This window comes from Terrapene carolina, unplaced genomic scaffold (assembly GCF_002925995.2).
Source record: "Terrapene carolina triunguis isolate 2854851 unplaced genomic scaffold, T_m_triunguis-2.0 Scaffold629, whole genome shotgun sequence".
NCBI classification, from domain to species: domain Eukaryota; kingdom Metazoa; phylum Chordata; order Testudines; family Emydidae; genus Terrapene; species Terrapene triunguis.
Genome location: NW_020664980.1, coordinates 11,992,063 through 12,136,241, shown reverse-complemented (window position 1 = coordinate 12,136,241; position 144,179 = coordinate 11,992,063). Strand labels below are relative to the sequence as shown.

The 144,179-nt window shown below is 41.4% G+C and overlaps 3 protein-coding genes across 7 annotated transcripts; 2 read left to right on the top strand and 1 right to left on the bottom strand.

Annotated features, from left to right (window-relative positions):
• The first annotated feature begins 13,700 nt into the window (after positions 1-13,700).
• GFPT2 (glutamine-fructose-6-phosphate transaminase 2) lies at positions 13,701-47,733 on the top strand. Of its 2 annotated transcripts, none has more exons than XM_029913418.1 (19): positions 13,701-13,772; positions 30,380-30,487; positions 31,219-31,317; positions 32,258-32,383; positions 36,182-36,240; positions 36,725-36,859; positions 38,288-38,349; positions 41,139-41,218; positions 41,680-41,797; positions 42,244-42,407; positions 43,002-43,097; positions 43,206-43,303; positions 43,727-43,847; positions 44,244-44,401; positions 44,538-44,652; positions 45,343-45,470; positions 46,242-46,409; positions 46,843-47,004; positions 47,649-47,733. In XM_029913418.1, exons 1-19 carry the CDS (start codon positions 13,757-13,759, stop codon positions 47,691-47,693), a joined length of 2,058 nt encoding a protein of 685 aa, XP_029769278.1. In that variant the 5' UTR covers positions 13,701-13,756; the 3' UTR covers positions 47,694-47,733. The 2 variants fall into 2 exon arrangements, with proteins under 2 accessions (XP_029769278.1, XP_026515133.1); XM_026659348.2 differs by lacking the exon at positions 13,701-13,772 and adding an exon at positions 21,082-21,150.
• A 5,867-nt stretch (positions 47,734-53,600) lies between these two features.
• Positions 53,601-115,272, top strand: MAPK9 (mitogen-activated protein kinase 9). Of its 4 annotated transcripts, XR_002908223.3 has the most exons (14): positions 53,601-53,694; positions 67,446-67,618; positions 83,160-83,289; positions 84,901-84,959; positions 85,814-85,952; positions 87,488-87,653; positions 89,054-89,125; positions 93,265-93,447; positions 94,724-94,848; positions 95,466-95,529; positions 96,691-96,762; positions 102,363-102,567; positions 112,422-112,753; positions 113,219-115,272. XR_002908223.3 is itself a non-coding variant. In XM_024202093.2 (12 exons), the coding sequence occupies exons 2-12, from the start codon at positions 67,497-67,499 to the stop codon at positions 102,503-102,505; spliced, it is 1,275 nt and encodes a 424-aa protein (XP_024057861.1). In that variant the 5' UTR covers positions 53,601-53,694; positions 67,446-67,496; the 3' UTR covers positions 102,506-104,719. The 4 variants fall into 4 exon arrangements, 2 of the variants coding, with proteins under 2 accessions (XP_024057861.1, XP_024057862.1); XR_002908222.3 differs by having other exon boundaries at positions 112,422-115,272; XM_024202093.2 differs by lacking the exons at positions 112,422-112,753; positions 113,219-115,272 and having other exon boundaries at positions 102,363-104,719.
• A 106-nt stretch (positions 115,273-115,378) lies between these two features.
• LOC112108107 (rho GTPase-activating protein 24-like) lies at positions 115,379-117,829 on the bottom strand. Its single transcript, XM_024202095.1, has 2 exons — positions 117,315-117,829; positions 115,379-115,791 (listed from the first exon to the last, which is right to left on the bottom strand). The coding sequence occupies exons 1-2, from the start codon at positions 117,680-117,682 to the stop codon at positions 115,539-115,541; spliced, it is 621 nt and encodes a 206-aa protein (XP_024057863.1). The 5' UTR covers positions 117,683-117,829; the 3' UTR covers positions 115,379-115,538.
• Between the last annotated feature and the right edge of the window lie 26,350 nt (positions 117,830-144,179).

Below are 144,179 nucleotides of genomic sequence, written 5' to 3'. Positions count from 1 at the left end.
CAATCCTACAATAAGTGCCATGTGGGCAGGCTTCCATTAATTGGGCATGGAGCTCATTGTATGATAATGGCCTATGATTTACCCAAGATTACATAGTATGTCAGAATCAGGAGTTCTTATATGAATCTAAGTTCTAAGAATCTACGTTCTTATATGGCCTCCATCACCCGAGTATCTGAGCACCTCGTTATCTTTAGTGTATTTATCCACACAACAACCCTGTGAGATGGCTCTGCCTTAGGAATTCCTAAGCAGAGAGCAGGCTTGATATATTAATTAAGGCATGCTCCTTGATAAATTAGCTTGATTTGATTGTTTTAATGTCACTGTTTTAGGGTGCATTGGACAGGCCACTCAAAGCTTGTTCAGAATAGTTTGCAGAGAAGAAGCTTCAAGAGAAGCTAGAAACATTTGTGGGATTGTATTTCAGAACACAGTTTTGGGGGTTTTTAATATTATAAAATCAGGTTAATCTTTGCACTTCCATGGATATTTATTGATCCCTATCGTGAACAACTTTTCTTATACTCCCTAGAAGTACAGTAGTCATCCTGCTGCTAACCACTGGGGGCACTGGTGAACGTAATGCACATGCTGTGACATTCTCTTGGAAAGTTTTATACTTGGATGACTAAAATCTATGGCAGGGTTTCTCAAACAGGGAACACCGCTTGTGTAGGGAAAGCCCCTGGCGGGCTTCCAGCAGCTCCCATTGGCCCAGAGCAGCGATCCGCGGCCAGTGGGAGCCGCGATCAGCTGGACCTGCGGACGGGGCTCACACCGGCCCGCCAGGGACTTTTCCTACGCAAGCAGCGACCCCTGTTTGAGAAACCCTGATCTATGGGCTTAACAATTTAAATCTTTCCCTGAATGCACTTTACCTGTTTAGGCTCCCCTTATAGTGTATGTTACTTCTGATGTACCATTTTGTGGGAAAACTAGAAAGGGATTTTAAAGTAAATGAGTATAAGTCATTTCAAAATGATTTGGCAAAAGTTCTGAGGATTTATCTCACTTTCAAGAGTGAACAGCTGCTGGATAAAATTGACCAAGTTGTTTCTTTTCCTTATCAAAATAAATTCTATCTAGACCAGAAAAGCCTAACAAGTGACACACACATACAGATATAAGATTAGTGTTGGATGAATAATGCAAAAAGACAGGTTTCAGAGTAGCAGACGTGTTAGTCTGTATCCACAAAAAGAACAGGAGTACTTGTGGCACCTTAGAGACTAACAAATTTATTTGAGCATAAGCTTTCGTGGGCTACAGCCCACTTCATCGGATCCGATGAAGTGAGCTACCGATGAAGTGGGCTGTAGCCCATGAAAGCTTATGCTCAAATAAATTTGTTAGTCTCTAAGGTGCCACAGGTACTCCTGTTCTTAATGCAAAAAGTGAATCTCAAATAAACATGGCTAATTCACTCAGCTCTTATTAATTGGGGTCACACAATTCTCTAGTCAAGTAGCTGGATGTTGGCATTTGTTTGTGAATGCCCAAAGGAGCACAGATCATTATTATTCACTGGGAAAACTCAGACCAGAAAAGTGCATCATGTGTTCACTGTTCATTGTTCTCTTGTCCTAATAGTTGGTCAACAGGCAGTAATATTCAGGCAGCAGCACTGCGGCAGTGACACTACATACCATGAATGCTGAATAGCACATAATGGAAATGGACTGTTTGCAAATCCATAGGCTGAAATAATGAATATGTTCATAGCAATCAAGATAGCTTTGTGAATGATTCGCAAACAATGGGGGACAGAGGGCTAAAGCTGATGGATAGTTTATTTGCAGCTAATTATCCTACCATTAAAAAGAACCCATCAATTTCATAGCTGATACGAAGAGTTCATCAGCTCTGTGTAGGAGAGGGGAAAAGGGACTTCACATCCATTCTCATCCACTTTAAGCCAGAGGCTTTGCGGGGAGGGGTGTGTTTTTCCTCCAAGTGGGGGTAAAAAGGGATAACCTGGTGTGGTTATGGATTACTGATCATAATGGAGAACCACCAGATGTCTGATATAATTGAGTGTGATGTGGTCTACCTCTTCCGTTTCCAAATAAGCTATTCAGATTAAGCTATATTTCACATAGAGTCAAAGTTTCAAAAGGGCCTACTTGACTTAAGTGCCTAAGTCACTTTTGACAGTGTGCCTTAAACTCCTAGGGGCCTAAAGTCTCATGCTAAGAGTCTAAGGGTTTGTCTACACTTAAAATGCTACTGTAGCGCTGCTGCAGCACTTCAGGGTAGACTACCTATGCCGACTGGAGGGGTTCTCCCATCAGTGCAGGTTATCCAGCTCTCTGAGAGGCAGTAGCTAGGTCGACAGAAGAATTCTTCTGGTAACCTAGTACTGTCTACACTGGGGGGTAGGTAGGCTTAACTACGCCACTCAGGGGTAGAGGAATTTTCACACCCCTGAGTGACATAGTGTCTTAGGGACACTGAAGGCTGTTACAAGCCCAGGTCTGCTCTATCACATCATAAGGATGGCATTCTTCCCTCTGAGTCAGTATTTGAACTAATGACCCCGTAGGCTGTCAGGAACACTGTCCTGCAGGAGGAGCTGGTGCCTTTCAGAGGAGACATAAAACAGAGGTCCTGATCCTCTTGCAGTTATTAAAGAGCCCATAGCATTTTTCAAAAGAATGAAGGTTTTAATCCAGGTTCTCTGGTCAAATAAGATTCAAGTGAACATAGCGTTCTTCATGTCTTGTCCTGCGGCCATACCCTGTTTGCCTTATTCACACAAATAGTCCTACTGACACCTTCGGGAATACTTGTGTACATGTGGCCTCTAAACAGTTCAATAATGGCAGGGGTGTGTGTGCTGTTAATCGGTTGCCACTTATAACTCTATTTATAATATGAAATATTTCTGGAGTGCTTCTGGGTCCTTTGGGTTGAAAGGCACCATCAAAATATAAAGTCACTGGGCCAACGTCTCAGTTGCACCTGTGCAACCCCCTCGACACCAATCCTGGTGCACAGGTGTAACGAATATCTTGTCTATGCAGCAAGTTCCAGTAGTACCTCAAGCCACGCTCCAGGACTTGTGCTGTGCTACAGTTACTCTGCAGCAATTTGGTGCACTCTAGGTTCACACCCTGGCTTTCCATACCGGAACTTGCTGCCGAGACAAGCCCTATGAGGAATCTGACCTATTAACATCATTATAGGATGCTGTCTAGTTTATATCTCATTTGACTAGATGATACAAACCCTACTAAGTATGCTTTGTCATCCACTAGCTTTTTAATTTATTTGAAATTTGTAAAATCAATAAAGATATGTCACATGGAAGGGTCCATGTGCACAGTGGATGCATAGTAGCAGTGTCAGTTGTTGTAAAGGTAACTATAAAACTTTGCCATGAATCTAGTTCACTTGAGATGCTCCTTAATTGCTCTAGCATATTGTTATATAAATCCCCGGAGTATGGGGTGTAGAAACACAAACAAGGCCGTGTTCAGATTTTTTTGCCCTCCATGCAGATGTGCTCAGTTGTTGACAACCCTTGAGAAAATGCAGGTGGATTTACAATCCAGAAATCTGGAATTCATTTGTGGAAATGTTCAGCCTTTTTTTTTTTTTTTTTTTTTATCCTTTGGCTCAGCTACAAGAACTCAAAGCAAATGGAGCTGAAATCTCAAAGTGAGGCGTGTGAAAGAGCTTCCTAGCCCTCCTCCACTGAAACAGTGAATGGATAGAAAAGTCAAACACGCTCTCAAAATAAAATATCTTCTCGTAGGATTTTCACTATAATGCTTTCCAAATGTAAGAGACACTAATAAGCTGTTGAGCTGTACATATCAACAACAACTAACAACAGGCTGGCTCCTTTTGACTAGATTTTACAGTTCATTCTAACACATTCAACTGGGAGAGGGAGACGGGGTGTTAATTTATTCTCTGAAGAGTTGGAACTAGGTCAGTTTTCCCTACAATGTTCTTGGTCTGGTAAATTGTATGTCTTTAAACTCCCTACAAAAATGTAACCTCTGTGGAAAACTTTAACCTGTGCTGTTCAGGCTCCAGTCTGAAGCATGATGCTTTATCAGTCAATCGTGGCATCCTGGTTCGTAGCTTTGAATAAATTAAACATTATTTTTTTTGGCACTTGGGCTCCTTAGGGAATGGGCCCTGACTGAGAATAGACTGTAGTAACCCAATGGTGCGATTATGGGGGGAGTGTGTGAGGGAGGGGGACCGCAAAGAGGGACTGGGATGCAACTGCTTGGCAGCCGGACTGAAAAGGAATGACCTGTAGCCATTTTGAGGGGCATTGTAAGCGGCAGGCCTCTCTCCCCAGACCAGTAGGGTTGCTACATGTCGGTTTTCTCACAATTGTCCCTTTGAGGTAGTTGTCCAGGGAATCTGTAAGGGTGCTCAGTACATGCTGCCAGCTGTCCAGTTTTATGGGCTCAGGATCAGCCCAGATGTCCTGAGTTTTGTACCTCGGGGTAGCAACTCTATTGCCCAGCCCAGTGAGCATTGGCCTGTTAAACCCAGGGTTGTGAGTTCAATCCTTGAGGGGTCCATTTAGGGATCTGGGGCAAAAATCTGTCTGGAGATAGGTCCTACTTTGAGCAGGGGGTTGGACTAGATGATCTCCTGAGGTCCCTTCCAACCCTGATATTCTATGATTCAAGAAGGATTGACCTCACACCCAGAGCTTGGGTCAGGCCCCTTTTTCTCTCAGGGCTTCAGCTTTATTTCTTCCACATAAAAACTGGTTGCACAAATTCCACATCACTTGTTTCTTCCCCCTAACCTTGGGTCTTCTGCAGGGCTAGCTATTCCCTACACGGTCTCATTCTACAGGGCACTGGCCTCAGAGCCATCTACAAGTTGTGCTCTCTATACCCCACCCACCAGAAGAGGGCTTCCTGCCAGAGCCTACTCCTGACAGCTCTTTTCCAGTCCTCCTACAGGACATTTGCCTTGCCTGGGAGTCTCCCTGCTCCAGGGTCGGCCACAGGAATCAACCCACTTCCTGTAGCTCCCACCTCTGTCCCTGGGTCTCCTGCACAATCCTTCCTGTAGCTCTGTCCACCTAAGCGAGTTGCTGATTTATAACCACCTGATCCCTCGCTGATAAGTTTTAGCTAGGAGGTAGCTAATAAGACACAGGCCCAACACCCCTCAGAGTGCCAGCCACTCTGTGCCAGCCATCAACAGGGTAGTACAAAATTGGAAGGGGACAGGTCTCTCAAGCAACAGGGGGCAAAAAAAATAAGTGGGCAACACATATTTTAGTGTGGTTTTGTTATAAAGGTTTTATCAGGATGGGTTGCATCACACATACCCGGAATCCCCCGAATCCTTTAGGTCTCTGGTAAATCCAGGATTAACATTCCCAGAACTAGTTTCCTTACAAGTTACTTTGGCATTTTCAAAGGAGCTTGAGAGAGTTCAGGGAATTTCCCTGGATTTGGGAACTTCCTTAGGCTTCCCACCGCCGCTGAGTAGTAATACTTAGCACTCTTCAACCAAAGATCAAGGGTGAGTAAGCCTCATGATCCCCATTCTTTAACAGAGGCGGTAACTGAGCCATGAAGAGGTGAAGTGGCTTCTCCATGTCCCTCGATAAAGGCTTGTCTATGCCAGTGATCTCCAAAGTGGGGTGTGCGCTTGGGGGTGCATGGCAGGAGGAGCACGGTGGGAGTCCGAGCGGCTTTTTTTTTTTTTTTCTTTGGCAAAAGTGGTAGAGCCAGTGCGGCAGGGGGTGCGTGCTCAAAAATTTTTTACTGATAGGGGTGCGCGATCAAAAAAGTTTGGAGACCACTGGTATATGCTACAGAACAGAACCATTGCTGAGGACGGTTCACAGTGGTTGCAACTGAACTAGTGCTGAACACCGTTCAGCTCTGAGTGCAGACAAAGACCTGCCACATTCAGCACAGTTCCAGCTAAGCTTTAACCCAGTGTTTCTCAAATGGGGGTCGCCGCTTGTGTAGGGAAAGCCCCTGGCGGGCCAGGCCGGTTTGTTTACCTGCCCCATCCTCAGGTCCGGCCGATCGCGGCTCCCACTGGCTGCGGTTTGCCGCTGCAGGCCAATGGGAGCTGCTGGAAGCGGTGGCAACCTGAGCATTGGCCTGGAGCAGAGAACCGCGGCCAGTGGGAGCCGCGATTGGCCAGACCTGCGGACGGGGCAGGTAAACAAACCGGCCCGGCCCGCCAGGGGCTTTCCCTACACAAGCGGCGACCCCAGTTTGAGAAACACTGCTTTAACCCCTTGCCAGCAATAGGTTTTAGTCTGTAGTGTAGACAAGGCCTCGCCTCCTGTTTCCCTAGTTTGTGTACCCGTCTCTGAGGCAACCTGTAAGCAACATGACTGATACACAACTCAACATTTTTTAAAAAACAAAACGTGGCATCATAGTAGATGGTAGCCCCTTCTTTTCTCAGAGCCCACTAAGTCATACTCCTAGCTGGGATTTCCTCTACTTTGACTCAGTTTATAAAACGAACAACGCCTTGTGGAAAACTCTGCAAAACATTCTGTTAAGAGACAGGCCAGCCTCTACATCATCCCTGGTCTGCTTTTCCACTCCCTTCATTTTTTCTTAGTAGGAGTATTGGCAGGACAAGCAATCTTTGTTTCTTAACTGTTCCTGGGCTCCTGTCGCTCATCCCCCTCCTGCATTCATAAAACCTTCTCATTTGGTTACCAGTGTCGCAGACAGGACAATGGCTTTGGGAGCAGATCTCATCCTGATTCCGAAGCTATCCTTTTCGTCCTTTATTAACAACAAGCAACACACAACAACAACAACAACCCAACAGAAAATACACGAGGGAGAAGCAGCTTTGTTCCTAATTAGAATGTTTCCCAGCATCTACCAGGAACATGTGGCATTTATAACACTTTACAGTGAAAATGGCATGCATTCATTTTACTCGATTTTACATGCTATAAGAGTTTACATTTCATCACATTTTGGAGCAGGAAAATAAGTTGAAGTTGCTCATATTGGCCATTTCCATCCTTATGTTCAATACACACCTTCATCTGTGTAAACGTGATGTGACCCAGCCCTGTTCCAATGATATAACTGGAGCCTGAGCTAGGTTCCTGAGCTGGATACCTTTTCCCTAATGAGCATGGATGGAGATTTTTTCCCTTGAGAACAGAGTTGGAGCCCTGATCCAACATATCACCTAGGGGGAGACTTAAGCACAGGCTCCCCGGACAAAGTCACTACTCATGCAAACCAAATTACCAACAAATGCATTAAAAGATGATCGAGGCTAGCATGATTTTCACCTTCATCTGGACAGGGCCCTTTTCACCCTGTAAGTAGCTGAGACTAGACTTGCAGCTAACCACATCAGTGGCAGCAGGAGACCTGAACATGTGCAGTACCTGTATTCTCAATTGATAAACATCTCTAAGGCCTGGTCTACACTACGACTTTAATTCGGATTTAGCTGCGTTAATCCGAATTAACCCTTCACCCGTCCACACTACAGAGCCAGTTAATTCGAATTAAAGGGCACTTAAAATCGATTTCTGTACTCCACCTCGACGAACGGAGTAGCGCCTAAATCGATTTTGTTAATTCGAATTAGGGTTAGTGTGGCCGCACACCACCGAATTACTGTGTTTAAGTTAATGGGGTAGTGTGGCCGCACACCACCGAATTAATGTGGTTAAAAACCGAATTAAGGTGCTTAGTGTGGCCACGCACAATCGAATTTATACAACCTGTTTCCCAAATTCGAATTATCTAAATTCGGATTAATCCTGTAGTGTAGACATACCCTAAGAACCCAGGCCTCGGGTCCTGCTAAAGTCAAAGGGAACTGAGAGTGTTCAGGATCAGGCCCTACTATGCACTAAGGCACAGGTTACTGATTGCAAACCATCAAATCCAATCTCGCTTTTGTAACAGTCCATAAATATGGATTTATCTGATCTGCCTTAAATGTCTGCCCATAATCACACTTAGGCAGAAATGTACCAGACAACATAGTTTTGTTCTGCAAGGTAAATATTATACTTTTTTTTTTAATCTCTGGTCCTGCACACTTTTAGTGGTTTGGTTTTATTCAAGCTACAGACACAATTAAAAAGAACACAAGAAACCCTTGTCATTAAAACTGTGTTAATGTAATGTTAATGGTTTAGTGTGAACCTACAAATCAAGGAAACAGAGTAAAAGGTGAAACTACTTCAATTGATGCAATTGTCTGAGAAAAGGCCCCAGGAAAGAAGATGGTCCCACATGACCTGCGTTACTTGGACATGAGGGGGTGAGTTTAAAACATCCTCTCAGGCCAGCACGGAATTTCCAGCCTTCAGTCAGTTTAAGTAAGTTGGTTTTAGTGGACTACATTTTGTTGATGAGAGAGACATGCTTTGGTGCTTACACAGTGCTCTTCTTCAGGTCTGGGAAATGTGCTGGGGGCAGGCAGCCAGCAGCCCAGCAAACACGCACACGCAGAAGATGTAAACCGAAAGCAAAAGGAAAAAATCAACTGCAAGCAGCCTTTTAAGCCTTTTTTAGCAGTGTAATAATGCACAGAGAAGATAGATTGCGCAACCGAGCGCCAATCTCACTCTCTGGCAGGAAATTAACCCCTCCCCCAAAACAAACAAACAAACAAAAAAGCCATACCCCGGAAAAGCACCAAAAAAAAAGCAACATGCAATATATAGATCCAAATAGGCAATTACAGACACAAAGAAGCCAAAATCTGCTTACTGTTGTTAGTGGGCTTGGCAACACCCGGGGTTGCCAGTCTGAGAAAACTAATGGTTCTATTAATTAACATCGGTGATTCATTTTCCCTTCTCTGCTGAATGAACTGATAAAAGAACAAGATCACAAGCTGTTGTAGGGGAAACAAAACTTAAAGAAACGGCAGCAGATGGTACAGTTGAGCATATCTAATGCCAAACCTTAAGAAAATCCAAGTAAATATTTGACAGAGACAGGATCTGATAGTGGTTCAGACTAGATTTAGGTGGGAGCATGAGAACAAGGACTCTGACTGAAATGTGTATTCTAGAGGATTGTTACAATTAGTACCAGCAGACAGATTTTTCTTCCACTGAAACGACCATATTAAAACACCTGAGGTAGGCTTACATTGCTGTAGGTAACCTCCTGTTATGATTGGTAAAGGCATGATCCAAATCACATTGAACTCAATGGAAAGACACCCACTGACTTCAGTGGGCTCTGGATCAGGCCCTAATTTCCAGCTGTCTGTTTTGTTATGCAGGGCAAGTTGGATGAAGGGTCTGTTAGTGAGAAAGAGAATCCTTAGTATAATTAAGGCCTTGTCTACACTTAAATTAGATCGACCTACCTATTTTCCTCAGGACTGTGAAATGTAGTTAGGTCGACCTAACCCACAGTGCTAGGTTGACAGAAGAATTCTTCCGTTGAGCTAGCTACCACCTCTTGGAGAGGTGGATTACCTACATCAGTGGAAAAAACCTTCCATCCATGTAGGAAGCAGGTGCTATAGCAGCATAGCTGCAGACTGTGTCTGTGCTGCTGTAGCACTTGTAGTGTAGACGAGCCCTTAGAAGTTCCCAAACAACAGTGCCAGTAAAATCAGTACAGGACTAGATAAATGGCTTCACATATTCAAAACTTTGTTAACTAACAGTGAAGCACTTTCCATCAGCACAACTATTACAAAGCTAGGAATTCTTTAGTTAAGGAAACAGTAGCATCTAACACAACACATCCACATTCCCTCCCAACACAAAACTATGCCCATCCACAATCCACATATCCACTTATTGCCCAAAATAAAATGCACCCTTATCTCTGACCATAGAATTTTTTCTTCAAGAATCTACTATTTTGGTAATACAATCTTTGAAATATCTTCTTCAAACAGTTTTTACTACACTTCTCATCTAATCCAGGCATTGCCAACACCTTTCAACTTCACATTGGCATGAATTGAATTTACTATTTGTTTCCTACTCAAAATATTTTCTCCTACTATTCTTATGTCCTATCACAGACACAGGAATTGCAACACTGGATCAGATCCAAAAGTTACTTAGCCCAGTATCCTGTCTCCCACACTGGCCAGGAGCTTCAGAGGAAGGTGTAAGAGCCTGACAGTAAGCAGATGTGGAATAATCTGTCCCTCACATTAGGCCTTCTCCTGATCTCTAAGAGGCATAACTGCTTTTAGCCCTGAAGCACAAGGTTTATTATCCCTTTCAAAAATGTGTTGTTTACTATCATTCTGGATATTCTTGATAACCATATCAATGTCCAGTCCCGCTTTGAATCTTGCTAAGTTCTTGGCCTCAATGACATCCTGTAGCAATGAGTGCCATAGTCTAATTACATAGGGTGTGGAAAAGTGTTCCCTTTCATCAGTTTTGAATTTTCTACTTTTTGTAATCTCATTGAAAGTCCCCTGCTTTTATGTTATGAGACGGCGATCTACCTTCTTTAGACCACTTTATATACATTTAACATGTCCCTTCTTCTTTAACTCTTTTCTAAGGGGAACAATGCCAATCTTTCAATCTCTCTTCATATGAGAATCTTTTCAGACCTTGATCATTCCTGTCACTCTTCTCTGAACCTCCTCTTAGGTCTGCATAATTTTGAGATGCAGGTGACCCCAGTACTGCACATAGTATCCAGATGAGGCTACACCATTAATTTATATATGGGCATTAAAGGCATTATCAGTAGTTCAAAACAGATATTTTTGAAAGTCGTCGATTTCCTAGAAGTCAGAATATTTTGAGGTCTTAGATGAGGATTTGATCGGAGTAAGTGGAAGTGCAGAATGTGCACACACTCATGTGTGTTTGAGAGCTTGGTTAATTTGCAGATGTTTAAATGATGAAGGGGGTCAGGAGACTGGGTGAACACAAGGAGCACACAATGGGGAATTCTAGGGCAGGAAAATTCAGAAAACTAGCAGAACAAGCAGCAAGCTAGAATGAGGGGGTAGAAAGGGCCTCTAGCCATTGAGCCAGTGCTAGTGAGCTGAGGAACAAGGCTGTGAGGTGTGCCAGACAATGGGTTTCCAGTGGAGCTACAATCTCTGCTTTCCTTTTGAATTTCTGCCGTGAAACAACCACTCACCCTGGCTGCTCCTAGCAGGTCCCAGCATTAGGGTTGCATTGAGAAGTTAAGGAAAGGGGAAGGCTGGCAGTTAAAGTTACCTAGGAAGCAGAGATTGTGGGCCAGATAGATTTCCTTGTATGATCGAGGCCTGCTTGGTGGAGGGTGGGGAGTCAATTATGGAGCCAATTATGGCTCCCTGAATCTGCGAGCTAGTTTGTGCCAGCCCTGGCTCTGATATCAAGTGAGAGCAGCCTTTAGGCTGCTCTAAAGTATGCCAATGGAGAATCAGCATAGTAACACTCTGCTCCTCCCCCACCATCCTTTGACATGTCCCCTATCAGGTGGCAGGCCATGGGGGGACGGTGGCAGGTGCAGGAACAGCTCTGAAGAGCACAAAGTTGTATAGCAAATGAGAAAAAGGTCTCCTGGATCTACTAGGGAGCCACTTATTCCCGCTATCCAATTTGCTGTGCGTCCAGGGAGCAGCCCAATTCAGAAGACAGCAGAATCAGGGAAACACCCAAGAAGATGATGGTATTTCTCTCATTTTCACAATTAATTGGCATTTAGATGAATACTACAATTAGATCTTATCATGCACATGCCAGACATGCTCACATGCCGCCGGAACGTATTCATCCCTGTCTTTCTGTACAGTAAGAGCAGTAAAAATGTTAAGGCACATGGCACCAGTGCATTGAATCAATATGTTTTCTTATTATCTCTCTCCTCATGTTTCTGTATGTTTTCCCCTTCATTCTGTGACACTTGTGCTGAAAGTTGATAGGAACATAGGACTTTCCATACCAGCACAGGCTTCAGAGGAAAGTGCAAGAAACCGGGAAATGAAATAACTTGCCCATAAGGTACACTGCTTAACACCTCTCAAAGACTGGCTGATTGGACACTTAGGATCTGTCTATCCTGCAATTAAAAACCCATGGCTGGCCCATGCCAGCTGACTCGGGTTCAGGGGGCTAAGGCCAAGGGGCTGTTTAAATGCGGTGTAGACATTTGGGCTTGGTCTGGAGCCCAGACTCTAGGACCCTGGGAGGTTATGGTCCCAAAACTCAGGCTGCAGCTCAAGCCTGACCATCTACACCACAATTAAACAGCCTCTTAGCCCGAGCCCTGCGAGCCCAAATCAGCTGGCACGGGCCAAGTGTAGGTTTTTAATTGCCCTTAGTGCCAATCTATATAAACAGTCTATCCAGTAACATCTTCATGTATCTAATATTTCCTGTGACAGCTTTCAGGTACTGGTTGAGTTCAGTTCTCTGATCACTTGTGGCTTTTTGGTGGTATGTGTGGATGAGGTATTTCATTTCCAGTCTCTGTTTTACAAAAATCATGGCACAGTAGCTACAATGTAGAATGTACCAGCTTCAAGGACTACTGCTCTGTTCTGAGTCTGATTTTCTTTAAATTTGGAACATATCACTTAGGCATCATGGATGTCTGCCTTGAATGTAGAAGGGGAGATAATGGAGCCATGATATTTGCGTATATAATATGGAACAAGTTGCAACTTGATATTGAAGGTCACTAGAAATTTATGAGCAATAATTAAAAGAAAAACCCATAGATGTAGCTTCTGTGAGTCCAGAGTTTTGCTCCAAATAATGCTGTGTGTCTGTTCTGGAGAACATCAGCTTTGATTTCTAAAACTGGACATTTCTTGCCAGAGAGCTGTCTATAAACAAAACAAGCAGCAGCCAACACCAGAACTATGTTTTCTAGCCTCAAATGTGTTAATTTCAAAGTCCAGTTTAAAAACATTCAGACGCTCCTGTGGATAAAGCAAACTGGTGTAAGAATGGCATGGAACTAGAATGGACTGATACCAAAATAACAGGTGAGATTCACTGCCAGGCTGTGCTAGAAAAGTAGGCTGCAGTGGTACACAAGCCGCACTTCACTTTGCCTAGCAGCCTGGAGTGAACCAGCTAATGCAGCCCAGATGTGCTGGTTTGGCACATTTCCCAGGTGACCTCTGCCAGCAAGGCTGCTATGGAACCTTGGAAGGAGTTTCAAGATGCCCTTCCATGCACAAGTCAGAGGTGATGCTGTGACCTGTCCCCTGGTGTGAATGTCTACTTGGGTGCAGCTACTTTCCGTGTATGAATTAAGCCAGATATCTTTATACGTATCCAACAATTAATTTGTCCAAGCGATTCTTTCTCTGCCGATAAAATCCTCTAAGCCTGTGAAACTAAACTGTCTAGGAGAGAGTGTGAGAGAGAGAGTGAGAGAGTGTGTGTGTGTGTGCGCGCATTTGGCTTTTTTATTTCTCAGATTGGCATCTTCTCTCCAGTAAGTATGATGGGCTGGTGGCTCTGCTGACTGAAACAGGAGCTACAATTAACAATGGCCAGGAATCTCGGTCTCAGGTTCGCCTCCCTCTCCGTTCTATCACTAGGGGTTTGTGTTCCCAGATATGACTCAGACAGGATAAAGGTACAACAAGATTTATTAATGGGTTGGCAAGGGCTCCCCGAGTAACAAGGTTAGACGGATAATAAAACAAGGCAGTCTGTATCAATAGGGATCTATATATGAGAATCAAAATGACAATGACAGTACCATCTCTGGCAGCTTGATTTGATGGTGTCTTCTCCTCTTCAGGATGGACGCAGAGTGACAGGACGGCCAGATTCCTCAGATGGAGACAGGACCTCCAGATGAACGTCTTCTCGGGTAAGATGGAAGTATTCAGATAATTAAATCCGTCCCCCTCCCTTTACTTGCGTTGTCGTGCATGGGGCAAGTGATCACTATAGGAGATGGATTAGGTGCGTGTAGGTAAGTATATTCCCTGCTTAAGATGACCCTTGTGGGGTGAATGGCCTACCCTATTAGCCCTCAGCCACTTGCTCTGTCTCAAACAGACAGCAACAAGAGTCTGCCACTCAGGCGGGCTGCCCCGACCTACCCTGAGCACCGCCCTTATGTAGACATAGGGTTGGTAGGCAGATTAGCCAATGACAGTAACCATCTCTTCCCACCTAAACACATAAAGGCACCAAATTCAGAGTGAGGAGGGGACAAGAAGGGCTTACAAAATGGATGCCTAGTTGTCCTTTGGAGAATCCAAGGGTACGTCTATACTACCCGCCGGATCGGCAAGTAGTGTTTGATGTATCGGGGATCGATTTATCGCGTCTCATCTAGATGCGATAAATCGATCCCCGAATCGACGCCTGTACTCCACCTCAGCAGGAGGAGTAAGCGGAGTCGATGGGGGAGCCAGGGCGGTCGACTCGCCGCCTTGAGGACGGCCAGGTAAGTCGAACTAAGATACTTCAACTTCAGCTATGCCAATAGCATAGCTGAAGTTGCGTATCTTAGTTCGAAATCCCCCCTTCCCCCAGTGTAGCCCAGGCCTAAGATGGCCTTAGGATTTTTACCTCTACAGCTCCTCTGTCTTTTATTTATTTTCCTGTGAATTCAGTACTCATGAAATGTACTCAGTAGACAGCCCTGGGGACTCGATTTATCTCAGAACGTATATAGCATGGGGAGCAGGGATACAAATATCCATGTTGCTGTGTCAACACACCTCAACCCTAACTGGGAAGGACCACATAGAGAGCTGAGAAAATCCAATCGAAGTAAAAGATATTCTACCAAGTTCCACTCAAACTTCCCAAAAGTTTCACCCATTGTATTCTTTTTTCTGCCCTTCCCCACTAACTTGTTTGAAGCTGCTATTACTATTAGAAGCACAATGTATTACCTTATGCTGCTCCATAGAAATTAGATCCAAAGAGTAAATGCTTTCAATAAGAGCTTAAAAATCTTAGTGTTTGAAAAAATACTAAAAATCGAATGTATAGGATAGCAAATTGGTTCCCCCACCATCATTATAGCAGAGTGCATGGAATTCTCATTATGAAACTTCTGTTACAAAGCTGCCATTGATTAAAAGTCTAGTTACTGTATTCTTGTTCCCAGACAACTATCGGTTATGAACACAGACTTAATACTATGCACTTTTTCATAACGCACACAGCCTTTAGTTTTTCAAAAACAGCTGTTTAATGAAGGGGTGATGAATGCTGGCTAACTTTTCCTTGTAAATTATTATTGGTTCTGAAATTAAAGCTATAAAGTGGCATTATGTATCATTAAATACATATTATCCCCTAAAACAAGTCCCAGGAAAGTACCATTTAACGCATGCATTACTGGCCCAAGAGAAACACCAGCCACAAACATGCTTTTCCTTCTTTGAGCTTGTTGGCCCAGTGCATCCAGAACCTGAGAAAAGTTGTACTGTTAAGAGTTCTAAGTTAGCTGCTAATTTTCTGCAGAACTCCAACATGGTGCTAGGGGAAAATGTTGAGGCCAGTCCGAGCTGCTTCCTCAGGCATGACTTGCAATGAAGTCAATGGGAATCATGCTTGAGTTAGGAATTCAGAATGTGGCCTTCCTTCTTACCCTTATAGCAGCAGGGAGCAAGTCCCAGGGAGCATATTACTTACACTGGTTTTGCATCAGCATAACTTCATTGACCTCACTGGAATGACTCCTGATTTACACCTGCTGTAAGTGAAATTGGAATCAGACCCTTCGGCCAACTAGCTCAAAAGTGTAACCTTTGATTTTGGGTGCATCTGTTTTTGAAGGCTTAAGCAGGAGATACCTGAGGGTTGGTTTTTCCTCAGATGAGCTGAGCACCCACATTCATTTGTAAATATTTGTCAGTGCCACTGGTCTCAAAGCCAAACCCACAAAGTGAGAGCCTCTCCTGCTGCGTTCCCATGCTGCAAGGCCAAACAGGGAAACTACAGCTGATAGCCAGCAAACAGGGCTACACCCTGTTTGACTCAGCAGGGTCAGCTGACTAGCAGCAGACTGCTGATTGGTCACCTCTTAGCATAAAGCTTCCTGTTCCCCCTGTGCCCCTTGCTTAGAAATTCATTAGTTGTTTAGACTCACTACTGACCAGATCTTGGCGATCAGGTGCCTACTGCCTTGCTCTAGCTCTGGTTATTGACTCCAGCTTGACCCTTGGTGTGACTCTGAGTCTGATTTGACTCTTGGGTTGGCTTCTGGCTATGCTGATCCCAGTGTTACTTTGGGCTCTAACTGTAAGGTCAGACTGCCTACATATGGGCTCTAACAATATTAATATATATTAGAAAGAATTAACACCCTTAGGCTTTTGATGGGAGGAATGAGTTGAAGAATAGGGGAGAAATGCAGGCTACTATGAGTCAAGCCCAGGCTAAATAATATGGTACATAAATCTATGATGGCCATTTTGGTCTCTTAATGTTTGCATTTTGAGGTAAAAGATGCTTTCTTTGCATTCCTCCTGATTTCCCCACTATTTCTACTCTCTTCTCCAATCTGTCCTTCCTTTCTTCACTATTGTTCTATAGTGGCAGAGATCCCACTAAAGCCAAGGGGCGTGGAGCATGATGATTGAGGATGCTTCATGCCCTTTAAATCTGGCAGTGATATTTAGCTGAATTGTTATTAAATCAGGAAATACAGAAATGTTTGCCACATATGAGGACAAATCTGGTTACAGAATGTGGATTCTTGGAAATGTGTAAATAATTTATGGGGATAAATGACTAACAGTCTAAAATCTGTAATTAACAGAGTTTTATTACTTCATAACCCAGCTAAAATCACAGGAGTATTTGAGTTGGAAGGGACCCCTGTTTAGTAATCTAATCCACCCTTGTATCAGAGGAAGAGCACTTTCATTATCCCTAAGTGATCCCAGATAAGTGTGTCAAGTCTAGCCTTGAGTATCACCTGTGAGAGTGACTATAAAACCACCCTTAGCAGTTTGTTCTATTACCTAACCGCTCCTCTTAAATGTTTCCTAATATTTAGCGTAAATTTTCCCTTCTGTAGTTTACACCCATTAGTACTTGCTCTGCCCATGTTAACTAAGAGGAATGTTTTGTCCCTGTCTTCTCTAGATCATCCTTTTTTGTATTTATAGACAGTTGTTCATAGAGACATACAAGTAGGATGACTGAATGTCCCAATTTTATAGGGACAGTCCCAATATTTGTGGCTTTGTCTGATATAGGTGCAGGGCCGTAGCAACAAAGAACGTGGCCCCCTCCGAACGGTGGCCCCCTCCGAACATATGTCCGGGCGGGGCCCCTTACAATGCAGAAACTGGAATGTGGTATTTATTTTGCCACTTTTAGGGGCCCCCTTCCTTGCGGGGCCCCCTCCGGTCGGAGGGTACGGAGGGCGCTTGCTACGCCTCTGTATAGGTGCCTGTATTACCCCCTCTCCCCCTACTTGCTATCTGGTCACCCTAAATACAAGTCTCCTTTGGAGTTTGAACTGCATCATAACCAAGTATGTGGGTCAATATCTGAATCTCTTCAATCTGAAAAATGGAGTCAGAAATCTTGGTTTTCTCAAAATGCTTCTGCTGCTTTCCTGGTCAGACCATAAATACTCCAAGAACAGCTTTTTTTCATGGTATCCAGGCACTTCTGGTCACAGCTTGAACCAGGGAATATAAGGACCTGAAGCAATGAAATAAGCAAACTTTCTTGACCCTCAGAGTTCTAGTTCAAATTTGGTTTCAGTTTGATGGTTGGCAACAGTTATTCTGTCCAAACCTATTCACTATTGTGTCTACTTTAGACCTGGTGGCTTTGAACTCATTTAACTCTGGTCTGAATTTGGCCCTGGGTCTCTTCTCGGTTGTCTTTTCTTTTCCTTTTAGAGTAAAAATGCCTCATAAGCCTAAACTGACACAAGAGCCTCCTTAGGTTTTTCTTCCAGATGGTGGGAGACCCTGGCCACACCAAGTTGTTTGCTCTGGGTGGTTCATGGACAGGCCTCAGTTTTACTTCTTGCAAAGGGGCCCTGTCCTTTGCAGGTCTTCTTAAGTCCCTTCTGCTGGGGGATCAAAAGGAAAGATAAATGCCCCAGCACACCCAAGAATAACTTCTTGCTGGGGTCCCTCAAAGGGGATAAAGGCCAACAGTACAGCATCTGTGCCATGGTTTTTGAGATGTCTCTCTGGCTGGGCTGCTGAATCACACTCACTCTGTCAGGCTTACCCTGGGCGTTCACTGCACTCCCCGAATGGTCTGGGTGGAGATCTGATGGGCCTTTCTCCCTGTGGCATCAGCAATTGCTTCAGCAGTTTCCTGCTTGGGGTGATCTCTCCCCTGACGGCATTTTCCTACTTTTCAAAGGCCTCCTCCCTACCATACATGATTAACAGGGCCAGCAGGGTTGGGTCTAACCCCACACAGAGTGCCTCTCTGGCACCTTCCTTGTCAGCGTGGGGGCTATACACAACCCCCTTAGCACTTTTGTTCTATACAGTACTCTGAAATTCTCCAAACTTTTCTTTTTTTAAAAGGTGATATCCAGAACAGCACCCTGAATTGCTATACCTGGCTTGTTGAGTTCAAGGTACATTAAACTAGTTGTCGTCTAGTTCAGGTTTGGACCATTCATCGATTTTAAGACCAGAAGGGACCATTATGATCATCTAGTCTGACCTCCTTAAAATCTGTATAGCCAAGCCAAGCAGGCCCAACTGTAGGTACAACTAGTGCATTCTCTATACAGTCTTCCAAGTTAGTAATGAAATTTCCAAATGGTATTAGACACAGGGCAGACTGACAGCATCTCACTCAACACCTCTTCCCAACATGATGCTTAACCATTAATTACTCTACCTCCATTTTTTTAAAGCCCCTGTGCATCTAGTTTATAACAGTTCCAGCTCATTTTCATTTCTCTAATTTCCTCTTGGGAATGTCATATGGCATCATATTGACTACCATGCTAAAGTGAAATACTTTATTCAGCCCACTTTTCTTATCCTCTAAGCTTGTCACCTATTCAAATCAGTTAATTTGGCACAACCAGACTTTTTTGACAAACTTACGTTGCCTGTTCATGGTACTCAGAGATGGAAAAGATCTACCATCAACATTATCACTATTTATATTACAATATGGCCTAACGACTCCAACTGTGATCAGGTCCCCATTGGGCAGCGTGGGAGGGGAAGATAGGCACAGAGAGGTGAAGTTGCCCAGGTCATGCAGCAGCTCAGTGACAGTTAGGATTTAAACCCAGGTTGCCTGATTGACTATTCAATGGACCATTCTGCCTCAGAAAAAAAAAATCTCTTTATTTTCCCCAAGTGTCACCTATTTACTTATTGCATTTCTCTGAGCATGGACAATGAAGATAGACTGTTTTACTTCCTGATTCTCATGGATCAGCTATATGCTCCATAAACTGTTTTTCTTTTCTTTTCTTTTAATTTCATGACTGTTTAAAATTGTTTTCAAAGCCTAAATTTTGTCCTCAAACTGTCAGTGTCCCCCTTTAGTGAGACTTTGCAAAGCTGCTTTGAGTGTGTTTGACATTTTTTAAACTCTGGAAATAACAATTTCCAACTTTAAAAAAAAAAAATAAAAAACCAACATCACCATCCACACTGGAGTTGAAATTGAGAGCGTTTGAGGCACTTATTCCTTGTACCTAAACTTAAAATTTAAAAAGTGCAATCATGCTTTACAAAAATAAACACTGGAAAATTAATACTTAACGCTGAACTAGAGTATAATAAAAGAGATGCCTAATCCTTACCAAAAATTCCTAAAATATTCCTGATCCTAAATTTTAGGTCTGGTAAGTAGTTGTGTTTTGGACTTTTACTATAGAAAATGTTGGGGGAGGGGGTTAATAAAAAAAGCTCACTTGTGTTCCTGTTTGTATTCTGCTAGACAGCAGAAATATATGTTGACTGACAGAGCATGATCTTCTTACTCTGTATTAAGAATTTTGCTCACTTGAATATCCTTATGAGAGATTTTTGTGATGTCCAAGGGACACAGCAATCGTATAATCATTCTCAAAATACCTAAGTACAATTATATAAAGCAGGGCACTCGCTGCAAAACTGAGCAGTCACAGTTCTGTTCTCCTCCTATAGACAAGGCTTCTTAAGATAAGAGATCAAAAGTTTCGTAGAAGCCAGTTAATGCTGGTGTGCCTATCCCAATGCCAGTCAAGCTATTCCAGATTTGTACTGTGAATGACGTACTGGCTAAGGACATGATCTGCCACAAAAACAACCACCATCGTTTTAGTGCAGTGGCTCTCAGAGGCAGGTCTCTGGACCTCTTTCTTTTTCTGCAAAAAGAACAGGAGTACTTGTGGCACCTTAGAGACTAACAAATTTATTTGAGCATAAGCTTTCGTGGGCTACAGCCCACTTCTTCGGATGCTGTAGCCCACAAAAGCTTATGCTCAAATAAATGTTAGTCCCTAAGGTGCCACAAGTATCCCTGTTCTTTTTGCAGATACAGACTAACACGGCTGCTACTCTGAAACCTTTCTTTTTCTGGTGGTCCCCAAATCCCCCCAAAGAGAGTACAATACAGTACTGGTTAAGATAAGGAAAATAACGGAGAGTCTGAGCTGTGGTTCATAATTTCTTTCCTGCGAAGTGATCTGCAGGGGACCACTCATTGAATGAATTATTAAATTAACTATTTTGCTGCCCTTGGGAATAGGGTGACCAGATGTCCCGATTTTATAGGGACAGTCCTGATTTTTGGGTCTTTTTCTTATATAGGCTCCTATTACCCCCCACCCCCGTCCCGATTTTTCACGCTTCCTGTCTGGTCACCCTACTTGGGAAGCTCTCTTCTAGCTGGCTGTTCTGGAAAGAGCCACGTGCCCTTACTACAATGTACCCATTTTAATCACACACACACTCTCTCTCTCACACACACACACACACACACACACTCTCTCTCTCTGGGGGTGTGTGTCTGTCTGTGCACGTAGGTCTCATGCAACCTGCCCATCTCTCAAAGCGGGGAGTGCCCACTCGCAGTGCAAGCGCCGCCGTGCCCCTGACACTGCCCCCCCCCAGCCGGCGGGGGAGGGGGTGCGGGCCGCGCTGGCCCCGGGACCGGCCCCCTGCCCTGCCCCCCAGCCAATGAGCGGGGCGGGAGCCGGCCCGGCGGCGCTATAAGAGCCGGGGCCGCGGCTCCAGCCGGACTCGCCTCCCCGGGACCAGGGTTACGCTGCGCCGCGACCATGTGCGGTGAGTGACGGGCTCGCCTGCGCCCATCCCGCCCCTGGCCTGGCGTGGGGACCCCCCCCCGAAGCGGAGTCTAGGGGGGCCGAGCCCCGAGGAGCCCCCACCGCCTTCCTTCAGAAGCCGGAAAACACGGGGGGGGGGGGCGCGTCTCCTTCCATCCTGCCCGGGGTCCTGGCGTTTGCAGGCGCCCCCTCTCCTGGCCTCAAGGCCCCCAGAAGCCCCTGAAACGGGGGAAGGGGGCACCTCCGTGCCAGCCCGCACCCCAGCAAGGAGACGAGCGGATGCTTTTTTGTGCCCCTGGCACCGCCCCTTCGCATCGAGCCTGGCACCGCCTCTTCGCCCTCCAGCTGGGCTGGGGCCAGAGGTGGCACCACTCCCAGATGTTCGCCCCCCGAGCTCGCCGCTTTCATGGAGGATGCGGGGGGTGGGGAGGCTAAGTGGCTGTTCTTGCCCCCCTGCCGGGGGGAGGGACGGGGGGCTACAAGGTCCTTGGTGGCCACCGCGAATGGGAGTGAGGACAAAGCTTATCTGTAATCCTGTTACAAACTGTGTGTGTGTGTGTGTGTGTGTGGGGGTGGGGGGGGGGGGGTGGAGGGGTAATTACATCTCCTCCTCCTGGGAGACAGCAGCGGAGCAACTGCTGGGACAGGAGTGACTCTGTTGTTAATTTGCAGGGTGGTTGTGTTGGTCCCAGAGACCAGGTGGGTGAGGGAATATCTGTTGTTGGACCAGCACCTGGTGGTGGAAGAGACAAGCTTTGGAGCTCCGCAGACCCGAAGAAGAGCCCTGTGGAGCTCCACAGCGTGTCTCTTTCACCAGCAGAAGCTGGTCCGATAAAAGATATTTCCTCACCCACCTTGTCTCTTTTATTTTTAATAGCATTAAGATTAGCCAGAACCCCTGCTGCAGTGTGAACAGGAATTCTAGCTATTTAAAAATACAGAAAATCCAGGCTTGATCCACAACGGTTCTTTCTGGGCTTCTTTATTTTGCAGAATTCTGGTCTTGATGCATCTGTTTTGTGGGGATGGTAAACCATAGATCTGGGAGGGTGTGACTGGTTTTAAACCAGGGGCGGGCAAACTTTTTGGCCTGAGGGCCGCATCGGGTTTTGGAAATTGTATGGCGGGCTGGTTAGGGGAGCCCAGACTCCTGCCCCATCCAACCCCCCCTATTCCCTGATGGGGGGGGGGGAAGGGGCCCGTGCACCCCTACCCCATCCACACATCCCCCCTCCCTGTCCCTGGACCCCCGCCATCCCATCTCCTCTCATTCCTGACTGCCCCCCCCGGCACCCCTGCCCCATCCAACCACCCCTTCTCCCTGTCCCCTGACTGCCCCTAGAACCCTTGCCCCTGACTGCCCCCCGCTGCCCCATCCAACCCCCCCCTTCTTCCTGACTGCCCTTCCGGGACCCCTGCCCCCATTCAACCCCCTATTCTGCCCCAACCCCTATCCACACCCCTGTCCCCTGCTCAGCACCCCGAACTCCCCTGCCCTCTATCCAACCCCCCCTGCTCCGTGCCCCCTTACCGTGCTGCCTGGAGCACTGGTGGCTGGCAGTGCTAGAGCTGCGCTGCTCGACTGGAGCTGGGCCATGCCACCACCACGCAGCACAGAGACCGGGTCAGGCCGGGCTCTGCAGCTGCGCTGCCCCAGGAGCTCACAGCCCTGCGGCCCAGAGCATTGTGCCGGCGGCGGAGCGAGCTGAGGCTGTGGAGGAGGGGGGACAGTGGGGGAGGGCCCGGGGGTGCGCCCCCCGGGCCAGGAGCTTAGGGGCCAGGCAGAACGGTCCCGCGGGCCGGATGTGGGTCGCGGGCTGTAATTTGCCCATTCCTGCTTTAAACCATTTGTGCTTGTCATAGGTAATGCCTCCCTCACCAGCTTCCCATCCTTAACTCCCTTTCTGACCCAATCAGATCTTTCTGTTTGTTTGTCCTCCCCCAGACTCCATCTTGTTGGCTTGCCTCCAAACATCTTTCATCACAACAGGCTTCAGGTGGTACACTTCAGTGGTTCTCTGTTTTTGGGTTACTGGGTGGCTCCACTATTAATCTTTGCTCTAGATCAGTGGTTTTCAGCCTTTGGCCCGCAAACTCTGGGGGTCTGCAGGCTATGTCTAAGATTTCCAAAGGGGTCTTAACCTCCATTTGAAATTTTTTAGGGGTCCACAAATGAACATTTGAAAACCACTGCTCTAGGTCCAAATGTCCACATTTTCAAATATATTGATTTCAATTACAACACAGACTACTAAGTGTACAGTGCTCACTTTATTTTTGATTACAAATATTTGCACTGTAAAAAACAAAAAAATAATATTTTTCAATTCACCTAATACAAGTACTGCAATCTCTTTATCATGAAAGTTGAATTTAGAAATGTAGAATTATGTAAAAAAACAAACAAAAAAACCCCTGCATTCAAAAATAAAACAATGTAAAACTTTAGAGCTTACAAGACCACTCAGTTCTACTTAAGCCAATTGCTCAGACAAAAAAGTTTGGTTACAATTTGCAGGAGATAATGCTGCCCACTTCTTGTTTACAATATCACCTGAAAGTGAGAACAGGCATTCACGTGGCACTGTTGTAGCAGGCATCGCAAGATATTTATGTGCCAGATGTGGTAAAGATCCACATGTCCCTTCATGCTTCAACCACCATTCCAGAGGACATGCGTCCATGCTGATGAGTTCTGCTCGATAACAACCCAAAGCAATGTGGACCAACGCATGCTGATTTTCGTTATCTGAGTTGGATGCCACCAGCAGAAGGTTGTTTTTCTTTTTTGGTGGCTTGGGTTCTCTAGTTTGCACATCGGGTGTTGCGCTTTTAAGACTTCTGAAAGCATGCTCCACACCTTGTCCCTCTTGGATTTGGTAGGCACTTCAGATTCTTAAACCTTGGGTCGAGTGCTGTAGCTATTATTAGAAATCTCACATTGGTACCTTCTTTGCGTTTTGTCAAATCTATGAAAGTGTTCTTAAAATGAACATGTGCTGGGTCATCATCCAAGACTGCTATAACATGAAATGCAGGTAAAACAGAACATGAGACATACAAATATCCCACAAGGAGTTCAGTCACAAATTTAATTAACACATTTTTTTTTAACGGGCATCATCAGCATGGAAGCATGGCCTCTGAAATGGCGGCCAAAGCATGAAGGGGCATATGAATGTTTAGCATATCTGGCACGTAAATACCTTGCAATGCTGCCTACAAAAGTGCCATGCGAACGCCTGTTCTCATTTTCAGGTGACGTAAATAAGAAGCAGGCAGCAGTATCTCCCATAAATGTAAACAAACTTGTTTGTCTTAGTGATTGAACAAGAAATAGGACTGAGTGGACTTGTAGGCTCGGCAGTATTACATTGTTTTCTTTTTGAGCGCAGTTATGTAACACAAAGGTAGGGTTTTTTTTGTTTTTTTTAAGTTACACTTTCACAATAAAGAGATTTCACTACAGTACTTGTAAGAGATGAATTAAAAATACTATTGTTTATCATTTTTGCAGTGCAAATATTTGTAATAAAAAACAATATAAAGTGAGCAGTGTAAACTTTGTATTCTGTGTTGTAATAGAAATCAATATATTTGACAATGTAGAAAAAAATCCAAAAATATTTAATAAATTTAAATTGGTATTTTATATACAGTGTGATTAATCGCGATTAATTTTTTTTGAGTTAATCGCGTGAATTAACTGTGATTAATCGACAGCCCTAGTTAGAATTCTAGTGATAAGGCAGTTTGTAGTAGTTTTCACATGACTCAGTAGAGTTCTTCCATCAGCCTAGGTGCCACTTCTCAGAAAGGTGGATAACTACATCAACAGAAAAACCTCTTCCATCAATGTAAGAAGTGTCAACTCCACAGAGCTACTGTGCTGTTGTAGCCATTGAATTAGCCACGGCCATGTCTACGTTACAAGTTAACACACCTTTGCTTTCCTACTGAGGGCAAGGCCTTTGTTGGGTTGGCTATCATCTTAGAGACCATTGATTAGACCGGCTTTGAATGTGACTAGATTCTATGATGCTTCAAACAGTGACAGCAGACTGTCTACACTAGGGCTCTTAATGCTGCTAATGCAGTGCAGTTTAGCAACAGAGGAAATTTTTTTTTTTTTTTTTAGATTAATGAGACCCCTCAAAACTTGAGAGGAATTTGGTAAAGGTAAGGAGCCCCTTTGGGGGACAAGGAAAAGTGTGCTACTTACCTGTACTTGTTTGCAACTTTAAAAAGGTTCTTGGTGTGAGATTTGGACTGAAGTTGAGTTTTACTGAGTCTCCCTTACTTTTATGCTTTGAATCAGAAATCAATGCTTTGTATTTTTGAAATGTCCAAAGAGATGTTCAAGCATCTAATTACTTTTTTAAGTTGCTTTTCATCAAAACAAACTTAAAAGCTACCTTAATTAAAACAAAAAAACAAAGCAACCTAGGTGAGAGACAACCCTAGGTAAACAAACATGTCAGTTAGAAACATTCAGCTGAGAGACTGGAAATGACTTAATCCCAAGGTATGCAGGCTTTATTGATTGAGGAAATAAGGGAGTTAATCCTGCTAAAGCAGTTTAGTAAAACTTCTAATTTAGGGGTGGGGTAACTGACTCAGTATGAAATGGCAAGGGGAGTAACCAGTCACGTATAGTGAGAGTGATGTGACTTTAATTGCACTGAGCCTTCTGCTATCACCAGCATTTGGGGACCAGATGTCTTCAGTGATGTAAAAATTAAAAAATGTTATAATGGAACTTCAGTCCCAAAATGCCATTGGGGGTGGGGAAAGGACAGGGAATCCTTGTTCTGGATGTGAGGCATCTGTAAAATGCCCAGGATAACATGTATGACCCCATTAACTGTCACATGTCCCTTAACACATACATGGCATGTTGAAGCTATTCTGTGAAACCTGGACACTTTCAACATTCTCTCTACAGTCAGCAGATATTTTAAAAGTATTAATAGTCCCTTTTTAAGGTTTATCCTGTCCTCCAGTAATTTAAATCTGGAAATATTCACTGTGGTACCTTCTTGTCTAATCTCTCGGGTGGGTGGGTGTCAGACACATACAGGCCAAAGGTTTGCAATGTGGGTTCCTAAAATTTAAGTACCTAAATTGATCTACATAGAAACCTAAGCACCCTTTTCAGGTGACTAATTTGGAAAATTTTGGCCAGAGTTGGTGTTTGTGTAAATGGAAATGTTGTTGCATGAAAATAGTGTAGTAATAGTAGTAGTAGGCATCTGTCAGTCTCCAGAGACATTGGTTGGTGCCCCTGAGAGGTAAAGAATTTACTCAGTTGGTTTTTATGGCAGCTGTGGAACGTGGCTGAAGAGACCCACTTGAGAGAGAGAATCTCTGCCACATTTTAAAAGTGATGTTTCGACCCTATGAGGATGCAGTGTAAAAAGTGTTGACTCTATTTTAAGCAGATGATTTGGCTATTTAAATGTAAAATAATAAGCTCTCGTCCATTTAAAAGTGAACTTCACTTTCTTTTCTCAGAGCTAAGTTTTTGGCACCAACAACACACTCGCACCAACTATTGAACGGATTTTAGTCTGTTGGGGGGGGGGGGGGGGGAGAAGTGCCTTTACTTTTGGTCAAATTCAAAGCATAGGCTGCCCCCATCTTGGTGAAGTCTTGCAATTACATAGAAAACCCTCAGAATCCTTTTTCTAACACATGACATGCAGTCTGTCAGGGAAAGCCAGAATTGCAGACTCTTGATGGGGGTTTAAGGAGAGCAAGATTAACTCTGCTCTTACTTAAACTTCTGAGTGGTATTTTGGTGTTTTGTTTGTCTATTCCAGTGCAAAATGGCTTCTTTACAATCAGCTACAAGTAACTTGATCAAATCAGATAATTAAAGTCATTACTACAGTTTATAACTGGCTTCATCTTCTGTGTGATGCAGTTACAACGTGGTATTGAGGTCAAAGGAACAATACTCTAGCAAAAGACAAAAGAATGACTTTGAACATTAACAGTTGGCTATAATATATCCGATTCTATCTTGTACCTCATATTTATATTCAAGGACAACATTTCATTTTTTAAGTTGTGCTAGTGAGGTGAGACCATCACTTTCAATGGCTTTACTTGATTTTTTTTAGGTATAATACTTAAGCTAAAATGTTTTAGCTTTTTCATTACAAGTTCTGTGGGAAACTGCATCTATCTAACACTTTTTAATGGTATTCAGAGAGATCCGTTTCACAGGTCTCCTTTATATCGAGTAAAAGTATTTGTCAAACCTGTAATTTGGTTCAGCTTCCAGTGGATTCTAGCTATTCAGAAAACACTATACTAAAATGCTGGTTATTTCTAATTGCGTATTGCTCAATTCCTCTTTAAATCCAGCCAAAAGGATGATCTGTTCAGGGAAGAAAGTACACAAGGAGTGAATAAATTGTGAAACACAAGGAAATACTGTAGAGGTTTGGTTTTGAGAATAAATTATTTCCCTGTACCCAAAGAATTTGTAATATATTCCTTGGCAGTCCAGGTGCAGCTATCACTTTCAGTGTAATGGCCTCTAGCGGCTTCTGAACCTCCTAGTTGACATATGTAGAAATATAGCTATGAGTTCCCTAGAAACAAGGAGCCTTTAACAATTACAGCACACTGGTAGCATTGTAAAGGCAGTCCCAAAGGAAGCTTTTCCTGGAGCTCTGCGTAGTCACAAAGACGCCACACTGAACGTACAAGCCTGAGGTGTCTTTAAATACGTTGCGAAATCTGGCATCGAAAGCAGGGTTGGATTGGAAAAGGGAAGCATGTAGCAATGTTTTGGAATGATACTAAGAAATTTGTATTTAAGAATTCTGCTCTTGAGGCTGATGGCATGCACCAAACAACTGGAAATGGGTGTCTGAAAAAGCTGTCCAAAAATCCTCAGTTTAAGGAGGCTTTATATGTAATAAACTGTAGACATTACTTCCAAGAAATCCATTTAAGAAGAACACTTGCGATGTGTTTAGATGCCTTTTTAAAAATTTTTTAACTGTGTCAATGTTCTCTGCACATACTGCCACCTGGATATTAATAGGATGGGCATATTGGAAATGCCCAGGCTAAATAGATGTATGCAGTGCTGTTGTTGCTGTGTTGGTCCCAGGATATTAGAGAGAAGATGGGTGAGGTAATATCTTTTATTGGACCAACTTATGTTGGTGAGAGAGACTAAATAGGGATTTCTCTTCTGTAGCACAGAACTGTTCTTCTGAGGATATGCTATTCTGGATCAGTCTAATGAGCGCAATAGTTTATGAGACTAAAAAGCTATCAGGCTAGTTATAATATCTGTGGTAGAAACTCTTTGAAGTTACTGGATTTACACTAACAATGAATTTGTCCCTAGATGTTCAACTATAATATCTTCACTACAACTTCCTTGCTTTTGGAGGACCACTGGGATATGTAAATTATGTTGTTGAGTTCTTAATACCTTTAATTGATGGAGTGAAGGTATTGAATCTTTAACAAATGCTTCTTGTATTCAAAATGTTAATTAGTCATTGCAGCTCTGTATTTGTTAATAAAAACAATACTTTCAAGTTTAACAGTCTCTTACTAGCTCAACTTTCACTCCTTTAGCTCTGTGGTGTCAGTTTCACTAGTTCTCTAGTCTGGATATGGTTTTCTGGAGTAGTCCGGAGCTAATTTATGTTAGTTAAGGCATTTTTTTTTTACATCAAAACCTTCCAGGCTACCATTATAACAAAAATAGTCACGAGAATACTTTTGTCTTTTGCTTGCAGGTCACCTTAAAAAAACAACAAAAAAACCCTCAAAAAACCACCCCACACACCAAAAACTGAATATAGTTGCATCCCCTAAAGTGATCAGCAGTTACCTTTCAGTCTCATTAGGAACATTATGCTATTGCTCTGCTGCACTTACTCTTCTACACCCCAGCCTTCAGAAAATGACCTGACGCATCAAGAATTCCTTACTGTCTTAGTGGTGTCCCATTCCCCTGTTCTTCTTTCCCTTCCATTCAAGAAAAGAGATTTCAGCTTGTGCACTCTCTTCTCATTCTGTCTTTCTGTTTATGGAACAGAGAGTTCAGTTCTTTTCTACAAAAGATTGCTCTCTGCACAAGATGACCTCATAGACTTTAAAGTCAGAAGGGACCATCATGATCATCTAGTCTGACTTCCTGCACATCGCAGGCCACAGCACCTCACCCATCCACTCCTGTAATAGACCCCTAACCTCTGGCTGAGTTACTGATGTCCTCCAGTTGTGATTTAAAGACTTCAAGTTACAGAAAATCCACCATTGACTCTAGTTTAAAGCAGCAAGTGACCCATGTTGCAGAGGAAGGTGAAAATTCCCCAGGGTCTCTGCCAATCTGACCTGGGGGGAAATTTCTTCCTGACCCCAAATATGGTGATCAGTTAGACCCTACCAGCCAGACACCTAGGAAAGAATTCACTGTAGTAACTCAGAGCCCTGAAGCATGTGGGATGACAAATGGGTCTATTGACTCTTTGTAGAGTCGGGGTTGGCAAGCAGGTTATGTTGAGGTAGCACAGAAGGAGAACTTCGGGGGTGTCTTCTTTGTCCCCTCACTTTTTTTTTTTTGTCCTTCCTTTTTGATGTCTTTTCTTTCCTTTGTATTTGCTTCCCTAGTTTTCTCTCTCGCTGCTAAAATGACTGTTGCATACCATATAAAGTAGGAACTTTTCAAAAATAGATGACTGCTCAAAGTACCTATCCTATTTAATAAGCATTTTGGGCCCTGACTTTGATTATCAGTGTCACCTTTCGTTGTACCCTAGTATTCAGATGTCTTAGTTTTAGATATGAAGTTGATCACAATACTCTCATTTTCAGCTGCAGTCATCATGAAGAGTTGGGAAGACACTCTTTTCAGCTCCATGTTCACTGCTGCTCCTAATTGGATATGCCTGTGAGGAGAATGAAAGGCTAAGCATTGCTTAGAACTGGTGCACTTGCTTAATGAACGTGAACACTGTATTTGGTTTGCAGCATTTAAAATGGTTGGATAAATTTCTCTTCCCATTTTAAAGCCCACTGGGAATGACTGTACCAAATATAGGAGACTTTATTGGGAAATGTGGGTTTTTTTTTTTTGTAATATTAATATTTTTGAATTCCATAAAGGATTTTAAATCAATTTCTGAAGGGATCCAAACTAAATATTTGATCTTTCTGTTCTGTCACCCTTCCTCTCTCTCCTTGCTTTACAGGAATCTTTGCTTATCTGAACTACAGAGTACCTCGGACCCGGAAGGAGATATTTGAGACTCTGATAAAAGGGCTACAGAGATTAGAATACAGAGGCTATGACTCTGCAGGTATCTAAACTTGCTTGTTGTACAAATGAGCAGTTGTAAACAGGATTATGTTAACTGCTTATCTTTAAATTTAAGATAATATGGCTAATCCTTCTAATCAAAATTTAGCATCTTGATTTGCACAGTATTCTTTCAACCTGATTTTATACCATTGCCAGGAGAGGATCAAAATTTATCTTGACTATTAATCTGATCTTCAACTTTCCTTCACGGGCTGAAAACTTGATTTAATCAGGTGTTCATCTATAATTGAGGTGTAGATCATGTAATCAAAGCAAACAGGATAAGGGAGCATTGTCTACACACTATATATAGGGTTGGGTTTTGGAGTTTTTTGGGTGGGGGTGGTATGTGTCTTGTTGAAGTGGCAGAGGGGGGAAATCAAGGAGGCTTATTTATGTCATTTTAATTTTAACTTGTTAATGTCACTAGGCAAAATCTAGCTGCGGGTCCTTACTTAGGCAAAACTCCTGTTGACGTCAGTGGGAATTTTGCCTGAATTGGGGATACAGGATTTGCCCTAATCTACAGGAGTCCAGTAATAGACTCCATGAGTTTCTCTTTGGAGGCTAATTTTGAAGTAGAGCCATGCCTTTGCATGTGCATGCCAGTCTCATCTCAGGTTGGACATTTCTTCTAGACTCTTAGACTTTAAGGCTAGAAGGGAACATCATGATCATCTAGTTAAATGCATTCTTAAGTAGCTGACACATATGTCTTCTGAATTCTAGGTGTTGCCATTGATGGAAATAATAATGAAGATAAAGAAAGGTACATCAGACTAATCAAGAAAAGAGGAAAAGTGAAGGCACTAGATGAGGAGTTATACAGTAAGTTTAAGAATCCTTATGTTGGCTTTGTACGTATTGCTGGTATGATATCACCTTAGACCTCACAAAACGCTACTGCTGATCGCTGCGTTGTATAACAGGCATTAGATTGGAGTGAGTGGTCTGTGATCAACGACACTTGCTGTCACAAAGTAAATCAATCTTCATGCTCCAAGTGTAAAGCAGCAGTCTTGTTAAAGTAAAGCTGCTGGAAGCCTCAATCCACTCTTCATTTTGGGGTGGCTAACATGCTCCTTGAAATATGAGCTTCCTCTTGCAAGCAATCCTACACTTAATGTACATTCTGCAGCAGGCATGGCAGAGCATGGACTGTTGTGCAACAGAAGCTCTTATTAGCACTAAAGCAACTGGTTGTCTTCACAGCATCAGTTTTATATAACACTTCTGTAACCCACACGCCTCCTGGGTGTGGTGTTCTGTCCCATCTAGAGGCATTGAGACCACTTAGAGAGAAGGGATCAAATGAGTCTGCTCTACAGTCTTAGCTAACAGCCAGTTGGCTTTTAGCTCCTGTGGTAGAGGCTCATGCACTAAGCTCCAGAGGTCCCGGTTCAATCCTGCCCGCTGACGACCAGGTTCTGTCCGTGTTCCACTTCCATCTATGAAAAGCAGAAGTCGCATTTCAATACGTCTGAATTGTATCTTATAGGAATGTGAACTTTTTGGCGTAGTTCATAACTGGTAGGATTAGTTGAAAATGGTTCAACATTAGCAAATGAAGGTTTTAATCACAATAACTTGAACCATCCAAAGTTTAGTGTCATGAAAGTAAATATTTATGGGTTTTTTTGCCATCTTCCAACTGCTTTTTAATCTACTGAAATCTAAAAATGTTGGCGGACCAAATTCTATTAATCTTGCATTTGTGTGATTAAGATTCAATTTAAAGCTGTTAGTGAACTGATTTCCCTCTCTATAGAACAAGATGGCATGGACTTAAAGGCAGATTTTGAAACACATTTTGGAATTGCTCACACTCGCTGGGCAACCCATGGAGTGCCCAATGCAGTGAATAGTCACCCTCAGAGATCGGATAAAAGGAATGGTAGGTATTCCCTGTACCAGTGTGGAATCCTATTTGAATTTGAAATGTCACCAAAGGCTTCAGAATACAGTAACTCCTCACTTAACGTTGTCCCGGTTAAGGTGGTTTCGTTGTTACGTTGCTGACCTATTAGGGAACAAGCTCCTTTAAAGTTGCGCACTGCTCCCTTATAACGTCATTTGGCAGCTGCCTGCTTTGTCCACTGTTTGCAGGATTCTCTGGAAGAGCAGCCCCTCCTTGTGGGGATTAGAACCGTGGGGGCCAGCAGCCCTCCCTCCCTCCCCCCCCATCAGCTCACCTTACAGGGAATTCAGAGATGTGACTCAGCAGCTGCCCAGCAGCAGTTCAGGTGTCCCTCCCCCCACTGCTTCTGTTCCTGACCTGCCCTCTGCCTTGGAGCTGCTCCCCGGTGCTTCCTGCTTTCTGGGGGAGGGGGGTGCTGATATCAGGATGTCTCCCTGCTCCTGCATGCCCCCCCCCCCGCACCTCCTCTCCACAAAGCGGAGGAGGGGACAGGGCTGAGGCAGGGCTGTCCCTAGCTATTCTGGGGCCCTACGCAGCCCCTGCCCACGGGGGATGTGTGTGGGGCCCCAGGCCTCGGTGGGAGGGGGGAGAAGGCTGGCTTGGGAGTGGGGAAGGGGCGGAGCAGGGGTGGGGGCCCTGGGGAAGAGCCGGAGCAGGGGCTGGAGCAGCACGCAGCTGCACAGGACACCAGGAAATTTGGGGCACCAAATTTCCTGGTGTCCTACGCAGCTGCGTACTTTGTGTATGGATAAGGACGGCCCTGGGCTCAGGGACAGAAAGGAGGGAGCTTGTGGGAAACTGTTGCTTCCTGTCGGAACTGGCTGATCTGCTTAAAAGGGCAATGTACTTGAAGTGGGATCAGTGTACTTAAAGGGGCAATGCATGTCTCTCTCACTCATCCACGCACCCCGCAGCACTTTGGAAAGTCAGCAGCTGTGCATGTGCTGTCAGGAGGAGGGAGTGGTGCACTCCAGCTGGATAGTGTGGGCTCATCATCATGTTCAGTTTTTGCAGGGAAGTATTTGCAGCTACTGCCCTGCATCTATTGTTTCCTCCCTCCTGCCTCCGTCCATGCTGTCTGTAGAGTGTGAGGCTATATTAACCCTTGAGGGCTCAGCCGAGTGCTAGTTCATCATTTAGCAGCAAGGCATTCCCTGGGAAATATCCACCTCTTACTCCACTACCTCAACCAAGCTTCACAATCATTCATTGCTGTGTACAGTATTAAACTGTTTGTTTAAAATTGTTTAAAACTTATACTGTATATGTATACAATGTCTTTTTGTCTGGCAAATTTTTTTTCCCTGGAACCTAAACCTCCCCCCACATTTCCATTAATTCTTATGGGGAAATTGGATTCGCTTAACATCGTTTCGCATAAAGTCGCATTTTTCAGGAACATAACTACAATGTTAAGTGAGGAGTTACTGTACAGTGGATTACTATAAAACTGACTTGTGTGTAAATTTCAAATAGTCTGAAAATTTCAAATAGTCTGAACTCCGTTACCTTCTCAAACAGAAATTTCAACGAACAATTTTGTGGATTTTTCTGAACTTGGCAAAGCAGTAATTGCTCAAATAAAACATCCCTGCATCTAAGAGTCTCAAGCATGACACAAATTTCACTTAAACACAAGTGCAATAGAATCACTAACGATAAATACTTGCGTGTATCAAAATTTCAATACTACTAGGCATCTACTCAGACCTAATAATATAGAAATACATCTTATTGGGTCAGTCATCCTCGGTGTAACTACATTTCAAAGGGATTAGATTGAGGATGAATTTAGCCTGTTGGGGACTGTAAAATGCTTAAAAATAACTTTCGTAAAGAAGTTTGAGCAATCTATTAGTATGTCTGAATTCTGATTGGCTAGAAAAATTCTAAGGGCAGATCTACACTTAAAACGCTCCACCAGCACAGCTGCACTTCTCTAGCGCTTCAGTGGAGACGCTACTACACCAGCAGGAGAGCATCTTCCCTTAGCATAGTTAGTCCACTTTTGCAAGAAGTGGTAGCTGTGTTGATGGGAGAAGCCTTCCCATCCACATAGCGCTGTCTACATCATCCGTATAACTGTGTCGTTCAGTGAAAAATCCACACCCCTGAGCAATGCAGTGATGCCAATCTAAGTTTATAGTAAAAATAAATGTGTTAGTCTCTAAGGTGCCACAAGTACTGCTGTTCTTTTTACGGATACAGACTAACCCGGCTGCTACTCCGAAGCCTGTCACTAAGTTTATAGTGTAGACCCGGCCTAAGTAACTTACATTAGAAGCAGCTAGTACTCCAGGAAAAACATCATCTCTTTGCTGATATGAGAATACTAGAATAGTTTAGCTGGTACTAAACAGATTCTTGTGTGGTGCCAAAAATTTTGATCAGTCCAAACTGAATATTCTCCTGACTATTGTTGTACATGAGTCTGCAGAGAGAGGTGGAAATTGTCCCTGTCTTGGCCTACTGGATTTAAAAATAGCCTACTGGATTTTTCTGGACTTGGGGTCAGATTTTCAAAAGAGCTCAACACCCATTTAGGCACCTAAAAATGGGAGGAGAATTGTTTGAAGTGGGTGGGGTAGATATCTTAAGTACACATCATAGGTGTAGCAATTTAAATTATACCAGGAGCACCTACATGGTGTGGCCTGACATCCTAACAGTTCTAAACAAATAAGGACCAAATGCTCAAAAGTACACAGCCCCCAGCATACTAACCTCTGTTTAAAAATCTCGCTACTTATTATGGTGCCTAAATGGGAACTGAATTATTTTGAAAATCTAGTGCGTAATGGTTTTTTATTTTTAAAGAAGTTACTTTATTTTTAAATCTTCCCTTACTGTAAATGGAGTTACCCTATTTGAAAACTTCTGTCCAAACAATAAAACACCCAAGTTTCAAGTGTCCAGCTGCATTAACACATTCTTTGGTTGAGACTACAGTATCCGAATGGCCTATTGTCTCTTACAAATGTAATGATTTTTGGATGGTGAATTTTTAATTGGTGTACAAGGGGTTTAATCATTGCTCAGTCTGGCTAAATTGCATATATTCTATTTAATATAATTGTTAATAAATATCTAACAAAACACTGTCCTTAATAAACTAGTTAATAAAGATTACTGTTAATATTTATATCTAGTTGCAATATTTAATCTCTGAAATTGAGTGTGAACTCTTTAGAAAGGGCAACAGACTTTTTTTTTTTTTTTTTTTTTTTTTGGAAAGAGTTCACTCTCTTCCCTCCCGCCCCCCATAAGCCAATCAAGGTATTTCTCCCACTGGCTGGCTGGGAAGAGGAGAAAAGAGATTTAATATATGGTGATATACCTATCTCCTAGAACTGGAAGGGACCCTAAAAGGTCATTGAGTGTAGCCCCCTGCCTTCACTAGCAGGACCAAGTACTGATTTTGCCCCAGATCCCTAAGTGGCCCCCTCAAGGATTGAACTTACAACCCTGGGTTTAGCAGGCTAATAATGCTTAAACCGCTGAGCTATCCCTCCCCCCAATTTACAGTTTCTATTTTGGGAAGTGCTCCAATACTACTCTGGTGGTAACGGCTGTATAACTATCTCAATACTTAAGTCCTATAAGGTTGTATTTTAAAAAACAAAACTCCTAGGATTTTGTAGTTCACTCTGGGGGTGCTGTGATAAATCTTGATCTTAAAGCTCTGGAAGTAACTAATGTATTTTGTGGCTTTAAGCTTCTCACTTTTTACTTTTGTGTGTGTGGAGTTTTTAATTATTTTAATCTTCCCTTTAGAGTTTGTAGTTATCCATAATGGAATCATCACAAACTATAAGGACCTGAGGAAATTTCTGGTAAGTTTATGGCAGCTTGAATAATTCCAAAACTAGGAAATACAAGCAAACACGTACAGATTTCTCAGGGCATTTGCATAGTGTGAATTAAAATGTGCAGCATTTCATTTAAAAACTGTATTGTAATGGAAGCTGCCTAATAAGGATAATACCCAGGAACTGATACAATGCACTGCATTTCTAGCCCTTTACATGGGATGACTGGTGTTATCTGCAAACCTCTTTGCACATTGTTGCTCATGTTCTACCCTGCTCTGTTATAGTTAAAGTCTCTTAGCATTATTTTCAAAGGAATATTTAGATACTATGTTTTGTTACATCTTTACACGTTGTTCAGTGATTTAAAAAAAGTATATACCAGCCCAATATGATCCTCTGTTTGAGATATGTATCTTTCTGATGAGACACACCAGGTAAAGGCACTTGTTGAGTTCCTGCCTGAGGAAGAAAACACTTACCTTGCCTTCAATCTATAACATTGCAGGAGACCAAAGGCTATGAGTTTGAATCTGAAACTGACACTGAAACCATCCCAAAGCTGGTCAAATACATGTATGATAACAGAGAGACTGAAGATATCAGCTTTTCAGCCTTGGTAGAGAGAGTTATTCAACAACTGGTAAGTGTGGGAATTCCATCTTTCTGTGCGAAGGGGGACTGTTCATGGTGCTATTGGAATATCTTCATGAATGTATTGAATCCACCACAGAATTAATTAAAAGATGCTGCAAATAACTTGTTTTAGTGGTTTTTATAGAGCAAGAAATTAGATTAAAACATTGGAAGCTTGAAAAACTTGGTAAATCTCAAACTTCGTTAGTATTTTAAAGCAGCAAGGGGGATGCTGCTGCTTTTTGCTAGACTGCTTTATTTTTAAAAAGCTTTTGCTTAATGTGACGTTCTGCAGGTGTCAAATAGTAGCCATCCTTTTTAACGGGCCTCTTTTGCGGAGCAGTGATCTCAAGTGCTACTGTGATTCATTTAAATACAGGTAGACTTGAATCACAGCAATGCTGAGTAACTTAGTCTAGTAAAAAACCTTGGTTCCTTATTTGGAGTTGAGTCTTATGTATGTATGCATGCTTTAACTGTTGGTTTAGAAATGGGAGCCTATTACTGTGTTTTGGTGAGCTAAATATTCTACTATAGACCTAGGAATTGCAAACTTGCACCATAAATACTGAAATTGACTGTGCCCCAACCCCCTCAACATTGAGTCCCCCTTTCTCCTCCTTGCAGCAACTCCCTAAGATTTTCTGCAACACTAGGGCAGCAATAAACAGGAGAGAAGGATAGGATCCACAGAGAGCTAGTTAGGGGACTGGTGAATCTATCTGCATAGACTGCCTACCCCCTTCTGTAGCTCTGGATTTTGTGTTTGAGCAGTTACACACCCTGCCTATTTCATATTGTCCCTGAATGTGAGAGTCAGGAGATGGTCTTAATCTTGGGAACATGGGGCAGGAGTTTGCTCTTGCACAGTATGGTACTTTTCAACTTCAAAGCTAACAAACATTTTTATACAAGGCTGCTTCTGAGTGTGGTGTCTTAAAAAACAAATAAAAAAATGGAGCCCCATACTTGCACTTGATAGTAAGCAAACTAAGAAGTAGTAGGACCAGAACTTTGGCCTACAAACCTGGAAGTCATTCCATGTATATCCTGTAATGCATAACAAATTTGTATTACATTTCTAAATGTTACTGAAAATCTGTAGCTGTCAGTTTTTATTGACTCTTAAAGTTGTTCATGATGAGAATTGACAGCCTTTTGTGTGTATGGGGCGGAGGGAGAGGGGGAGTTCTCTTCCTCTAATCTTTCTGGCTGTTTGTAGAGTGCATGTTTGTCTGCCTTGCATTTATTCCACTACATCCTGGCTGACCCCTTAAAGGGGGCAATTTGACTTCTGGAAAAGACTCCAGATAACCTTAAGAGCTAGACCCAAGAGGCTCCTCAGGAAGAGGAGGGCCCAGATTAATGCAAGATGTGACTCCTTCATGTAACTTATTTGGGATTTTCCCTTTTTAATAATTTGTATGGTTTCCAGGAAGGTGCTTTCGCATTGGTTTTCAAGAGCATCCATTACCCAGGTGAAGCTGTTGCCACCAGGTTAGTGAAAATCCATTTTTTTAAAAACCCATTTTCTTCATTCGTGGTGGTCTGTAATATAAAGTCTCTGATCAGTAAAATATGGGAACAATCACTTCAGTATTTAACCATTTTATTTTCTAAGTAACTATCAAGATTCAATCAAATAGAATTTGAAAACTGTTAGAAAAAAATGAAATATAAGGAAATTTGACTAATATTATGATGAAAATACTGCTCCTGTGCAGAACATCCTGTATGGTTCTTGAGCTGAGATAGATAATGGTTGCAAACTGCAACTCCATTCCCTCTGAACACTTCTTTAATTGAGATCATTAACTAGTCTTACTTTCTAAAACTACAGAATTCTAAAGGATTAAATTGTTTCACGAGTTTCGTTTTGAAAGTCTGTTATAAATGCAGCCTCGGTTGTTGAGATAATAATTTTGTAAAACATGAATTAGCATTTTATAAACACAACTGAAAAGCCGTCAGAACTTGACAAACAAGACTTATTCTTGATGCATGTAACTCAGTTATTTTAGAAGGAACTGCTATATATCATATCGAGAGAAGAACTTACGGAGTCAGACACACCACATAGGATGGGCTATAGGTGTGGAATTTCCTAGGTATGCTGTAGAACAGTGGTGGGCAACTTGCAGGCTGCATGCGGCCCATCAGGGTAATCTGATTGCAGGCCGCAAGACATTTTGCTGATGTTGACCATCCCCAGGCATGGGCCCCCCCACACCATTCCCAGTCGCTGCAGTTTGCCGTTCCTGGCCAATGGGAGCTGTGGGAAGCAGCAGGCCACAGGGATGTGCTGTCCACTGCTTCCCACAGATCCCATTGGCCGGGAACGGTGAACCGCAGCCACTGGGAGCTGTGGGGGGCCATGCCTGTGGACCATCAACGTCCGCAAAATGTCTCACGGCCTGCAATCAGATTACCCTGATGGGCCGCAGATTGCCCATCACTGCTGTAGTGTCACTTGAAAAGCTCCGTTTACCTTCTGTATCCAAAGTGCTTTTAACGGGTATACTTGCTTTACTGTTTTATAAGACCAAAAAAGCGAGAGGGCTTGTGCACTCTTCCTTTCTGAAGAAATACTGTGAATAGTATATTCATTCAAGCTGGCTAGAAACCATTGAGCTAAAATGTTACACAAACACTGATCTCTAGCTCTAGTCCAAGAGACAAAACTCATGATAGTACAGTACATCCCCGCCATAACGCGCCCCGCCATAACGCGAAATCGCATATAACGCGATCATAAGTTGGCTCCCCATTAAGGCCTAATACTGTACTGTACCAGTGGTCCCCAATGCCATGAAGCCCGCCGGGACATTGATGTGCCCCCGCCTCGTGCCCAGCAGGGGAGAGAAGCTGTGGCCCCGCACCTGCAGGGACAGAGAACTCCGAGGCTGCGGGCGCCGGTACTCTCTGTCCCCGGCAGGCGCGGGGCCGCGGTTTCTCTACCCTGCTGGGCATGAGGCACTAGGAGCACTAGGCGGTGCACATCAATGCACCGTGTTGGGGACCACTGACTTCAACTGACCGGCTTGAAACCCTGCTATACCGCGACCTCGCATTTATCGCGATGGAATTTTTTGGACCCCAAACATCGCGTTATAGCGGGGTTTCACTGTATTTACAAACTCTGCTTTTATTTGAGTGGAAAAGCAACTTTCAGGAAAAAGCAAAGGCAAGCAATTCACAAAATGGTAATTCATGTTTTACACAACTGTTACCTCATTTGTCAAAGACTGCTTTTTACAGTACAGCTATGTAGCCAACAGAAGCTGAGGCATGCCTTTTGCTATAGGCATTAAGATGAAAAAACTAATGTAAAAGTCTCCTCCATGTTTTGGAACACATACGCAAAATCCTATAACTGATGGCAAGCAGAATTTTCCATGCCGGTGTTTATCCGTATTCCTCATTTTAGTGTTCTCTGAAACTTGGTGCTTGCAGTAATATGTGGGAATTTTAAGAACTCAACATAGTTGCTTTTAATTTGAGAACGTCTCTTTAAACCTTGTGGATCTGTATGCTGACTCTTTTTAATAGAGGTTACAAAAAATGGACTGGTTTAAAGCATAGTCTAGTGACTTAATGTGGTATATAATCCATCTGGCTCAGAAAAGTGATAGAATTCTGCCTTGCCTCCTAACCTCACACAAGTCCATAGGCACAGTAATTAGGGTCCTGAGTTTGAGAGGAAGAAAGGCAAAACAAATCCCTAATTATACAATGATTATTGGGCTTACAGCTGTCTCATTTCAGAGGCAGAGAAAAGTATAACTTTATCTGTAGAAAAGAGCAGCTTCTTGAGTGTGTAGTATAAAGGGATCCAACTACTGCTTTAAAGATTCGCTCATATACATTTCCATATGTTCTATGGAGGAGAGCAGCCTAGATGATACAGTGAGGGCGATCTCCCAGCGGCACTTGGACCTCAGCAGCTGCAGGAAGGAGGTGGGGATGGGACCTCTAGGGCAGGAGAAGCCCTAGGCACCAGATACTGCACCAGCAGCAGCCATAGCTGCTGCACTGGCAGCCTGGGGATGTAACATTCAAAGATTATAGCATGCCTTCCCATAAGAGGAGTGATTGTAGGTGGGGAAACTGTGAGTTACAGATGCATCATTCCCAATATATCATGCCACAGGGTGTGGTTGGAGCATCTGCCTCCCTATGGAATAGGAAGGGGTGTGGCCTTTCAACTCTGCAGATGTCTAGTTAATCAGAGAACCTACCCTGTATAAAGGACTTTCTAGCTAACTTGCTCATCATTGCATTTACAGGCGAGGGAGTCCTCTACTCATTGGAGTTCGCAGCAAATACAAGCTTTCCACTGAACAGATTCCTGTCTTGTATAGGACATGTAAGTTATAACTAGCTTATCTGTTTGTTTTTCAAGATACATAACAAATACAGAGCAGGATTTTCTTTTAAACATAAATTAATTTCAAGTCATATTAAGTCCTTTAGAAGAGAAGAGGTTAACTTCTGTACCTTAAAACCATCAACAGATGGTCAAAGTGAGTTCTTACCTGAAAATACCCAATTTTGTATTACTGTTATTTAATATCCATTTGAGAGTGGGGTTACTTAAATGCAGTGTCTCTCCTTGCTACCAGATAGTCTGGACAAAATACACGGTCCTACATTACACAGAGTATTCAACTCAAAATACTAAGAAATGCAGGTTTCCTCTTAGAAATGGTGATCATCACTTTTTTGTGATATCTTGAGCTGTGTAGTTCACAACCTATTTCAAACCACTTGGGTTCTGCATTTCAGACTGGTCTATATATTGGACTTCTCATTTTATTTAATCACTAGGCAACATTGAGAATGTGAAGAACATATGCAAGACACGAATGAAAAGACTGGATAGTTCTACCTGCCTTCATGCTATTGGAGATAAAGCAGTAGAATTTTTCTTTGCTTCTGATGCAAGGTAACGAGCACTTGTATTTTTTGGTTTGCCTTATAGCAGTGACAAAGTCAGTTTTTGACACCTTATCTGTTGGTTCTCTGCTGTTCTTTTGTGAATTGGAGGTAGGCTGTTTTATCATGGAGATTTGGGAAGCCCAACTGGTAATTAGTCTACTTATTTGATAAGGATGGGAAAACTTATACCAGAGGTGGGAAAGAGCTTTTAGTAGAACACCACCAGTTTTTGAGCTGTATGCTAGTGATACTTGCCAATCTCTAGCCTTTCTGCCTCTGATGTAAAATATATCTAATGCAAGTAGTCAAAGCAAGTTTAAGCAGCAACTACCAGCAAAGTATGTGTAGCTGGAATGGAGGGTAGCTTTGTTTTTTTTAATCATACTTCTGCTTCCCACTGAAACATTGTTCCAAATATAAATCTGTCTCCTCTATTTGCCTGTCTTTCTGTAGTGCTATCATTGAACACACCAACAGAGTAATTTTCCTAGAAGATGATGACATTGCAGCAGTGGCTGATGGGAAACTTTCTATCCATCGGCTAAAACGTTCAGCTAGTGATGACCCCTCTCGAGCCATCCAGACCTTGCAGATGGAATTGCAGCAAATCATGAAAGGTAAGTTGGAACATCTACAAATATAGTCTATTCAAAGGTGGACAGTCTTCCTGATATTGGAGTGTGGGGGATTTATACCCCAAGAAAACTACCATCTGATAATGTCATGACTTGCACCTGTTTCTAGCACTTGAAAGTCCTTCCTGCAAGCTTGCAATCCCAGGACATCTGACCAAAGGGAGGATAGGGAGTGCATGGTACTACCTGCCCCTGTAGATGACAACATCAAATTTGTGCCCTAGGTAGTTTTTAGTTTTTAATGTGTTCAGTACTCGTAAGCCTGGACTGATCTGACAAAGCTATAACACAACACCTCAGAACTTTGATTACAAAGAAACTATTTATTTCTGTTCAACTTCCTCCAAAACACATTTATTAGATTGTCCTTTTTAGGGAAAACTAATCCTGTTAAATGGAGCCAATGGCCTACTCTTCTTCCTTCCCCTATCCCTAAACCTCCATCCAGGCACAACTGAGATGAGCTGTTACATTAACGCTTTGTCCAAACCAGCATGCTTCTACAGGTCATTCTGAAAGTTGACGCTGTAATTGAAATAACAAAAACAACTGAAACCTTCATGTTTGTCTAAACAGGTAACTTCAGTGCATTCATGCAGAAGGAAATCTTTGAACAACCAGAATCTGTTGTCAATACCATGAGAGGCAGGATGAATTTTGAGACCAAAACAGGTAGCTTGGAATATTTAATTATTGAAGTTTTGTTGGTTTATAACAAACATTTAACACATTGGCTTAATAATAAAATCCCTGGCTGAAGTATACTTTTTTTTACTACAGTTCTGTTGGGTGGTCTGAAGGACCACTTGAAAGAAATCAGAAGATGCCGACGACTGATCATTATTGGCTGTGGGACCAGCTATCATGCTGCAGTAGCTGTACGTTCAACCTGCTCTAAAATATATGGAATATTTAGCTTTGTGATTTAGAGAACAGCTTTCTTTCTTAAGCCCTTGGTATGAGAGTCTGAAAATAGATGTATCTTTCTTTCCCCTTTCCTCTGCATCTGACACATAGTGTTAAACACTTTTTTTGTTTTAATGCAGATTTACTATGATCTACCATGCCAGAAATTAAACTTCTGCTCCTTGATGTTACTTACTTACTAAAACTGATCAGTAATTACAGCTGCCCTATCTTCTATAACAGGAATAAATAAAATCTTTCTTACTAAGTTTTGTAAATATACTCATCCTTGTTTTTCTCTCTCTCTCTTCCTCCCCCCCCCCCCAAAACACAAAACTATAAAGTATTGATATGGATGGCAGTATTAACAAGTGTCTTGTGCTTATTGAATATAGACCCGACAGATGTTGGAAGAGTTGACCGAGCTGCCTGTGATGGTGGAACTTGCTAGTGACTTTCTGGATAGAAACACTCCTGTATTCAGGGATGATGTGTGCTTTTTTATAAGTCAGTCAGGTGAGTTGCCTTGACTGTTCATCCTTGTCTGAATAGAGGCATGTAGCAAAGTATAAAAAAAAAATCCAATAAATAAAATTTATTTCTGTCTGAATGTCTTAATTTGAAGTAAAACAAGGGAGGATAATGATTAAAGGTACCAGAGCTCTATATTGGATGCAAATCTTGCTTTTCAAATCAGTGGCATGAATCAAAAGTAGAAACAGCTTGTGAATAATGCTTAAATGAGGTTTCAGTGTAAATGTTTTCACTCATGATTACAAACTTTTGTTGTTGTGCACAACTGGATTCAATTGGTTAGAGCCTGAAGTAAGCTTGAATATGACAGATTTAAAGTTTCCCAGTGCTCTTGCTGTTCTGTGTTTAAATTTAAATGTCAAACTGCTTGTTCTGTAGGAGAAACTGCAGATACGCTTATGGCCTTGCGGTATTGTAAGGATCGTGGGGCTCTGACGGTTGGCATTACAAACACCGTGGGAAGCTCAATATCCAGGGAGACTGACTGTGGTGTGCATATCAATGCAGGCCCTGAAATAGGAGTGGCAAGCACAAAGGTAACTCTGTTCACTGTGGCTTTTTATACCTTTCCTCTGTGAAATCCAATCAAAATGTTAATATATTGGTAGTTAAGATTTAGGTTGCATTAAGCAGTCAAGTCTGTAAGAATTAACGTTCTGTTTTTGTCGGCAGGCTTACACCAGCCAGTTCATCTCTCTTGTAATGTTTGGCCTCATGATGTCCGAAGACAGAATTTCTTTGCAGACTAGGAGACAGGAGATCATCAGTGGGCTGCAAACGTTACCTGGTATATTTGAAGTTCATACTTTTTTACTATTCCACATATTGGTGCATTAGAGCTCATTAGTGCACTGAGATTTTCCCTCATTCTGGAATATAATCCTTTGAAGTAAAGTGATGATATTAACTTGATTTCAAGTAGCACATCTGTCTCTGTATAATCTTTTCTCCCGCTACCTGACCTTTAAAATCCCATTCCAACTTAGTTTCTCTTTCCTATGTCTTCACGAAAGGTATGGATAATAAGGAAAACTGATGGTTGTGAAGCTGACGTATACTCAGAGCTGTCATATAAATGGACACCAAGTAAAGAAATTGGAAAACCAAGAAATGTCTTACTCTAAAATGTAAATTGTAGTGAATAACTTTTTTCGGTACAGGTTCCTTTTAAAGTAATTTTTAGAGTATTTACTATTTTGTTTAAATCAAGCCTATACAAAACAGGTTCCAGAAAGAATTATAAAAGTATATTTAAAAATACTAAATGGATCATGTGGCAACTAGATCAAATAAGACATTTTAGAATCCAGTCGTCTGTCTAGCCTTCATAACTTCGCAGTTTTGTAAATAAGTTTAAATTCATACAATTGAGTCCATCTGTTACTGCTTCATTGAAACAGATTGAAATACTGTCAAGCTAGTAAACATGGAATAATGGCATTTATGCTACATTCTCTTTTATTATATGATCTGATAGAGATGATTAAAGAAGTCTTGTCCTTGGATGAGAAGATACATGACTTGGCCCTTGAACTGTACAAACAGAGATCGCTCTTGGTTATGGGACGTGGCTATAACTATGCCACTTGCCTGGAAGGAGCATTGGTGGGTATGCTTTTGAAAACTTAAGGTCCTATTTACCTGTTTTGGTGGGGTGTGTTTTTTTTTTTTTTTTAATATAAAAGCTTGCTTCTTTTTCCTGTAATTACATTTTTGAATTAGACAAAATAACTGGTACAGTTAATTCTATCAACTTCTAATTCTTTCACTCCCCTTCCCATTGCTTTTTGTTCCATCTGCAAATGTAACTGTATACAGGCAAACATCATTTATAGCTATTTAAATTCCCAAAACATGTATATGGCTAAGGAAAAAATGTGCAAACCTTTTATGCTGCACCATCTTTGCAGTAAACCTCTCTCACTAGGACTATCAGATGATGCAGTATGTCTGGTCAGAAACGATCACCATTCGCCAAAGATTTGACTGATTCTAAAATATAAACCTGAGAACTGTCTCTAACTCTGGCCACTTTTAACACATCTTAATCTGTGTGGCAAATTTCTTTGACTAACCCTAGTCCCTCCTACCCCATCTGGCTATTTTTTTTTTTTTTGCCCCAGTCAAAGACTCCCATTGACTTCTGTCAGACATAACTCATGAAATGACTACACTACTTTTATAGAAGTGGAAATTAAGATAATTTTGCCAAAAATAAGTTTGGGAATTAGTTTGTCTTAAGAGGAAATAAATCAATTTCTGAAAAGAGCACACTAAAATTAACCTGTTACCTTATTTCCATGTTTACACAGCTGACATTCAGGTTTGTATCTGTTTTTGCCCTCTGAGGTTAATGCTCTGGCATTTGCTTTCTAGAAAATCAAGGAGATCACGTACATGCACTCCGAAGGTATCCTGGCTGGTGAATTAAAGCATGGACCACTGGCCCTTGTAGATAAACATATGCCTGTTATCATGGTAATTATGAAGGATCCCTGCTTCACCAAGTGCCAGAATGCACTGCAACAGGTCATTGCTCGACAGGTAAGCCGTCTAGTGAGCACTGTATCATATGGAGAGATGTTCTGCATGTTGAAATATGACACTACTGATCACACTTCAGAAACAGAATGTGATGGTGATTTTTGTCTAATCATCAAATCAGATGCAGTTGCCATCTGATTATAATATAACATTAAAAGTTGACACCAGTGGTGAAGAGTGACTTGTAAAAATGCAGTTGGAATAATAATAAAGCTGTATATGGTGCTAAAGCCAAAATCTCGATTAAATTAAAAATACCACCATGTAAACAAGCACCTAGTTTCCTATAAAATAAACCTGCATTGACATTTTTCTTTCTATATGTTTGAGTAATGCTTTCAAAATATACTATAGGTATTTCAGAAACCAGCAACATACACCCCCCCCAAAAAGTTGTATGTCACCACTCTTCATTATTACATTTTATTTATAGGGTCGCCCAATTATTCTGTCTTCTAGAGAAGATACTGAAAGTTCAAAATTTGCATACAAAACTATTGAGCTGCCACACACAGTTGACTGTCTCCAAGGCGTCTTGAGTGTTATTCCCCTACAGCTGCTTTCATTCCACCTGGCTGTTCTTAGAGGATATGATGTAAGTGTCTTCTGTATTTTGGTACTGCAGTTAGAGAAACATGCTTGTGAACTTCCTCCTACCAGCCTAAAGAGAGGGGAATAGTTAATGTATGTTAACAAGGGAATAGCTGTGCGCTAGTTAGTCAAGTTAGAATTTCAGTACAAATCCCCTAACTTAAGCTGCTTTTAACTGGAGTATAAAAATTCCATTTTCAAGAGTGAAATTGAGCAAATGATCAGTCATTAGAGTGCAGACTTCTCTGTCTATTTTCAGGAAATATTTCCAGGGTAAGTGAAATTTATTCAAGGAGCATGTGCGATACATTTTTCATAAAAATTACTAAGAACATTGACCTCAGAATGGTGCCATTCTTGGAGAGTCTGTTCCAATGCCTGTCTTAAATTTTATCATATGATAGGGTGTTTTATCATAGTAATGTATATATTCAAGGAGGGATGGATTGTAAGGAAGCTTTTGACTTCTTTGTGGATTTAAAATCTCAAACTTTTTAAAATCCATTTTCTTGTGCATTCACTGGTGTTAGGACAGATGGGCAGCAGAATTCATTGATACATGCATGTGTGCACGCAAATTGAATTAATTCAGCAAATGTAGAAGATTGCTTTAACTACCATATTCTGAAAATCTGTTGTTCATTCCAGGTGGACTTTCCAAGAAATCTGGCCAAATCTGTGACTGTGGAATAAACAACCCACAATAGTGTGATGATTTTCCCCCCCTCCCCCCCAAAAAGTTCTAAATTTTACTCCTGTTTTTAATTGATAGTTACATGACGTTAAGTGGAATGATACCATTAACTGGAAAGTTTTGGGGACCGTTTTTAACTTGTTTTAAAAGCTTTTGATGTGCCTTGTACCCAAGTGCTTTTGCTTATGGCAAATGTTTGTTCCTCTAAATCCTAAAAATTGCCAAAGAAGAGAAATCATTGTTTACACAGGTATAATGAATGAACTTTTTTTACTACTGTGCAATATATATAATATATACAGCTCTGGTCAGAGTAACTGTGAACATTTTTGGCCAACACTACTTAACTAGTTTTAAAGACAAAGTATTTATAAGTACAATTGTATAGCTTTTTAAATTATTTGTTTTTAGTATGTTGCTTATCTGTAGCATTGGTAATGCCCAGAATGTAAATTCTGAGCATGTAACATTTATTTGTGTACAGAGTCACTTTTTCAAAATTTTATCTTTGAACTGGAAATCTGTGGCCTTTGAGGGTTTCCCTTCCTCACCCTTTTTTCTCCTAGCTTTTCCGGATGCTTTCCACTGCACCTAATATTTCTTTGTTAATCATCTTTTTCCCCACCCCTCTTCTGTGGCTGAAAATTCCCAAAGACTCCTTCAGATTTATTTAACTAAAAGTTTACCTAAACCAGATCAACAGTTTGATTCATGTGCAGTCCCACCTTCATATGCATGGAATGTACTGTGCAACAAAATAAGGGAACTGGATATTTTCAAGTGGGTTACAATGCTTCTGTTAAAAGATTGTACAATCAAATTCCTATGCAATTAAAGAAAATAGAGAATGTAAACTCTTCTCGTGTGTGTGTGTGAAGTCTTTTTACCTGATTCTTTCCCCTTCCAAACTGGTGATGAAAGAAACAAATAAATATACAATAACTACTCTTCAGTACAATATCTGCTTTTCCAGCTTTAAGAAAATTTTATCTGCAATCTTTGAACCATCAGACTATTAAAACAATCACTACTTTTTTTGCAAGAATGAAAAATGAGTAAAGTGTTGTCCAAGGCTTTATTTTTAGAGAATAGTCTTGTACTTAAGACCATGGACAGGATTTCAAAATCTGGGTTAAACTACGCTCCAGGCTTTCTGTGTGGCATTGGACAAGTCACCTAATCTCTCTCTGCTTCAGTGCCTTGTTAGGAAAAATTATGCCCATTTTACATTTTACCCTTTGTGTGTCTTGCCTAGTAAGACTGTAGACTCTTACTGTATGTATGTACAATACTTAGCACAATAGAGGCTTCAATCCAAGTTGAATTATTTCCTTGGTTGTACATACACAGCTAAAGTAAGCTTAACTATTTGCAGTAATTAACTTGTACAAAAATACGGTCCAGCTCAGTGTCCTCTGATAAGTAGAGTAGGAGTAGAGAGGTTATTTTTACCTCTATTTGGCACTGTTGCTGGAGTGCTATGTTCAGTTTGGTGCCCGCAATTCAAGAAGGATGTTGATAAATTGGAGAGAGTTCAGAGAAGAGTCATGAGAATGATATTAAAGGATTAGAAAACATGTCTTTATGGTGATAAAGCTCTCTCTGTCTATCTCCTTATCTTAACAAAGAAAAGGTAAGGGGTAACTCGATTAATCTAGACGTACCTACATGGGGAGGGGGAAATAATTAATAATGGGCTCTGCAGTCTAGTGGAGAAAGGTGTACATGATCCAATGGCTCAAAGTTGAAGCTGGACAAATTCAGACTGGAAATACGGCATATGTTTTTACCTTCACTGTCAATTAACCATTGGAACAATTTACCATGGGTCATGGTGGATTCTCCATTGCTGACAATGTTAGAAAAACATCCAATCTTGATTTTAAAGAGAAGCTCCAGGAATTATGTGAGGGACATTCTATGGCCCATGTTATACAGGCCAGACTAGATCATCACAATGGTCTCTTCTGGTCTTGGAATCCATGAGCTTTTCTAAAGTGCTTATCAATCTTCGGGTGCAGATATGTTGTAGCCCTCAAAGGAGACTAAATATTATATTCTCATTTGAACTACCAGCTGTTTGTATTGTGTCCTCCTTTGATATGGCTGAGTTAGACACTTCCCACAATTTTAAACAGGAAGCCATTTTTACTATTTATGGTCATAACATTTATGCCTTTCATGTGAAGAAAAAAATCTCACTTGCATTTGTAGCTTAAAACCTTTCAAAAATTTCCAGTGCCAGCAAACGGTTATGTACCTCTTTAAGCTAGGATCAACCAAACCTTGGTGTAAGAGTTGGTTTCCAGCTTTCCCTATTGGCAAGAATCTTGGAATACTATTTTTTTTTTTTTTTTTTTTTTTTCTTGAGCAGGCATCACAGATCCTGAAAACTACACAGGGTGCAAGAAAATCCTCCTTGATGTTTGGGTATCATATCACACAGGAACACTGTTCTGTTTTGGTACAGAAATTCTCAGTGTCTCCTCAAATGTCCTGTTATCAAATACTCCCCTTTGTTCTGTACAGTTGGATAACTGCAATACTGTATCATGGGAACTCAAGCCCAGCTGCTGATCAGCTTCTACACTGAAGCATGTTAATATCAACGACAAATCCTATCCTATGTAGTCTCATTGATAGAATCCAGAAGTCCAGCTTTGAAGGATGACCTGATCTTCAGATATTGTGAAATATCTCTTTAAATAGGCAGTGTACAGTAGAATCCATTTATAGTGCACTACATCTGTAGTTAAACTTCCTTATAGCAAATGAAAAATTGAGATTTGTTTTGGTAATATAGAAAGTTGTACCTAATATTTTAATCATTTCTAATCTTAAACCAGGGTGGATAAAAATCAATGTGTGTGTGTGTGTGTGTTTTTTTTTTTTTTTTTTAATTCATAATCAGCTTTTTTTTTTTTAAATAAAATGCTTTTTGAGGAAAAAACTAAGATACATTATAGCTCAAAGATATCTCATCATGGAATAGGGATTATAAATTCTAATTCTACAGTATGAGACAATATATTCATGTAATGTTTAAGAAAAGCTTTGTAAATGATTTCCAATAGTTCATGGATTAGGGACCCAATTTTATGGGGTTCCACAGGCTTCTGTATAGATTATTTAGGTTAATCTTTCTATCTACCCCGTGGGACTCAGTGCTCAGTATAGAAGATACCATCAGAGATGCTTAGTTTTGCAGTTCTCAAACTGGTTTTGTGTCTCCAGAGGTAACAGGTTTAAAAAAAAAAAAAAAAATTTATAGAGATGAGAAATAACAGACCTCAACTCTATTGACTTTCTGTACACAAATTTGCAGAGGGACAATCCCTTAACTCTCTAAAACTGCAAAGTTTCAAAAAGTTCAATGAATAGAAGATTGTTGGGGGCGGAATAGATCTGGATAAGGAGAAGAAGTCTGGAGATAAATATGAGAAGCGAGGGACATATGCTTGTTTTGTTAAAATAGTATACGTTTGCTGTTGGGGCGGGAAAAAAATCCAGAATACTTAACACTGTTGTTTTAGTTAAATAAAACAATTTAAATGTCTGTCTGGTGATATTTGCCTCCTAATACAGCATGGCAAGAAACTCCTCCAACTATTAATGATTAACCTTTTGAATTAGAGAGAGTTCACCTCCCAATGACTTCATAAATATCTACTTCAATTACCTTTGGTAATTGAAATAACCAAACAATCATTCATTTTCTGATATAGCTGTAAAACTAATCTGAAAAGTTTTCAAAATAAATCACTGTTTAAAATGTATAGTGTGTACCTTCTAAAAATGAGACCTACATCTATCTCTGAGTTGCGAAAAATATGTATTATGGTTATAACAACCAAGAATGCACTTTTATGTAGAAAACCATGATTAAATCAAGTCTTCCTGACTAGTGATTTAAATCAAATCCACCCTATCTTAAACTATACATATTTGCAAAAATTTTGCATTTCACCTTTAATATTATGTAAACATAGTTGTGGACTAGCACTATTGAGCTATTATAAATCTCAAGGGAATGTGGTAATTGTAAGAGTGAAGTACTCTATCTAATAGGTTGTCACATCAGAACATTCAAGAATTACCTTAATTCAATTTTTTGATTGAGATTTTAATGGCTCATGTACAGTCTTGTCAAGAAAATATTTTTGTATATACATACAAGACGTCTCCCTGTAGGGTTGCTTTTAAATTGAGATGTTTTAATACTTACACATTTTAATTGCTTGATAGTGGTACAATAGCTTGTTGTAGTCTGACGTCTGATGAAGTGGGTATTTACCCATGAAAGCTTATGCTCCAATATGTCTGTTAGTCTATAAGGTGCCACAGGACTCTTTGTCGCTTTTTACAGATCCAGACTTAAAAGCGACAAACACAGCTACCTCTCTACTTGTTGTAGTAGTTTCTGATAAATAGTTCTTAAGCAGGGTTTGTTTTACTTTTCAAAACTTTGACTTTCACTGTACTTTTTTTTTTAAGGCATGGATGCCAATGGCATCTGTTGAGAACAGAATTTTTTTGGCAGGTGGTGGAAAGGACCTCTTACGTTTATTGAGCAGCTAGCTTTCTTGTATTGCAAAAAGGTGCAGTATTAAGGCAAGTTGACAACTAGTCACATTAATTCAGGTGTTTAAAATGGTTTTTAAAATTACAGTGAGGGGAGACTAGGCAGAGGTGGAAATGATCACTAAGGAGACACCACCCATTAAGGATAGATTGTGTCAATATTTTTCCTTTTGGTCAGTTGCTTGCTTTTTAGAACAGCTATCTTAAAGGTGAGGTGGGGAGGGAAGAAATGCAGAAGAGCAGGCTTGTAATGTAGATTTTTGTTGGGGGGGAGGGAAGAGAGGCCTAAATATTCCCCTCACTTACTTTGCTTTCAATGCTCAGTCATTGCTTACAATAAATACATAATGTGGCATTCTACACCAATGATACAGCTTACAGCATCTATTCATAATTTTTTTAACGGGGGCAGGGCTGACCCCATGCTGACCTCCTCCCCCTTTTCTGTGGTAACTAAATATGGCTGCCATGTGTTACAAACAGGGCCGGCTCCAGCTTTTTTGCCGCCCCAAGTGATGAAGCAATAGAAATAAAAAAAAATAAAGCCGATCGGCAGCACTTCGGCGGTAACTCAATTATGCCGCTTCATTCTTCTACAGCAATTTGGCGGCGGGTCCTTTGCCCCCCTCTCTTCCTTTTCGGTGGCACTTTGGCGGCAGCTCAAAGAGGAAGAGAGGTACTGAGGGACCCGCCGCTGAAGACCCGGACGTGCCGCCCCTTTCCATTGGCCGCCTCAAGCACCTGCTTCCTTTGCTGGTGCCCGGAGCCGGCCCTGGTTACAGAATTAACTGGAGAGGCTCTACAGTGGCAGAGTGATCACATCCCCCCACTCTCCCCTAAAAACATGGATGGAAAGTGACCACAGCATGTTGTGATGCATTGAGCACCAAGTGACAGCCTGACAGGAGGGGATGGCATCATCTTGGGGGAATAGAAGGGTCTGCCATGACTTCACATCATGGCACCATGGCGGTTTGTGGCAAAGGGTTGACATCACTGCCCTGGCAATGGTGCTTTACCCTGAAGTGAGGGTGTCCAGCATCTCATGATGGCAGTGTGGGGTGAGGTGATATCACACTGATTACATCACAATGAGGATGACATGGATTGATGACATCAGCACGAGGCGGCAGCGAGGTAACTGAAGCTAACCAACCTCCCCGCCTCTACTGCAGCAGCCCCCTGCGCCTCTTCTTCCTTATGTAGTGGCTAGCGGGTCCCGCCTCCACAGGCTGATTGGCTGTGGCCGGCAGGCACTGAGCGCTGATTGGGCAGCGTGGCTGCTCGTCAGCGGGTCCGGACCTGGCGCGGCCCGTGAGGGGGCCGCGACGAGAGGCCATTGTGGCGAGGGAGGCCTTGGGAGGTGGAGGAGTGAAGCCGCTACCGCGGGACCCAAGCGCCGAGCCGCAGGAGCAGACGGTGAGGGAGGGAAGGAGGCGAGGGCAGCGGGAGGGGGGAAAAGGGGAAACTGCGGCCGGGCGGTTTCTGTAGCCGGGCGGAATGGGGGGGAGGGGCGAGTCTCCAGGCCTTGGGGCCAGTTGTGTGGGGACTTGAGCCCGCCACCCCGTGCGGGTCCGGCTTGCCGAGCCCGCTCCCCTGAGCGCGGAGCTGTCACCGGAAACTTTCCCGGTTGTCCCTCCTCCCCCGCTTTGCCCGGCGGGCTGTCGCTGGGGCCCGGCCCGAGGCGGTGCCCCTGGAGCTGCCCCGCAGAGGGCCGGGGCTGTGTTTTCGCCAAACGCCCCCCCCTCCTCCCGGTGCCGCAGTCTGTCAGAGCCCAGGCCCGCCGGCCGCGAGCTCCTGCCCTCGGTTCGCATCCTCCGTCCTGCCGCAGCAGAAACCGTCTCAGGTGAATGCCCGTCCGCCTCGGGGGTGCTCAGCCTCGTGCCGCCAGGGCGGGGGGGGGGGGGGTAGTAGCGGGGGTGGGGGGAAGGAATTACCCCCCCCCCCGGGTGTAATAAACTCTATGGGAAATTCATTGTTAATAGGCTTCCCCAGAGAACCCGAGCAGCGTTTATTGCCCAGTGACAGGTCGGGTACTTCAGGACTGTTCCCTGCACTGAGATGTTGGTCTAGTTGTCTTGCTTATGTGCATGGGCCCCCTGTTTTAAAAGGAGCCCGTCTTCTCGGGGCAACTGGTATGCTATTGTCCGGCCGCCAGTCTGCGTTTCTGGACCATTAAATCGGTATAAAAGCCCCCTGCATCTTGAGCAGCATACATTGAGTATGACTGATCTGGAAAAAGGTGTCATCCCAAATCAATGGGCAGTGTTGCTCAAAGTGTAAAAATGTGATTTAAAAATTGACCTATCAACATGACTTTAGCTTTCTGTTGGCTGAACCAGAATAATTTCACCACCAAAAAAGATGGGTTTTCTTGTTTGTTTGTTTTTGTTAAAGATACTCTCTTTAAATCTGTTAAATCACTATGTGGCAGCATAATCTGTGGTATGGAAAAACAGCCCTGGGAAGCTTGTCACTGGCTGTACTGCTAAAATGTGCTTTAGAGGTAGCTGTTGACTAGCCTTTTGCTTGGAGAATGAGTACAGTCACTGCAGCAGTCTAGAACAGAGGTGGGCAAACTATGGCCCACAGTCCACATCTGGCCCACGGGACCTTCCTGTCCGGCCCCTGAGCTCCTGCCCCAGGAGGCTAGCCCCCGGCCCCTCTCCCACTGTTCCCCCTTCCCCACAGCCTCAGCTCGCTCCGCTGCCGGCACAGTGCTCTGTGCGGCGGGGCTGCGAGCTCCTGGGACAGCGCAGCTGCAGCCTGACCTGGTGCTATGAGCTGCACGGTGGCGTGGCTGGCTCCCGCCCGGCGGTGCAGCTGCCTATCCTGGTGCTCTGGGTGGCGCAGTTGTAGCGCCGCCAGCCACCAGTGCTCCAGGCAGCGCAGTAATGGGGCAGGGAGTGGGGGGGGTTGGATAGAGGGCAGGGGAGTTCGGGGTGGTGCTTGGGGCGGGGGTGTGGATAGGGCTTGGGGTGGTCAGAGGGTGGGGAACTGGGGTTGAATGGGGCAGGAGTCCCCTGGGGGGCAGTCAGGAAGGAGGGGGGGTTGGATGGGGAGGCAGGGGTTCTGGGGGCGGTCAGGGGACAGGGAGAAGGGGTGGTTGGATGGGGCAGGGGTACCCTGGGGGCAGTCAGGAATGAGAGGAGGGGTTAGATGGGGTGGTGGGGGTTCCGGGGGCTGTCAAGGGACAGGGAACAGGGGGGAGGTGGATGGGGCAGGAGTCCCAGGCGGGCCGTCAGGGGGCGAGAAGCAGGAAGGATCGGATAGGGGGCGGGGGTGGGCCACGCCTGACTGTTTGGAGAGGCACAGCCTCTGCTAACCGGCCCTCCATGCAATTTTGGAAACCCGATGTGGCCCTCAGGCCAAAAAGTTTGCCCACCCCGGTCTAGAAGCTTTAGTTGCCAAACATCTAATCTGAAGATACTTTGAATCTCTAGGAGTGTATACTATTTCATTCTAACTGCTTGACAATTATTGGTTTCTTGTATTTTATGTACATTACGTCTGTTTTGTTAGTAACTGTCATAACTACTACATTTCAATAGTAGTTCAGCTGAATAGATTTCAACACTAGAAGGGATCATTATAATCATCTAGTCTGGTCTGACCTATTGCTATACAATATATACCAGCTGTGACAGAACTTTACCTTCAGAACTAAGATGCTGTCTCAGCTTACTGCTTTTCAAGATCTAAATTCACTATCAAGGTTATTAGGTTAAAAACTGATTATCCTAAAGAGTCTAACATTCCAGAGTGTTCAAAGTCACGATCGGGGCCAGGAGCGGGTCTGCAGCTGGGCTGGGAGTGGGCCTGCGGCTGGTGTGCCATGAGCGGAACTGCGGCTATGAGTGGGGCTGGAACTGCGGCCAGGAGCAGGGTGGGAGAGGGGCTGTGGGGGAGCGGGGGCTGAAGCTGGGGCAGCGGCCGGGAGCAGAGCCACGGGCAGGACTGGAACTGGGGGGCCGCGGTTGGGAATGGAGCCGGAGCCATGGCTGGGAGCTGGTGTCTGGGTCTGGGCTGGAGTAGAGCTGAGGGCAGAGCAGGTTGGGGACAGAGCAGGTTGGGGACCACTGACCTACCAGTAAGGTACACGCTAGGTTTAAGTGCATTTATGGTACAAAAAATGATAGTTAAAAACAAAAAAGTGACACTGAAACTTTCCATATCTTGTTTCTGTGACTTCATCTTTTCATTTTATAAACTTACAAATTTTATCCTAACTACCAGTATTAGAATCTCAACCTGGGATTTAAAAATCAAGTTATGCTTCTTGAGATTCTTTGCCCTTCATTGCCAGCAATAAAGATTCTTCTATAAAATTGATGTTTATATTTTTGTTGAAGTGCCTTTCTCCAGACCTGTATTTAGAGTGAAATACTAACAGTAGTAACTTGGTATGTCTCTGAAATAAGCAGATGTGACTTGAAGATATACAGAGAATGGATCTGTTTAGTAAGAACATGCCACTTTTGAATAGTTACTCTCCTGACTGTAATTACACTTTAAATACTGCATGTAAACTAAAATGTATTCACAAGTTTACTGCATCTGACATGCTATATTAGCCTTGTGGATCTGGAACTTTTCTCGTGGTTGCAACTAGTTGGAAAACAAAATAACTTTCAGATTGGACCACCCAGTGTATGTAAGCTGCTTTTTTATGCACCATGTGCATATTTATCACTTTTGTATAATCCTTTTAAATTGGTAGTACATAATATTGATTCAAGAGATGTCAGTTTATGAAGATGTTGGTGAGATTATCATCACTGTCCATCTTTCATAGTATGAATACCTTAGTTTTCTGTTTCTATATTGATCATAATTGTTTCACTAAATAAAATGAGGACACCAGTAACTGAAAACTTCTATTTTTGAAATTGAATGTGATGCTAAATTCCAGTGGAGTCCTTTACTTTCCATACCAGTGTTGGGCCTACTGATACTGGTCTACAGTCAGGATGTACGGAATGTGCTTTGTATACCCATGACGTATATGATAGGTCAAATAAACTATTGTCAGTTAAGAGACTGGTACCTGAGAGTCAAGAAATCGAGTTGACTGACAAAGTTGGTGTTCTCGAACCCTAATCAAACCAGTTTCCAACAGTCTGGAGTTCAGAGAGCGTTTATCCTGGCTTCTAAATCAGCTTAACTTTAGGATAGTTTTATACAGTCAAATTCTGTCAAAATGCCTTTTGAGCGTGTAGCTTCCTCCTTCCTTTAATGCTTCATCTTTAATGCTATCAGAAAAAAAGTGTTCTTAACTCAAGTTAGCTAACTCAAGGTAAAACCCTGGTAAAGACAAGGCAATTTGTATTCTTCACATGAGTTAGCAGGTTGAGTTGAAGCCTGTGGGCAAGCCTAGTCTCTAACTTCACCTACTGATTTGTATGAAAACTACAAACTGCCTTTTCTCTACTAGAAATTTACCTCTAGTTATCAATACACCTTTTACTCCTGGGGGAATTCTGTGCCACTGTGCAATGCAGAATTTTGGAGAAATTAACATGTGTGCAGAATTTCCTTCCCCCCACAGAAATGGGCTGCAGTGCTGCTAGCTGCCACTAGGGGCCACTGGACCCAGCAGAGCTCAACTCCACATAGAAGTCACTTCTGGGGGGAGGGAGAGGGAGCTAGAGGGTTCCTGGCAGCTGCAGTTCCCAGCATGCCCTTAGGGAAGGAGAGGGTGGTGCATCAGGCTGTTTCTCTTTCTGGATCCCTGGGCTCTTGGGGAAGGGGAAGGCAGGTGTCTGGGCTGTGGGGGGCCATGGCTGGGCTCTGGGGGGGAGAGGGTGCGGTTATCTGAGCCGAGGGGGCCCCGCGGCTGGGATCTGTGGGGGAGGGAGTGCAGATATCTGGGCTGGAGGGGCCCTGTGGCTGGGCTCTGGGGGGGAGGGGGTGCGGGTATCTGGGCAAGGAGAGCCTTGTGGCTGGGCTCTGAGGGGAGAGGGTGCGGTTATCTGAGCCGGGGGGGCCCCGTGGCTGGGATCTGGGGGGGAGGGTGTGCAGATATCTGGGCTGGGTGGGCCCTGTGGCTGGGTTCTGGAGGGGAAAGGAGGAGGTGCAGGTATCTGGGCTAGGGGGACCCCGTGGCTGGGCTTTGGGGGGGAGGGGGTTTGGGTGTATTGGCTGGGGGGGCCATGGCTGGGCTCTGAGGGGTAGGAGTTGTGGGTGTCTGGCCCTCTGGCTGGGCTCAGGGGGAGTGGGGGCAGAGAAGCAGGAACTGGGTTGTCATAGGGGTTTCTTTAACTCTCTACTCCTGGGGGAATTTTTGTGGGTGTCTGTATAGTTACAGACAAACTTGTTGACAGGTATTTTGGAATAAATTTGCAGAATTTTAAAATATTGTGTGCAGAATTTTTAACTTTTTGGTGCAGAATGCCCCCAGGAGTAAGGACCTTTTTTTTCCTAGTGAAGATAAGGCCTAAGGAGAGTCTGGCTCCTAATAGCTGCAAACTCTGGACCCTTTCCCCCTGTCATAGCCTTCTTATAGTGTGCTGGGACATGGTCCCATCCCTGTTACCCAGACAGTTGCTGCCTTTCCCCCTGTCATAGCCTTCTTATAGTGTGCTGGGACATGGTCCCATCCCTGTTACCCAGACAGTTGCTGCAATTAGGACAAGTAGCTGTGATCTTTACTTTACTTTGGGGTTTAACCTTCTCCTTGTCCAGTGATCACTTTGCTCACCTCAGTTCTACTCAGTTGCTGACCACAGTTCTGCCACCCATTAAGCTCAAATGCTGAAGATCGGGGATGGGGTGGGTGATGTTTAAAACCTTGCCTTTCCTCTGGTCTGCAGGACTTGTCTATGCAGAGATTTAGGGCATGGCAAAATGGAGTGTAAATCTACAGCATACCTGCTTGCTGCACACTAACTACCCATGTGGGGACCCTTGCTCAGAGAGAATAAGAAAGAGAGGGGACTCCTCAAGGGGGAGGGGGGCTGAGGACATAAAACTTGCAGAATAGGGGAAGGAATGATGGAGAGAACAGCAATAAACTGCTTAATGTTAGGGCAGCAATTATGTTATATGCTTGGATACTATGGTGATGATATTTTAAAGTTTTGACTACTAATCTAATGCTCCCCATTATGTAGTTTAAAAAAATTCCCACTTCATAGTTTGTATTCTTTCAGCTATGCCTCCTCAATTTGAAAGTGTGACGAAGATTGTCTTAATCCTATCCCATAAAACAAAATATAAAACGAATGCTCTGAAAATTAAAATATAGGAAAAATTGGAACTCTGCTTTACAGAGTTCTCAGAACTCACTGGGGTGACTCGGATGTCTGAAAGAGCTTTGGAAGAGGGAGGATTGTTCAAAAAATTCTGAATTTATTAACAATTCTCTTTATGGCTCATTATGAGTCTCTCTTTATAACTTTTTTGTAAAGTTAGGCTATTTCTCCTCTTTATTTAAATAAAGTTTAGTATTCTTGCAGTACCTGGATGTAATCAGGTACTCTCTTGAACAACTCTTTAAATCCTATTAGGCCTGTTCTACAGGGTCGCACACTTTGTTGCTTCGGTGGGCTAAGCTCACTGACACACTAGGGGTTCTTTGCATCACTCCATTCCCTACACAAGCTCCTTGTGTGTCCCCGTCCTGTCCCCCTCTATTTCAGGGACTCCCTGCACCCCTTCTATCCTCTTCCTCATATCAGGGACATTTTGCCCCCCCCTTACCGCTCCCCCCTACACCAGGGGCTATTGTGCCCCATATTCCTCCTACTCCCATACTTGGGTCTGCCTACCAAGACCTCAGCATGCCTCCCTTCTTCCCTCCCCCTGCCCCTCCCTTGCCAGGACTCTGTATGATCCCTGTGTCCCTGCCCATTGTCTCCCATTTCCCTCTCCACCATATGCCAGGGGCTTTGTGTGCCCTCTATTTCCCCCTTCCCCTCCATGCCAGGTCCTTCATTCTCCTCTCCCATGTAAGGAGCTCTGTGTGCTCGCCCTGTTTGCACCTTCTCCACCACCAGTATTGTTTCTTTCCATCTGGGGGATAAGTCATTCAGGTGGTCAACATTTTAAAATCTATTGGGACAGAGCTAAAATGAATGATGTTATGCTGGAAGATTTTTATGGCTGTCATCAGCTGGGTTCTTTAATCTGTAGACAGTAGCTGAAGCTAATTGGTCTCAGTGTATCCTCTAGTGGAATTGATCAGATGCTGCGTTCAAAAGTTATCACATCACAGACAGACAAATGAAAATATCAAAACCAGCAAAAATTATATACTCTGGGTTTCAATATATTTATCACATTTTTATAGCAATGTGGATGGCTCTGAGAGTAACCTTACTTCATGGAGACTGCCATATTTCCTGTGACGGAGAAAAATTTTCACAATGATTTCAACTAGAAAAGCACTCTACTTTTGCTGGTTTTATATAAATGTATTGTTTTATATACTTTTTTGTTTATAAAGAAAATATAAACAGTGGATTTAAACAATTGAAACCAAAAACTCCATATATACACAAACATTTAAAATACGTGATGAAACATTCCCAAAACAATGCTTAAAAGGGAGTGCTTTTCTATTAAAACCAAAAGGAAAGTGATTATCTTCATTATCTGTTCTGTCAGCCTTACTGAATTAAGTATTTTAACAGTTTTAAAATGTTAAATACAATGTAAATTTTTAAAAAAGGCCAGTTCCAGTGGCTTTAAGTCTTGAAAAGATCGCTGAATTTTTCCTTTAATGTAGTTATTTGTCTCTATTTCTACAAATTATACTATTTAAGTTGCAGTGTCAAACACTTAGAAAATGCCAAATTTATGGTGGCCTATGCAACCTTAATTTGATCTCCAGGTACATCCAGCCTGTTCACTGAATGAGAGGAAGGTTCTGTGGAAAAAATAGTGTGTAATAATGTAATTAAAGATCATAATGCATATGCACAAGGGAGCTGAATTAAGGTTTTATGGGCAACTGTAAATCTAGCATTTTTTAACTTTCACAGTGCTTGAAACTTTGCAACCTAAATAATGTTCTTTTAACATTTTTTGTATGTAATTTCCTAGGTGTGCTTTCTTAGAGAGATGTAAAACCAATTTTTTAATATGTACCGTTCTAACAACCCCCTCATCATGTATCAGGATCAGGGTTTAAACCCTCAGCACCACAGCACAGACTCATACCACTTCAGCTATAGGACTGTAGTTACATTGTAGTGGGGGAATGGGGAGATGGTACCATGTACTGTGTCTAGGAATGGTCAGGAACAGTCAGGCTTGCTTTTTGCCCCAGCTCATTCCTTATAGAGACACTGAGTCAGGGGGAGGAAAAGATTGTTGAAGAAGGTCAGTTTCCAGGTATTCCCCGCACAGTGATAGAAAGACCAGGCTCTTTAGGGTGTTCAAATAATTGTTGGCAGGTTGCCAAAAATTTCTGAGGCACACAAGGGAAGTGATCATTTTAAACATATTGCAAGTCAGCTAAATCTACATGTCATGTGACTGGTCAAAGAAAAGGCATGTCTGTAGCCTGAGGGGTTTCTCCTTATTGAGTATCAAAGACCTGTTGCAAACAATGGAGATGTTAATGATACTTGAATAAAATGTGTTAATTATCCTTTATAACGGAAAGTGTTAGGCAACCTAAATATAAGGGAGGCTATCAGCTCCTCCTCTAATAGAGAGAAATAATGAAATTTAAACTTGTTTAGAGTCTAATATGATCAGAAAGACAGGTGCTGACAAATGTATCTGATCTACTTTGACTTTCCTTCAGGACATCAGGTCATGGGAGTGAGGGGGTATGTGTGGAAGAAGGGTGTTTTGGGTTTCCCCTCCACCTTAGTAGTGTTTGTTTACTCAAAAGAAAGTAGATGCAGTCTTGTCACCCACTTCATGTTTTTCTCTTCAGTGTTAGCATGGAAATTGTGAAAAGGAAAAAAATGATGATTAAGCGGGCAGTGTTCCTTGTTACTGGCTATGTGTAAAATTCCATCCTTATCCCTTTTATCCACATCACCAAACTCAAATGTTCTTAAAATCCATCCTCGCAATAACTGAACTTGTGCCATTACACTGGTTCCTGTTATCATTTAGTATCCTCTTTTAAATTTAATTTCTGACAATTTGAAGACTAATGCTATAATAGATTAAAACAATCAGCAGTCCTGTGGATTCCTCAGGAAGTTTCCCAGTATGTGGTGTTCTTTCTGAAAGTACTTTGAGCCCTAAAACTGTGCCAAGAACGTCTAGATGTTTGCATTGTTATATGTGACACTTTGCTGATGATTTATCTAAATTCTAGACACAATGGATTGTCAGATTTTGAAACCTATGTAGTGTTTACTGTTTACCTTTTTTTGTAATTTGGCATCACTTTTCCTCAGCAGGCAGGGAATTGTCAGTAGCTGGTAAAGGAATGTGAACAAGATGGTGTCTTTTTGCCCTTGTGTGACAGTCTTGATTCTGGTTTTAAAATAAATTTAAAATCTCAAATATTTTCATGGAGAATACAGTAAACCTAGTCAGTATTATAGATAATACTAGGCCCATTATAACAAATACTGATTTAATTTGTGTGAATATAGGTGTATCTGAAAAAAACAATGAAATGTTTTCACTGTCTCTTATGTTAAGTGATTTTTGTTCTGAAAGGTGCCAGAATAATGAAAATGTCATCCAAAATCTGATCATAGATGAGGCTTTTAATTAAAAAAAACAAAACTAAACAGTAACTTTTTTCATTGTCTGACCAACATTGTTGCTTATTGAGAGATGGTCTAATGACACTTTCTTCCCATTCAGGATCCTGTGGGCCACTTCTGTTCCCATTTCAAATTGTGTTATATTGCTATGGTAATTGCAGCAATTAGTTCACTAATATTAGTTTTCCATGTATGTATTTTAACTGTCTTCAGCTACTACATAGTATTGGAAACATGTATGAGAACTATCACCAGTCTGTTTTTCTTTTTGCAGGCTACCAGCAAAGAATTATGTGAATCACAGTTAAGGATATGTTGTGTTCAGGGGCGGCTCTAGGCACCAGCAAAGCAAGCACGTGCTTGGGGCAGCCCATTTGCGGGGGTGGCAGGGATCCAGCATGGGAGCTGAGAACCAACAGGGGGCCCTGGGAGATGTAGTTCCTTGGTTAGCTCCCTGCCTATAGAGCCAGCCCTGGAGGAGGGAAAGAACTACATTTCCCAGCATTCCCTTGGCCACTACCGACAGGAAAGAGGGGGAGGGAGTGAAGAAGCTGAGACCTCACACTGCAGCCTGCCTTGAATGGAGAGCTGCACTGTGAGTAGGGATACCATATTTTAACATTCAAAAAATAGGACACTCCATGGGGAGGGAGGGTAGCCCCACCCTGCCACCATCCACTACCCCCCACAGAAACCCCAACCCATCCAACTCCCCTGCTCCCTGTCCCCTGATCATCCCCTCCCGGGACCCCTGCCCCAACTGCCCCCCAGGACTCCACCCCCTATCTAAGCCCCACTGGTCCTTGTCCCCTGATTGCCCCCTCCCGGGACCCCACCCAAGTCTCCCTTCTCCTTATCCACAAATGCCCCCTCCTGAGACCCCCCCCAACTTCCTCCCTAGGACCTGTCCCCTGACAAACCCCTGGGACTCCCATGCCTATCCAACTGCTGCCTGTCCCCTGACTGCCCCCCCCAAATGCCTGACCCATCTAACCCCCCTTTTCCTTGTCCCTTGACTGCCCCCCCGGAACCCCCTACCCCTTCTCCAACCCCCCAGCCCCCTTACCGTGCCACTCAGACCAGCGTGTCTGGCTTCGCGCAGCGCCAAACACGCTGCTGCATACATGCTGCCGTGCTCCCCTGCGGAGCCACAGCCTCCCCCAGCACCTGCCTTCCAGATTTGAACACCTCAAAATTCAGAGTGGTCAAGCTCAGTTTAGGCGGCTGTTACTTCATTTCTCCCAAATCAAATATACTGATCCACTGTAACTTGCTATAGAAAAAATAGGATAAAATTGAGCAAGAAATGCTTCCCAGTGGTTATTAGGACTGGAATTGCTATTTTCAATAGCCATTGCCTTTTGTTTGTTTGTTTTTTTGTTTAAAAGGAAGACAGTGATATTGCATTGGCAAATTCCCCATAGAAAGAAAGAATGGAACAAAAGAATAATAAAGGCACCTCAACTTTTCCTCATTTATGTAGGACAGTCTTATAATATGCATCCAGATATCCTCCAATCACACAAGCTGAAAATTGTTCCACTTTACTGCAGTTCTGTAACCATATGGGAACCAGTCCTGTCGGTGTTCTGTGCACATCCAAAATTCCTGCTGAATGACCCGCCCTGGGAGCAAGTTACCAGTGACCCAGGGCTGCGGCGGAAGGAGGGTGCAGGGTGGGGGGGAGGGGGGCAGAGCCCAGGGCTGGGGTGGCAGGAGGTGTGTGGGGGGCAATGGTGGGGGGGTAGGGGGGAGCTCAGAGCTGGGGCGGCAGGGTGTGTGCGTGGGGGAGAGCCCAGGGCTGGGGCGGCAGGTGGGGGGGTGAGAGCCCAAAGCTGGGGCAGCAGGGGGGTGCGGGTGGTGGGGGAGAGCCCAGGGTTGGGGCAGCAGGGGGGTGCGGCGAGGAGCCCAGGGCTGGGACGGGGGCCAGCCAAATTTTTTTTGCTTGGGGCGGCAAAAAACCTAGAGCCGGCCCATGTTGTGTTGATTAGAAATTACATTGCAAATTCTTTGCCTCTCTTCCTTCTTTGTATGAGGCAAAGAGGTGACTGGCTGATTTAACTCTTGCAATCCTGCCAGTTAAGAATGAACTGTTCATATGGTGGAGAGAAAGGAGACTGGAATTTTACTGATCGTACCTGCCCTTAGACAGGTGTCTGCTGGTTATGTTTATTTCTGTAGTAATAGGCAAATAAATATGTCATCGATTGACTAGAAATAATTGGTCCTCAAAAACAGAACTGGATGTGTTAAAACATGAGGACGTGGCTCTTCAAAAGACTTTTTTGATGCAGATTTATGTGAAAATTGGTGGCTTTAGAAAAAACAAACGTTCAAACCCAACTGGTAATTCTTTAACTATACACCTGTGCCATTGAACAGAATTTCTTAAAATGTCCAAAAGAAAATAGCCTTCTGAATGTATCATGTCAATCTTTAACTCATCAGTTTAGTAAATGAAACAGCCGAGACAATAGGTAACAACATGCGAGTTTAGAGAACGTTTTTTGAGAAACTACAGTTATCTTTAGAATGTTGTTAGTTAGCAAGTCCTTGAGACTGCTACTTTGAAGTAGTCAACATTGCACAGGCCTGTCCTATTCTTAAAAGTTGGGTCAACATAATTACGTTGTCAGGAGTGTGTGTTTTCGCATGCCTGACTGACATACCTATGCTGACCCTAACTTCCAGTGTAGATGCAGGTAGGGTTGATGGAAGAATGCTTCTGTCGACATAGCTGCCATTGCTCAGGGAGATGGTGTTCCTACACTGTGTAGGCTGCATCTACATACACCATTATGCTGACATAGCTATGTCAATGTAGCTATGCCAGCATAGTCTACATAGTGTAGAAATAGTCTGTATAGTGTATTTACATCTTATTATAGACTCTCATGGATGCTGTATGAACCAAATTTGAAATGGCTGGAGAGGTACTGTCTGGTAAATGTTTTTTTTTATTGTTTAGAGACTATTTTTATGAAAATCTTCTCTTTATTTTTAAAGTGGTATGTTTTGGCTGTCTTCTCTTGTAACTTGATTAATTTAGTATTGGTACTTGAAATTTGTTGTACTGCACATGTGGGACTTCTTTCCATGATTTATATGGTTATAGATTTATTTCTAGTTTAGCTCTTGGAATTTCTCAATATTTTATTCTCAACTGAACATGCATGGAATTTCTCTTTTGTAGAAAGATGGGTGAAAGGAGTAGGAGATCTTAATCTTTTTTGAAGGAAACTCCAGGATTTGTAGATCTACATAATGTGACTTTTTAATAGCTCATTGACCATAGTAAAGTTTTTATTAGAACATTAAGTATCTGCAGTCTTGAATCTTGCAAAAAGTAGGGCCTTGTGGTATTGATCACAGTCAAAGAACCAAACCTGAAAAGCCAAAAATTGTTGCTTTTTTTTCCTCCTTCAAATTTTATCTTAAAGGAAATCCTGTCCTCCAAATCACTTGCAACCCCTCCCAGCTTGGTACTGTCTGCAAACTTTATAAGTGTACTCTCTATGCCATTATCTAAATCATTAATGAAGATATTGACCAGAACGGACCCAGAACTGATCCCCGTGGGACCCCACTCGTTATGCCCTTCCAACATGACTGTGAACCACTGATAACTACTCTCTGGGAACACTTTTCCAACCAGTTATGCACCCACCCTATAGCAGCTCCATCTAGGTTGTATTTTCCTAGTTTGTTTATGAGAAGGTCATGCGAGACAGAATCAAAAACCTTACTAAAGTTAAGATATAAGTCTACCATTATTGCTCTGATCATCTCATCCCTTCTCTTGAGTCCCTTTATTGGCTCTGTGCTTCTTTCTGCATAAATTTCAAACTCCTTGAACACACTTTTATGTCTTTTTGCAATTCTGTTTCTGCCTGTTATCATGGCTTTTCCCATTGCTTGCCAGGCCACTCACTCTGCTCTGCCCTTTTGTGTTACTGACTTCCATACCTGTTATCTGCTCTTGAAATGCACAAAGAAATGTTGAATTTTGCCATGAGATTGCAGTCACATACAATAGTAATAGCATAACAACTCCAGATATAGGTTTTACATTCTCCCCCTTAAAGGTTGCTGGTTAAATCACAGTCCCATGGAATGTTAAATTCTGCCGTTTGAATCAGTAAAAGAAAGTTGCTTCATGGGGTTATGAAGGAAAAAGTTGCTCTATTTAGCAGTGATTTCATCCATAAAGATTTCTGTGTATCTTATTTTACAAGAACTGGTAACTGGATAAAGAATGCCTAATTTGTTTAAATCTGTGAAGAGTCCATTTATTTTTGCCATCTTACATATGTGTACATTATGTATTAATAATAAACCAAAGCACTAATAATAATTCCTGATGAAAAAAATCATTTAATAAATGGTATATGTATTGAAAAATTGTTATACAGAAAATATTGAAAAGATTTTAACGAATTTTCCTGTTTATAATAAACAATTGTTCAATATCTCTTTTTGTGTTTAAAGATCTTGAAAACTGCCAGGTCCTTGGGGGAAAAAACTACATGACACTGCAACATGAGTGACAGTAAATGTGATAGTCAGTTTTACAGTGTTCAAGTCGCAGATTCCACATTCACTGTACTAAAACGGTACCAACAATTGAAGCCCATAGGATCTGGGGCTCAGGGCATTGTTTGGTGAGTAATGCAAACTATTTAAACACAAACAATTTTAAATACAAAGCAAACTGTGAACATACTCTTGGTATAATGAAAAGGTGAACTCTACATGTGCCAGAATATAAAATGTTGATTGTAATTAATACTTTTATCTCTTGCTACAGGGTTATGAACTAAGCAGGTTCTACAATACCTGCTTGCTGTAGTTTCTAGTATTGAATTTTTGTTTTAGGAAACAAAATTTAAATTCTTAGATATCTGCATAAGTTGTTAAAATGGGTAGCAAATTTCCTTTCTCATTAACCATTTTATTTTTATTTCTAGTTCTTACATTCCCCATGTAGTTATGATATTACAGTGTAAGGTATGACAATGAGATGGTGAGAGATTCTGGGTTTTACTCGTTTCTTCATCCTGGCCCCCTTTTTCCCCCCCCCTTTTATTCCCAATCACTCCTATCCATTTCTAGGAGCCATCAATGCAGTGCCTTGCCATTAACTGGCAGGATGAGGCAAATCAATGTCATTGTCACTCCATGGATTAACCAGAAAGGGATGCTGTGTGAGGGGTTGGGCTGGCCGTCTCTTCCTTCCTCAACTATGTGTCCAGCCTCCACTGCCCCAGGATGTGCGAATCGTTAGTCTGATCCTGAACCTTAGTCTCTTGTATGGCACCACAGCACTGGGCCAGCTTAAAGGTAAAACTTTTCAAATGTTTTTTAGACTGCAGCTATCAGCTCTACCCAGATTACCTGTCAGGCCCATATTTTATTGGGCAAAACTTATTTGGTACTAGCAGGAATGTGTAGGTAACTGTAAAAGGATATTAGTGGTCAAGGGGGCAGAAAGGCATCACCAAGAATACCCTGGTATTGAGTTAGAATAACAGCCTGTTACACTTCAAACGTACACATTTTTTTTATATTTTTCTACCGTTATATATGTATGTGAAAGAAATTTCTTTAATCTCTCCCATTTTCAGTTGTTGTGGATGTATCTGAAATGCCATTGTCATGCTATTAGGCAAGAAGTTTTTTTTAAAAAAAAAATTAAAATGGAAACTTTTATTCTTCTTTGAAATTTGTGTGTTTGAGTGAGGCATGTGTAGTCACTACATGTTAGATATTAGTGATTATGTTTATTTATTTGGTGTATGCAATCCTGTCGAGCCAAGCCAAGTTCTTATCAATGATGTTTAAGGCATGAAGACCTTCAGGAAATTGAGTCATTTAGCAATCCTCAACAATGTGTCATAGTTTGTGGCTGCCCACATTGACATAATGGACTGCCTCTAAAACAGTGATTAGGTAAACTTCAGTATAACATTTAAATTTTTTCAGATTAATGTATCTTTTTGTTAACTTTAATTTCTTAATATTAGTACCAGATGGCATGAGGAATTTAAGATGGAAATGACCACCCTTTTTTTCTAAATATGGTGCATTTCTGATCTGTCCCACTTCCCTGCTGCTACAAACCAGATTGCTCCCTCAAGGTGAAGTCCATTGCTGAGGTCAGGCTGTAGGGTGGGAGGAGGGATGATCTGATTTAATGGTTTGGTTTGAGAATTCTGGATTGAAGAGGAAGGGGAGGAATACAAATCAGAGGTACACAATTTCTCATTTTCTTCTGAAAACTGTCTGCAAATTAAAGAAGCAGCCCCTAAAACTACATCTTGTAAAATATGTATGGAAACTTGCCAAAAATCAGCATTAATAATCCAGTGCTTTCAGTACAAAGAATATGCTCCCCTAACTGTTGTACTTCCAGTTTGCTAGCTGGAAAGTTGTAGCTTCCAGGAAGTAGGGTTTTTTTGCTTTTTAAAAAAGGGTTTTTTGGTTAATCATAAGGTTAATTTTAAAAAGACTTATTAGTCTGTCAAAATCCAGTTGAGCTCTGAATCATTGGTGGGGGGATCCCCATTACTCAGTTCATCATTTTAACTACAGGAGATTTGGAGTTAGTTATTTCCTTAACAATATGAGAATAGGAGCAATGAGAGTTGCCCAGGTTTTACTAAGAACCAGTGTTAATACTGTTCCATTTTTCCTTTTGGTTGATATTAATATGTGCATAAGAACATAAGAATGGCCGTACTGGGTCAGACCAAAGGTCCATCTAGCCCAGTATCCTGTCTACCGACAGTGGCCAATGCCAGGTGCCCCAGAGGGAGTGAACCTAACAGGTAACGATCAAGTGATCTCTCTCCTACCATCCATCTCCACTCTCTGACAAACAGAGGCTAGGGACACCATTCCTTACCCATCCTGGCTAATAGCCATTAATGGACTTAACCTCCATGAATTTATCCAGTTCTCTTTTAAACGCTGTTACAGTCCTAGCCTTCACAACCTCCTCAGGTAAGGAGTTCCACAAGTTGACTCTGCGCTGCGTGAAGAAGAACTTCCTTTTATTTGTTTTAAACCTGCTGCCTATTAATTTCATTTGGTGACCCCTAGTTCTTGTATTATGGGAATAAGTAACTTTTCCTTATCTACTTTCTCCACATAACTCATAATTTTATATACCTCTATCATATCCCCCCTTAGTCGTCTCCTTTTCCAAGCTGAAAAGTCCTAGCCTCTTTAATCTCTCCTCATATGGGACCCTCTCCAAACCTCTAATCATTTTAGTTGCCCTTCTCTGAACCTTTTCTAGTGCTAGTATATCTTTTTTGAGATGAGGAGACCACATCTGTACACAGTATTCAAGATGTGGGCATACCATCGATTTATATAAGGGCAATAATATATTCTCCGTCTTATTCTCTATCCCCTTTTTAATGATTCCTAACATCCTGTTTGCTTTTTTGACCGCGTCTGCACACTGCGTGGACATCTTCAGAGAACTATCCACGATGACTCCAAGATCTTTTTCCTGATTTGTTGTAGCTAAATTAGCCCCCATCATATTGTATGTATAGTTGGGGTTATTTTTTCCAATGTGCATTACTTTACATTTATCCACATTAAATTTCATTTGCCATTTTGTTGCCCAATCACTTAGTTTTGTGAGATCTTTTTGAAGTTCATCACAGTCTGTTTTGGTCTTAACTATCTTGAGCAGTTTAGTATCATCTGCAAACTTTGCCACCTTACTTTTTACCCCTTTCTCCAGATCATTTATGAATAAGTTGAATAGGATTGGTCCTAAGACTGACCCTTGGGGAACACCACTAGTTACCCCACTCCATTCTGAGAATTTACCATTAATTCCTACCCTTTGTTCCCTGTCTTTTAACCAGTTCTCAATCCATGAAAGGACCTTCCCTTTTATCCCATGACAACTTAATTTACGTAAGAGCCTTTGGAGAGGGACCTTGTCAAAGGCTTTCTGGAAATCTAAGTACACCATGTCCACTGGATCCCCCTGGTCCACATGTTTGTTGACCCCTTCAAAGAACTCTGATAAATTAGTAAGACACGATTTCCCTTTAGAGAAACCATGTTGACTTTTGCCCAACAGTTTATGTTCTTCTACGTGTCTGACAATTTTATTCTTTACTATTGTTTCGACTAATTTGCCCGGTACCGACGTTAGACTTAGAGGTCTGTAATTGCCGGGATCACCTCTAGAGCCCTTTTTCAATATTGGTGTTACATTAGCTATCTTCCAGTCGTTGGGTACAAAAGCCGATTTAAAGAACAGGTTACAAACCCTAGTTAATAGTTCCGCAATTTCACATTTGAATTCTTTCAGAACTCTTGGGTGAATGCCATCTGTTCCCAGTGACTTGTTAATGTTAAGTTTATCAATTAATTCCAAAACCTCCTCTCGTGACACTTCAGTCTGTGACAGTTCCTCAGATTTGTCACCTACAAAAGCTGGCTCAGGTTTGGGAATCTCCCTAACATCCTCAGCCGTGAAGACTGAAGCAAAGAATTGGTTTAGTTTCCGCGCAATGACTTTATCATCTTTAAGCACTCCTTTTCTATCTCTATCATCGAGGGGCCCCACTGGTTGTTCAGCAGGCTTCCTGCTTCTGATGTACTTAAAAAACATTTTGTTATTACCTTTTGAGTTTTTGGCTAGCCGTTCTTCCTCTTTGGCTTTTCTTATTACATTTTTACACTTAATTTGGCAGTCTTTATGCGCCTTTCTATTTACCTTACTAGGATTTGACTTCCACTTTTTAAAGGAAGTCTTTTTATCTCTTACTGCTTCTTTTACATGGTGGTTAAGCCACGGTGGCTCTTTTTTAGTTTTTTTACCGTGTTTCTTAATTTGGGGTATGCATTTAAGTTGGGCCTCTATTATGGTGTCTTTAAAAAGTGCCCATGCAGCTTGCAGGGATTTCACTTTAGTCACTGTACCTTTTAATTTCTGTTTAACTAACCCCCTCATTTTTGCATAGTTCCCCTTTTTGAAATTAAATGCCACAGTGTTGGGCTGTTGAGATGTTCTTCCCATGACAGGGATTTTAAATGTTATTATATTATGGTCACTATTTCCAAGTGGTCCTGTTATTATTACCTCTTGGACCAGCTCCTGCGCTCCACTCAGGACTAAATCTAGAGTTGCCTCTCCTCTTGTGGGTTCCCGTACCAGCTGCTCCAAGAAGCAGTCATTTAAAGCATCGAGAAATTTTGTCTCTGCATTTCGTCCTGAGGTGACATGTTCCCAGTCAATATGGGGATAATTGAAATCCCCCACTATTATTGAGTTCTTAATTTTGATAGCCTTTCTAATTTCCCTTAGCATTTCATCATCACTATCACTGTCCTGGTCAGGTGGTCGATAATAGATCCCTAATGTTATATTCTTATTAGAGCATGAAATTACTATCCATAGAGATTCTATGGAACATGTGGATTCACTTAAGATTTTTACTTCATTTGATTCTACATTTTCTTTCACATATAGTGCCACTCCCCCTCCCCTGCACGACCTGTTCAAACCTTCCTTTGAAGCTCACAGCTTCCAACTGCCAGCCACAGCACACGGTCCTTCAAACAACCAACCAACCAACCAGACAGACAAACACATGGCACAGAAGTAACAAATTTGTTCTAATCTCTAATGTTGGTGTTTGGTGGTAGAGGGAGTCTTTTTTTTTTTTTTTAACCTCAAATACAAAATAAAGATTTTTTGGAAGGAGCCCAAAGAACTTGGTTCCTTCAGAGAGTGTTTTAACTCTCCTCCCTTCCTGTTTAAGGGGACTAATCACATATCACCCTTTTATATTGTAGACAAAGTATAAAACTCAGGGTTTTCCACCAAGATTCTGTTTCTTTCTTAGTTTGTGACTATTAATGTATTTGAGCTTTTATGGTAAGTCTAAATCTACCAAAGTTTTACACACCTCTTTCAACACACTTTTTTTCCCCTTCATATTCTTCCCTTTCCTCTCCAAATGGCTCTTTCCTATCGGGGGCGGGGGGTTTGATGTAAATCATGATTTACATCAAATTGATGTAAATCACTAGTCAGGAAGACTCGATTTAATCCTGGATTTCTACATAAAAGTGCATTCTTGTTGGTTGTTTTAACCTTGATACATATTCTTCACAACTCAGTTAGATATAGGTTTCATTTTTAGAAGGTACACACTATATATTTTTTAAAGTGATTTATTTTGAAAATTTTTCAGATTAGTTTTACATCTATATCAGAAAATGAATGATTGTTCGGTTATTTCATTTATCAAAGGTAATTGAAGCAGATATTATGAAGTCATTGGGAGGTGAACTATCTCCAATTCAACAGGTTAATCGTAAATATTTGGAGGATTTTCTTGCCATGCTGTATTAGGAGGAGAACATCACCAGACAGACATTTAAATTGTTTTATTTAACTAAAACAACAACGTGACGTATTCTGGATTTTTTTTCTTCAACGGCAAACATAATATTTTAACAAAACAAGCATATGAATTTTTGAATTTAGTTAAGCATTCAAGTTTTTTAAAATCAGGATTGTTTTTGTTAATTGTTTTTAACTAAAATAGTTAAATGATTTAAAAAAAAAAAAAAAACAACCCAAAAGTTAAATTGACTGTCAGCCAGGTCAACTTGAAAAATTTAAAATAACTCAGTCGTCTTCACCTTCGTTTTCCTGTTTGTTCATAATCTGGAAAAGAAAAACAAGCTTTCCTGCTTTTTCGGGTCCCAAACGATTTCTCAATTTGGAATGAATTAGTCCAAAGGAAGAAAATATTCTTTCTACACCGGCAGAAGAAGCTACTGCTGTTAAAAGTGATTATCACTTCAACAGTCTCTGAATCAAAGTGCTTAAGTGACTTCCACCAGTTCACTGGTGTGACTTTCTTTAAAAAAATCATCAGCAAAGATATATTTCTTGAATGGTTCACCCTTAGCTCTGAAGTTTTATTATAGTTGGCATTATGGAGGGATGATTGCTGGATGTCCATGTCATAGCCAACTCCTCTTCTTCAGCAGTTAAGGTTTGACCCTGGGTACTGAGTATTGAGAATATTTGCAAGAAAATCAGCTGGAGATAGTGCTTGTCCCATTTGTTTTATTTAATGCTTGTAATTTAACTCTCTCATTGTATATTTATCTTTTTATGCTCTCACTCAGTTCCTTCCAAATTTCAACGGCGTCAGCAATAAAACAGCTATTTTCCTGCATTTTGTTCAAGGCTACAGAAATAGGCTTCACGGTACTCAGCATGTGATCAACATTTCTCGTAAGCCCAATGTTGAGAACTTTGGCTGTGACAGTACCATCTATTTTTTTTCCACAGTTTTGTTCACAAACAGTCATCAGATTAGGCCAGTTCTTGATATAGTGCTCAAAACAGTCCACTAATGAGTTCCATCGCATGTCTTGTGGGAGAGTTAGCTTGGTTCCTCCCACTTCTTTCAGAGCAGCTTCTGCAAAGTGGTTATGGAAGTATTTTGCAATTACAGCAACATTAGCCTTTATTTCTGGAAGACTGAAGTCTTTGGCTAAGAGGTGCATCAAATGAGCACTGCAACCATATGTTATTAGCTTGGGATTCTTTTCGCTCTCTTCTAAATTTCTTTTAATCTTGGATACATTGTCTGTGACCAAGTTGCATACTAAACACTTGAATTCCCCCCCCCCCCCCATTTTACAGCTTGTAGAGGAGTGGACCCACCCCTGCGGCGCCTCCCGGAAGTCACCAGCAGGAATTAGCTCGTTCCAGCTCCGGAGCGCCCTCTGCAGGCTGGTGATCCACCTGTCCTCTGGCCCCCTTGTCCCTCCTGGACCCAGTGCCCTTGTCCCTGGGGTGCTGCTCCCTAGCAGTAACCCCTCAGTCTTAGGGTCTCCCCTCCCTGGGGAACCCCCACCCACTATTCCTACCTTGCCTCAGTATAAGGCTACTGCCAGTCATCGTCTAGCCCCACGCCCTGGGGCAGACTGCAGTATCAGCCTACTCATCACTGGCAAGGTTGGTTTGGACCTGCTGCCTTTGCCTACCCCTGGGCTGCCCTCTGCAACCCCCAGTACCTTTTAGCCCAATGCTAGGCCGCAGCCTGGGGCTTTCCAGGCTGGAGCTCCCCAGCTCCTCTGCCTTTCCCCAGCCCTGCTCCACTCATGTACCCAGTTTCTAGCTTCCTGCAGCCAGGCCCTTCTCTCTCTGAGCGCAGAGAGAGACTGTGTCCTTGCTCCTGGCTCCCAGCCTTTATAGGGCCAGCTGGGCCCTGATTAGGGCATGGCCCAGCTGCGGCTGTTTCCTCCCAATCAGCCCAGGCATCTTGCCCTTCCACAGCCCTCCTCTAGGGCTGTTTTAAACCCCTCAGGGCAGGAGCGGGTAACCACCCCGCTACATAGCTTTTACTCCTACTTCCTGTAAGTATTCTGCTGTGTGCACATTTCCTGATGTATCGATTGTTTCTGTAAGGAAGACATTCCCTTCTTCTGTTGTCATACAAGCATATACAACAGGATCATTGTGGACATTGCGCCACCCATTAAGACTCAGGTTAACAATTTCACCCTCTAGACCTTTTGCATACTGCTCAATTTCTCTTTCATACACTTTATCCAGCAATTTGCCTGCGACGTCTGCTCTGTTGGGTGGACTGTATCCTGGTCTCAATGACTGAGCCATGTTAATGAAGTGTCGGTTCTCAGTCATACGAAAAGGAGAGTTTGTTGCGTAAACAAACCAGGCAATTTTTTCATCAATTACCTCCTTTTGTAATCTGCTGGTTCTTATCACAAACTTATCTATGGTTGTTTCTGGATGATGGAGATTTTTTTTCTTTCTTTTTGCTACAGGTGATATACTGTGGCTATGTGACACATACATGATGTGACTGAAACACTATCATTGGCAGATAACTCTGAAACTATAGAAAATGATGGTGATCTTGATGGTGGATAGTCTTCAGAATCCTGTATGTTGAGGATGGATTCTCCTAACAAAATAAGTCAATGCAGTTATTTAATTATTATCATACTGCTCATTTAGTATTACTCATTGCATTCACTGACACTCAGTACTTCTTTAAAGATGAAATTGTAAAAGGAAGATCTGCCCATTTCAGCTATTTATTTTTTATCACAACTGCATCTAAAATGATAGTACCATAGAGTAACAACTATATTTTTTGCTCAAACATGAGACTTCAAGAATAGTCCAGAAGGAAGACAGGCAGCCCTTAAGAAAGAGGTATGAAATAAAAAAGTTTACCAACCTGAAGATCCTGCATGTTCAGACATGTTCCTTTCAACATCTTCAACGCAGCTTCCTCCTAAGAAGGAACACTTCTCATGATGTTGTTTCATTCGGGCAACCAGGCCTTACATTTCTTTGTTGTGTTGTTTGCATTTTGCACGCATGGCTGTCTTACCCACAGATAGAGGAACTTCATTAAAATATTCCCAAACTGGGTCTCTTATGGCCTGCTGCCATTATAGGTTTTCCTTTTTAGTGAGAGAATTGGATGGTAGATCTCAAATCAATTAAGACTACACTCCGAAAGACCTCAAGACTTCTGGAATATGCTGCTCAAACAGTTTCACTTTTGTTTCTACTGTATATCCCTCCCTTCTCACATTTATCTCCAGACTTCTTCTTGTCCATATCTATTCCGCCCCCAACAATCTTCTATTCATTGAACTTTTTGAAACTTTGCACTTTCAGAGGGAGGTAAGGGATTGACCCTGTGTACACAAATTTGCAGAGGGACAGTAGGGTTGAGGTCTGTTATTTCTCACCTCCATATATTAATTATTTATTTAAAAACATTTTTGCTGTTAACAAGCATGTTACCTCTGGAGACACAAATCCACAGTTTGAGAACTGCAAAACTAAGCATCTCTGATGGTATCTTCTAGATTGAGCACTGAGTCCCATTGGGTAGATAGAAAGATTAACTTAAATAATCTATACACAAGCCTGTGGAACCCCATAAGATTGGGTCCCTAATCCATGAACCTGTTGGAACTCATTTACAAAACTTTCCTTAAACATTACATGAATATATTGTCTCATACTATAGAATTAGAATGTATAATCCCTATTCCATGATGAGATATGAGCTATAATGTATCTTAATTAAAACTATCTTTAGATAGGTTTTTTCCTCAAAAAGCATTTTATCAAAAAAATCTAATTTAAATAAAAAATCTGATTTTCTTTTTTAATTTATTTTTTTTTTAAATTGATTTTTATCCACCCTGTTTCCTATAGACTTTGATTTCTTTCCTGGCTCTCTTCTGTCTTCAAGCTCCCACCTCCCCCATGGACTCCCTAATTTTCCCTGTTTAGCTTCTTCCCTATTCCAAAAATATTCCTATATCAGGCTCCTTCAAGCAGACAAGCCATGATCTTGAGGATCCTGCTGTTTTTTCATTTCTGAGATGTAGGCTGTGCCAATGTCTGTACTAGAGGAAACATTTCAAAATGACACATTGAATGTTTTTAAACAGTATTACAGAAAGAGATGGCATAGATATCTTAAGATTTAAACATATAGGTTCCTAAGATTAAACTGACTATGGGAGCCAAGTGATTTATTCTTGAAGAGATGCTTTACTGAGAGTAATCGCAAGGCATGTAATGCAATAACTTACTGTATATAGTTTCTTTCTTTCCAGTACCCTTCACAGACTAGTTGAGAGCAAAGGCACAGTGCCTAATTAATGGTGAAGATGAAAAGTCTATATTTGTAAAAGACAGATAGTTGACAAGAACTATTCTTGCCCAGTAATAATCAGAGCAACACAATAACAAATAGCACTTGACCTAAGGGTTTGTGTTGCTGCTTGTAAACTTTTTTGGAAAGGAGAGAAAAGAGTCAAAGTGGTGAAATTGGCAGTGTACAAATCAATTATAGCCCACTGTAGTTCAAATAGATATACTCTGTCTACTAAAAAAGAAATAACGTGGTTACCACAGCAATGAGCATTGTATAAATGCCTAGACAGAGAGATAGGTAAGAGTAGGAGCAGGGAGGAAGTTAAATCCTTGGCTCTTTCAGATGTGTATGTATTTTATATAAGGGCAGAAACTGGTATTTTGAATTTCTTGTGTACAGGGATGTAAATTAATAAACGTCAGGGTACATTTTGTTCAATCTGCCAAATGTCACTTCTTAAAATTATTGTATTTCCTGATGCAACTCTGATCATAATTATTAGTGATGTATTGTCTGTCACATGGTATTGTAAGTGCATTCTTAGTCTGCATTATGGTTTACTGTTCAAGCAGAATGCTATAGAAAACCACTATTGCTAGTGGTGAATGCCCTAAATGATCTTTCATCTGAATTAGAATTGTGAAGAATTCACACAGGTGGATGTTTTTAATCTCAAACATCTGTAAGAGAATCACTGTGTGATATAGGATGTTGGAAGAGTATCTCGTTCAGATGAAAGGAAACTTATTTAATAGACTTCCCATTATTAGCCCAGGTGATAAGGAAAATTAAGCAGATTTTGGCAAAATAAACTAACTTCTATAAAATGTTGTACCTGTAGCAGTTTTCATCTAGATGTCTGTCTTTTCCTTCCAATGACTCCTTCTAAAACTAGGTGTTTGAATTTAGAATGATAGGGAAATAAAAAGACTTCTTGCTCAGTGGTCTGAAAGGTTATATGATGCTTCTCACCATAAACAAATAATGAATTATAGAGCATTTGAAAATGAGTACTTGATTATGGTATAGGCCTTTTGGCTTTTTTTAAAAGTGTCCTTTTGTAATACTACTAAGTATTAGAGTTCTTGGTTTCCCTTACCATATTGCAGTTTCAAACTTGCTTTCATACTGGTTAAACAATCATAAAACCTTTTAATTCATTTCTTTCTGTTTGTAGCAGCCGACCAGGTTTCTTTCCTTAGGTTGTATGTACAGCATACACAACTTAATTTGAAATATGTTGTCAAGGCCCCTCCTGTAGATCAGCGAACATGGAATGGGTGAAAGTTGTGGCTACTGACTTGCTTGTATCCCTACTGAGAGAGTTTGTCAGATTTTCACCTGATCTCTGACTTCTGGAATAAAAATGAGGACTTTATTCCCCTTAAAATCATGCATGTATGCATTGCTGTTGGGGTAGTATATCTACTTGTGACTGAACTTGATACTCCTGGGAGAATTCGGTGCCAAAAAACTAAAAATCTGCAAAATTCTGTATATTTTGTCAAAATAACACACTAGAATCATGCTAGTTTCAATTATTTTGGTAGTTTATTTAAAAATAGCAGCTATATCTGTAACAATACAGACAACAAAAATTTCCACCCGGAGTAGAGTTAAAGAAACCCCTACAGTAACCCAGTTCCTGTTTGTCTGCCCTACCCACACCCCTTGCCCCCTGGAGCCTAGCTGTGGGGCGGCCCCCAGACCAGACACCTGCATCCCCTCCCCCTCAGAGCCCAGGAATCCAGAGGGAGAAACTGTCTGTTGTTGGGTCCTGGGCTTGTACGGAGTTTCCTGTACACCGCCTCTTTTCTGCAAGGTGGGCCGGGAACCACAGCTGTCCGGAACTCTCCAGTTCCCCCTCCCCCCTCGGCAGTTTCTTCTATTTGCAAGCTGGGAAGCTGCGCTCCGCTGGGTCCAGTGGCCTCTAGCAGTGGCCAGCAGCTCTGCAGTGCAAAGAAAAAGGAAATTCTGTGCAGATCATTAATTCTGTGCAAATTCTGCATTGCACAGTGGTGCAGAATTCCCCCAAGAGTAATTTGAGAATCATCAACCACTGTTTCATCCAAGCACACTTGTTTATTAAGTATCAGAGGGGTAGCCATGTTAATCTGTATCCACAGAAACAATGAGAAGTCCAGTGGCACCTTAAAGACTAACAGATTTATTTGGGCATAAGGTTTCGTGGATAAAAAACCCACTTCTTCAGATAAATGGAGTGAAAATTACAGATACAGGCATAACTATACTGGCACATGAAGAGAAGAGAGTTACCTTACAAGTGGAGAACCAGTGTTGACAAGGCCAATTCAGTCAGGGTGGATGTGGTCCACTCCCAGTAACGCAAAACCTACTGACCACTATACTTACCTACATGCCTCCAGCTTCCATCCAGGATACATCACACGATCCACTATCTACAGCCAAGCCCTTAGATACAACTGCATTTGCTCTAATCCCTCAGACAGAGACAAATACCTACAAGATCTTTATCAAGCATTCTTAAAACTACAATACCCACCTGGGGAAGTGAGGAAACAGATTGACAGAGCGAGACAGGTCCTAGAAGTCACCTACTACAGGACTGGCCCAACAAGGAAAATAACACCACCACTGGCCATCCTGTACAGCCCCCACCTAAAACCTCTCTAGCACATCATCAACGATCTACAGCTTATCCTGGAAAACGATCCCTCACTCTCACAGACCTTGGGAGGCAGGCCAGTCCTCGCTTACAGACAGCCCCCCAAACCTGAAGCAAATACACCTCTACCCCGATATAACACGACCCGATATAACGTGAATTCGGATATAACGCGGTAAAGCAGCGGGGAGCCCCGGGCCCTTTAAAGCACCATCCGAGCCCCGCTGCTTTACCGTGTTATATCCAAATTCGTGTGGAGCCCCGGGCCGGAGCCTTTGGCCCTTTAAATCACTGCCCGAGCCTGGCTGCCGGAAATTTAAAGGGCCCGGTGCTCCGCGTAAGTCATGTGCCCCAGCCCCCTAATCATTTTCGTTGCCCTCTGCTGGACTCCCTCCAATTTGTCCATATACCTTCTGTAGTTGGGGGGCCAAAACTGGACGCAGTACTCCAGGTGTGGCCTCACCAGTGGATTCTGCTGCCGGAGGCGATTTAAAGGGCCTGGGGCTCCCCGCAGCGGCTGGAGCACCGGGCCCTTTAAATCACCGCCGGGGAAGCCGATCCAGTCCAGCACGGCCGGTATGCTGTACTGGATCATACCCAATATAACGTGGTCTCATCTATAAGGTGGTGAGACTTTTTTGGCTCCCGAGGACCGCGTTATATCGGGGTAGAGGTGTACTGAACAGCAACTACACACCACATCACAGAAACACTAACCCAGGAACCAATCCCTGTAACAGACCCCGTTGCCTACTCTGTCCCCATATCTACTCTAGCGACATCATCATAGGACCCAACTACATCAGCCATACCATCAGGGGTTCATTCACCTGCACGTCTAATAATGTGATATATGCCATCATGTGCCAGCAATGCCCCTCTGCCATGGACATTGGCCAAACCGGACAGTCTCTATGTAAAAGAATAAATGGACACAAATCAGACCTCAGGAATGGTAACATACAAAAGCCAGTAGGAGAACACTTCAAGCTCCCTGGACATTCAATTTTAAAGTAGCCATCCTTTAACAAAAAAAAGTAAAAAACAGACTTCAAAGAGAAACCACAGAGCTACAATTCATTTTCAAACTTAGCACCATTAATTTGGGCTTGAATAGGAACTGGGAGTGGCTGGCTCACTTCAAAAGCAATTTTCCCTCTCTTGGTATTGACACCTCCTCATCAGTTATTGGGAGTGGACCACATCCACCCTGACTGAATTGGCCTTGTCAACACTGGTTCTCCACTTGTAAGGTAACTCCCTTCTTTTCATGTGCCAGTATATTTATGCCTGTATCTGTAATTTTCACTTTATGCATCTGAAGAAGTGGATTTTTTACCCACGAAAGCTTATGCCCAAATAAATCTGTTTAGTCTTTAAAGTGCCACTGGACTCCTACTTGTTTACTAAGAGAATTTGATATTTTGTACTGATTCACAGAGTTAATGTGTATAGCACTTTCTACATACTAATACAGTGTTATCTTGATTGGGTAAATATTGAAAAATGTCCACTTATTCATGCTGGCTGGGCGAAAAATACTATTTTAAAAACATCTGTTCAGTTGCCTTCCTCCCCTTATGTATTCTATTTTACATATTCAAGCTTTGGCTCAGTGAACAATTGAAAATTACCTGATAATGGTGACTTCTTTAAACAAAGCAGTTATGTAAAATAGGTAACTGCTAATAGACTCTAAGTTTAGGTTAGAAATGTGTGTTAATTAGAATCTGGGCACATAATCATGTCACCTCTACTCTTGAACAGTACTGCTTTCCCTGTAGGAGAAGCAGTGATTTAATGTTGACAGCGTATGTTCTATTTTATTTCAGTATTGAAGCTACCAAAGGGAAGACTATTGTACAGGAGTACAGTGATATTCTGGTGTTCTTCAGTCTACTGCTATGTGTGTCCTAAAGAGGAAGAAGTAAAGAGAAGCTGCTCACAAATAGCTTTAAAAATATTTGAAAAATATGTGGCAGAGCAGAACATCCATTGGCACTAACTGAGCAGCCAAAATAGAGCTTGGATCATATATGCTCAGAATTAGATACTTGTGGCTATTGAAAACAAATTTGAAACTCCCCTGCAAAACTTGCTCATATAAATGGAGGCAGAAGGTCACTAAGAAAAAATAAAGCTCTTGAGATCAAAGCAAATCTAGTTGCCTATCTTTTAACTGGAAACCTTTCTTCCTAAAATCGGTGAATCCTGTTATTCAGTCTGTGGGTTGGAGTGCCCTTCTCCCAATGAATCATAAAACTAGAGAATACTGAAGGACTCAATTAGTAACATTAATTAACTTATTTGTCATATTTTGCAAGCTTCAAATATGTCTTAAACTGCATACCTATAAGGTTCTCAGTGTCCAGAGCCCTGGTGTTAGCTGGGGAAGTGATGCACTAAGGTATTTGGATTTAAAGTGAAGACTTTAGTAGTGCATAGTTAATATTTGGAACAGAAGTGCATCTACCCTAAAAGTAGTGCCAGCAGCACTGTGTGAAAAACTCATTTAACCCAAATTAAGCATCAGAGAAACTTTTTATTTCAAGTAAGGTTAATACAACTTAAAGTTGGATTTTGCCCAAAACGCTGGTATTAGTGCCCCCTATCTTGGAGAAGGTACTATTGAAATTTTCAATAAAAATGCAGAGGGCTTCTGTTTTATACTTCAGTCATCACTGGTAAAGGATATGCAGGTTCCGTTTTGTTTGTGTGTGAACAGAGCCGAGAAGAAATTAATATGACCAGGTTTGTGGATATGCATGGTTTCAAGCCTTGATTTCTTCTTGTTCCCCCAAAAGATTTGCACTTACGATGTTTCTTTCAAAATTTCAGTGCTGCATTTGATACAGTCCTTGGGATAAATGTTGCGGTAAAGAAGCTGAGTCGTCCTTTTCAGAACCAAACTCATGCAAAAAGAGCTTACAGGGAGCTTGTTCTTTTAAAATGTGTCAATCACAAAAACGTAAGTGTATTTTTCTTAAGAATTTAATTTATTTTCAAATAGTGCTCCTACTAATAGTGAACAAGAGTGCATAAAAGTAAGCCTTAATTATGGAAAGGTCAAAACTGGTTAAGTGTGGGTCAGAATTGGTAAATTATTGTAGATAGCAAAGACTATTATGAAAGTTTTGACTTTTCTCAAGTATTTGAAATGTAAAACAATGAAAGAGTGCTGGAACTTTGGTAACATATATTAATGTGTCTAATATTAAACAAGAAAATTTTTTAGTTAGACCCAATCTATATTTGGGTTTATGGGTGGAGTGGGTGCTTTGTTTCCTCTGAGGTGGGAAGGGGAATGAGGTTTTTGAATCAATGCAGCTGCATTAGTAGAACCTCCTAGTGTAGGTACTGCACCAGTGTAAAACTGGGTTGCTGCAATGCAGTTTATCCCAGTAAGTCATACTAGCACCAATGCTATCTTGCAGTGTTTCGGTGTGGGTTTGCACATCAGTGTAGTACACCATTGTAAGTTTCCCTGGTCTAAGCAAGAAGGCTTTTACTGGCCCCCATCTTTCAATCTGTTTGTTCAAAAAAACAAACAAACAGAAAAACAAACCTAAACAAAAAAACAACCTGTGCTCAAGGGTAAACTTTGAGACAGAATCATAGTTTGACAGTACTTGCCTATTAGCAATAGTGAGATGGTACTATGCTGCTGCTGCTAGCTTATCTGAATAATATGGAAGATATGTTATGTTTTACTTGATTGAACTTGACAATGCTTTGAAAACATAAAGCATCATACTGGTGCAAGTACTAAGTATCCTAATTACAAAGATACCAGGATATGAATACCAGGATCGTATTGTTATGAAACTTATAAAGGATTTTGAGAACTATTTCCAGAAACATAAGGCATGTCTACACAGCAACTAGACACATGTGGTTGGTCCATGCCAGCTGACTTAGGCTCATGGAGCTCCTGCTGCAGGGCTGTTTAATTGCTGTGTAGACTTCCGAGTTTAGGCTGCAGCCCAAGCTCTGGGACCCTTGCAGGGACTACACAGTAATGAAACATCTCTGCACCCCAAGCCCCTCAAGTCCAAGTCAGCTGGCATGGGCCAGCTCTGGGTTTTTCTTTGCTGTGTAGATATATCCATAGAGCAAACAGGTTGATGGGGCATCTCTGTCTGTGTACTATTTGGAAGCCATTTTTCTAAGGATAGAAAATACTTGCACACCACTTTTTCTCTCAAATATCAGAATTTTTGAGTGATAAAATACATCACCAAGCTATTATTCTAGGCACATTATTTTAGGTTTTATTTGATGTGTGGGTGGGAGGGGAAGTGGTTTCATGTAACTTAAATGTGACCTTTAAAAAATGTACAGGATCTCTGGTGATACTTCAACACAGATGCTGCAGTATTGTACTTGTACGTGTGAAATACGTTAGTGAAACTAGACTGGTTTGTTACTGTCGAAGTTGAGTGGCAAAGTAAATCAGCAGTGTAAAGAAAGAGAAACTGAGTTTTTGTATTTGTTTTAATAACCACATTGTCTTGCTCTTCATTTAGTGTGTAAAAATTCATATATTTAAGGTTTCTTCATGTTTTATTTTTCTTTATAGATAATTAGTTTGTTAAATGTATTCACACCACAGAAGTCACTGGAAGAATTTCAAGATGTGTAAGTACATTGAAAGTTCATTGTTTTACATTTCTGTAGTTCTTAAATTTTTCTTGGTAAACATTGTCCTGAATTTAGAGGCATATTCTATGCTTTCTTACAACTTTTCTGGCCATGAAAAAAATATGGTACTGAGGATAGAATCTCTGGCCTGTAATTAATCTTTAAATGTTACAGTGAGCTCCTTGAGAAAATCTATAACTAAAGTTGTTGTGGTATGTGTGTAGTAATAGAAAATAATGGGAAAAGTAAAAGGAATACTTACCTTTTCATCAGCCCTCTGCCACCTTTACTGAGTGCACATGGATCTGTAATTATCACAGCTGTTTTCCTTTAGATAGAATGACAGTCAAATAAGTCAATTCAAGACAATAACTCAATGTGGATAACCTGACATGCTTTTCTGAGATCAAGCCCATCAGAATCACAATACCTCCATCCTTAATTACAAGCTGAATATATTTCTTAACCTAGATCTTGTATGTGGTGGTAAGAGATCTGTCGAAGTATTCATGAGGCTCCAATCACTGTGATATGTAGGTGCTAATGTGTGTGTTGTTGCAGCTTTGGAATGGATTTATTTGATGAATGGCATAAAAAAGGGGTCGCACATTAACTTGGAAATTAATCACTGCTCTTTATTTCACAAAATGCTTTCCCTAATTTTGTTGATGTTAAGTCAGTACACAGTGAAAGGAAATCTCAATGTGACATGTCAGTGCCTTTTACTGACATTCCAACACTCATTTTTCAGTGACTTGCATGGGATCCTATTTAAAAATATGTTCTGATGTTAGTTATTTTATGACTAAGATGAAAAAAAAAAGTTATTTTTTTTATTCCTTATACTGTAGGTATTTGGTTATGGAACTGATGGATGCTAACTTGTGCCAGGTTATTCATATGGAGTTGGATCATGAAAGAATGTCCTACCTTCTCTACCAGATGTTGTGTGGTATCAAACATCTCCATTCAGCTGGTATCATCCACAGAGTAGGTAGTGTTTTGATAGTGACATTGACAACAAATATCGGGGGTAGCCGTGTTAGTCTGTATCTACAAAAACAACAAGGAGTCTGGTGGCACCTTAAAGACTCCTTGTTGTTTTTATTGACAACAAGCATCTTTAAAGGTGGCATTTATATGAAATTTGTTTTTGCTAGTTATCTTGTAAATCAATATTCCATTTCATATTCATATTGTTAATAGTAATGTGAAAACCATATCTGTTTCAAGGACAGACAGATATATGTGATAAATGAAACTCCAAAAACCAAACTAGTTCTGCAGATGGTAAAAGGGCATTTTCTGCAAATTTTTGTGTTAAATGAGACTAAATATAAACACAAATTAGGGAAAAATATAAAATACAAGATATTAATATTGATAGGTGATGGAATGTGAGTAAGGATGCTCCAAGAACCTTATGGTTAAAGCAAGGGAATAATTTGTATTAAAATGAAGTCTTTTAAACAATTATGTACGACAATAATATTAATACTCAAGGTAAAATCGTTAAATGGTTGCTCAAAATTTCAAAGCCCTGCACAGCCGACGTCCTGCCTTTCTGCAGCTCTGTTGGGCCTATTTGCTGTCCCAATCTGCATGACTGATCCTGCTCCTTTGTGGGTTCCAGTTCCTTTCATTCCTGCCTTTTAATTTCTTCCATGCAATCATGTGCCTGGAACTTCTTGCCTTCACCCTTTCCTCCTTCAAGTTCCTTGTTAAAACACAATAAAGAAAGTTTATAAACTCTAGAATGGAACACAAGATTCCCTAATCTCACTGTTTCTCTGCTGTCAACAAATATCTGTGAAATCCACTAGCAAAGTGTCCCATCCCTCTCTCGTGCTGGTCCACATAGAGAATGACAACTTACTGGTGGTATTGATTACTCCATTACCCCCATTGGTAGAGGTCTCAGCAGTAGAAATCTAAAGGCTCCAACCCTGCTGATGACCCATGTGGGTGACGGTATGATGTCACGTGCTGGAATTTCTGTCTTTTCAGTTTGACTTCAAAACCTAAGAAATTATACACACGCTATAATGTTTTTTAGCATAGTTTAAGTTTGCAAAGTCAAGCACTCAAATGTTAGGAAATGGTTGAACTAAGATTGCCCGTGCAACCTTAATTTGGCTACACAATCCTGATTCATCCTCAGAGTAGGTCCATTCCGTGCACTGAATGAGGCAGGTCCTGGGGAAAATATAGTATGTGATCATGTAATTAAAGAATGATTCATAGTGCATATACACAAGAGGTCCTAATTAAGGTTGTGTGGGCAACCTTAATTATGTCATTTCCTGACTTTTGAGTGCTTGACTTTGCAATCTTAAGGCTCTTTCAAAGAATTTTTGTGTGCATGTAATTTGTACACAAATTAACTAAAAGAATGCACGCAAGAAATGTATATTAAGCTGCTAATGTTCAATACAGTGTGGTAGCTTATATTGATTTTATGGAAGGTTATATGGTATCTTTCAGTATGTTGAGCCTTTCTGTTAACTGAAATAATTTTTCTTTAGGATTTGAAACCCAGCAATATAGTAGTAAAATCAGATTGTACACTCAAAATCCTTGATTTTGGACTGGCAAGAACAGCATGTACTAATTTTATGATGACGCCGTACGTAGTAACACGGTATTACAGAGCACCGGAGGTTATCCTAGGCATGGGATACAAAGAGAATGGTAAGTTGCAGCAATGAAGTATTAAACCTTTTCTCTAAAGTGCAACTCTCTCAGAAGAATCTCACTGGCAGGACACCTTTTGAGTTTTCTATCTCTAATGCTAATGTAATTTATAACATGGTGTTGGGAATACTGAGATTTACAGAGTTAAACATTTGAGGAATAGCTGTTGTCCTGTTTCTTGTGCCTTTCTCTTTACCACTGCTCTCTTTATCCCCCTTTCCTTCCATTCTCACTTGCTTCACTCCACATAATTCTTCATTCCTATTACCGTTGTTCTATCCTCAAAAAAGAATGCATTGTTTATAAGACAATTATACTTATAGATTTTAAAAATCTAGCAGAACCACTATAGGAAATAATTAACTTGTTGTAAGGTGTCTTCTCTTTCCCCCTGTTTACCACCCCCACATTTGTTGCTTCATTTTCGTCATGTCTATTTAAGCTCTCTGGGCCAGGGAGTGTCTTTATACAATCCTAGGTCTATGTAGCACCTAAGACACTTTGGACACTGTATTTTTAATAATAATACATCTTAAATATCTTAAACAAAGCTTTCAGCAAGGACAATGTCCTTGAATTTCATTCCCTCGTCCAAAAAAGTTTTCAGATGATTGCTTGTGAGGCAGATGATACCCTGCATTCTACTCTAGACCTTCAGCTCAGTGCATTCCTTAGCCTGGATTAGCATTATATGGCCTGGGAGCATACCTTTTTTTGAGGTGTGGCTTTCTAACCTGAGAGTTCCACAGAATTTTCCGGAGTCAGCTGTTATGATGGTTCTGTCTGATACATAGGGCCCTTAACAGTACATTAATTGGTGTGGATCAAAAATGTTTAATATGCGTGTAGTAGAATGTGTCCTGAATTGGACAAGAACATTCTAAATAACAGGAAGAATAATAAACTAATCTGTAAAACTGTAAATATGCAGTTTAAATTTTACAAATTAAAAAACTGTTTGTCGTAATTTAAAAAAATTCTTTAATCTTTTGTCCTTGTTGCACCTAACATGATAGTGGATATCTGGTCTGTTGGGTGCATAATGGCAGAAATGGTCCTCCATAAGGTCCTGTTCCCAGGAAGAGATTGTATCCTTCTTCACAGTGGTTTCAGGGATTGTAAAGTATGATAAAAATTTAAAAGTAATTGAAGGATTTAAGAACAGATCAGAAAAGCATTTTATAGAGTTTAAAAAAAAAAAAAAACGCAAGGCCTACCTCACAAAAACTGAATTACTGTCTAATAGCAAAATTTAGGAAAAAGCGAAGTCAGTGTTTGGTTTTCTGCATTCTTGTGGTTTTTATTGTAGATAGTAGGTTTATTTGTTTAGATTTTTTTAAGTTTTCCACTTTTGTTCATGACACTTCATAATTTGATCATTTCATTTTTACTTTCAGTTGATATCTGGTCAGTTGGGTGCATCATGGGAGAATTGGTGAAAGGTTGTGTGATATTCCAAGGCACTGATCGTATCCTTCCCTAGTCATCCTTGAATCCTTTTTCACATCCACCAAAGATGCACAATTATTTTGATCTATTTATGTATATAAAAGCATAAAAAAGAAAACAAAATATTTCACTACTATATTTTAATGGATCTATTGTAATGTTTGAAATTAGTGTCATTAACCAAATAGCTGAACTTCCTTTTTTTTTCTCCTACTTACTTGACAACATTTAACATAGTTTTTACTGCTTGAACGCTTATTATTCATATTAACAACTTCACATTTTGCAGCTTTAAAAGGATATTGCTAGGTTAAAAAGCAAATTTCCTTGCCAGTGTTTCTAGTAATTAAGTTGTTAGAACTGAAATCTTGGAAAATTTACTTTTCACAATTTATGCTGTTTGCTTCTAGCATTTCTGTATTTGCACAATGAAAATAATCCTACTCTCAATAGTTTCTTTTTTTTTTTTTTTTTTATTTGTATAATAGCACACAGCAGTGCTGCAGTCTCTCAGTTGGAAATGCTGCAGAAGGGGAATGTACATTTAAAAGTAAAGACCTTTTCTTTGAGATTTTTTTTTTAATTTTACGGAAACATTTCTGTTGGTCCTGGATTTTTTAAGTTTGTTTTTACAAACTTGACATTTTGGTCTCTTAACTTATTAAATACATCTGGTTAAGATGGCTTAAACTATCTTTGCCAATAGATATATTGTACAAAAAATTATTAATTTAGTATATTTCAAAGCCTTTTCCTACAGGCAAAGTATAAAACATAGCTTAATTACTTGTTTCGAGTTTATAATATAAAAATTGGAAAGGAGACTACATTTCTCTCCATTTTAATTATTCTGAAAATGAAACACTGAAAAGTGAAAGGTTTTGTGGAACATCTAGTTCTGCATCAATAAATAAAATTTTATTTTCCCAGCTTTTTTATCTATATAAAGTAGATTCTGTGAAGGTATAACCTCTATAAAAAAAACATAAACATGTAACAATAAAGGAATTTAAATCTGAATGCTAAATTCATGACACTAATCTTCAGCAGTTGATTAACATGCATTAATTTAACAGCACAAAATAATTAATACACAATTTTTTTCACCTCTTCTTCCCTTGTATATTTATTGTTTTATCCTTCAAAGCCTTCAGACCAACCTAACACAATTCTTCATGTATGTTGTATATCTTCTCACTTGCATGTTAACGTTGGTTATCCTGATTGCTGTCTTGATTTATTCATAAATTTATTCATAAATAAATCAAGGGAATTTTTTTCATACTTGTCAAATATGTATATAATGAATCAGTTTCCCTTCTGGAAGGGTAAATAAAGCTCCACCAATCTAGATTTAATGTAGCATATACTGTATAATGTAGCATATCTATATTGTAGGTGTTGCTGGTAGCTATGCTGATAGTTAATGTTGCCTAACATTTTCCATTCTAAGACTCTGTTTCTAGTTGCTTATAACTTTGTCAAACTTTAACCATTTGGGCTGAAATTTTCTATTTCAGGTGTCTGCCTCAGGTATATTTTTAAGTTTCAGCTAAAATGGTTCAGCAGTTTCACAGAATGAGGTTGGAGAAAAATACATTGTTTTTGCTCATATTAGATTCTTACAGCTGTTTCACTGAGAATCCCTAGCACCTCCATCCTTTGGTGCAGGCACTTGAACTCTGGCAGAGAGGGCTACTCTGCCAGGGATATGCCTTTGATTGTCTGCGTAAAAATCACCCACGTTTGGCCTCAGAAAATCATGGTTAACATATGCACAGTAGGCGTTTGTTAGGAATATTTCTCTAGATGATCTCCCAGCTCTATAAAAAACCATCTCCATGAGAGGAATAGCTACTAGCGCTGGGAGCACAGTTCCTAACACTGGTGCACTGTCTACACTGGTACTTTACAGCGCTGAAACTTGCAGTGTTTGGGGGGTGTTTTTTCACACCCCTGAGCGAGAAAGTTGCAGCTCTGTAAAGTGCCAGTGTAGACAAGCCCTAACTGGTGATACTTTTGAGGAGAAACAACCCTTGAATGTAGTTTGGTGGAGCCCCTACCAGAAATCAGTCTTCCAGGTGGGAACAATATTTTTTGTGTGTGTTCAACAACTTTTTGTGTATGCACATTGTTTTAGCATGAGAGTTAACTTTTGTAATTTTTTATTTACCAGGATTTTGATGTCAGTTTTCCATTTGAATGCATGGAACAAACAAATACATTATATTAGAATAATCTTTGCACTAGATGTCTATATTTTTAATATGCATCAGTGCATATCACAGGTATGAAAAGTTCTCAGTAGTGGCTGCATTTTTGGCAGACCAACTGAAATTTAAGCACTTCCAACAAAAATTTCTAAATAGAATTTTTTTTATGCAAAGGCATGCCATTTTGTTATACTCTCCCACTACATAAATAGGTATTCTAGAAAACTTTAGATGTGACATAACTAAACGTCTAACTTGTGAATGTTGACAGAGTTGGTGTTCAGCAATATGTAGTACTGCATTAGAATCCCAAATTCCTCTAATTCAGAAAACGATTAGGGATTCTGTCAATAAGAAGGTTTCCTCCAATGTCAGATCTTTGAGATAAACTGCCTTGCATAAATTAATTTACTTGCTGTCCAAGCATCTTCAGCCATATGTACCTTTTTAATAGATTGGATTGAATTCTCAAGAACTGCTTCACAGTCAGTGATGATAGAAATAATACAAGAATAATTTATCTGTACAGTTCTCTTCAGACATTGCTATGCATTCTATTACATAGCATGTAATAAAACACTTAATAGAGCCACATTGCCGAATATTATCTGACCCCCAGACTGTATGGAGAAGACTAGATGCTTCAGTTCCTCTCCTCCTCTACCTTTTTCAATGTAAATAAGTAGAAAAATCATGGAATTTCTAGCGTAATCCCAATAAAATACAGTAATTGTGTGTTGTTTTCCTAACTACTCCCTAAGCATCCTCTTTATACAGTGACAAATTGAGATTCACATTCTTAACCAAAATGCTGTTTTAAAAGCCAGATAAATGAGACAGCTTGGCAGGCGAGGTGCACAGTTGTTATTTAGATAGTAAGGAGGGCAGGGGGAGAGTTGGGAAGATGCATCTTCCTAAGTGTGTGACCTCCTGTGAAGTTACATTTGAACTCTTAATAAGCTATGGTTATACTATAGCTTACGTCGACATAAGTTATGTCACCCAGAGGTGTAAATTAGCCACCCCCCTGAGCGACATAACTTATGCTAACTTAAGCACTGGTGTGAACAGCACTGTGTCTGCGGGAGAGCTTCTCCTGCCGACATAGCTGCGGCCACTTGTCGGGGGTGGATTAATTAAATTGATGGGAGAGCTCTCTCCTGCTGGCCTAGAGTGGCTACAAGCTGCGCCGCTGTAAACTCTCTGGTGTAGCCATAGCTTATGATTGAAGAACAGTCACTGTTCTCGTTAGGTATTACCATAATTGATAGTTAAAAACAAAACGCTTACATAGAAAATTCAGGTTTGCCATTTTAGAAGCCATTATGATTCATTAGAGTTGGATTTTCATTCCATCTTCTCAGGAAACAGTTTTTAGATGAAAAATCACTATGATGCAGACTTTCTTAAGTAGAAAAGTTGTACAAAATTCTTCAGTCTGAATGTGATGCAGTTATTATTTGGTCAGGTTTGTCCTGATCTTTTTCCTGCCCTTTATTAACTTTATTTGTGAGGTGTTTTGTACATCTTAGGTCCAGAAGATTCAGCACCAGTCTTTCCTTTCTCTCGTCCCTGTCTCCATGAACAAAGTGCTTCATTATGGACACCAATCTCCAATCCTTTTGGATCCTGTCAATGCCACTTTTTAAAATGGCCAGTAGATTCTGTTCAACGGAGATTTACCCTTTATACATTGTGTAGTACTTTTAGTCCTTCCTACTATTGGGATTGGAAGTCTGATTTTTGGAAATTAAATTTGTTCTTTGCATGACCGCTCAGAATGCTGTGCTACTAGAACAATGTTACAATCCAGATTTGGCTCTTACAGTCCAGGTTTTCATTACTTTCAGTGCACACAAATGCTTTGTGGCACTTTTCTATAAGCAGTATCTTACACAATGCAGATTTGAAATTTTTCAGCTACTTTTCCTAAAGATAGTATCCAGATATTGATCAATGGAATAAAGTTATTGAACAGTTAGGAACACCATCAGCAGATTTTATGAAGAAACTACAGCCTACTGTGAGGAATTATGTAGAAAACAGACCGAAATATCCGGGTATCAAATTTGAAGAGCTCTTCCCAGACTGGATATTTCCATCGGAATCTGACCGTGACAAATTAAAAAGTAAGATATTTAGATATAAGAGGGGTCTTTCTAAATTGCTTCACTTGAAGTTTATACAGTATGCGCAGACAATGCAAACATGACACTATGCTGGTGTGATACAGTCTGATATCATCACACTACATTGCATTAGGAAGCAGGAGATTGAAAGCAGCAGCCTTGCTTTTTCCTGCATTGGTAGCACACCATGAAATGTCTTACTGCTGCCATTAAAATAGTTTGATTAAATATATACTTTCTATTCTCAAAATTCCAGTCTATTAAGATACAGTCGATGGCTTGAATGTTTACTAAAAAAACATTTTTATGAAAGCCATTTTATAATGAAAATTGATCTTTCTTTCTCTAGTTGATATTGATATGCATGTGTAGTTCTCATGCTCATTTTAACTGCGTATTGATTAAATAGATTATTTTTTCTTAATTACAGGTATATTAGATATGCCTGTTGAATCTACCTCTTGGCCACGTGCAACTGTAATTATATTTAAAAAGCCACAGCAGCAGGCAGCTTAAATTTGTTATAACAATGTGATACCACATTGATATTGATATGGGGCTCAATCCCGCAAATACCTATTATTAACTCCACTTGTGTGAGTAGTCTCGCTAAACCACCAAAAGAGAGAGATATAAAATGCACCATAAGCAATAACTCTATCAAAAGGAATTAGTGACTTCATAAGTCACAAGAGCTAAAGCTTTCTTTTTAGTATATTAATACCTATTTTTAAAATGTCAGGTTATGCTGTTATACTTGAAATATTATTTTAGTGCAAACCATGGCCTTGTACCGCAATGAGACTGGGTGCACAAGCAAAGTTACTTGGGTGTATTTGCAAGAGTGGGACCATGACTTGGATGGTATTAAATAATGTTTAATTTCAAACAATCTAACCTTAATTTTAAATATATGCAACAATATAATAAAAAGAAACTTTGTCTCATTTGGCTTTTGAAGATACTAGTTTCTCTCAGAGTTAATACTTTCATACGTACAGCCAGATGTGTAGTTGTACTAGACACTTATTTCATCTTGGTGCATAATGTTCAAAGACTCTCACACAAGTTTTATAAGAGGCCTGTTTAATCTTGGTGCATTGTGATACAAGGTTGAAGGCCAAGAGTCTACAGGTAACTAATAGAACTACTTGAATTATTAACTTGCTTAGGAATTTTTGTTGTGTATCTTTTTTGTTAGGATATATTCTACCATATGTTATTTTGTTACATTTTAGCTTCTGAAACTTTGTTGTTCTTTCCCACCCTCTTCTAGCAAGTCAAGCTAGAGATTTATTATCAAAAATGCTGGTAGTAGACCCAGACAAACGAATTTCTGTAGATGAAGCCTTACGACATCCATATATCACGGTCTGGTATGATCCAGCTGAAGCGGAAGCAGTAAGTGTACATAAAAAATTCTACTCAAAGTATCACTTTAATCTTCATATTTGAGACAGTAGTTTGTGGCTTGTGTCAGGTCAAGAGTAGATGTTGAATTCTCACTTTTCAGGCTAGCAAAGATTACATATGTAATCTTGAGAGGATAATAGCTTGAAGTGATTGAAGTACCATCTCCAAAACAGCCCAAGAAGTGGCATTACGGTTGGTTTGAAAACATCCCCTATAGCTGATTTCCTCTCCATAGATATATAGTTGCCAGTGCAACAGTAATTTAGGCAGGTTTTTAATCCTACCAGCTTTAGGATAAAACCATTTAATTTTGTTGAGAATCCTTCAGGCCTCATGATTTCTTTAAACCTAATATCCAGCTTTCAGCTGACAAATCTAATTTTGGTACATCATTCCAGTAGCTTGATTAGTTTTGCAATTGAGACCATATAATTCTGAGGCACTTCTATAAAACAGATAAGATGGAGATATTGGCAAGGGACCCAGCCAGAGATTAGCAACTAAAAATAACATTTCACCTAGCTCTTTTTTGTTGTTGTTGACACCATGGTTAATTATACTAATTAAATGCTGCAGTTATATTTCAGATTTTATTGTCTTTGTAGCCTCCTCCTAAAATCTATGATGCACAGCTGGAAGAAAGAGAACATGCCATTGAAGAATGGAAAGGTAATAGCCAAAAATGACTGATTCCAGTGATGGTGGTAATTTATCAACCATCACTACTAAAGTAGTGTAACTCCTACACTGCATGGCTGATCAGAACCCACCAGATTAATATACAATACTGCATGCAACAATGTGAAGATTAATGACCCAACAAATCATAAAATGTCATATTATGAAGTTAATTATAGATTAGTATACAATACATTTGGAAAGCGAAGAAAGTAGTATATTTTGCTAAATGCAAGTTTTATTTGCATTTCTGGTATTTTGTTAGCTCTCTTTGTGGGTGGGTGGTGTGGTTTTTTGTTTGTTTTATGAAACCAGCCTTCTAAGGTAAGTGTTTGTTTATAATGGATCTCTAATACATTTTTCTTAATCAAGAGTTCTTCAAAACAGATACACCATCCGCCCTCCAAAACACCATACTTAGTCTCAGATCTGTTCTAGTACAGGAGTCCTGCCTAGCAGAGTTGTGTATTTATAGTAAGACACCGTTTTCTTTATTGAGTAGCTTCTATGTTGGTAATTTGCACAAAAAGATTAAAGGCATTGTGTGTTCTGGTAACAATTATGCCTTATTTATGGTGTTGTGTACATCACCTTGTGGTGAAACCAAGATATGAGGTAGCCCTTACTCACTCAAGTAGTCTCGATCACACTAGCAGAATTAGTTTTACAAGTTAGGGCTACAGGATCAGGCCCATAATATTACCTTTAGAGAGAAGACCTTATAGATAAGTAATTTCCATCATGGTTATGAACGAAAATATTCCTATTGGTAAGAAAAAAGTGCTAAGGTTTTTCCAATACAGGTGGTCTGACTATTATGTTTTTAGCTGACATACTTTTTTCTGACCTTTGTAAAAGTTTAATTTCAATGTAGTTCAGCCATACAGTAAGTTATTACAATGGGTTAACTATTATATTTCCTTTAATGTGTTTAGAGTATGTCTGTCAACTTTTTGGTAAATATTGAAACTGTTTTTAACTCTTCAAGTAAATTTGCAAAGTCCATTCATCATAACAGTTGTTTGTTCCATTGGGAAAGTGTACCTCTAAACAGTTTACAGCGACACCTTTAAAAGTGTAAAAGGAAATGGCTGAAAGCACTGTTTTTTGTAATATTATCTTTCCCTACCAACCCTTTTTCTTTTACTTAAGAATTAATATACAAAGAAGTAATGGATTGGGAAGAAAGAAGCAAGAATGGTGTGGTAAAAGATCAGCCCTCAGGTTAGTCATTGGTTTTAATAGTTTAACTTTTTCTGCAGCTCTGATACATGTTTGGTGAGATGCTCATATTACATGAATCAGAATCAACAATCCAGTTATGCCAGAAAGTTTTGGTGTCTAATGCTCTTGATCCTGATCAGTCTCTCATATTCATAGTCAATTTGCCTTGCTATGAAGTGAGCTGCGGAAGCATGTGCTGCTCTTCTTCCTCCCTGACTGGAAGAGATAAAAATAATTGTTTTGGGTTTAATTGTTTATAAACCACTTCTTTCTAAGGCTAGGTCTACACTACCCGCCTGAATCGGCGGGTAGAAATCGATCTCTCGGGGATCGAATTATCGCGTCTCGTCGGGACGCGACAATCGATCCCCGAATCGACGCTCTTACTCCACCAGCGGAGGTGGGAGTAAGCGCCGTCGACGGGGAGCCGCGGAGGTCGATTTTGCCGCCATCCTCACAGCGGGGTAAGTCGGCTCTGATACGTCGAATTCAGCTACGCTATTCACGTAGCTGAATTTGCGTATCTTAAATCGTCCCCCCCCCTGTAGTGAAGACCTGCCCTAAGACATTCTCCCGTCCTGTAGGTATAACCTGTGTCCTTGGTGCCCAGATGACAGAACAAGGAGCAATGGTCTCAAGTTGCAGTGGGGGAGGTCTAGGTTGGATATTAGGAAACACTATTTCACTAGGAGGGTGGTGAAGCACTGGAATGCGTTACCTAGGGAGGTGGTGGAATCTCCTTCCTTAGAGGTTTTTAAGGCCCGGCTTGACAAAGCCCTGGCTGGGATGATTTAGTTGGGAATTGGTCCTGCTTTGAGCAGGGGGTTGGACTAGATGACCTCCTGAGGTCCCTTCCAACCCTGATATTCTATGATTCTATGAGATGTATATTACCTTGCATTGGCTGTATTAAAAACGTTTAAAAGTGAAAATTCAGGGTGCCTGTGGCCTCTCCTAAACTGATAGCAGTATTATAGAACACAGTTTAGCGCATCTGTACTTCTTGAAGGTTTTAGTACAGTGGCTAGCATCTGCAATGGTTTTGTAGTGGAAAAATGTCTAATGCACTGAAGAAACTTGCAGCAGTGTTTCAATCCCTTTATTCAGATGTTGCGGGGGAGGGGGAGGGTGGTTCTCGTCTTGGCCTTGTAACTTAGGTGGGTAGTAGTGATTTTGTTAGCAGAGTATAAAAATTGCAGAAGAACCTTTGCCCTGTTTCCTTTCTATATCAGTTTTTTCTCACTGTTATCCTTGTATTGGTCTGAGGAACTAATTTGTTTAATTGGGGTAGTGATTTGTCAGATCCTGAATCCCAAGCCAAAGCAAGTGCAGGTAAATCCTTTTTACTTAGTTTCCCATATTTATAAATAATAAAATAGTAATTTATTGTCCTTACCCCTTGCCTTAATAATTGATACTAGAAACAGCATATGTGAAAAGCAGGTAGACTTCAAATTTGACTGTATTCTTGATGTAAACCCATTGTGTCGTCACTGTGTTTTTGCTGGGAAACAGCTTACTTTGCTCTTCCATTCTGGGTTAGAAAGAGTTTGCTTTATCTTACTCCTGTTTCTCAGCTGGATACATTATATAGATTTAAATTTACATGTAAATTCAGAAGCTAGTATTATGGCCTGCTCAAAAGGCTAAAATAGTCATATTCTGCACAGAGAACTCCAGTGAGGTACCTTACATGTTACAGTAAATATGTTCAGGGGAATGCCCCTGTTATCTTCTGTAAAGACCCACATTATTGGAGGTTTTATATTTAAGGAGTTCCAAAGGTATGAACCAGTTTTTATCTCATCTAGTAGCTGAAAGAAGCTGCCAGACCAAGTAAAAAATGTGCCGTGAACTGAAAAGTGAAATAAAGTATGTTGTGGAAAACAACTCTGCAGGGTCTACAAAATGTTATTCTTTAGAAACTTGCAAACTGTTTTGCAGGGATCCAATACTCTTCAGCTGACGGCACTGTAACTCAAAATGTCCTGCTGCAATGTTTAGATTTAATTTGTCTTTAGTTTTATAGTTTGTCACAACTTATTTATTTGTAGTACTAGTTGTCTCGTAATTCAATGACATTGGGATTATTCCTCTCTGTGTGTAACATTTTAATAACCGTATAATACAAGTACAGCAGTTATGTAATTGTTTGTAGAACTCTGATAGAATGAACATTGGGGAAAGGATTATTGTAGGTTCAAAATACTGACAAAATTACAGAAACTGCTACCTCAAAGTATAAAAGTGTAATTTAGTATAAATAAGAATACAGATATTTATCAATCTTGTCTTCAGGTACTTACTCATACAGTTTTCTGGAGGATGCTAAGAGAAACCTCTCCACATCCACATATCTTTTACCATACAATGTAAATACAGTGATATTTTTAGAATTTCCATGGTCAGACAGAGTAACATTAAGAAAAACTTGAAGCTAAAATCTCCAGGTAATTTAACAATAATCTTCTGTCAAGAATAAAGTTAGGTTACCCTTAATGTTAATTCTAACACATTCAGGAAACAGAACAGGCTGTCCAACTATCCCTCCTGGAGAGTTAGAGCCAGTATCCCCTGAAATACCCAAACTTTACTCCGGGATGCATATTGGATACTGAATACCTAGAATTAAAAAATGAAAAACCAAAGTCACTTTTGAGGCAAAATTCTAGTAACACTTTATTTCTAAACTCTGAGTTGTTTTTTCATCCAAAAAAAAATTTAGTTTACACAGATTTTAGTTCACACATTTGTGTGCTTGCTTACCTTGAATACTACCTTATTCCACATATAAGCCCATGGAAATAGTATATCTTCTGTAGCTTCTATTTTGGCTGACATAAAACTTTAACTTCTTCCTGTGTCTCAAAAATTATCATAACCAACATAATCCTAGCAAGTTAAATATTTACTATTTCCCAAAACCGAGTCTTACATTTGAATTAAAATTAGTGTAATCTGGAAAGAGTTTAGTCTGTTAAATTCAAGCTTGTATCTGATGTGCTGCTCCTAAAATTGAATTCCTCGTAGCTATTGTCGTACTTGTCACCAGTTCTGTTTTGGAATTTGAGGAGGATGCACCTTTCTTTGTGGGTTTTTGGTTAGCAGTTGATATGCTTTTATGAAGTGCCATGCTCTGAGAATGTGTCAACCATATTGAAAGTAACCTCCCCCCCTCCCAACTTTTAGTGTTCGCTGGTATTCCAGTGATTCTTACTTTTCTTTTTTCCAGCCCAATTTTTAGATGAGTCCAACCTGATTCAGTATAACATTTCTTTACTGTAAAACTCTCAGACATAGTCACGAGGAGCTGTATAGGTTACAAGCCCTGAAATAGACTTTAACTTCTTGACTATTTTTGTCTAGTTTTTTATCTGTCATCAGTTTAAGTATATCATTGTGACGGGTTGGATCACAGAACCCCCCTTGGGAACTGCCAACTGATGTGCCAAGACTACTTCTGCCCCTGCTTTCCCTGCCAGCTTGGGACTCCAGCACCCTCTGTCTTGTTGAGCCAGACACGCCAGTGTGCTCCAACACAGACCCAGGGTCTGAACCACGTGTCCCAAAGCTGTAGACTTAACAGAAAGCAATTTAAGAAGCGTTCCTGTCTTTAACACTCAGATGCCCAACTCCCAATGGGGTCCAAACCCCAAATAAATCCGTTTTACCCTGTATAAAGCTTATACATAAATTGTTTGGTCTCTATAACGCTGATAGAGAGATATCCACAGCTGTTTGCCCCCCCCCCCAGATATTAATACATACTCTGGGTTAATTAATAAGTAAAAAGTGATTTTATTAAATACAGAAAGTAGGATTTAATGGTTCCAAGTAATAGCATACAGAACAAAGTGAATTACCAAGAAAAATAAAATAAAACACACAAGTCTAAGCCTAATACAGTAATAAAACTGAATACAGATAAAATCTCACCCTCAGAGATGTTTCAGTAAGTTTCTTTCGCAGACTGGATGCCTTCCTAGTCTGGGCACAATCCTTGTTCCAGCTTAGGTGGTAGCTAGGGGATTTCTCATGACTGCAGCCCCCTTTGTTCTGTTCCACCCACTTGTATATATTTTGCATAAGGCAGGAATCCTTTGTCCTCCTCTGGGTTCCCACCCCTCCTTTTCAATGGAAAAGCACCAGGTTAAAGATGGATTCCAGTTCAGGTGACATGATCACATGTCACTGAAAGACTTCATTACCCACTTGCCAGCACACACATATACAGGAAGACTTACAAGTAAAACAGAGCCATCTACAGTCAATTGTCCTGGTTAATGGGAGCCATCAAGATTCCAAACCACCATTAATGGCCCACACTTTGCATAATTACAATAGGCCCTCAGAGTTATATTTCATATTTCTAGTTTCAGATACAAGAATGATACAATCATACAAATAGGATGAACCCATTCAGTAGAGTATAAGCTTTGTGATGATACCTTACAAGAGACCTTTTGCATGAAGCATATTCCAGTTACATTATATTCACACTCATTAGCATATTTTCATAAATTCATATAGAGTGCAACGTCACAATCATATTTTAGGCATCTTATGCACATTTTTACTGCAGTTTAGAAATCTCAGACAGTGGCTTCTAATGTAGTCCCTTCCAACAAGAGATATCAGCTTTCCTTCCTCTAAGGTGTGGGTAGTGTGTAGAGGATCTCAGTTGCTCTCTGTGTGGACCTCACAGTCCTAAGTCTGGCTCTATTGCTGGAGCCTCCCAGTGCCTCCTGCTCCCTACAGGTTACTGTTGGCCATTTTCTTCAATGCCTCCTAACTAACTCTGGAGTCTCCCCTGATACTTTACCACACAAGGCTCTCTACTCTGAGTGCATGCTGCTTCTTATATAGTCCTGGCATAGCCACATGACATCCCCCCTTTCTTCCTGCAAGACCCATTGGTCTCTCTTGAGTACTAAATATCACAGAATGCATTCTCTTTAAACTACCAAGCCTTAGTAACCAGCATAGCAGCACTTCCCCTTAAAGAGGTTGCCATGTTTTCTGTTATGTGGCTGTAAAAATTAGTAATCCAATCTATTCTGGGAGGTGTTGGATACCTGTTGTATGCTTTGACTGTTCTGACTAGTGTTAAATTTTCTGATGTGAATAGGTAATGCAAAAAGCATTACTGTTAAGAGTGAAATGGAGATCTTCCCATCTTCTCAAGGAATAAAGTTACAAATTATTCAAACATAAAAACGACAAAATGAGATGTCAGAAGGGCATGGAACAATGTTTCCTGCTTTTTATAACACTACTGTGGAAATGTAAAACTGAAATCTGCTTATCAGACTTGTTTGCTCTTCTAATTTTGTTCAGTGATGAGCTGCTGGTATTTTTCTTTTTTTTTTTAAACAGGTACAGTATTCTTTTTGGAGGAAAAAGGCACAGAGTGTTACATGTATTTTGCACAGATACGTGAGCTCAAATTTTGAGTTAACTTTGATAGTCCCTTAATAAATACAATAGTAAAGCATTGTGTACTCTGGAAAAGGAGATACTAAGAATCCTAAAGCATTATTATCTATATCTGCAATAATGTCTTGCCTCAGATTTTATTATGCTTGGTTTACTTAGCACAGATGCAGCAGTGAATAGCAACACCAGTCCTTCCCAGTCATCATCGATCAATGACATTTCATCCATGTCAACTGAGCAAACATTGGCTTCAGATACAGACAGCAGCCTTGATGCCTTGACAGGACCCCTTGAAGGATGCCGATGATCAGCCAGGATTGCAGACTTCACATTGGGAAAAAAACTCGTTTCCATTGGCCTGAATTGCTTGTAAGTTAATGGAACCAAGTAGAGAAACTCCATGTTCTGCATGTTCTACTAAAGTAATGCCTGTGTTTTTACTCAGTTGTAATAAGACTCCCTGCTTAATGTTATAGAATGAAAGCAAATCAATGTCTAAAGAAGAAAAAATTTCAGTTTAGACATTACTATGGGCTTTTTTTGTTTCAGCCTATTTCAGGTGAGCAGTTACAGTAGATGTGTACCAGATAACTCCTCCTGAGTGAGTTTATGGACCTTCTGTCTCATTCAGTAGACTTCTGTAACACACACATGGTCATTACATTTTTGCATAGAATTACCCTGTAGTGGGTGTTTTGAATGTATAGCGTCCGTATAATTTGCTTAAATATGACTACAGAAGTTTGCGCTATTTAACTCCAATATGTTGTATGTGAGTGTTACCTTACATATTGGAAATTATCAGTACTGTATTCAAGGGGCAATTGTTCTTCCACATAGCACTTTTTTTTTTTCTATTGAGCCCTTTCTTTCCTCACCTCCCAATAATTTTGTATATCTTCTTGTAGAAGAAACAAACTTGTGAACTTCATATAGCATAGCCATCATTTCATATTTTACCCATGAATGCGACTATGCTTCTCTGAATGTCTTCTTTCAGTTGTTTTAGTGGGAGGTAGAATGGGTTAGCTTGGTGAAGCAACATGTCTCTTTAAATGAGGTGAAGTGCTAAATTATTTCCTTATTTTCTGGCTAATACATTGTTTTGGTCCTTTTTTTTATCATCAATAAAAACTTTTAGAAACGACACTTTCCCTACTTTTTCTTTCAAGAACAAAAATTAGTCCTGTGGAGCTTCTCCCTTAGTCACTTCTTGTGTCTCAATGCAAAAATCTGATAAAGTGCAGAGGCGATGGGGAGACTTGAAACCTAAGTGACCCCTGGAATAGTTGCACAATTTTTTTTCTAGTCTTGTTTATGGAACCATTCTACAATGTGAACACTTCTAAATTTTGATAGGCCTTTTGACTGATTTGACAAATTATATTCTTAAGTATTTCTTATATCCATAGAGCTCAGCTCTACTTCCAAATTAGACAAAATTCCTTCTTTATTAAAAAAGCGATCTGTCTACATTTTTTAACAAGGTACCACAGGAGAGGGAGGCTGTTTGCAGTGAAGCTCTTCTTCAGTTTTAATAGAAGCTTATCAATGCAGTTTTCAGATTTAAATAATACAGACATTGCCTCTTACATTGCACAGTATTTTGAATTATTAGAAAATGTGTGTGCAGTAGAATAGTGCTTAAGTTATCAAATATTATACAGTTGTGCATTTGCAAACAGAAAAGCATGTTTGCTTTGGAACGCACAAGTGTAAGAAATGTTTTGCTAAAAGATCTTCTTGTGTGCACGTGTGTATGGTTAAACTATATAACTAAAATAGTAATGAAAAATGTCAAAGATGAGGCAAAACATTTTGCTTTCATAGTGGCACTATATTTAGCTGTTGATTTAGATACTGAAGTCTTGAACATTTAAAGAGAACTTGTACAACTTTCTCACTGAACCAGCAATTATGTTACTGACTTGAATTGTTCAGTATGCTGTTTGGGAAAGGAAAAATAATTGCCCATGATTTTGCATGCTCTTGGTTATGATCTGAAAGGTAGAAGTTTTTCTGTTAATGCAGTGTGTACCCATAAATGTTTTAAAATAGGTTAATTTGCTGTAGTTTTGAATTTATCAGAACAGAAAAATTTGACAAGAAAATTGGACAGAAGTATCTTACCTGATATAAGCTGTAGGAAGTAAATCTTTAGAGTTCACATCTGGCATCTTCGTTTTGATATTTTTTTTAACACAAGTACTGTTTTTGAGTTTTGCATTTTTGTTTTTTTAATTCAAAAAATACAGATATATTATTTATCATGTGTTTCTGGTGATATGTGCAAAATTTGTCTGGCTTATTTTGTCGTCAGAGCAAACCTTTGATAAAAATGCTTATTGTGTTCTTACACAATAGAATTGTGCATACTCTTTATCTCTGGGTGTTTGGAGATGTTAATGTTCAAACACACCTAGCATATAGAGTAAGCTCTGGTGATCTTAAACTATCTTGTGATTAGCTTCCACCCTATTCACTTCAGGAGGGAAAAAAATTGAAATTCTCTCTCTCTCTCTCTCTCCCCCCCCCCCCCCCCCCCTGGTGTGTTGATCCAAAAACTGCCTAGAGATAGCTTCACTTAACTAAGCCTATATGCAATCAGAGATGTAGGCCAAGACTTTCGAAAGTGACTAGTGATTTTTGGGTGCCTAACATGAGGTTCCTTTTAAGGAGCCTTATTTTCAAAGGATGGGGGCTCAGGACTTTGAGAATCAGGCCACTTTAAGGTATCTCAAGTTAAATACCCAGAATCACTAGTTATTTTGGAAAATCTTGGCTTTAATGTTTTCAAAGAACTTTGAAATAATAGGATGAAATGTGCAAAATGATGCAACCTCCCATTAAGGTTCCCTAAGAGTTTCCCACTGTACCTGAGGCATAAAGGGCTGAAATCTCTATAGCAGTTTATTGCATGTCACAATACTGCTGCAGAGCAAATACAGTTAAGCTACCTTAGTAATAAAATAAATGATTTATTAATAAGATTTTGTCTGCCAGTCTTGGTCTGATCCTGTTCGTAAAAGTTCTTGCTGGATATTTCGAGATCCATGATTAACTTCTGGGAATGACCTCCAGGACTTGTCATTTTTCAAGATTATACAAAATCTTTGTTTAGCTTTAAGTAAATAAGCTAAAGTCTTCTCTGTTGTAACTGTTGTCATTCAGGAGCAACTTACCCCACTAGGTTTAGTCTGTTTGGCATGCCTCAACTGCATGTGTATAGTGGTCATCCTGTATTCTACTCATAATTGTCATAATTTTTTACATTATTATAAAAAGAATCATTTGAACTAGTAAGGGAGGTTTTTCTAATTTATAGTCTAGTCTTAAAAATGTACTCCTGGAATAAAAAGCAGTTGAGTTTAAGTGACCATGTTTTCCCATAATCTTTATTATAGTAAAAGATTGATCGGATTTTTAACATTTGTTTTTAACAGAAGCAGCTTCTTGAAACTTCAGTTGTGACTGCAGAACTATAACTTTCTTGTTAACATGCATGAAAAATATAAAGTCTGCATATTATAAGTTGGATTTCAGTATGAAAAGAAACAGTTGTCTCGACTTTCAAGAAGTTGGATGTGCAGCTGTGTTCACAAAAATGGATGCAGAACAGTATGCCTACTTCTGTGTATACTTGCACACACAAATTGGATATTTACATGTAGAAAATAGGCATGCACTTCATGCAGATTTTGAGCATACAGTTGCAGTCCTGACTATTTGCAAATTAAGCTGTGTCCAATTTACAAAATTGATTTTGCTGACACACAAGAACCCCATCTCTGATGTGAAAACTGACACTCATGTGTAATCTTGACAATAGTTTAGAAATGAACTATTCAGTCATTGCAATAGGATAATTTTTCTTTCAGGTGCAGATCATATATATCAGGGATCGGCAATCTTTGGCACGTGGTCCATTAAGGAAATGCGCTGGCGGGCCGCAGCTCCCACTGGCCGTGGTCCGCCGTTCCAGGCCAATGGGGGCTGAGGGAAGCGGCATGGGCCGAGGGATGTGCTGGCCACTGCTTCCCACAGCCCCCATTGGCCTGGAATGGCGAACCGCAGCCAGTGGGAGCTGCAATCGGCCAAACTTGCGGATGCTGCAAGTAAACAAACCGTCCTAGCCCGCCAGCAGATTTCCCTGACGGGCCGCGTGCCAAAGGTTGCCGATTCCTGATATATATGAAGTGATACAGTTGACCAGTTTTCTGCGCTTTGTGTTTAGCATTTATAAATATTTGTTTTTTAAGTGTGTGTGTGTGTGTGTGTGTGTGTGTGTGTGTAAGTAAAAACAACCCAATTGATTCTATAAACATGAATGTTGACTTTCTGTATGACAAACTCTACATAGGTTAACACTGCTTCACGCACACAGACTTACGAAATGTTTAAAAATAAGTGATTAAACTTAGTTACAGTTCTTATACTTAACTGCTCACTTGAAAGGAGAAGGGGATAATGGTTAATATTCAGATAATTATATTTAAACATCACTTTAATTATGTAAACACTGAGTAACTGAATGGCATTGCAGAAATGGAGTGTGTTTTAAAAAGTTGATTTAATTTTATTTGTGCTCATATCACTTTCCCTCAAAAACATGACTAAACTAAGAAATCAACCATTTTGAAAGCTGAGTGAGAAGTCTATACAATGTGCTTTGAGGAAATACTTTGATATGAAAGATTTTCATTTTGTTAGGCTTAAAAAAAACCACTATGTCAAAATAAGGTTTGTCTGCACAGATCACATAAAATATACCAGTCTAACCACTGGAAATGCAAGCCTTTGAAGTTTGTTGTATCTTATTTCTGGTAAGGATTTAAACTTCTTTATCAAAGAGTACAAGCTAGATAAACTCAGACTCAACTAGAAATTGTTGACTAGTTGGTTGTGAAGATATGAAAACCTGTTAGGGACCAGATTGTTTTTGGGGTGGTGGTGTTTTAAATCCTAAGAGCATGTGGGTGGGTATTCAAAATGATGTAGAAAATATGATTCCTCCTTCAATTTATTAATATTTTTTGAAGGAAAGCTTTTAGATGGACCTCTACCTAATACTAAATCAGTTTCCTTTTTGGATCTGGTTTTACTTGACTCTTGTCATAAACTTATGATTTTAGAAATAGGATGGGATTTAGAACTTCAAAATACAACTTATATGTCCATTGTCCAAGAGTGGAGTGAGTGACCCATTTCAATACGGCAGAAGTGCACTGTACTGATTTGGCATGCATTGTAAATTCCTAGAAAATTCCTCAGGTGCTCAAGTGCAGACAAATCTTTACTGAACTTAATACCCAAGTTGGCAGATAGGTTCAGTCTCGCAGCAATATAGTTTGTATGGGGTGTTTCATTTGAATTGTGAAACTTAGAGTGGAAGTACTTTTAAGTGAAGAAACACTGAGCAGCCTTTGTCTGTAAATGCTACTTATATATAAAATTGATTCTATCAGGGCTTGATGCTAAACTTAGTGATACTGGGTACTTGGATCCAGATTCCTTCCTGGGATGTGCACTGTGTGGCTCCCATTTTAAGTTAATGTGTTGTGTGCACTTGCATCCAAATGCAGAATTTGGACTTAAATTATGTTCCTATGGCTGATTCCCTGATGTTGGTTAGTTTCATTACTTCTCCATGAATGTCCTTGAGTTCGTTTGATATTGGGGGTATGGCAGAAGTAAATATATTCTGGTTCATTATCTTATATATATTATTTTAAATTGTCCATCATGTAAGTTATAGTGATGTTCTAAATATGCAATATTACACAAATCTATCAAATCAAACTTATTCTTATGCCCACTTATGCATGCTGCAAACCTCTTGAGCTAAATTATGTTAATGTTTTAAGTAAGCAATCTTTTCTCTTAATATTTGTATTAGAGGTAAGTGGAGAGGCAGGCAACTAACCTTTGTATTTGTGTTCTCTAAAATGACAATATTTATTTTTGTAACTATAATTCTGCTTGTGGATTTCAATCCCACAAACTTGCTGTGTTGATGTATAATCAGAACAAATATATTGGAAAAAAATCAAATACAAAATCAAAACAGAAGATTCTCTTTTGGGCTCTGTTACTGAATATATGGTAAATTAGTTTGGTCCCAAAATTAAAAAGCAGAATATTGAAGATGTATTTAATATTTAAGATTTTACTCTGTTGTGCTGCTGCTTAATTTTTGAAAAGGTGCTTGCAGTTTTGCACAACAAAAAACCGTTTTGATTGCAGTGTTGAAGCACTTTAGGATTCTTCTAAACACCATCTTCACCTTCTGTTTTTATATTGTTTTGCATGTTAAAACTGTGTTGCAAATCTTGATGTTCCTCTTTGTGATCCTGTAGTTAAGGTTGAATCAGCATCATACTTTAAACATAAACCTATTTTCAGAGATTTAAAAATTTGGGTTTACTTTTTTTTTAATAGGCTAAAACTTAATGCACTCTAAAATGTCAGTTAGAAGCATCATTTCCCCATATCTAAAATGGTTTGATTAGCAGCATGGTTGCCTGGCCACTGATTATATAGATATTATAGTTTCTTGGTTATAATAGCAGGATCAGCTAAGAACATTAGGTCCTTTATTGAAACCAGAGTCTATTAATGCATGCTATGCTTCAGAGGAGAGCTGTTGTTTTATGGTAATGTCCATACACCCTAATCAGGATTGAGGCTTTATTGCACTAGGTGCTGCACAAACACACACGCAGGCATAGTCCCTGCTCCAAAGAAATTATTCTGTGGCACTGATCCTTCCAGTGTGGAACGGGGCTTAGAGTATCATCAGCCAGGAACAGTAATCAGCTTGAGCCTTATTTTTTGTTCTCACGTACCCTGCTAAAGGCATAATAGCTGAAACATTGATGGTAATATTTATCGCTCTCCATGTTTATGAAAATGAAGCTAAAATTTTAGAGCTTTATAATAGCACACTGCATGTGCTCACTGCTATCTTCTAAGGAAAAAATTGGTAACTTAAAGGTCAAATGTGTGCAATATTTTTGTAAATTTCAGATGCTTGATTGGTGCTAATTTTTTAAATGAAATTGGCAGATTAGCAATGTGGTTGTCACTTTTGATATATATATTTTTTCAAACGGCTGGCAGCTTAAACTTTAAACTGACTAATGTGCATGTTCAGCTTTTTGAAATAAAATTCAGAAAAATTCTTACAGTACTTTACATTTCCATGATAGGTTAATGCCTCTTTGGAGCCATTAGTTTATTGGGTGAATAAAAAACTTCTAAAAACAAAACTCTATCAATACATAACTCTTTTTCAAAAGGCCAAAATTATATTACATATTGATAGAGCCAAAAGTGCTGTTCTAGTCTTTCATGTAAGAGATGTGTTTAAATAGAGACAAATAAATGCAAGGTTACTATAATATGATTTGTCCAGTACAATGATGCCTTTCTGGTCTCTAGATTAAATTACAAGGATTTTACTAGTTTCCATCTGAAATTTTGAGCAAAAAAGAAATGTATATCAAATGCAAGTACATTACAGTGATTTAACAGCTTTTAATACAAACTGTCAAGTCCAGGAAATTCAGTCAACAGTGTGACTGAATGAGTTGAAGATGAAATATTAGCCTAAACAGAATTTCCTGGATTTTCCTGATTTCAGTCACAAGCATCATGTGTTTATATTTATGAAATGGTTTGTGTTTGCTTAGTTTTAGCAGGTGTAATTTTTATGAGAATGTTCTGTATAAGGTATTTATGATATGGATATGGATATGATAACATTTGCCTAATCACATTTTGAAACGTCTGTTCTCTAAGAATTTTTTCAAAAGTCTTTATTTGTGTTCACTCCCACCAAAATGTGTATGTTATAGGTTCTTCCTATGGGTTAACCAATTATCACAAAAAATAGCATCAAGCCCTAATACATATCTTGTTCAGAGTTTATGGCCTTTATTTTAGTTACAGTATGGTATGTGATTTCAGAAGAGATGTGCTTTTAAGTCTAACGGTATAGATATATAAAGTGGCCTATTCTGCCTAATAAACTTGGCTTTGATTGCCATATTTCATTCTTGATGCTTGTGCAATAGGGAAATGTTCTGTGTAATGGCAGTGGCTATTTTGTCTCATGCTGGATTTTGATTTCAAGAAGATTAAAAGATATTTTTTACGGACAGCAGTCATTCCTTGTTTTCAGACCGATTTCAAGGAAGCTAGAATTTTCATAAGGAATGTTGTCAATAGCTAACTCTGACGTGCTAGCTATAGCCTCATCTAAAATTTAGTTTCCTGAGTTTTTTTTTCCAAAAGTCTTATTTTAGAACATCAATACTAAAACCACTGTAAAATTTCAAATAAATATGTGAACTTAAAGTCTGTGAGAAGCCTGTTTCATTTACTGCAGCAGTGTTATCTTTTTGTCTTCAGTTTTCTTGCTTTGAAGTTACACATTTACTCTAGGGTGTTGCACTAGAAAAATATACACTTCCAGTCATTTTGTAAGATAAAAATTCAGTTATTGTAAATTTCAGTTAACCAGTGGTTCTTAAAATGCAAAAATTAATAGTGTGAAACTCCAGTGAATGAGATATTTTAAAAAACTGCTTATAACTGTTTTCTCATGATTCGCTGGAACAGCCTGACATAGTAAGAGCAATTGGATATTATTACCAGATGGAAAATATACAGTGAGAGACAGATTGTAGTTAGTTACTCCTGGGGGAATTCTGCACCAAAAAAAAATGCAAAATTCTGTGCCAAAAAATGCAAAATTCTGCATATTTTATTTGTCAGAAGAATGCAATATAATTTTGGTAATTTATTTAATCTACCATACAGGGGAAAAAAATCACAAGAACTGTTCAGCAGTTCCTAAACACATTAAAGTTAAGTTACCAATACCCTGCATTCCAGTTACAATCCTGGATTTTCATTTAAATTACATTACTTTTATTTTGGTGTTCTGTAAAGTTGAATGTCGTTTTAAATTGCTCAGACTTTCACACATGAAAGTCATAAAGTTTTGCTAATCATTGTCCTGCATTTTTTTTTAAATGGATAAGTAAAATAGATCCTGAGCTGTAATCTAACCCCATTGTGCCTCTCTGGCATAGGAAAAAAAGCGAGAAAGCACATAGACCTTCCTAGCTGAGGATTCTGTTACTGTCATTTACAATAAGGCTCCTTTGCACCACTCTGGCAAGGTAAAGGAGCCTTAATTGACTAAGAATGGGAACAATTAACTAACAATGGGAGCATTAGCAGCCTGCCAGCTTTGTTGTTAGATTTCTGCTCTGCCTCAGGGACAGAGCCCGTTTTACACAGCCTTACGCCTCCAAGCCCAGGAGTCATGTCTCTCACTTGCTCATACACAGGCATGTGCCCAGCCCCACCCCTTTAACATCTCTCCAGGGATGCACACACGCCCCCTCCCCCCCACCCCCCCCAGATGATCTGCTCTCTGCTGCCGGTTGCTCCCAGCAGACGTTCTCCGGCTGCGGGGGAAGGGGTGTGTGTTCCAAACAGATTTCTTTGCTTCCCCATTTTTTTTGCAGGGGAGCCAAGAAATCTGCGGAAGGTATGGATTCTGCGCCCCCGCAGAATTCCTCCAGGAATATTGTAGTGCTGAGTAATCGGGTACTATTGACAGCATTGTCTGCACAGTCCTGTACTTAGAAAAATCCAAACCTTGGTACTATTCTGTTTAACTCCCCTCACAGTTTATAGATTTAAAAAACTGTTGCTTGCTTACAAAAAATTTCAGATGATTCTCTTTTGACCATCTGACTAAAAAGTGAGCTCCTGTTTTGGTCTGTTTAATTGCATGAGAGAGCCATACAGCTGCTTTCAAAAACTTTACTCAACCACAATTATCTGCGCATGTAATTGTTCGTTTTGCACTGTCAACCTTGTAAAAGGTAGGGGAAAAGATTTTGTGGCTGACCTGGTAAGTTTTTGTGATAATTTTGCAAAGCTGTTATACACTGCAGTATAAGAAGGAAGGTTAAAATCCAGTATTGCTGCTACTGTCATGCTACTGAAGGTCTTGCTACTTTTTCTTGAGTTCCCTGATGTTAAATGAAGGATTAACGTAGCCACTTCTCTGGATGGATGGTTGTAGTTGGTTGTCTTGTCCAAACTAGAGTTTGAGTTTTATATAAAGAACTGAAATGCCTTACCAGATTGTGTGTCAATCTCTCTTGATTGGAAAAAAAATTAGTTTTTTCTCCTCTCTACAGGGTACTGCTTGCAACTATCTGGCTGAAGCGTTGGGAGAGCCAGATCCTTAGACCACCTGATATTTGATGGCAGGATATTTTTCAGGTTGCTGGTTCAGCTGCAGAAAGACATCTTGTTGCATGAACCAGAACAGAATAGAAGAAGATAGAGCAGCCTGGCTGTGTTTGCATGGGGCATTTTACAAAGTATACTGAAATACGTTCCTTGTCTTACGTCTTGCCTTGTCTGTTCCCCTCAAGTTCTTTGGAGACAGCGGTTCAGGTATAGAAGAGCGTGGAGAGAGGTGAAAACAAGATAGGAAGGATTCTTGAGGAAAGTGGGACTTCAGGAGGTAATGAGGCATTTGTTACACAAATGATCCAACCAAAGGAGCTGCATGTTGGAAGGTGCAAAACTGAGGGTGGGAGGAGAGGAAGAGTGAATTGGTTGGAGTAGAGCCCAGTTCAAAAATTCAGCCAGTTGTGCTATTCTATAAAGCCTTGAAATGAGTGTGAAATTACTTAATTTGCGATGGTAAAAGACTAGAAACCATGGATAGTATTTAAGAAGGATATTGGGTGATGTGGTCGGAGAGACTAGAGAGTGTGTGGAGTGGACTGGATAACATACACCTTACTCACAAGTAAGGGTCTGTAAAACCTTGCTTCAGTGATTTAACAGTTTTGAGCACTGAGTGAAACAGCCTGCTTCACTCGGTGTACATATCAATGGATCATATAGAATGAGGCAGTGTTACAATCCGATGTTCTGCATTGGCACCTCATTCCTGATCTCAAACTTGTTCTTTCCTTTTCAGAGAACTAAGGTTTATTTACAGGACTGAGGCTTCATGAACTGGCCCAGGTTCAAAGACCGCCCAGACGATAGCTCATGCTCCGTCTCCAATGGAAAATGTTCCACAACCTTTCTTTTATTAAGAATATTTTTACTGGCACAGTCTCTCCCTTATGCCTTTATGAAGCGTGATGACAACACAGACTTCCTTATTCAGTGCATATATTATCAAATCATATAACATGAGGCAATACTTCTATGGAGTGCTGACTCATTCCATCTGCGCCTTCACAAATCATCCGGCATGTGCACCTATACATTAAAATAAAATTTGATCCAATGTACAGATACACAAAGTAAGGCTCCGGGATTTGTTTGTTTTTTGCCCTTATGACATGGTCAAGTCAAACCTGATTTTTTTTTTTTCCCCCACTGTACCACCAAATATACACACATGGGGCTAATGTCCCTGTCAGATCTCAAGCTTCTACTGCCTCTAGCTGAAGTACAAGAGAAGCTTTTAACTAAGGCCTGGTCTACACTTTGGGGCTAAGTTGCCCTAAGTTACGCAATTCCCGCTACGTCACTAGCTTAGGTCGACTTATTGCGGTGTCTACACCATGCTGGGTCAACGGGAGAAACTCTCCCATTGACTTACCTTACGCTTCTCTTTCCGGTGGAATACCAGAGTTGACGGGAGAATGATCTGCGGTCGATTTAGCGGGTCTTCACTAGACCCGCTAAATCGACCCCCAGTGGATCAATCACTGCAGCATCGATCCCCAGTAAGTGTAGAGATATACCCCTAAGTCACACTTCTCTTTTTCTTCCTCTTCACATGGGAGAAGTGTACCTTTTCACTCCCAAACTGATGCACTGTATATGCTCAGGCTTTCAGAAATGTGTGCCCTTGGACTGAAGAACACACCGAAAATTTCAGCTTGAGAAGTAAGTTTTTGAGAAAGTTAGAAACTAAGACACTATATAATGGAAATTCTTGTGGCCTTTAACTACAGACATCACCATACACTGGGCATGTAACTGGGAATGTAGGTCCCAATTCAGCAAAGCAGGTAGGTACATGCTGTAAATTTAGCACATGAATAATCCCAATTCTATTCAGCAAAACACTGAAGTGTGATTTAAAATTAAGTGCTTTGTTGAATACAGACCATAATGAGCAATTGGGGATTTGGTCGTCTTAAAATACTTATTTGTCCATCAAAAATCTTTTTCCCATTGATTTGATCTGAACATGACATATATCACTTGAGAACTCATTATCTGAAAAATATCAAAGTAGCCTTAGTTTCTTTCCAAATAGGGTAGCTGGGGACCAACTAGATTTTTTTTTTTTTTTTAAATCAGGGAGGGTTTTTTTACATAATTCATATGGGTAAGTTTCCTTTAAAAATATTGTCAGTGGTAAGTGATGTTCAAAAAGGGGAATTTTCTTTCTGTATACTCCTTATTTTTTTGGCAAAAACCAGCTGGAATTTTACTTTCTTTCATTCTGAACAGAGAAAAACAATTGTCATACTGGTACTGAGGAGGAGGAGGAAAAATGCAACTAGCCGTAGGCACTGAAATGTGACTTGGAAATATGTCCCCCGGTTTTTATAAAAAAATGTCACTCAATTTTGTATTCTTCATGCCTTTTAGTATGAACTGGCAAACAGTGACCATAATTACATAATTTATTGATTGTATCCAATCATAACACAGGCCATCAGTTATCCCAGTGTTCAGCATATAAATTATGTTGTTTATTGTTCTGGTTTTGCTTCAGGAAAATGCAAGTTTTTAAACTCTCCTGTGACATGCATTTGAATTGACCTTGGTTGCTCATTAATTGGTGTTGATTCTAGTGACTGGAGAAACTATATTGGTAATTTAGAAGTACAACTGTAATAAGGCTATTTGGTTAGTTACTTTGTGGATGGGGAAATGGACAGACTGAAATATAATCATTTCTGCTTCGCACAGGTTCAAATAAAGATTTTTTTTCTTCCACTGAGTGCTGAGGTGACTTTTATTAGTGTACTGTTCTCATTGCAGTTTTTGGATTGTCTTGAACAAATACAAGATTTTTATGTGAGCGGGCAAAAAAATGATATTGTTTAACATATAACTTTCAAAATGTGATATACATTGTTGAAAATGAATAGTAGGCATTGCTAACTTGGTTTATTAAATACTGCTATTTTATTCCCTATTTGTATTAAAAGTTTAACGAAGATTAGTTTGTACTATTAAGCTTATTTTGCGGTTAGGAATCTAATTTCTGCATTTAAATGACAGTAACCATTTAATCAAATATCAACTCTTTTTTGCAAACTGGTCTAGTTAATTGATTTAAAAACTTTGAACAGTTTTCGCTCTGTCTTCTTCACATCATTTGTTAATTCCCCAAAGGTATCAAAAAACTCTTCCATTTCCCTCTGGAGCATTTCATTTCTTCTTTCTGCATCTTCCCGTGCCCTCTCTGCATTTCGCATTTTAATCTCCACCAGACTATACCACTTCCGTTGCTGACCCAGTTTTGAATGCAGACCCTTAATCTCCGATTGCAGCTCTTTGTTCCGCTGCTCCAGGCTGTTTGAAAGATAGACATTACAATTTATAGGGCTCTTTTTCCTGTCTCTGTTTCATGAGAAACCTAAATTTTTAAAAACCATTTGGTTTTAAGCATGTGATACTATAAATAGAAGTGTGTAGAGAGGCACTTGTTATCCCCAAAGCAAACTATGTTAGGTCCCCCTTCAACATGTTGCTGATGCATTTCTCTCCCATCATCTTCATGATTTGTCCAGTTTCTGCAGCTCAGTGAGTTAATGTACCAAACCTGCTTACAAAATTGTCTTTCGTTTTCAAAGGTAAAGGCAATTCTCCATTTTATACTCATGCTGGTATACCTTGTATTGCAGTGTAAAAAGCAATTTTGTACATTTCCTGCACAAATACCCAGATGCTTTGACTTAGGTTGTGTGCAATTCCTCTAATATTAAGAGTTATGGAAGAGGGGGACTATAAGTCAGTGTATAGTCTTCTCTTAGAACCTATATGCGGACCCACTCCCACAAACAAACAGTTGGATTTTACATCAGATTTCAGTGGAATCTCACAAGTGTTCAGGATCCTTGCACGTCCCTCTGTATCTAATGCTGAAAAAATTAACAGCTATCAAAATCATTAACCCCTTTGAAAGTGGGACTATCCTATGAAACTCAGAAACTTCCAACAAATCTTCAATATCAGGCAGGTTGCACTTCCTCTCCTTTATTTTGAGGGCAAATTTAAATATCCCCATTTAAAAGTCACTAAAATAATTATTTCAAGGTATATCATCGTTTAACTAAATATTCCATTTGGATAATTTATCTGAAATTTTATAGCTAACTAATTAGTGATTGCATCTGTTTAGAAGATCTGGGTATTTTTTGTATAATAAACAGGTGGCATTGTTCAGCTGACTGAGCACAGACTTAGGAGCTGCTGCATTCTTGTTCTAGGTCTACCTTTGACTCACTAAGCGGCCTAAGGTAGGTTACTTTCCCTATTCAATTTCCTGATACAAAAAATGAGGATCGTACTTGCCAACCTCCCCACTGAGCTGTTGCAAAGAATTTTCCTTTAAACTTTGTAAATCGCTGTGTCAGTGCTTAGTATTATGATAGTTCATATTCTGGTTTATTTCCCCCCAACCCCAAACCGACCCCCCAAAGTACTGCTCTTCATGCTGACTGAAAGTGTGTGTGTGGGGGGGAGGGGGGAGGGAAATTCCACAGTAGACTACAGATTTTTATTTATTTATTTTTTAAATCTTCGTTCTCCCAAGAAATTTTAAATGCTTTGACATTTTCCAGCCAGCTCAAATGATACTGGCTTCTATTAATTTTAAATAAATGACATTAGCCTAAACCCTGTAACATGAGTCAAAACTGGTCTCTTGTAAATACTGGACAGTGAGAAACATTCACTTTGAAATGTGAAAAAACATTATTGCAATAGTGTCCAAGGACCCCAGTTGGGGATCTCTGCCTCTTGGCAGTAGGCACAGTACACACAAACATCACAAAGTCCCTGCCCCAGAAAGCTCATAGTCTAAGATTCCTTACCTTGTAATTTTAGCTTCATACTCTGCCTTCTGCCTGGACGTCTGCTTCTTTAGGCTGACAAGATGGTGTTGCACTGAAGTTGAATTTGCTGAGAAGTCATTGGCAGTAGGAGATGCTTCACTGCTGTTGTCTCTTGGGCCATGTCCCAAGTTTTCCTGTAGCCCCAAAACATTGGAAGTGACTGTGTTAGTTTCTTGGGACTCTTCTGGGCAGGTAGACCTGGTTAAATATCTTGAAGTCGGGTTTTCTTCAAACATAATTTCGCATAGGGAGCCTGTCCTGGATCCCTGACCAGTATTGCTCGTTCCCTGCTGGCTTTGCAAAAGTATCCGTTCCGTTTTGTTATAGAAGAGCTTGTTTTCATGCATTTGCCTCACCCTGGACTGTGAAACTTTTCTTCCTCGCCACAGCTGTTTGAAGCTTTTCAAATACTTGGAAATTGTCCATTTTGTTGGAGCCTGGATCTTGTTTCAGTCTCTGATTTTGTTTTTGATACGGAATGGGTGACGCCTCAAGTTGGTGTGCCAGTCCACTGTGCGCATGGCCTCATTGCGCTGGCTTGTTCTTATCCCCAGGAGACACCGCCTCTTTTGTGTACCCGCCATCTTTTCTGTGTAGTTTGAATGACATCTGTGGGTGGCACATTTCATAGCTGTCTGAATTACTAGTTGCATTCTTCTCTGATAAATTTTCTGCCGTGGTAATCTTGGCTGTCAGTAACCTGGGGCGGAAGGGGATATCTGCTCTGTATTCTACAAATACAAGGCTCCCTATGTTCCATGTTTCACAGATTATGGAAGAGGCATGTTAAATCTGTTTTGGGTGCACTGTGTCTAGCCAGCCTGGCGTGAGAAAAATTGCATGAATGGAAAACAGCTTGCTGCGTTTTATCACTGACATCAACTGTTGCACATTTTAAAGGAAGCAGAGGGTAATGGTTAAAGTAAAGCTATTCCGTCTCTCTTCAGCGCTGTTGTATCAAGGACAAGAACTCTGAGGTCAAGGAAGCGTAGGGCTCTTTTTATCTACTTACACTTCAGCTCCGGTTGGAAAAATTAACTAACATGAATACATTTTAAATAGACATTTATTTTTTTAACTGCCTCTTTTCAGAGGATACTCAAGTAAGTAAAGTACAGCTTCATTTTACGGATAACCAGAAATAACTCAAGTACAGGAAACTAAATAGGGGGAAAAAGCTTGTAATTACAGTTAAAATACACTTAACTTTAAAACTAAAGCAATTTAATAATAATTTGGAGAGCCTTTCCCTCAGCCATTTGGTACAAGGAACAAGGTGAGGTTTGAATAGAGGGCAAAATTAGCAATGTAAATACCAATACAAATAAACTATAAGAAATTGGCAGAAAATTTAGCTGGCCCAACTACCATATTATTTATTTTTTGTATGTTTTCTTCCAGCGTTATCACATATCCATGCTGAGTCCCTCTTTCTGATGTACTTACTATCTTTTCTGTTAACCTGACTCAGAGTTTGTATTTAAAATAACAAACAAAAAACCCTCTGAAAATGATTCACACAAAATAAAAGCTACTCCACATATGCTTTAAAAGTATCTCTTGAGCCCGGTGCTTTCATGAGTAGGGTTACCATACGTCCGGATTTTCCCAGACATGTCCGGCTTTTTGGGCCTCAAATCCCCGTCCGGGAGGAAATCCCCAAAAGCTGGACATGTCCGGGAAAATAGGGAGGGAGGGGTCGTGGGGTTTGGGTCTGGGCCGGAGCCGCTGGGGCCGGCGGTGCTCAGCCAGGGGCCGGAGCCGCTGGGGCCGGCGGTGCTCGGCCGGGGCCGCTGGGGCTGCCAGGGCCAGGGCGGGCCGGAGCCGCTCGGCCGGAACCAGGGCCAGTGCCCCAGGGCCCGAGCCGAGCCGGGCGGGAGACGCCGGGGCCAGAGCCTCTTGGCCTGGGCCGGCCGGCCACCAGAGGGAGCCGCTCGGCTGGGGGGGCCGGACTGGGCTGCCCCAGCCCCAGCTTACCTGCTGCCTCCCTGTTTCAGGCTTCCTGCGAACATTTGATTCGCGGAAAGCAGGGGAGGGGGAGGAGCAGGAGGGCGGAGCATTCAGGGGAGGGGGCAGAGTTGGGGCGGGGACTTTGGGGAAGGGGCGGAGTTGGGGCGGGGCCGGGGCCCCGTGGAGTGTCTTCCTTTTTTTAAATTAAAATATGGTAACCCTATTCATGAGCCTCTTTCTAAGAGTAGTAGGCTGCTATATTATCTGTTTTATTTTAAAAGGCTGTGTTATGAATTTGCTATAGCCTAGATTTGCATGTGTTGGATTAAAAATGGTGGATTAGTGCCACAGGAAGATACAAAATTGAAAGTTGGTCCCTTTTGCTAGAGAAAAACTGGTCATCACCTTTCCATTAGACTCCCTAGTCTACTGGGAAACTTTGATAACTTGAATGAAACTGCCAAATGTTTATAACCCTTCGTAGGGGAGCTCAGCATCCTTCATGGAATTTTTCTTTCCTCAGACCTGTAAAGCCTGCTGGACAAGGCGCATACAGCTTTTAGTCAGCTGGGAATACTGTTTTGATTGATTTGGGCTGGCTTAGTGGAATTTGACTACAATTCCCAACCACCACCAAGGCAGACTTCAGCATCCACTAGCTGTGCTTTTATGTGAGTTTTAAGGTATCTCCCTCCTCTCAAATGAATAACATGCTATTATTCATCCCACTGTGACCAGAGCTCTGCTAGGTGCCTTGCAGATCATAGAAAGTAAAGGGACTTGTGAATTTTTTACGCTAAGCCTCCTCAGTAGAAAACAGTCCTTAAACTTGAACAAGCAGATTGAATATTCTGTAAATCTGAAGAAGACTTGAGATTATCATAAGAAGAATCAAGAGAGAGAAGAACTACACACATACTGAGGGCAAGAAAACTGCTGACTGAAGGAGTGGGATCCACAGATTCTGTTTTGCAGAAGTAAAGTAGTGAGTAGATTTAAAAAAAAAATCAAGAACGGCAATTGCTACCAGGGCCGCCGAGAGCGGGTTCGGGCCCTGGTGAAAATTTTTTTTCGGGCCCCCCAGCAAGGGCAGACCGGCTAAACAGGGCCGACAAGAGTGGGGGGGAAGCCGGGGACAGAATTTTTTCGGGCCCCCCCCCAGCAAGGGCGGACCGGCTAAACAGGGCAGATGGGGGCGGGGGGAAGCTGGGCCCCCTTCCGGACCACCGGGCCCCAGTAATTTGTACCGGCTTCTCCCCTCCCCCCTCTCGTCGGCCCTGATTGCTACCAAACAAAAGCCTTTAATACTCCAGAGACATTTTTTTCTTGGAATAATGTCATTGCTTTACTCCAATTTTATGTTTCATAAATAACAGATGGCTGAAGTCTCTGAAGAATTAGATTCTCTATCTTTTACGATAAATTACTTTCTGACAAAAAAGCAGGGGTGTGTGGGAGAGAGGCAGACAACTGTGAAGAGCACCAGCTGCTAGTTACACAAATGTGAAAGACCTTCTTCCTCTTTTAATTCAAATGTAGAATTTCTGGTCAGACATTCTTTTAACAGGAGCCTTGGCAAAACTGCAATGCTCTCCATATCTGTGAGGAAATGGTTCCAGTATGGGCTGTCAATTGAGACTGAAGTGTGAATGCCTCCTCCAATCTCTTGTGTCTTGAGTAAATTGTGACTGGAAGAGTTGCAGAGGTGATGCTTCTATGCCAGTGGTTCCCAAACTTTAACAGCCCGCGAACCCTTTTCACTAAATTGTGAAATCTTGTGAACCCCCTCCTAAAAATGAATATTTTCAGGGATTTAAGTTTAAATTTCCTCAGTGTGATGGATGCCCCAACTGCTGGGCCCGGAATCTATGAACCTCTGAAAAATATTTTTAATTGAAACTTTTTTTAACGAACATAGAAAAAGCAGAAACCAAAAATGTTTTGTAAAATGTTTTTTTGGCTTTTGTTTTAAAAAAAAATGGTTTCGAATAAAAATAAATTCATTTTTGGTTTTCAAAAATCAGAAAATGTTTCATGAAAACAGTTTTTGAAAATGGACCATTTTTCCGTTTCAGTTTTTTGTAAATTTTTCTTGGGGAATTTTGAAAAATGTGAAAAAAATTCAAAACTGTCTGTGAAAAATGCTTGGTATTTTTCACCCACCTCTAGTTTAGGGTGAGGTTGTGGCTGGTGGTAACAAAGAGGGCTGTGGTTCTGGCTTTAGATGAGATTTGTCAAATTCCTGGGGCTTGGGCTGGGGTTCGGGCTGCCGGCTCCCCCGCTGACGGGGGTGGGGCTCGGGCTGCCAGCCCCTACTGCCCGGCCCCTCTCCCTGGGGCTCGGGCTGCCAGCCCTGCGCGGAGCGCTGGGGTTCGGGCTGCCGGCTCCCCCACTGACCGCCGGGACTCGGGCTGCCTGCCCCAACTGCCCGGCCCCGCTCTCCCTGGGGCTCGGGCTGCCGGCCCCGCCCCGCTGACAGGGGAGGGGCTCGGGCTGCCGGCTCAAACTGCCCGCTCTCCACGAGGCTTGGGCTGCCGGCTCCTTGGCTGACAGGGGAGGGCTCGGGCTGCCGGCTCCCCCGCTGACAGGGGAGGGCTCGGGCTCGGGCTGCCGGCTCAAACTACCCGGCCCCGCTCTCCCTGGGGCTCGGGCTGTCTGCCCTGCAACTGGGTCCCAGCAGAGTCCTCTGGCCACCATTAATGAAATTTTTCTTTCGAACCCCCTGAAACGTTCTGCGAACCCCCAGGGGTTCGCGAACCCCACTTTGGGAACCACTGTTCTATGCTGAAGTGTGGTGGATGTAATGGGAAGTGAACAACTTAAGCTCTTTGGGAACTGAGCTCTGGATAGCATTATAGTGAAGTTGTTACTAATGTATTAAGGGGTTTGACGGCATGGAAACTAGAAGGCTATTTTACTAGTGCATCACCTGCTTTGTCAAATATGGTTCAAGTAGAGTGGTTCTCAGACTGTGGGTCAGGACCCCAAAGTGGGTCACGTGCGACCCTGTTTTAATGGGGTCGCCAGGGCTGGCATTACACTTGCTGGGGCCCAGGGCTGAAGCCAAAGCCTAAGCCCCACTGCCAAGGGCCAAAACTGAATCCCGAGCCCCACCACCAAGGGCTGAAGCTGAAGGCCAAGGGCTTCAGCCCTGGGTGTCAGGGCTCAGGTCACAGGCCCCCCGCCTGGGGCGACTGGACTCGGGTGGGCTCAGGCTTCGGTTCCCCCTCCTGGGGTCGTGTAGTAAGTTTTGTTATCAGAAGGAGGTCATGGAGCAATGAAGTTTGAGAACCCCTGAAGTAGGGTAAACTACATGTTCAAACTGGCCCTGAAAGAATTATATAGAGGACACTTTCTGCCTTTAGAAGTGACTTCCTATCACATCCTTTGTCTTACACTTCTATCACTGTTTTTATTTTCTGCAAATGACATCGTCTGTGGTGGTAGATGGAAAATAAACAAAAATAAATAGTTCCTAAACATTTTATAATGCTAAATCTTTCTGAAGGTATTTACTATCTTGAGGACCTTTTCAATGGCTATTTCAGACTCAGCAGATTTAAATCTGTGTGCAAAAATACTCTGCAAAGACTTCAGCGAGCGGCTTCTTGAGGATTGCTTTGGAGAATATGGATATTGGATGGATTTGGTCTTTCTGGATGGGTCTCTTATTGGTTTCACAAAGTTATGTTCCTGTGTTTTATGTAGCATTTTAGCACTATCTGAACTGTTGTTTATTTGTATTGTGGTAGCACCGAGAGGCTGCAGCCCTGGTGTGCTAGGCACTGTACATTCATAAAACAGAAATGGTTTGTGTCCTGAAGAGTTTGCAATCTAAGTCGCTGCCCATGTGCATTAGACGCACATTTTGCCTGACAATGTACTAACTCAACCAAAGAAGTACAAGTGACTCAAGCATCACTTCACAACACTTCATTCATTTTTTAAAATTGTATGTATGCTCAGTATCTCAGTGAAATCTCTCCCTAGCTGTCTGTTACCAACAGCTAACCTATTAAAAAGCTAGTTCTCACAAATGCCTAATATAATGATAAAGGATAAATTGGAAAAGAAAAAAGTTGGCCAGTTCCTTCTTATTTCCCTTTTCACAAGTCACTGAGGGCTGGTCTATACTTAGCCGCTAGTTCGGCGGCTGGAAATCGAACTTCCTGGTTCGATTTATCGCGTCTGGTCTGGACGCGATAAATCGAACCAGGAAGTGCTCGCCGTCGACTGCGGTACTCCAGCTCAACGAGAGGAGTACCGCGGAGTCGACGGGGGAGCCTGCCTGCCGCGTGTGGACCGCGTCTGAACCGCGGTAAGTTCGAAGTAAGGTATGTCGACTTCAGCTACGTTATTCACGTAGCTGAAGTTGCGTACCTTACTTCGACTTGGGGGGTTAGTGTAGACCAGGCCTGAGTGTACTTTGGTTCGTTGACCAAGTTAGTATGCTTTTGCAATTGCTCTGTCAAATGCCTGTGGTGGGCAGTCCACAAGAACATTTCTGTAGTAAGGGGTGGTGGTGACAACAAATCTGAGAACAGTGCACCTTAATACAGGAACTGCTCTACTGCATTAGCCCAGTGGCAAAAATGGCTGATCTAATATGGTATCTTATCTCTAGCAGTTGCTCATTTTGGATGCTTCAGAGGAAGGTGTAAAATAACCATAGTTGTCAATTTGTGTGATAATATGACTATCATGGAAGTATCTTCCTAACCTCAAACATTTAGTGATCTGTCTGCTTGCCCAGAAGCATCAGAGTGGACATCCACATATACTTCAGCCAGTGTCATTGTTGAGGATATTCTTATTTATCACCCAGATATTCAATCCTTCTGTTGAATCCTGCTAAATTGTTTGGCTCTGTCTTGGGGCAGTGAGTTCCATATGCTAATTGTATCTTGTGAAAAAAGGATTTATACAAATGAGCCCCCTTTCCCCTCTCTCACACGTGCACACACTCACTCCTAATCCCAATGCTTTAAGAAAAGTAATATCAAGAGCTTCAAATTCTCAGCGTTAGAATACAGATGTACTCACATTTATGTTATCTATGCCTCTTTACTTTTGCAGAAAGATAGAACTAAAGCCACTAACAAATCAGTTTGATAGGGCCACTTGTGTGACATGTTTAGTGATCCTGAATATTATTTGAGTGCTGACATTATGTTCAGAGTGCTAGAAAATAGGAGCAGGATGCAGTCTTTGCCCCAGCAAGCTTACCATCTAAATTATATAGAGACAACTTGAGCATTCTTGTATGTACACTGCATACATACATATATATATTAGGCTAACGGATGGGTTTCATGTGGTCAGTAGATTTTTTTTTTATTTAATGTAAGGTTGTAAATTCTAGCTGATGGGGTTTTGGTAAAGCATATACAATGACTGACCATTTTAGTTCCTCAGACCCAGTGTCGCCATCATAAAAATCACCACCATAAGTGGCACTAATTGGTGCCTTTGGCACTCTGCAAAGCAGCCAAGGATTGAATAGGCATTGAGAGTTAATTACCCCTTTTTCACCTTGAGAAGAGGTAGCCCACCTGGATCAGGGTTGGTGGGGAAGTTTGTTGTGCTGGACCTACGCTATGGATGACGAGAGGGTGTCAGAACTGTCTCCTTGTGTCAGTGTTAAATTCATCCCTAATAACAACTTTTTGAAAGAATTAAACATACGCGTGAGTCTGGGAAATCTCTGACAGCTCATCTGAATGGGAAAGTTGAATAGGTGGCAGGTACCTTACGCAGAGATTTGTGTTCAGGGTTCTGGAAATGGTCTCAAACTGAGGTCAGCCAGCAGGCCATAAAAAGTGAGGGTGCAAAGTCAGACAGCTTGATTTATGAAACGAAACCAGAGGCAGCTTCCTGGGTGTTCCAATACAGTGCCTGTAAATCCTATTAGAGCACCTACTGCTCTGGGCATGCCTGGTGAAAAGGAAAGGACAATCTGGTCCAACCAGCTATTTAGAGAAATGTACACAAACATTCCTGGGGCTTGACAGATCTGACAATCTAACTCTGGTTGATGGAAATTAGTCGTCATGAGGGTCTCAATATTGCCAGGTCCGTGGGGTTAAAAAATCATGTCAGAACCCAAAAGCTCATGAGACTGGACTAAAAATCATAAGTTTAGTGGTTGTTTTTTTAAGCAAAGAAAATATCACATCTTTGGTCAATCTTCTGGTGTTTGAACCTCCTTGGCCAACCCCCAGTGTGTGTGTGACAACCACAGGATGAAAATTCAACCTCAAAAGCATATGCAAACATGCAGGCCCTGTCTCCCTGGTGCACCTGTTCCCCATGTTCCTCCCCACTGCCAGGTTCCCATAGTCCCCCAGCCCCTGCCCCCATCTTCAACCTTCAGAGGAGGGAGGATTCCCTCGGGGTGTCTACCTCTGTTAACACCCCCATCCTGCAGTGTGTTGGGGGAATGAAGTTGCTGCTGTTGAGTTTGAAAGGGATGGGGAGCAGCTGTGCTGTGCTGCTCCATCTCTGGAGCTGTGACCCATTCAGGGCACACAGGATGCCCTGTACTGCAGGCAGTGGCTACAGCTATGGGCTGCCCTGGGGAGGAGGTTGGCAGCAAAGGGGAGCAGGGAGGGGTAAGAGAAGAGACTGTATGTGCACCCTTCCCTCCAGCCCAACTATGCTCTCCCTTCCTTCCTTCACTGCTGCTGGGCTCCTCATAATGGGCGAAGGAGAGTGTGCCAGGCAGTGTCCCAAGAGAGGAGGAAGGGAACTGGGCAGTGGGTCAGTAGCCTGATGGGGAGGGAGCTGCTAGAAGGCATCATTTGGAGGGCAAGAGAGCAGGGCAGGAGCCTTGCCTGGAGGAAAAAGCTGCAGCAAGTCCCCATGCTAGGAGTAGGGGACCACGTCCTGAGTAGGGGGAAGAGTCCTTCCAATCAGTCAGTAGAAAAAGGGAAATGTTCTCTTCTCCCCCTCTCACCAGTGTCTGTAGACTTTGTCCATTTCAGATTAAGTGCCCTGAAATGCATGTGTGAAGGTGCATGGATACACACACACACACACACACAATAAAATCTTGGGATTTCTGAGCCAATTTCATGATGTTTCAGGGCTTGTCTCAAGATTTTTGAACGTGGAGGTTTGGCAGCACTGCACTCGTGATAACATTGCAAACGTTGGCAATACTGAGGCCTTGAGGAATGCGATAGGAGCTGGAAGAGTACATCTAGGAGATGGAGCACAAACTCTCCAGGCTGTCTAGTGAAAGAGATGGATCATTTACAGTAGTACCCAGCGTTGTTGTTGCCCCTCTCCTCAAGTTTAAACACCCAGTCTAGAGGAACACTGCAATACAAACCCCCAAAATGGCCTTCCTGAGAGAGTAAATGGAATAGGTTGTTTGCACTAGTTTCCTTCCAAATGAAAGGTCGATGACAGAAATACAAGTTGTATTTGTGGTTTGTTTGTTTGTTTGTACCCTGAGGCAGAGGAAGAACTTGGATCCAAACCTTCAGCTTGCATAGGCCTGAGATGTTTTGAAAAAAATGTTTTTCTTTTGGACTAATTGTAGATCCATTGGATGGAACGCAGGATTCCTTGTCCGAATGACCTCTTCCTGGAATTTAGAAATGCTGCCATGTGTGGTTAAAATGAAACATGCTTGAAATAGTTTTTGTAGGAAAGTTATGGGATTTTCTCCCGATTCTGGTCTGATGCCAGTTTCTTGCTCTTGTGTATCTCTTCTGATCTCTAAAAAAGAAGAGAGAGAGAACAATAAAGTCCATTCACATTTTATCAGCCATGAATTATACTGTGGGCTGACTGAAGTATGAACTTTCCTGAAAGGTCATCAGCAGGCTAACTGTGGCTTGCTGGGATGGAAGTCGGGTGGGCAGTAATTTTGACAGGGTGGGGCACTCCACGAATTTTGGTAAGTTGTCACGGGCCGCACATTAACGGAGGAGGTGCGGGGTCTGGGAGGGAGTTTGGGTGCAGGAGGGAGCTCCGGGCTGGTGCAGAGTGTTGGGGTGCAGGTGAGGGTGTGGGCTCTGGGAGGGAGTTTGGTGCAGGAGTTGGTTCTGACCTGGGGCAGGGAGTTAGGGTGTGAGGTGCAGGCTCTGGCCGGGAGGCACTTACCACAGGTGGCTCCCGACCAGCGGCGCAGCAGGGCTCAGGCAGGCTGCTTGCCTGCTGTGGCCCCACGTCTCCCGGAAGCGGTTGTGGCTGGCTGCTGCTGGCACATCTCTGCACGTCCCTTGTGGGGAGGGGGACAGCAGGTTTCTGTGCGCTGTCCTCGCCCGCAAGCACCGCCCCCACAGCTCCCATTGGCCGGTTTTCGCTTTCCAGCCAATGGGAGCTATGAGGATAGTTCTGGGGGCGGGGGCAGTGTGCAGAGCCGCCTCTCCCCCCCACCAGGTGTGCACGGAGACATGCCAGCAGCAGCCGGCCACTTCCGGGAGCGGTGTGGGGCCACAGCAGGCAGGCAGCTTGCCTGAGTGCCCCGCTGCGCAGCAGGACTTTTAACAGCCCGGAGATCGTGAGGGAGCAGCCAAAGAGCCTGGCGGGCCGTATTTTGCCCACCCCTGGTGTAAGTGAAGACTTAAATCTGTGTGTGTGTGTTTTTGTGTGTACACGTACCTGACACTTCTGCTCTGATTAAAGGATGTGGGGGGAGTGGGGCGGTGTATATGTATCTCAAAATCTAATGACAATTTGGTTCCATCTACAAGAAAAATTAACATGTTGTTGACCATGATTGTCAAAAATGGATTCTTCCTCATCTGGTGTTGAAAACAGTTGAACTGTTTTCAAAGATGAGACCACAACCATTTTCAACACAATTTACAGAAAGGGGGATAGACGCCACTTCCCACCAGGGTCAATCTGTTTCTGTAACAGTGTTGAAAATGGGGGTTTGTCTGGCCTACACCAGCAGCCAAATCACTTTCAACATCTGTTATGGGCAAGAGTATACAAAGGGATGGGGCGGGGGGAGTAATTCCTAACATCCATTGTCACCTACTGCTAACTTGCCTAGTGTTGACAGACCCTCAAAGGCCCATGTTCTGCCCTTGTGTGGAAGTATGGTGTTACTGAGAGCAGAAATTATTGCAGTATGTCCCCTTGCAGTGTTCCTACCCTAACACAAGCAAGTGTTGGGGTAGGAACACTGCAAGGGGACATACTGCAATAATTTTTTCCAGAACTGTGCACAGAATACACTAGGGGGAAATGTGATCTGGGGGTGCAGGCAGACTTTGGTTGTGGTGTGTTGTATGTGTTGCATGATACTTGTTTTAGGGGTGAGACGTGTCTCTGGGTGGAAGGGTAGAGGTACGTGCTGTTACATGCATTAATTTTTCATTTTCCTGCTTTTGGGTTAGATATGTTATGTTCAGTCCAACCTTAACTGACACAACAACATAGTGTTTTTGCATATTGATATGGAGTGTCCCAACTGAATGGTATCACTAAGAGCTCAAGACTCGTGTCATTCAACAGCACGGGAGAGAGTCAGAAACGAGGGCGCTTATAAGAGGCAGTGTGGTCTAGGATGGGTGGGTAAGGCAACAGCCTGGGACTCGAGACCTGGCTTCAGTTCCTGGCTCTGCTGCTGGGGGACCTTGGCAAGTCACTTTCCCTCCCTGTGCCTCCATTTCCCTATCTGTAGGTGGGGATAGTGATACTGATCTCTTTTGTAATGCACTTGGAGAGCTACTGAGGACAAGCACGCTAGAAGAGTTCGGCATTTTTATTATTAATTTTTGTAACCCCAAATTCAGCCCTGCTAGAGAGCCCAGAACCTCCTGAATATCCTCCTTTAATTTTCACTCCTCCTGGAGTTGCAGCTGAATAAAATATTCCTCCGTTCCAATCCTAAACACCCCTGTACTATCACTGCTTTTAAACCGCTGTAGCTGCATTTCACTGCGGGGGGGAGGGGAATCAGTCCTCTCTTTGTTACAGTTAGTTAAGCACTTCAGAATCCTTCCAGATGAAAAGCATCACCAAATATACAGTTATTTCCCAGATCCTCAAAGGTATTTAGGCAGCTATCTGCCATTAATTTCAATGGGAGTTAGGTGCTGAAGTACCTTTGGGGATCTGGGCCATTGTGTGTGAAAGAAACATGTTGTTTGCACTGATGTAGCTGCATTGGCCCCAGAATATTAGAGAGACAAGGTGGATGAGGTAATATCTTTTATTGGACCAACTTCTGTTGGTGAAAGAGACAAGCTTTCGAGCTACACAGAGCTCCACTTCAGGACTGGAAAGAAACCTGACATTTTCCCCCCCCCGACTAGCAGAGCACAGATGTGTTTAACCTAATGACCACTAGATGTCACAGTTGCTTTTTAAATTTTAAGTTGCTATAGATGAAAATGCATAGAGTGGAAATTTTCAGTGAGAAAAAATTGGAGTATTTCTCCAAGTTCAGTAGTCATTTTTGACAAGCCTTTTGTAAAGCAAAGTTAGGGGATATATTGCCACTCAACCTGTACAGAAACTGAAGGTGTGTGTGTGTGTGTGTGTGTGTGTGTGTGTGTGTGTGTGTGTGTGTGTGTGTGTGTGTGTGTGTGTGTGTGTGTGTGTGTGTGTGTGTGTGTGGAATCTTTATTAAAAAGACCTACAGACTCCTTGCGCTGTGTGCTTCACTCAACAGAAAAGATGGACTTGGATGTGAGACTAGGGTGACCAGATGTCCCGATTTTATAGGGACAGTCCCGATTTTGGGGTCTTTTTCTTATATAGGCTCCTATTACCCCCCACCCCCGTCCCGATTTTTCACACTTGCTGTCTGGTCACCCTATGTGACACTGTTTCAAACAGGTGGCTTTGCAGAGCTATGAAAGGGACACTTGTGTACAAGTGCCACACTAAATAAAAACTAGCTAGGAGTAAGAGCTTGGGTGTAGATATAAAAGGAGTCTCCAGGAAGTGCTGTTATCCCCCCCTCCCCCTCTCTCTCTGTTATTTCATCCAGCCTAACAATGCATGCCATGCAATTAAAGGAAGTTCACAATATAGAGATTCTGGTGAGCAATGAGCCCAAACAAATGGGTTTGTTGCTCGGTAGTTGCCCATTTACCTGCTGGCCTTTCATGACTCCTATTTAATTCTAAAACATTTAAAAAAAATTTAAGGGGCAGCGTGGTAGTTGTCCAAGTCACCTCCATCAGGTGATCAGATGTAGAAGAAAGTGAAGCAAATATTTGCATCACTTGCAGATTTACTCAGGCGAATAATTGCAGGAACGTTTCTTTACAATGTAGCTGGATAATGTCCAAAATTTCTGCTGGCATCTACTTCTCTGTGTAGCCCACCAAATAATTAAAAAGGAGTCCCAAGATCTGTACATCTGACTCTTTCTACCTTTATTTTGCTTCCAGATTGTCATCTTTCTTTGCTCCTTAGCTCACTTTCCTCTTTTGCTGCAATCTGTCTATGCCAAACAGGTGTATCATCTTTCAATAGCTCTGCAACTCAAGGCATAGCTGAGGTGGGACTATACCTGCCCCTATCCAACCCACAGGTACCCTGTCTCTAGAATATCTTTTCCATGCTGAGCAGGGCTGGCTCTAGGTTTTCTGCTGCCCCAAGCGGCGAAGAGAGGGGAAAAAAAAATAAAGCCCATTGGCAGCACTTCGGCGGCAGCTCAATCGCACCGATCCATTCTTCGGCGGCAGTTCGGCGGTGGGTCCTTCATTCCCTCTCTTCCTCTTTGGCGGCACCTCAAAGAGAAAGAGATGGGCTGAGGGACCCGCCGACGAATTCCCGACGAAGACCCAGACGGGCCACCCCTTTGTATTGGACACCCCAAGCACCTGCTTCCTTATCTGGTGCCTGGAGCTGGCCCTGATGATGAGACATAGTGTTTCTTCTGGGCAGGTTGGGTGTGAGGCTATTAAGTTCACTATATTAGTGTTCCAAAATCTGGTTTTAAGATGGAAAAAGAGATATGAAGGTATAATGGGTAATTCTTCAAGCTTATAATGAAGTATTTATTTATACCAGGCCTCCAGTATTCTAGGGCAGTGGTTTGCAACCAGGGTTATGCAGAGGTCTTCCAGGGGATACATCAACTCATCTAGGTATTTGCCTAGTTTTACAACAGGCTACATAAAAAGCACTAGCGAAGTCAGTACAAATTAAAATTTCATACAAGCAATGACTTGTTTATACTGTTCTGTATACTATATACACTGAAATATAAGTACAATATTTATATTCCAATTGATTTATTTTAATTTTTCAGTAATAGTGTGCTGTGACACTTTGGTGTATTTCTGATTTTGTAGTTTAAAAGTGAGGTGAAACTTGGGGTACACAAGACAAATCAGACTTCTGAAAGGGGTATACTAGTCTGGAAAGGTTGAGAGCTACTGGTCTACCGTCCTTTGCCATAAATATGCAGCCACAAATTCATAACCAAAAGTCAACCCAAATTGCAGCAGGTACAGTCCAAGACATAGGTAAATGTCTCATTTCCCATCACAGCCAAGGGTGCTGGAACAGTTTGTATAGTGTGGGTGCTGAGAGACATTGAACCAAACTTTAAACCCTGTATATAATGGAAACCACTTTAAGCCAGGGGGTGCGGCTGCACCCCTACTTCCAGCACCTCTGATCAGAGCCCACCCACCAGATCAAGAGTGTAGCATCTCCTACATCTAGTTCCTGTCATGGCTTCTGCTTTTATTGTTAAATGTGCAGTTTCCCCAAATTTATTTACTCTCCTACACTTAGGCTCCTGCAGTTACTCGTTTATCGCTCTCCTAGTGCCTAAGCACCTTCTTCAAAACATCACATAGGCCTGCTCCTGCCCCCCGCTGAATCCTTGTCATTGGATGCAAGAGGAGGAGGATTTGGGTCTTAAACCTCTGTGAAACCTACCATTAAAACAATAGAAAACCTTTTTCCCTCTCCTGATTTTACAGACATCAAAATGGCAGAACTCTGTTCTTTTTGTTCAGGATGCCTTTTTTTGCGGGGGGTGTCTTATTTTCCAATGGGATCTGCATGGTAGCCATTTCATTTCTGTACCTAGCCAACCATGATCACTGCAGCTAAACTACAGCGAAATGGGTACCCAGACACTCATCCTTGCTCTGCAGAACTATTGGCATTTGCTGCAGTACCAAACTATTGGCAGCTGCTCTATAAGAGAGTGCCTATATCTGCAAGACAATAAATGTCTCAATGTAATTTTCCAGCTCCAATTTTGCATAAGAGGGAGAGAAGGACGTTGTCGGTTTCAATGTCTGAGCTGTCAATGGATGATTCATAAATTAGACACGTTCTATAAATTGCAATGTCTGGTGTTGGTGTGTGTGTGTTGGCGAATGGAAAGCCATCTTGGTCCCATCCAGCTAACGGGTGAGAAAGACAGAGTGGCAACACATGCAGCTTACACATTTTAACGTTTTAACAAAAGGATCCTTACAAAATTTACATAAATATGGCTTGGTGTTAGCCTCTGTTCTTCCCTTCACTGCTTTTGACTTAAACAGTGGTTACTTGATTGCTTTAAAGGAGGTTTAGGTTCTGGGTTTGCAACTTTTTGGGACCCACCGTCTTTTAAATGTGTAACTGGCATAAAATTGTGTCTTATTCTTAGTTTTGTCATTTATAAAATAACTCCTACTGCATTAGAACTGGGGAGCACAACCCAGAAATGCAAAACTGCCTCTCCCGTGTTTATTTTATTGGAAACAGTTTTACTGTCACTGCCATTTAATTTTTGTATTAATGATGCAAACATTGAAGGTGAGAAGTCAAAGTCAATGTGGAGAGTTAAGCCAATGCTCAGCACTTCTGAAAATCCCACCCTGTCCGCTTCAAAAGGCCACTCTCTTTACTCAGGTTTGGCATTCCTGTTGATGGGAGCTACTGAATGAAAAGAAACGATGAAAAGAATCTTCGTGCCAGTTTAAAAAAAAACCAGACTCCTGTCACTTGAGTGATGATGCCAGCTTTAAATACAGTCTAGACATCTGAAGTAGTCATCAGAATGATGTGACATTATTTCTGCATTTCCAGCTAGCAGTTTCTTAAGTCCATTTTTATTTAGATCTCACTTTTCCCAGTATGTATAACCTTGCAGTGTTCTGTTCATATTTTTCCCCTCCTGCATCTGATTCTGCAAAACTGTAATCTAGAGAAAGGAGAAGCCTTTTCTCTTGTCCCTTTTTTGCTGATTTCAGTTGTTTCCTTTCTCTGTCAATTTTTCACTTTTCTGTGCTGTGGGTGACCTCTGGTGTGAAGAACAATGAAAAGCACATTTAAAAAGATCCTATGTTAATGCCATTAATCTTATTACTATTTCCTAAAAACTGCCATCAGGTGTTTGCTGGTGCAGAGGATAGTGGCTAATGTGTTGCTTGACAGATAGTATTTTGTCTCCAAAGTGCTATCAATCATAAGCAGAGCTGGTTGGAAAAGCAGGAGATCTGTTTGTGAAATTTTTTGGCAGAAAATGTAGTTCCTTTCTGTTTTGTCATTTATCTTGAAATGTTTTGACCACCTCTATAGCTGCTGTGGGGAAAAGGGTGTTTTTTTTTTTACAAACAATGTACAGTATCATGTTAATGTCAAAAAATCACAATTTGGATTATTTCAACCAGCTCTGGTCAGGCAAGAACAAAGAATTTTGTGACATGAGATCAGGCCCATCTAGTCCAGTATCCTGTTTGTGATAGAGGTCAGCACCAGATGCTTCAGAGGAAGATCCAGGAATTCCTGGAATAGAATAATTTGCCCATAGAGGAATTGTCTTCCAAATCTCTGTCAGCTGGTGATTACCCATGCCCTACTGCATGAAAGTTGATACCCACCTCTTTTTCATCCTAATGTAATTTTGGATATTCTCTTTATCCAAATAAACACCCGATTCTCTTAAAAATCCTACTAAGCTCCTGGCCTCAGAATGAGTTCCACCACCAATTACTTCTGCATTGTGTAAAAATGACAGACTCACAGAGCTTGGATGGGCACTGTGACGCTCTTGTTACTTGTTAGGCACAGCTGGTTGGAATCAGACACTGAATAAAGCAGAGCTCCTGCAACCACCTTACGCCATGTGTGATCGCTGAACACCACAAGAGTTCTGTAAGTCAGACACGTACAGATGCTAACTGATACTGTGAGTGTGGCGGAAGTTGCCCACAGCCAGGGTATAAAGTGATGAGTAAAGAGCCAAAGACAGAGCCCTGCGGTACCCCCATGTGCAGCTGGAGAGGAGAGAAAGATCCACGCAAGGAGCTGCTGAAGGAGCAGCTGGAGAGAGAAGCAGCAAACCAGGAGAGGGCTGTTTTGAAAGCCTAGTGGGCCTGTAATTAACATAAATTATTAAAAACGGATGACTGGTATGGCAGAACTATGGTCGCTCTGTTCGGTCTAAGAGCACAGATTAATTTGAGGACAGCATAATAAATGACACGAAGGAATGTTCTGGGGGCCATTAGAGCCGGGCCAGATTCATTTAGCAGATTGGCTAACTTTATGGTGCCCCCTGGATGTAGACCATTAGGTACTGAGTGCTGTATTTCTCTGCAGTGCTTAGTGTAGAGGGGAGTGTGTTTTATTTCTGTCCAGGGCAGAGGTGTGGGGGGAAGAGGCTCTTCTCTAGTTTTATTCATGTAAAATAGTCTAGGTAGTTTTCTTAGTTTTTGTATTACTTGCAGCAGCTACAGGCTCCAACCGCAATCAGGACCTCATTGTGCTAGGTGCTACACAAACACATCATGAGAGACAGTCCCTCCCCACAAGAACTTGCAATCTAAATAGGCAACACAGACGAATGGGATGGGAGAGGAAACAGAGGCAAAGAGATACAGTGATTGGCCTAAAGTCAGGGCCAATGGGAGAGCAAGGAACAGAACTCAAGTTTCCCGAGTCCCAGTTCTGTATCCTGTCCACTGGACCCTGCTGTCAAGTTTGGAGTTGAAGACTACTAAGAGAATGTATTCGTGTAGAAGAAAAGAGTGGAAACAAAGGAAGAGATTTTTTTCAGCGTGGTCCTGAGCAAAGATTTTCCTGAGTCTTTAAGTCATGACCTAATGCTCTTAATGTATCTAAGTAAAACTTGTGAACAGAGAAGTTAGTTACTGTAAGAAATTTGGCAAAGGGTTTTTTCTAGTCCTGGGTTATACCTTTGGCAGAAGTTAAAGGAAAATCTACTTACTCTCTCACTAAATGTTCTGGAAATGAAGTACTGGTGCAGCTCAAACATATTGTTCTGCAAGCAGCTCAGAAACATGAGATTTTTTCCGACCAGCTCAGCTAAATCTGATTTAAACATTTTTCTGTTTGGATTTGGCTGATTTGCTGAAATCGAAACATTTTGTGGAATTCAAAGAACTCCCAGAGGAGCTCTGCTATATTTCCTGGCAAATCACTCATCTGGTTCCTCCAGAATGAAATATTGCAGGAATTCAGTACCACAAAAATATTTGAATTTTTAGCTTTTTGCCCTGATGAATGTTTTTCTGCAAAAACTCCCATTTTCATGGAACTGAAACGCAGTTTCCCAACCAGCTCTCAAGATTGAGGCTACTACTAGTGTGAGACAGGTTTGCATCTCCTTGATATTGTCCAGAGACAAAGGGCATGTCTTCACTGCAATAAAAGACTCACAGCATGGCTGTGGCTGGCCTGGGTCAGCCGGCTCAGGCTGCGGGGCTATAAAATTGCAACACAGACTTTGGGGTTGGGCTGGAGCCTGGGCTCGGAGACCGCTTGAGGGGGGTGGATCTGAAAGCCTGGGCTCCAGCCTGACCCCGAACTGCTCCACTGCTGTTCTTAGCTCCACAGCCTGAGCCCTGCAAGCCCAAGTCAGCGGACCTGGGCTCTGAAACTTGGTGCTGCAGGTTTTTTTATTGCACTGTGGACATACCCAAAGGGTCTAATCCAACTCCTCCCATTGAAGTCAATGGAAACAGCTTGGCACAGCAAAAGGAAGCCGTCAATAATTCTGACATGCAGTGGTGAACTTGCAAACTGGTAAATAGCCACTAACTTAATAAAAGACAGGTAAAATCCTGTTCAGTGGTAAAATCAGACCATGGCACTGTGCATGGTTCCACATAGAATCATAGAATATCAGGGTTGGAAGGGACCTCAGGAGGTCATCTAGTCCAATCCCCTGCTCAAAGCAGGACCAATTCCCAACTAAATCATCCCAGCCAGGGCTTTGTCAAGACGGGCCTTAAAAACCTCCAAGGAAGGAGACTCCACCACCTCCCTAGGTAACGCATTCCAGTGCTTCACCACCCTCCTAGTGAAATAGTGTTTCCTAATATCCAACCTAGACCTCCCCCACTTGTTCATGATTCAGCAATGAGATCTATTCCAAAGTTCCTTTCCTCTGCACAAAGCTAGAGGACTCTAAATTATAGACTGTAATTGCTACTCAGGGTGTAACTCTTGTTGATGTAATGCATTAATGCACTCTAGAAATATAAACAGTACTCGCTGTTCTGTATGGTCAGCTAGTGCGTAACTTGATAGTAAACACCAGAAAAAATAATACCACTGGCTGTGAGGATTTATTTTAAAGAGAAGGCTTTTCTTTAAGACAAATGTAAGTAAAACTTTCCCTCAAGCTGACCTGATCGTTTGAGCAATTCTCCAGGGGAAAATCAAACAACGCTCCAAACTTCAGTAGTAAAATGCCAAGATGTTACAAAAACTGGCAAAAGAAAAAAATTATCCCTGGCATCCAGCAAGTGATTTTGCTTGCTATGATTTGCAAGACTAGGGATCAAAGAGGCGACATCTACAACTGTACCTCATAAATAAGATAAATCTTTTTAAGATGGTAAACTATCCATGAGACCTGCTGAGTTGGGCTGGGTCTGCTGTCCCTGGAAGACAGACTGCATCTGAAACAAATATTATTTGGAAGAGCACAAGGGACAAGCTACCTCTGCACTGCTGGGTTGTGGTGTTTCATTTCCTTGTGCCACCAAAATGCCATGGGAAAGGCTGTTCTCATAGAATCTGATGGTCCAACCAGAAGCAGAAAATACCAGGAGTCTCCAGAGAGAGCCTGTACTTTCATTTTCCAATCCAATTGTGCAGACCCAGGAAGTGTGGATAGTTGTGATAAACATTGGGTAAGTATCTAGACTTGTGGGTGCTTCTCCCAGACAAGGTCCAATGTTGAACATTTTGAATAGGGCTGTGCAAAACTTCTGCACCATAACCAGGCAAAACGTATTTGGTTCTTTGGTTTTGGCCCTGCTAGCAAAACCACAATGGAGGCTCATGTTAATCTGTCATTGTCTTTTTTTCCCCCTGCCCCTACAATCCATAAACAGCAATCAGAAGGGATACGTTGAAAGCCTTGACTAAAACTAGTGTTGTTTTTTTAAAATCAGCCAGATCCACCAGTCCCGTAACGAAAATGTTGAAATAGTGTTTTGTAGTTTATTTATCAACTCTTGATTGACTTTGTCTGAACGCTGCATTAAATTGCTGGTTGTGTCCAGTTACAATGCCCCCTTTTTGTTTTGAGTTTCAGGATGATACATGTGCACCAAACTTCAGTCCCCAAGACTCAATGTGAAATGAAACTGATGGGCTTCACACAGCTCTGCTTTTGAATGTCACTCCTAATTAATTTTGATCACACTGTGTAGATATATCCTCCATGCATGGTCAACTGTTAACTGATTTCTTAAAGCAAATGTTCCATATGTGTATCTCCCTCCCATCTATTAATATGTTTTCTATGCTAGTAGCAGATTGCACTTGATCACGGATGCTGTGTAATTAGTTATTTCCTCTGGCCAAGATCAGATTCATATTGATATAATTAGTGGAAGTCATAAACACATGCTCTTTCAAGCAGGTTGGGAAACCATGCACATTTTTGAAAATGTATAGGGGGAAAAATTACACTTTGCAAATTTTTTGACCCGCTCTATTTTTATCACAATTGCAGTAACAGAAATCTAGCTTTACTGATTACTGACTAAAGCTACACCTGTGCTTTGGTAGAGTGGGGGCCTTAGCTAGCAAGAAAGTATCACCTCTGAGAAACTCACTTTTATATTCACTATAGTGCCCTGACTACCCCAGAACTGATTGCACGCGGAAAAGTATACGGTACAATGTGATGCGTGTTTGAAATGATCAGAATTTTATTCTGCTGCATGTCAGTCATATGAACAAAGTTACCACTGAGCCGATTGTGAAATAGGGTCATCTTGCTGGCATTTTGCCACGTGATAAAACTGCAGTTCTAAAGAAAAGTCTTTTTTTTCCTCTCTGCTGCTTAAAAATAATAAGAGACACTGATAAGTCCCAATCACTTGATTAAATTGCCTTTTGCTAAAAGTCACTTGAACAGAGCAGTCATAATACTGAGTCATTACCATCCATTTGCATGTACAGTAGTGGCAGTGAAAAAGAGAAAAATCAGTAGCGAAATCAGTAGTGTTCATAGCTTCAGGTCTTCTGCTCAGAGTTTCAGTAGCAGGCAGCTAAAGGAGTAGAGCACAATTAATGAGAGGACACATCTGCTTTTCAGGGGAAATGATTGGCAGTTGGAGAGAGCCCCAGACTTTCTTGTTAACTGAGTGAGTTGACAGAGGCAAAGAGTCTTTCATATCACATTTATTTTATTTTTGTTCCCTGGACTCATGCAATGTCTTCAGTGAAACAGCCTGAGATTTGTGCTTTGAAGGAAGCAAGAGGTTCCCTTCTAATCTGAAATTTTTCAGAAGAACTAATTTGCAAAATGTTGGGGCTAGTAATAAAACAGGATCTAGAAGAGGAGTTAAAAGGTGTGTGTGTGTGGGGGGGGAGGCATAGGAATTGCCAGATCACGGGTCTATCTACTGTGGTGTCCTGCCTCCAGCAATACCCATAGCCGGCACATCAAAATGGAGTATAGTGGGCATAAACGTTCTGAACAAGATATAGCAGATATCCAGAACGCTCTTGACTTTTATCCACTAGGGATAAGAAAAGGAAAACAAATGGCCGTCACTGTCTCAAATGCAACAGAATCTGGCTTTGAGAAACATGAAATAGCTTCCCAGAGTCCTCCAAAAGGTAGGACTCAGTATACGCCTTTAAGACTTACTACTTCCTTTTGGCTGGAGTCTGACTCAGATGAGGTGATTGCCCAGGAGGAGACTATGGGTTACCCAGACCTTTGGTCCAGGCACATGGGAGTAAATAGGGCTACTTGCCTGCTTAATTCCTCCCTGGAGCAGGTGGGCAAAGAGGGGGCTGCAGTTTGGCTCCAACCACTCACCCCTTTAGCTGCTGACAAGAATAGCTGAGCCGGTTGGGGGTTAGCAATTTGCTGCTAATGTCAGCCAGGAATAAGTCTCTAACCCGCAAGGAGGAACAGAATAGTGTATGAGAGTCACAATGCCTCCCCGCTGCTTGCTTAGTTTTGTAATAACATCCCAATCCAGCTCTCTGTGCTGGCTTAGTCATCAGTGAATTCTCCCAGGGGTCACCCTCTCACAGGAATCTTTCCCAGCTTGTTTTCCTAGCAGCTGGCCTTTTAAATTTGGGAGGGACAAGTAGCTGCTGCTGCCCTCATGTGGTCCTTTATCAGCTGATAAAGCAATATCTCCATCCTGCATTGTTTCCCTCTTTTTCTTTCCTTCCCTAAGAGATGGTACATCCTTGTACCCCCTGCTCCATACAGATGTACAGCGCTGCAATGGTATTGCCCAAAGAGGAGAAATTCCCTTCCTGCCCACCCCAAACAATTCGCTGAGGGCCTGAACGGGTGATTGGATTCCCATTGCCTTCCTGGGCAATTCTTGCAGGCTTACTAATGGCTGGTAAAACTATCCAGCCCTCTTAAAACTCAGCCATAGCATCTGTCCCCCTGAACTCCCAGGCGGGGGAGTTCCATATGTGGATTACGTGCTATGTAAAGAGCTTTCCTTTTATTATTATTTCTTTATTTGTCTTTCAGTAGCGTCAAGAGGCCCTGAGTGAGACCAGGGCCCCGTGGTGCTAAGCACTGTAAACATATCCGGTAAATGCCGTGTAAATGAAGAAGACAGACAAAGGGTGGGAGAGAGGAAAGCTTCTTATCACCAATTTACACATCATCTAAGTTCCTAAATGGCTTAGGCACTTTTGAAAATGTAACCCCTGCTCACTGGCCGGGGTGGCAGCGGGAGTCTGGGGCAGAGCTGGGAACTGAATGCAGTTCTGTTGGGTCCCAGGCTAGAGCCTTAACCGCAAGGGACCATCCTTCCGCATGGTAAACGTGTCTGTAATTTACTGCTTTGAAGTGCCCCTTTGTCCTCACGTTAGGTAACAGGGTAAAAAGGGCGCCCGATCATTTGCCAGTGCCCTTGGATACTTTGTTTCTCATTAAACCTCCCCATACCCTTCTCCTGCCCAGGTTATTCCACGTTTATGGAGCCGCTCAGAATAAGTGACGCCCTCCTGTCCCTTTCGTCTGGTTGGTTTCCCTTCTCTGGTCTTGTGCCTGTGCATTAAATACAGCTGTTTAGCACAAGAAGTAAAGGTCACTAAGGCAGGGGGCTGGGGCCATGTCTGTAGAGGGAAATTTCACTGATAGGTTAGTGCTTTTCAAAGCCCTGCCTTTTATCTCAGCACGAAGGCTCCCCAGGCCATCTCAGGTCCCGCAGCAAGAGAGGGAGGGGGAACAGTTAACTCAAATCCGCGCGGCCTGTCGTGTTAGCAAATCCTCTTCCTCCTTGGCAGGCTGGGTTAAGCCGCCTGCAGCCCTATATGTAGAGGGGCCCCAGTCGGGATTGTTAATTCACCCCCCCCTCCCAGGGTTATCTGCAGGAGTGGGTGGGGGCGGGGGGCAGATGAAGCCCCTTGCCAGGGGTGGGAGGAACTGCCTGTTGAGACGCTTCAGATGAAGCCCCGGCCCCCTAGAAACCGGCAACAAGAGCAGCTGAGGAGGCAGGCCTTGGACAAAGGTCCCAGCAGCAAGGAGGTAAAAACGACAGGGACATGGGGAGAACAGGATTCTAAACCTCCCCAGCACATACACTCCTGTACCCCAAGGCCAGCTCTCTCTTTCCCCTCACCACTTCCGCCGACAACGTCCCCCCAGGGGGGTTCTCAGGTCAGGCCGTTCCAACCGCTTGGCCTTTGACTCCTCTGGCACCAGGCTCATCTCAGGGTGTTTGCAGGAGCAGTGAGCATGAGGCATTGAGCTCTCTGCATCCTGGTGGGGACCCGCTGCAGCCCATCATACCAGGGGGAGGGGTTGAACTGGCCTGTTGCTGAAAAAGGCTCTCGGCTAATGTGGTAATGGGTGGAAAGACTTTTAGCATTACCGATAATAGGCACTTGGCTCTCTTGCTTCCAATTTAAAACATGAGCTGCCCTTGGGATTCGCTGCTCTTAGTGGGTTGTGCACCTTTTTGGAAGACCCGGGGCCTGATCCAAAGCCCAGTGACGTCAAGGGAAAGACTCCCACTGATTTCAATGGACTTTTAATCTGGGTCCATGAGTGGAGTATTGATATAAATGTAATTGAACATGGGACTGTCCTTCAACGTGTCCGTGCTCTTGGCCTATAAACTGCAGGGACAGCATGTATCGGCTCACCCCTCTCAATCTTGTTCCAATCATCGCTTTTGCTTGTGCTTGTGGTTGCTTCTGAGAACATTCTAGTGAATGTGCTCCACTAGCACGATGTCTGGAAAACGAATATTTCCTGAAAGCCAGCTTCTAACCTCACAACTAGCCAACACCGCAGACTGCAGAGCTGACACTCAGCAAGGTTCTCCCAAATTCATGATGCTGTTCGATAACCTGCACAAATCCATTAGTCAGAAGCCAGGCCAAGCAACTTGCTCTGGCTAGTTACACAGCCCCAAGTGCAAATTTGAAGGAGCTGCAACAATCTGCAGGTGAATATTTTTCTGACCAGGAATTGCACAACTAATTTAAAAGAATGAATCCATTTCCAACTGGTGTGAACAAAAAGGGAGGCAAAATTCATTGACTACCTTCTAAATTATGTGCCCAACTCTCCTCACAAGCTAGTGAAGGACATGTGGTTAGGAGAAAAGCTCTGGTTGCCTAATGTTTGTCCCACAATGCTCTAGTCAGGCACTAAGCCCCCAAATTGCATTCAGTACTATGTGGATTGCAAGCTCTTTGGGGCAGGAACTCTCTCTTTGTTCTGTTTGGAGCACAGAATGGTCTATGACACATTCATGGATGGACTGCTGCACTTATGCACTATCAATTGCAGGATCAGGGCCTTAAAGGGTTTTTTTTTTTTTTTTTTTTTTTAAGCATCTTTTTTAGTTGCAATCTCTTAAAAAATGTAACCTACTGTATATCTTGCTGCCTCTGCTGGCTAGGCTATTAAGCTGATTTCCTGACTGTATGTTTCTTATTTTCAGCTAATGCATGTTTATTTTAATTAATAAACATTAATTGAAATAACATTCGAGTTACGCAGTTTTCCCTGTGAATCATGATATAGTTGATAACAGGCAATATTTTGTTATTACAAAGGTTGGGATGTTTTTACTCTCTCAGTAGTCAAAACCTAAAATAGTTCACAGACCCAAAGGAGAGTACAATACACCATCTCTTTAAAAAAAAATGCAATTATTCTTAGTAAAATATTCTAAATAATGCAGCACTTAATTGGCTACTGCATGCTGTTAAATGCCTTTTAGCTGTTTGTTTTGTAAATTCTTCTGAGAGCATCTGGTTCCAAGCCAAGTTTAGTTTAATGATACTGGATATGCTACACAGACTCAAAAATTGCCAAGAAAGTTGCTACTGAAAATGACTTTGAGGCATCAGGAAGCTTTTGAAACATGCAGGACTCTCGTGTGTGTGTGTGTGTGTGTAAGATATTTAGGCAGAGCCTTTGAGGATGTGGACCAAAGTCCTTACACTAGGGAAGGGTGATTAGTGCTTATAACACCCTGTACCCCATGTTCACCACTTTTATATGGTTCTGATATATTTTGTACAAAGTATGCCTTGTGAGGCATCATTTGAAAACTCATAATCTGCTGAATATTATTATCCTGTTGAAATGTGTGTAACATCGCTTTATGTAAAATTATTAGATTTTGCTATGTGATTGTTACTGAAATATGTTGTAGTTCTGGGCAACACCCACAAACAAGTTTTCAGAGACAAAGACACACAAACAATTCCAGACAGGGATCAACAAGTCAAGGGGGCTATCACTTACTTAAGCAACCATTCTTCAGCAACAGGGAAGTGTAAACAAGAAATGTACATTTCATCCCAGCTACGGTTCAAATCTCACATACACAGGACTGTTTGTCTACATCCCTGTGGGGGTTTATCCTCAAAGAGAGGAGGAGGATATAAAAATAAGATACAGTGACCTTCACAGGACCCCTCTCTTCTCCTCCCATCTCTCTGCTCATGACACCAACGACTACCTGAAGAACATTGAATCCAGCCTGTGAATTGTTACAGCTTATGATGAGAGAGACATTTTGCTTTTTAGTTCATTTAGGTATTAGCTTGCAGTTTTATCTTTTTATTTCTTTTGTAACTAATTCTGACTTTTATGCCTTATTACTTGTAAACACTTAAAGCCTATCTTTCTCTAGTTAATAAACTTGTTTTATTGTTTTATCTAAACCAGTGACTCCCACTTTCCAGTGACTTTCCAGACTATTTACCATGTCTGCACATTTCCAGAAGTAAGGAGCCCAATCCTACAAACATTTCTGAACAAAGGTTCAGAAAAGGGCAACAAAAATGATTAGGGGTATAGAACGGCTTCCGTATGAGGAGAGATTAATAAGACTGGGACTTTTCAGCTTGGAAAAGAGGCGACTAAGGGGGGATATGATAGAGGTCTATAAAATCATGAGTGGTATAGAGAAAGTAAATAAGGAAGTGTTATTTACTCCTTCTCATAATACAAGAACAAGGGGCCACCAA

Bases quoted from the DNA above. Each gene is read 5' to 3' on its own strand.
- MAPK9 (XM_024202093.2), top strand. From the start codon at position 67,497: ATGAGTGACAGTAAATGTGATAGTCAGTTTTACAGTGTTCAAGTCGCA. The intron at 95,530-96,690 runs GTAATAGCCAAA...CTTTTACTTAAG, and splicing joins TGCCATTGAAGAATGGAAAG to AATTAATATACAAAGAAGTA. The intron at 96,763-102,362 runs GTTAGTCATTGG...TACTTAGCACAG, and splicing joins GGTAAAAGATCAGCCCTCAG to ATGCAGCAGTGAATAGCAAC.
- LOC112108107 (XM_024202095.1), bottom strand. From the start codon at position 117,682: ATGCATGAAAACAAGCTCTTCTATAACAAAACGGAACGGATACTTTTG. The intron at 115,792-117,314 runs GTAAGGAATCTT...TCTTTCAAACAG, and splicing joins TATGAAGCTAAAATTACAAG to CCTGGAGCAGCGGAACAAAG.
- GFPT2 (XM_029913418.1), top strand. The intron at 36,860-38,287 runs GTAAGTGTGGGA...TATGGTTTCCAG, and splicing joins AGAGAGTTATTCAACAACTG to GAAGGTGCTTTCGCATTGGT. The intron at 45,471-46,241 runs GTGGGTATGCTT...TTTGCTTTCTAG, and splicing joins CTTGCCTGGAAGGAGCATTG to AAAATCAAGGAGATCACGTA.